At 37.4% G+C, this 144,179-nt stretch overlaps 7 protein-coding genes and 1 pseudogene across 20 annotated transcripts; 3 read left to right on the top strand and 5 right to left on the bottom strand.

Annotated features, from left to right (window-relative positions):
- Window positions 1-10,825: 10,825 nt before the first annotated feature.
- On the bottom strand, window positions 10,826-11,512 carry LOC145952360 (uncharacterized). The gene is made up of 2 exons (XM_083064710.1): window positions 11,198-11,512; window positions 10,826-11,092 (listed from the first exon to the last, which is right to left on the bottom strand). Exons 1-2 carry the CDS (start codon window positions 11,510-11,512, stop codon window positions 10,826-10,828), a joined length of 582 nt encoding a protein of 193 aa, XP_082920836.1.
- Window positions 11,513-31,976: 20,464 nt separating this feature from the next.
- LOC109819300 (protein EARLY RESPONSIVE TO DEHYDRATION 15) lies at window positions 31,977-34,755 on the bottom strand. Of its 2 annotated transcripts, none has more exons than XM_020384986.3 (3): window positions 34,596-34,755; window positions 32,922-33,302; window positions 31,977-32,430 (listed from the first exon to the last, which is right to left on the bottom strand). In XM_020384986.3, the coding sequence occupies exons 2-3, from the start codon at window positions 33,274-33,276 to the stop codon at window positions 32,264-32,266; spliced, it is 522 nt and encodes a 173-aa protein (XP_020240575.1). In that variant the 5' UTR covers window positions 33,277-33,302; window positions 34,596-34,755; the 3' UTR covers window positions 31,977-32,263. The 2 variants fall into 2 exon arrangements, with proteins under 2 accessions (XP_020240575.1, XP_020240574.2); XM_020384985.3 differs by having other exon boundaries at window positions 34,559-34,604.
- A 6,403-nt stretch (window positions 34,756-41,158) lies between these two features.
- LOC109819292 (uncharacterized) lies at window positions 41,159-41,650 on the bottom strand. The gene is made up of 2 exons (XM_020384979.3): window positions 41,332-41,650; window positions 41,159-41,175 (listed from the first exon to the last, which is right to left on the bottom strand). Exons 1-2 carry the CDS (start codon window positions 41,648-41,650, stop codon window positions 41,159-41,161), a joined length of 336 nt encoding a protein of 111 aa, XP_020240568.1.
- Window positions 41,651-54,742: 13,092 nt separating this feature from the next.
- Window positions 54,743-75,933, top strand: MUS81 (Restriction endonuclease, type II-like superfamily protein). 5 transcript variants are annotated; one of them, XR_014429974.1, is made up of 17 exons: window positions 54,746-55,125; window positions 55,694-55,782; window positions 55,893-55,971; window positions 56,125-56,211; window positions 56,311-56,436; window positions 56,920-57,145; window positions 57,453-57,606; window positions 57,692-57,810; window positions 59,417-59,565; window positions 59,961-60,018; window positions 65,059-65,217; window positions 66,587-66,666; window positions 67,361-67,598; window positions 67,998-68,084; window positions 68,682-68,809; window positions 73,184-73,403; window positions 73,482-75,932. XR_014429974.1 is itself a non-coding variant. In XM_083064969.1 (16 exons), the coding sequence occupies exons 1-15, from the start codon at window positions 54,932-54,934 to the stop codon at window positions 68,784-68,786; spliced, it is 1,950 nt and encodes a 649-aa protein (XP_082921095.1). In that variant the 5' UTR covers window positions 54,746-54,931; the 3' UTR covers window positions 68,787-68,809; window positions 73,184-75,933. The 5 variants fall into 5 exon arrangements, 4 of the variants coding, with proteins under 4 accessions (XP_082921097.1, XP_082921095.1, XP_029124879.1 ...); XM_083064969.1 differs by having other exon boundaries at window positions 73,184-75,933; XM_029269046.2 differs by having other exon boundaries at window positions 54,747-55,125; window positions 73,291-75,933.
- Window positions 75,934-91,510: 15,577 nt separating this feature from the next.
- On the top strand, window positions 91,511-93,500 carry LOC109819291 (putative disease resistance RPP13-like protein 1 pseudogene; annotated as a pseudogene).
- A 7-nt stretch (window positions 93,501-93,507) lies between these two features.
- Window positions 93,508-96,619, top strand: LOC109819293 (putative disease resistance RPP13-like protein 1). 2 transcript variants are annotated; one of them, XM_083065736.1, is made up of 2 exons: window positions 93,508-95,869; window positions 96,160-96,619. In XM_083065736.1, the coding sequence occupies exon 1, from the start codon at window positions 93,508-93,510 to the stop codon at window positions 95,854-95,856; it is 2,349 nt and encodes a 782-aa protein (XP_082921862.1). In that variant the 3' UTR covers window positions 95,857-95,869; window positions 96,160-96,619. The 2 variants fall into 2 exon arrangements, with proteins under 2 accessions (XP_082921862.1, XP_082921861.1); XM_083065735.1 differs by having other exon boundaries at window positions 96,155-96,619.
- Window positions 96,620-97,739: 1,120 nt separating this feature from the next.
- LOC145952766 (uncharacterized) lies at window positions 97,740-115,058 on the bottom strand. Of its 8 annotated transcripts, none has more exons than XM_083065738.1 (3): window positions 113,041-115,054; window positions 104,378-104,617; window positions 97,740-104,296 (listed from the first exon to the last, which is right to left on the bottom strand). In XM_083065738.1, exon 3 carries the CDS (start codon window positions 102,804-102,806, stop codon window positions 100,479-100,481), a length of 2,328 nt encoding a protein of 775 aa, XP_082921864.1. In that variant the 5' UTR covers window positions 102,807-104,296; window positions 104,378-104,617; window positions 113,041-115,054; the 3' UTR covers window positions 97,740-100,478. The 8 variants fall into 8 exon arrangements, 4 of the variants coding, with proteins under 4 accessions (XP_082921864.1, XP_082921865.1, XP_082921866.1 ...); XR_014430254.1 differs by lacking the exons at window positions 97,740-104,296; window positions 104,378-104,617 and adding exons at window positions 105,531-106,178; window positions 106,324-111,090 and having other exon boundaries at window positions 113,041-114,969; XR_014430251.1 differs by lacking the exons at window positions 97,740-104,296; window positions 104,378-104,617 and adding exons at window positions 105,531-106,178; window positions 106,324-111,592 and having other exon boundaries at window positions 113,041-114,963.
- Window positions 115,059-116,103: 1,045 nt separating this feature from the next.
- Window positions 116,104-116,866, bottom strand: LOC109819301 (dirigent protein 21). The gene has a single exon (XM_020384987.3). It carries the CDS (start codon window positions 116,830-116,832, stop codon window positions 116,257-116,259), a length of 576 nt encoding a protein of 191 aa, XP_020240576.1. The 5' UTR covers window positions 116,833-116,866; the 3' UTR covers window positions 116,104-116,256.
- Window positions 116,867-144,179: the final 27,313 nt, after the last annotated feature.

The following is a 144,179-nucleotide window of genomic DNA, read 5'->3' as shown; positions in this document are numbered from 1 at the left end:
TCTTAGACTTGTAATATAGGAAACAGTCTATATTATTCTTCTCGAAGACACAAATCAATATGATATGAATTTATCACAAAAATTGTTAGAAAGGAGAATTTTGGACACAGAACAATAATTGCAATTGTATAATGCAAAATAGAAAATGAATCGAAAATCACATCAACTCAAGATTTTAATCCTTGCAGCAAAATTTTTATGGTAATTAAAATGTGGTAATTAAAATGTATATTTGAACCTAAATCTATTGAGTTTTATAAAAAAATAATAAAATAAAATAAAAAGTGAAACGCAATTGTGATATCATATTTTTTGTGAAATTCCAGAATGGTGGAAATTGATTTAGGTGATTTAGATTATTTTAGATCTAAATCTAATCAAAATTTAAATCTAAAATTAATCTTCAAATTTGTTTCAAATCTATTAAAACGTAATTCATAATTGTTCTTACCGGAGATCGGTCGTAGGGACGATCTGCTAGACAAGATTGGTGAGCCTCCTTCACTAGGTATGCTTGCTGTTCCAAGGCGGGGGTGGTACCTGCAAAAGAGACTCCGATGCTAAAGTTAGTGTTTGTGGATATATATGTCTCGTATAAGTAATGCACGTACCTTTGTGTGAATTAGGGTTTCGTTGGGCCTTTGGCCCGAGATTAGTTATGACTTATTTGGATAGCGGGCCTTGTCTTGGCCGACGTCGCCTAGTGCATGTTCGAGGTCGTTCTGCGTTGTGAAGCCGAGCTCGGTACGGATAGTACACTAGCCCCCCGAGCTCCAAAGATCGTGGGTCGAGGAGTTGATGCCGAGCTCGACAGGGGGTCGTGACCTTTCGCGTACGCTTCTCTTGTCATGATGCCATGTGTCATAACCGTCACCTCGTTCCCAAAACGCGTGGGCAGCGTGTTAATGGGAAGTGACGGTTACGCAATGATGGTTGTACCCATCATGATGGGCTTCATTAATGTGTCGTCAGCGTCATTTTTTTCTCTCTCCACGTGTCATTTGTTTTCAAATTTTTGAGACTCCTTTTCTCTCTCTTTCGCGCCCTTCCCCCTTCACTTTACTCTTTTTCCATTGGCTTGTTCTCGACGTCTCTTCACTTTCCTCTGTCCACTCTCCGTCCTTGTTTCTCTTGTCTCCGCTCTTCCCCGTCACCATTTCTGGTAACCGAGTCCCCATCCTTCGTTAGCGTTCTTCCGTTTGTCAAAGGAGTACCAGGTACTTCAACTTCTTTATCTTATTCTCCTTCTTGGATCTTTTCATCTTCTTGATGGCTGGAAGGAGTGGTGTCACGTCTTCTATGCTTGCCAAAGGTAAAGGCAAGGCGCGCGACAAGGTTGTGGCTGTCGAGGCGGCTGCCTCCGAAAAGAAAAAGGGTGGGAACCACCCTAGGGAACCTTTCCCCGTCATCTCTGGCTACGAGTGGGTCAGGGGTGATGTCGGAGAGTTCCAGAGCGTCTTCAAGTCGTTTCTGGAGATCAATGCGATGTGGAGATTGCACCGGATCTGTCAATCGTCCATCTCTAAGCTCATCCGGCTTGAACCTTGTCAGCCCGGTGAGCGTGTATATATAGGGGGCACCTCTAATCCCCCCTTTTTCTATATGAACCAATGTTTGTTTAGGAATTTAGGCGTATGCCTTCCCTTTACCCAATTTGAATGCGATTTTTTGAATTTTTTAAACTCGGCTCCTTGCCAGTTGCACCCCAATAGTTGAGGTTTTTTTAGGGCTTTTCATGTCCTGTGCTCGACACTAGGGATAGGGTTGTCTCTTCCTGTTTTCCTTCACTTCTATCAGCTTAAGCTGGGTGAGCGTCCCTTTGGTTGGGTTTCCCTGAACGGGAGTAAGGCTGGGGGGTTATTTTCTCTTTACTCCCAGTCATACAAAAATTTCAAATAGGAGTTCTTCTGAGTTCTACCCAAGGAGGTCGACCCACTAAAAGATGAGGTGTTCCACTTCGGCGAGTTGCCGAGGTTCCCCCTCTACTGGAAGTAGGATCCGGTCAAATTCAACGGGTCGGCCAACCTTCAATTGACGACCTTAGATACTGCTGCCATAAAAGACCTAGAAGCGCTTCCGCATCCCTTGGATTGCAAGCTCGTCTTGTTGCTTGCTAACTCGGCGTACAAGGAAAGGGGTCTAGAGAGTGAGTACCTCGTCATTCTCAGTTGTCAGGGTTTGTAAAATTTTCTTTTACTGATGTATTTGGTTTTTGCACTTGCAGGCATAATGGGAAGGAGCAAGTGGCGTGAGTTGAAGTCCCGCTACAATGTGGCCGAGATTGAGGTCCCCGAGCCTCAAGAGGAGGAGGTCGCCCCCTTGGAAACTCGTAGGAAAAGGAAGAGGGGGGAGAAGGATGTTGGGGGCACCTTTGCCCAAGGAGATGCTGAAGAAGTGACCTCTAAGGCCGCCGATGCCAACCCCGTTGACTCGACAGGAAGCCCTCCTCTTGAGGGGTCGTCCCGAGCTGCCGTGGAGGAGGTTGCTCGTGAGGCGCAGGTTTGTATATTTTGTTGCTTAGTGTTTCTTTTCCTAGTTGCATAATTTTCTTGTCGCTGAACTTAGGGAAAATTTTGTTTTGTGTTGTGTGCAGGTGGGGCCTAGGCCGACTGCCGCCGCGGTCCGAGTGGAAGAGAGCTCAGAAGTGCCAGGGCTGAATGCCCCCGCTGTTGCGCAGGCGGCGCCTGCTTCATCTCCTGCTGCTAAGGCTCCATCGTCGACTCCTGTAGCTGTTGCGCTGCCTCCTCCTCCTCCAGCAGGGGCTCTTAAGGCGAAGTTCATCGCCCAACGCGTTGACAAGGAGGGCCCTTTGACTAGGTTGGACCACGTGAGCGCCTCATCAGATGTGGACTCGTTGTGGAGCTCGGGGGTGATCGTTGAGACTTTCTACCCAAGGGGTTCGCTTCGCTCGGCTGATCAGGCGATGATCGAGAAGGTCGGGCCAGTCGAGAGCCTTGACTCTGTGGAGGTCTTCAAGCAGAGGTCGCTTGCCATTGTGGACCACTGGAAGCACAAGTGGTCGAAGCTGCAGGGGGACCTCGAGAAAGCGAGAAGTCGGGTCCAGCCTTCAGAGGAGGAGAACAAGGCCTTAGGGGCCGCTCTCGGCGAGGCCAAGAGGCAGAATGAGGCTGAGCTTCAAGCTACAAGGTGAGATCTTGCAAGGGTCCAGAAGTCCTTAGAGATCGCCTTGAGGGCTAACGAAGTCTATGCTGCTCAGGTTGGCGAGCTTCAGGAGCTTTCCTCTTTCTCCCGGGGTAGAGTGTGTTCTCTTGAGGATGAGGTCTCGGCGCTGAAGGTCGAACTGGGGCAAGCTGCTGAGAGGCATCTTTGTGACGAGGTGCTTCTTAGTGGCAAGGAAGAGGAGGTCGCAGCTTTGAAGGCAGACCTTGACAAGATGGTCGATGCTAAGGCGGGGCTGGAGCGGAAGCTTGTTGAGACTGAGCGAGCTGTCCTGCTAGAGCATAAGAAGGGCTTTGTCAAGGCAGCTCGTCAAGCGAGGTTGTTGGCTCCTGGGTCAACCTCTCACCCATGCATGTGCAGAAAGAGGTGTGCTTCAAGCGGCTAGTGAAGGAAGACGACCTCCCGGACAGCTCGAGTGAGAATGCCTCCGCCTAGACTGGTTTTGTAATAACTTAGCTTATTTTGCTCATTTACTTTTTGGATTCATGTTTTGAACCTACAAATTTGTTGTGTATATATTATTTTCCTGAGTTTTCATCTTGCGCTTTTGATGGTTCTATTTTGACCTTTGGTTTTGCGCTCATGTTTTAGGCTTAGTTTTCGCCTATTTTTGTGGTTTGAAAACATGCTCAGAATTTGTTCTAAATTTGCTCTGTATTTTGCGCTTTGGTGCTCAAATTTGGCTTAGCATAAAATGATTTGTACTAGGGTTCGAACTCGACCTTGGCTTAAGATTTTGTACCGAAGTTCGAACTCGACCTCAACTTAAGATAAGATAATTCGCCACAAGGTTCGAACTCGACCTCGGGTTAAGATTTTGTGCCTAAGGTTTGAATTCATCCTTAGCGTAAGATAAAATAATGCGTACCGAGGTTCGAACTCGACCTCGGGTTAAGATTTTGTTCTTAAGGTTCGAATTCGACCTTAGTGTAAAATAAAATAATGTGTATCGGAGTTCAAACTCGACCTCGGGTTAAGATTTTGTTCTTAAGGTTCGAATTCGACCTTAGCGTAAAATAAAATAATTCGTACTAAGGTTCGAACTCGACCTCAAGTTGAGATTTCGTATCAAGGTTCGGACTCGACCTCGGCTTGAGATAAAACTATTCATATCAAGGTTTGAACTTGACCTCGACTTAAGATAATGCATTTTATAATAAAGCAGGGTAAAATTAAGAAGTCGTGAATGGAATGAGTCATTTTATTAATGTCATGGGTGTGCCTCATTAAAAACTCTCTCAGCCAAAACCCATTTTTCTGTTTCTTGGGACAAAAGACTGAGTCAGAAAAAGAGTGCACAACTTGTACAATTTCAACTAAAGTAGAACTTGAGATGCGTGGCATTCCAAGTTCTCGGGATGGCTTTGCATTACTTGTTATCTGCTAGATTAATTACCTTTTGCTTGAGGACAAGCAAGGTTCTAAGTTTGGGGGAGTTGTTAAGTCTCAATTTTACCTCTTTTTGGATGAGACTTATTGAACAAATTCCACTCATCCTTTGAACCATTGCAATATAATTGTTCTCTTTTTGGTTCATTTTGTGTGCAGATATAACTAACCCAAATTCATCTAACAATACCTTAATCCACCTCATTTTTGTGCAGGTATTGAGGAAGAGTGGAAAGTTGAAGACTCTTAGGATTGGAAACCTAAGAAGCTAAGGAGCAGAGGAGAGGTTCTGCGCCGGGCGCAAGGTGATCCGCGCCAGGCGAGCAAAACAGAGTATCTCACCTCTGGGAGCCATTGCGCCGGGCGTAATGTGAATTGCGCCGGGCTTGTCCTAAGGCAGAGAGTATCTGGAAGGCCCCGCGCCGGGCGCGAAGACTTATGCGCCGGGCGCGAAACCCTAATCTGACTCCCCAAGCTCGTATTTGAAGCCATTTTCGGGGGAGAAACCCCCATTCACACATTGGGCGCCTCTAGGAGCTGCGGAAGGGATTCCCAGGGCTTGGGATCGTCCGTGTGCGGATCTTTCCTTCGGTTCTTCACTTCCTCTTCCATCTCTATTTTGTATTTGCCCTCTTTGTTGAGTGGTTTCACCCATTTTTGTGGGGTTAGATGTAACCAACGTACTCTATTGTAATCTTTACGGTTTTAATGATATATATACATGTTGTTTTATTCTTTGTTGTGTTTGTTTCTATTCTTAATGCTTGCTTTGGATTGATCACCCTTTGCATGATTTAAGGTTCCATGGGTATTGGAAAATAACCTTTGAAACTAGTTCTGAAACATATGCCTAGTGGTGATCGTATCTAGGGATAGAGCTTGACCCATTAGTAGTCTTAAACCCTAGCCCGTAATGCAGGTGTAGATATTGGGTACTCAAGGGATTGATATTCAATATCCGCACCTAGGCTCTTTCTCTAAGGGATTAGGTTTGAGTAAACTTATGGGTTGACTAAGCAATGAATTCAACAAGAGATTAAGGATACATTAGTGTTACGTTTGGTGAAATCTGACCCCCACAACCTCACAATACCACAATACCATTCCTTACCTTTTCCACTCACAAAACAATATTTATTTATAGCTTTCATTCCAATAGTCACAACTTTGAATTCACTGCACAAACTATGAAATTGGAATTATTCTTTAGTCACGAATAGTCAATAAATGCTTATATTACCTTCTAATCCCTGTGGATACGATATTTTTACTACTTGAACGGCCGGTATACTTGCCGTGTTTGAGACCGTTGATAGAATTAAACGAATTTACAAATGTTAACAAAAGTGTTTCAACGGAAATCTCAACAAGTTTTTGGCGCCGTTGCCGGGGATTAGAATGGCAATTTAGTATTTATAGCTATTTGTGATTTAATCCTTTACTGTTTTTGTTATTCTTTGTTAGTAATGAATTGTTGGAGCTAACCTGTGTACTCTAGTCTTCAGCTTTCTCTTGTATGCAAGGTACTGCTCAAATTGGATTCACCAATCCTTCTGAGTCATTGTTGAGCAATCATGAGATTGCACACGGGGCAAAAAGGAACAAGAGCAACAAGAGGAGAAGGAGAATCAGAGCACTTCAAGTTGGTCACCGTCAGGCTCGGGACAGTAAACAAGCGCTTCCTGGGAGGCAACCCAGAGATCTGATTTTGTTTATGTGTTTGTCCTTTCATTCTGTTGTAGATTTTAGTGTTAATGTTTGTTATGCATGATTGTTTTGTGTACACGTTGTTTGTGTTATATGTTGGTTTGTGGTATGTATTATTTTGTGTTAGATGTTGATTGTTAGAATCATGCTTGAGTGGGTAAATATAGGGTACATCTTGTTGGGAGTGTGAGGAAGAGGTAACTCTGTATCTAGGTGGAAATCAGGCCTTATCTCAAAGTAAATTTAGGCAAAACTGACCATATCAGGGTTATGCGCCCGGCGCGCTTCACCTCGCGCCCAGCGCAAGACTCGAATTGTGGTCTCTGGAACCCACCACGCCGGGCGCGTTTAACGCACGCCCGGCGCGATATCAAATTTTGAAACCTCGTTGATTTTTACTGATATTAAGCCCGGCGCATCTGTGTTAAGCCCGGCGCACCACATTCCTGACAGCCCATATTTATCTGTTTTCAATCATGTTTCTTTATGTTCTGTTGTATGTTGTATGTTTGTGTGCTTTATGTTGCATTGTTATAGTTCATTTCCGTGTGCATGCATGTTGTGCTTAATTTTGGTCTAAGGATATTCTCCATTTTTGCTATATTTGCTTGGTCATCACTGTGTATAAATTTTGTGCTCACCATGTTCTTTCATGAGTACACTCTGCAATCACTTCTGGTTACCAGGACTTTCAGGCGTATACTGGTTGGCCTGGGGACCAGGCTCCTAAGTTTGGGGGAGTGGAGCTGCTGATGCTGATGGAGTTGATGATGGTAGAGCAGCTCTTGGAGATGATGATGACCAGACCCCATAGATGGAAGCAGATGGAGCCTACCTTAGTTTACCTTTGTCTATTGCAATTTATTCTTCTGTCTTTTATTTTCAGTATTTAACTATTTTTATATATAGTCTTTTTGATGATTACTTTGTTGGTTCTTTTGTGAATAGTCTGCCTTAGCATGGTTTTTAATCTTGTTGATACTTGTTCTGCTTGTGATCGATTCTGGATTATAGTTTGCTTGATGTTTATGGTGTGTGTACCTTAGACATTTTCAAGTCACATTAGATCTTTAGTTCATGACTAGTTGCATACGGGTTTCAATGTTGATCATAGAACTGAGCTGAGTTTGATAATTTGTGGATGCATAGCCGGGTGAGGTTTGAGCCTAAAACACTTATGAGTGAACTACGCTTAAGTTGCATGATAGACTTTGCTTGAGTTTCCCTGGTGGTTTGCTTATGTTGTGCATTTATATGATCAAGGCATTTATATTTCCATATTTTGTTAACCTTCTAAGCCAAAAAGCCATCCCCACTTTTCACTTGACTCATACCTTCATAAGCCTAAACACCACACCTTCCACTTATCCCAAACCATAGAAAAATTAACCATAACCCTTGCTTTGGTTAAGAGAGCAAACTGATGACATCAAATAAGTTTGGGGGAGTTGAAGAATGGGAAATTTTGGGAAGAAGAAAGTATGTGGTCAGCCATTACAAAACAAAATAAATATAAAAAAAAAAAAAAAAGAGAAAAACAAAGCAAAACAAAAACAAAAATATTAAGATGCAAAAATGTAAATATGCATCTCATAAAGGCTAATGGCTTGGATCCGGTTAGGGGCATGTGCTTAATTGTTGTAATGGGGTATGGAGAGGGACATCATTGTAAAATCTTATTTGCTCTCTTAAGCTATAGCACCTTCAATCTTTGAAAAACCATAAAACTGCTACCGCTTGACCCTGCTTGACCCAGATTGCCCTAATAAAGACCTTGTGATAAGTGTCTGCATTTGTTTTACCACTGGTTTCATTTGGAAACGAAGAGCAAAGTTGAATTATGTGGCGTGAGTAGTAGATTAGAGAGAAACACTCACCCTGATACACTAGTGTGCATAGAGAGAAACATTTTCCTAGTGAGGATGCATACACAGATAGTCATTACTCTTCTCAGCTCTTTGATCTCTTTTGAAACCTTTGTTTGCACCTTGTCATGTTTTATTGCAATAATTGTGATTGGAAATTCATCTGAGGTTCATGCTTGCGAAAAAAAGATACAAGTGAACTAGGATGTAGAAATTGACTCACTTGCATTACTTGTTATCTGCTAGATTAATTACCTTTTGCTTGAGGACAAGCAAGGTTCTAAGTTTGGGGGAGTTGTTAAGTCTCAATTTTACCTCTTTTTGGATGAGACTTATTGAACAAATTCCACTCATCCTTTGAACCATTGCAATATAATTGTTCTCTTTTTGGTTCATTTTGTGTGCAGATATAACTAACCCAAATTCATCTAACAATACCTTAATCCACCTCATTTTTGTGCAGGTATTGAGGAAGAGTGGAAAGTTGAAGACTCTTAGGATTGGAAACCTAAGAAGCTAAGGAGCAGAGGAGAGGTTCTGCGCCGGGCGCAAGGTGATCCGCGCCAGGCGAGCAAAACAGAGTATCTCACCTCTGGGAGCCATTGCGTCGGGCGTAATGTGAATTGCGCCGGGCTTGTCCTAAGGTAGAGAGTATCTGGAAGGCCCCGCGCCGGGCGCGAAGACTTATGCGCCGGGCGCGAAACCCTAATCTGACTCCCCAAGCTCGTATTTGAAGCCATTTTCGGGGGAGAAACCCCCATTCACACATTGGGCGCCTCTAGGAGCTGCGGAAGGGATTCCCAGGGCTTGGGATCGTCCGTGTGCGGATCTTTCCTTCGGTTCTTCACTTCCTCTTCCATCTCTATTTTGTATTTGCCCTCTTTGTTGAGTGGTTTCACCCATTTTTGTGGGGTTAGATGTAACCAACGTACTCTATTGTAATCTTTACAGTTTTAATGATATATATACATGTTGTTTTATTCTTTGTTGTGTTTGTTTCTATTCTTAATGCTTGCTTTGGATTGATCACCCTTTGCATGATTTAAGGTTCCATGGGTATTGGAAAATAACCTTTGAAACTAGTTCTGAAACATATGCCTAGTGGTGATCGTATCTAGGGATAGAGCTTGACCCATTAGTAGTCTTAAACCCTAGCCCGTAATGCAGGTGTAGATATTGGGTACTCAAGGGATTGATATTCAATATCCGCACCTAGGCTCTTTCTCTAAGGGATTAGGTTTGAGTAAACTTATGGGTTGACTAAGCAATGAATTCAACAAGAGATTAAGGATACATTAGTGTTACGTTTGGTGAAATCTGACCCCCACAACCTCACAATACCACAATACCATTCCTTACCTTTTCCACTCACAAAACAATATTTATTTATAGCTTTCATTCCAATAGTCACAACTTTGAATTCACTGCACAAACTATGAAATTGGAATTATTCTTTAGTCACGAATAGTCAATAAATGCTTATATTACCTTCTAATCCCTGTGGATACGATATTTTTACTACTTGAACGGCCGGTATACTTGCCGTGTTTGAGACCGTTGATAGAATTAAACGAATTTACAAATGTTAACAAAAGTGTTTCAACGGAAATCTCAACAGGTATGCCCTATTTTCTAAGTTTTCTGTGACTCGAAATAGGCGCGAGCTTCCCTTTTGACGAATCTCTACGGGCGTCTCCTAATAGTCGCCACACCAAGTCGCCAACCCTGAAGGAGCAAGGTCGGACTCGCATGTTGTACCTTCTGGAGGCTCGGAGCTTACAAGCTTCTTCATGGATCCGAGCTTCTTCTTTGAGCTCGTCAATCAGGTCGAGGTTGACCGCTGTCTCTTGAGCGTTTTGTTCACTGTCGAAAACACGACGTCGATGAGACGTCTCACCGACCTCCACTAGGATCATAGCGTCAGCTCCATAGGTTAGCCTGTAAGGCATTTCCTGCGTTGTTGATTGGGGGGTACAATGATATGCCTAGAAGATGTTGGGGAGTTCGTCGACCCAATGTCCTTTGGCGCTTCCTAGCCGCTTGTTGAGCTCTCGGAGTATCACCTTGTTTGCGGCTTCGGCTTGGCCATTGGTCTGTGGGTGTTCCAATGAGGTCGGGAGGTGTTTGACTCTGAGTTCACGGAGGAAGTCTTCGAAACTCTACGCAATGAACTGCTTGTCGTTGTCGGTGACCAGAGAATGTGGAATGCCGAACTTGCATATGATGCTCTTCCAGGTAAATTTTTGTATGTTCTCGGCGGTGATCTTGGCGAGTGGGCATGCCTCGATTCACTTGGTGAAGTAGTTGATTGCCACCAGGAGGAATTTGAGTTGACCTTTCGCGGGGGGGAAAGGCCCGAGGATGTCCATTCCCCACTGGGTAAAAGGCCATGATGACATCATCTGGTGGAGGGCTTCGGGCGGTTGCCGACGTGCATTGCCGAACTGCTCGCATTCCTTGCATTTTTGTACGTAGGCTTGGCAATCCGACTTCAATGTGGGCCAGTAATACCCAACTCAGAGTACTCTAGTCGCCATCAAGCGTGCTCCGGAATGCATGTCGCATATCCCTCGATGGATCTCCTCGACGACATAGGTGGCCTGGGATTCAGCTAGGCATTTCAGAAGGAGAGTGGATATGCCACGTTTGAACAGTTCGTCTCCAATGATGATGAACTTAGCCAATCATATCCTCACCTTTCGAGCTTCCTCTTTATCTTCAGGTAAAGTCCCTGCCTTTAAGTAGTTCCAAATCCCTGCCATCCACCCCCGGTTTGCGCTATCACTGGTGTTGATAACCTTGTCGTCTAGGCTGGGCGAGTTCAACGTTTCCTGTATGATGGTTCGATGTTGCCCGGGGCGCTTCATGTTGGCGAGCTTGGACAGGAGGTCGGCTCTTACGTTTTGCTCGCGGGGCACATGGTGGATTGTGAACTCTTCGAAGGAGGAGATCTATTGGGAGGCTACATGGAAGTACCTCTACAATAGGGTATCCTTAGTCTGGTATGCCCCGCTGAGCTGCTCCACCATGAGTTTTGAGTCGCTGTCGCAACTTACTCTCCGCGCTCCGAGGTCGTGAGCCAGCCTTAGCCCTGCGAGAACCGCTTTGTATTCTGCTTGGTTGTTGGTCACTTTGAAGCCAAACTTGAGAGATTGCTCCAAGGTGACCTTGTTCGACCCTTCCAAGATAATACCTACACCTCCACCCTTAGAATTGGAGGACCCATCAACATGTAAAGTCCATACCTGTTGTTCGTCGGCCGAGGTTGGGGTTAGTTCGGCCACAAAATCTGCCAGGCATTGAGCTTTCAGGGGGCCGCGACTTTCAAATTTGATGCTAAACTCGGACAGCTCTACTGACCATGTTATCATCCGTCTGGTGAGCTCCGGCTTTCTCAAGATTTGCTTGATCAGGTAGTCAGTTTTGACGACCACCTGGTGACTTTGAAAATAAGGTCAGAGGCATCGAGCTGCGGTGACAAGTGCTAGTGCAAGCTTCTCAATCATCTGATACCGTTTTTCGTGTCTTAGAGGACTTGGCTGATGAAGTAGATCGGCGTTTGCACCTTCTAGTGCTCTTTTACTATGACTGCGCTGATTGCGCCTTCTGCCATGGCTAGGTAGAGGAGGAGGTCGGCACGGTGATCTGGCCTCTTGAGGACTGGTGAAGTCGTGAGGAAGACTTTGAAGCTTTTGAAAGCCTCTTCGCACTAGTCCTCCACTCGAAGTTCTTCGGCTTTCGCAGCAGGTGAAGACGAGCCCTGCTTTCTCCGCCAACCTGGGGATAAAACGTGAAAGAGAAACCAACCTTCCTGCCAGGCCCTGGACGTCTTTCATAGTCTGAGGGTTCTGTATCTGGATAATAACTTTGCATTTCTCCGGGTTGGCTTCAATGCCCCTACTGGTGATCATGAAACCAAGGAATTTGCCTCCCTAGACTCTGAAGACACACTTCTCTGGGTTGAGGCGCATGTTGTGTTTTCTGATCTGACTGAACACCTCGGCCAGGTCGGCAGCATGACCTTCGGAGGAAGTGGTTTTGACCACCATGTCGTCAACATAGACCTCCATGTTCCACCCAATCTGTTGGTGGAAAACTTTATCCATCAGTCGTTGGTAAGTGGCTCCTGCGTTTTTGAGACCGAATGGCATCACTCGGTAGCAAAAATTGGCGTGGTCAGTGATGAACGACGTGTGCACCTTGTCCGATGGGTACATCATGATCTGGTTGTACCTGGAGTAAGCATCTAGAAAGCTGAGGAGGGCATGCTCTGATGCTCCATTGACCAGCCTGTCGATGCTCGGTAAGGGGTACGAGTCCTTGGGGCATGCTTTGTTCAGGTCGGTGTAGTCGACGCACATACGCCACTTCCCCGATCTCTTTTTCACCAGTACCACATTTGCCAGCCACGTGGTGTATCTGACTTCGCGGATGAAGCCCGCGTTCAGTAGCTTTTGTGTCTCGGTGATGATGGCTTCTCGTCTCTCACCACCGACCTTCTGCTTTCTCTAGGCCACTAGTTTTGCCTCCTTGTGGATTATCAACCTGTGACAATGAAGTTAGCGTCTATACCTGACATATTGGTGCTTGACAATGCAAAAAGGTCGGCATTCTTGGAGATTTCAGCTTCAAGTTGCTGTCGTAACTCCAGGTTTAGCTGTCTACTTATCTTTATACATTGTCCGGGGAGTTTGCCGACTTGAAGGTCATCAATGGGACTCGGTCATTCGTCATGGGGTTTCGACCTCGGGTCCAGGTCAGTGATGTCAACCTGGGTGATGTGAGCTACTATAGGAGGGTCACTTTTGTGGCGCTCTTCGGATGGTGAGACTTTCAAGCTCTCGGCGTAGTACTGCCGAGCTGTCTTCTGGTTCCCCCTGACAGAGATGATGTTGCCACCACTCCCTGGGAATTTCATCGTGAGGTGCGGGATAGACACCACTGCTCCGAGTTGGTTCAATGTCGGCCTTCCGATGATTATATTATAGGATGTGTTGGCTTCGACGAGGAGATATCGAACCAAGATCCGCCTTGAGTCGAGGGAGGTTCCGAAGGTTGTCAGTAGGTCCACGTACCCTCGAGTGTGAACTCGCTCTCCTGCAAAACCGACTAGGGGTTCTGTGTGAGGTTGGATAAGGGAGTGAGGGATGTCTAACCTGAGGAACGTCGGCCAGTATAGGACGTCAGTCGAGCTTCCTTGGTCGATCAGCTGTCGCCACCGGCCCGAAACGGGCTTTCGGCATTCGCGAAGGATGGTTGGACTCTTTTATTTGTTTAAAATATGGATTGCTAGAATGACTTATTCTCAAACTGAGACCTCGTCAAACGAGCAATTTTATTAAAAGGCTCACCAATCCATGTTAATCCCAAGCGGGACCCTCCATGGATTAGCGGTTTTCATAAAAAGGAAGGGTTCATGGAGTCGCCACCAATGTTTTACTCAAAACATTGGAAAAAGAAGCTTAAGGCAATCGATTCAAAAATCGACTTCGGCCATTACAACCAGAGTCGGGTAAGGGAGTCGGTTACGTGTGGGGAAGGTGTTAGCACCCCACAACGCCCCTTTCGGGTTCCCTATGACAGATTATTTCTAAAAATAATAGTGCAAAATTACTAAATTACCCCTATTTATTCTAAGCAATTATAAATTAGCTATCTACATGATGACAGTTTAATATGCACACAGAAAGCAGTAAAAGAAGGGATTTTTAGAAAAGAAACCTCTTGAAGCGTGCTTTTTATATATCAAGTAAAACTGGGAAGCTTTTTGGCGTTCCCTCGCTCTACAAGCCCGCTCACTCCTTCCTAAAAATAATTTTTGACTATGGAAATCCGGAGGATTTCCCTTCGACTAAGTTCGAATCTCCAAGCTAAATGCTCGGAATTCCAGAACTTCGTCGGATCGACTCCCAGAGAGATTTCTAGGGCAGAACACTGCTCAAAAACCCCAGAATACTCAAGGAGGGAGTCAAAACTGTGTGGAAAAGTGTCAAATGACGTCCCATTGACGTCATATTTATAGGGAAGAGGCTCAATACGGTTTATGAGGGTCAATACGGTCAACATTGAAATTTTGAACTAATACGGCCGTATTGAATTCAATACGGCCGTATTGAAGTTCAAAAAACCTCAATACGGCCGTATTGAAGTTCAGTGCGGCCGTATTGAAGTTCAGTGCAGCCGTATTGAATTCAATGCAGCCGTATTGAAGTCCAGAAACTTCAATACGGCCGTATTGAGTTCAGTGCGGCCGTATTGAAGTTCAAAATGTTCAATACGGCCGTACTGAACCTCTGGGAGGCCGTATTGGGCTTCTTTCCTCCCACTTTTCTTATTTTAGCTATCCTAAGACCTCTAGACCTATAGAGAACCCTCCTTGGGCCTTCTGGAAGTCCTTCTGGCTGATCTTCCTTCAGTCTTCGAGAGTCTTCAAGCTTTATCTCCGACCCGGACAATTTTAGGGGTCTACAGCTGCCCCCCCTTTACTTAGTCAAACGGCCTTTTAGTGTACCGGTTGACAAGTAAAGGAGTTGACCCAATTGTCCGGGGAATAAGGCCATCCTTCCGACTTGTAGTGTCTTCCGGTGGAAAATTGTTGAGTAGCCTCTCCAGGTTGAGTTTGCCCTCTTCAGGGTGAGTATTAGTCGTCGCCTCTCCAGGCTCATTGCATACCTCGGTGCTCTGGACATCTGGGTAGCTGAGTATTGCCTCTCCAGGCTTGTGCATACCTCGGTGCTCTGGACATCTGGGTAGCTGAGTATTGCCTCTCCAGGCTTGTGCATACCTCGGTGCTCTCGACAACTGGGTAGCCGAGTATTGCCTCTCCAGGCTTGTGCATACCTCGGTGCTCTCGACAACTGGGTAGCTGAGTATTGCCTCTCAGGCTTGTGCATACCTCGGTGCTCTCGACAACTGGGTAGCTGAGTACCGCCTCTCCAGGCTTGTGCATACCTCGGTGCTCTCGACAACTGGGTAGCTGAGTATTGCCTCTCCAGGCTTTGCATACCTCGGTGCTCTCGACAACTGGGTAGCTAAGTATTGCCTCTCAGGCTTGTGCATACCTCGGTGCTCTCGACAACTGGGTAGCTGAGTATTGCCTCTCCAGGCTTGTGCATACCTCGGTGCTCTCGACAACTGGGTAGCTGAGTATTGCCTCTCAGGCTTGTGCATACCTCGGTGCTCTCGACAACTAGGTAGCTGAGTACCGCCTCTCCAGGCTTGTGCATACCTCGGTGCTCTCGACAACTGGGTAGCTGAGTATTGCCTCTCCAGGCTTTGCATACCTCGGTGCTCTCGACAACTGGGTAGCTAAGTATTGCCTCTCAGGCTTGTGCATACCTCGGTGCTCTCGACAACTGGGTAGCTAAGTATTGCCTCTCCAGGCTTTGCATACCTCGGTGCTCTCGACAACTGGGTAGCTAAGTATTGCCTCTCAGGCTTGTGCATACCTCGGTGCTCTCGACAACTGGGTAGCTAAGTATTGCCTCTCAGGCTTGTGCATACCTCGGTGCTCTCGACACTGGGTAGCTAAGTATTGCCTCTCAGGCTTGTGCATACCTCGGTGCTCTCGACAACTGGGTAGCTAAGTATTGCCTCTCAGGCTTGTGCATACCTCGGTGCTCTCGACAACTGGGTAGCTAAGTATTGCCTCTTAGGCTTTGAGATGATTTTGTCTCCACAGTCCACGATACTGCTTCGACGGTTTGATTTTGATTTTGGTGCCACTGAGGGCTGGATAACGCAGGGATCTGTCTAGGGGATGTGCAGTCATTCATAGGTTTTTGTGCCCCAACTTGCATTGCTTAGTTGGTACCCATGGGGAATTTCTGTTTCCTTGGGGTGTAGACACAGATGCTCTCCTTGAATTGAGCGATGCCTTATGTTTGGCTGACGTCCTTTGACGTTGGTGGAGTATCCCGGTTATCCTTATTCGGGTATCGCTTTTGGGTTTTCTGATTTTTGTCGCCTCTGTGTAGGCTGTTATCCGCTAGGGGATTTTGTCATTGGTTGTAATTGGCCTCTTCTGTTAGGCGTATCAGCTTGACGTTCAATGATTGGCTGAGAGCCGGATTCCACTTGGGGAATAATTATTGATCTTTTGGATTTTTGATTTTCCTTTTTTGAAGGAGTGCCTCTTGTGTAGGCGACTGGGGATTTGAAGTTCTTATGTATCCCAGAGTATTATTTAGGAAGCCTCTACAGGCTTAGACTCACTCAACGCCTGAGTTGGAGAGCTATCTTCCACTGAGGAAGTTTTAAGTCCTTTGACTAGATATACTGCTTGGGTGATCGTGCTTCCATTGGGAATTTTGTCGATCTTGCTTTGATAGCTCTCGCTGGGGATTTGTTCCGTGAGCTTGAGTTGAGGTTTCTCTGGGGAGTATTATTTCTGCGAGCCTCTCCAGGCTCAATTATTCTGATGAGAGTATTATTTCGGCAAGCCTCTCCAGGCTCAATTATTCTGTATGAGTATTATTTCGGCAAGCCTCTCCAGGCTCAATTATTCTGTACGAGTATTATTTCGGCAAGCCTCTCCAGGCTCAATTATTCTGAAAGAGTATTATTTCGGCAAGCCTCTCCAGGCTCAGTTATTCTGAGAGAGTATTGTTTCGGCAAGCCTCTCCAGGCTCAATTATTCTGAAGGAGTATTATTTCGGCAAGCCTCTCCAGGCTCAATTATTCTGATGAGGGAGTATTATTTCGGCGAGCCTCTCCAGGCTCAATTTATTCTGAGAGAGTATTATTTCAGCAAGCCTCTCCAGGCTCAATTATTCTGTATGATGAATTGTTTTTTTTTGTTCAGCCCGAGAATGCGAGCTGAGACGTCTTTTGGAGAGTATTATTTTGGCAAGCCTCTCCAGGCTCATTTATTCTGTATAATTTGTTGGATTTTTGGTATTTTGCCTTTTTGTTGATTTTGGCTTTTTCTGTGTTTTTGCCTTTTTTGTTGATTTTGGCTTTTTCTGTGTTTTTGCCTTTTTTGTTGATTTCGGCTTTTTCTATACAGAAATGTCTCTGAGGAGTATTATTTTGGCAAGCCTCTTCAGGCTCAGTTATTCTGAGAGAGTATTATTTCGGCGAGCCTCTCCAGGCTCAATTATTTTGTGGGAGTTATTCTGAAGGAGTATTATTTCGGCAAGCCTCTCCAGGCTTAGTTATTCTGAAGGAGTATTATTTCGGCAAGCCTCTCCAGGCTCAATTATTCTGTATGGTGAGAGAGTATTGTTTCTGCAAGCCTCTCCAGGCTTAATTATTCTGAGGAAGTATTTTTTCAGCAAGCCTCTCCAGGCTCAATTATTCTGTACAAACTGAGGAGTATTGTTTGTATCCTTGCCTTTTTTCGTTTTCGGCTTTTGTTGACTGCTGTCATACACAAGCAATTTTCTATTTTTTTCTATTTTTATGCAATTGCCTCATGATAAGGTCTTTGAATGTGTGCGTGATGCACAAAATGCAAGTTTAATTATTTTATTAATTTGTTGTTTTTTAGAAAAAATGAATGGCTCCCCCTATCCTCTTCTTCTTGGAGGAATTTTGTCATCGACGTGAGGGAGGATTTCTGTTATTGCCAATACGGCCGTTATTCATTTCAGTATGCCCGTATTGTATTGAAAATTTGTTCATAACCCTAATTTTGGTACGGGCGTACTGAACATGATACGGGCGTATTGTTTTTCTGAAGTTTATATTTTTTTGTTTTTTTCAATAAACAGAGAATAAGTGATCTTCCATTACACCTATCATCTGTATGCATGTATGCAGTATGATGCACCTAATTCTATTTGATTCACTTTTCAAAAGAATTAACCGATGCGTTTCTGTGTTTGGATTTTTGCCATTCCTCTAGACGGGCTGTGTGCTGCCGATTTCTGTAACCGAGGAATGATGCATGTTATATTGAGATTTGGTGTCATCAACCAAATGATTTTCCTTTCCTTTAGAAGATGTGTCAACCCTCCTATTGACTACTATATCTCCATGTTTCCACTAGATTATTCAAAAATCGTTTGGGACAAGAGAGAAAAGAAGGAAAGGATATATTTTCAAAAGTTTGTGTTTTAGAAGGGATTATTTATTTTTTGAAAAATGGATTTTGTAAGAATGGCTTGGCCAATGGTAGGCTTAAGTGTTTAGGCTTGTTTGATTAAACACTTATGAAGTTAAGCACGTCTTGGTTATTAACATTTGTGATTTGACAACTTGGATAGCTTTTCTTGAGCCCCTTTGTTGAATTCAGTGGGTGGTACCATCATGGATTTATTCTGTTTTTCGATTGCCCTAACTTTTGCCTAAAACACCCATTTGTGGAGTTTTAGCGGGCTTTTGTTTTTGTTCATTATTTTGTAACCCTAATTTTTGCCCAGGTCACCCTTTTGTGGGATTCCTAGCGGGTCTTTTGCTCTTATTTTTGCGCAGTCCCCTTTTTTGGGTTTCCTGCCGAGCTTCTTTTATTTTTAGGATTTTTGTCCTGAATGGATTTCTTTTTATCCATGACGGCACTTATTGAGGCCAAGGAAAGGTGCTCCAAGTTGTCGTGCACACTTCCACACAAAATGATGTGGGTTTATTGATTATTAAGACGATTTTAACCTCACTTATGTTCATTCAAACAGGGTTAAATAATGCGGTCTAGAATTTTATTGCAAGCAAGAAAAGAAGCAATAAAGAATTAATAAAGAATGATTTTATTATAATCATAATGGAAACATGTGCCCTATCGAGGCTCGGGGGTCGGGCTGTCCCCGAGGAGTAATCTCTAATAGTCATCAGGTCTATACATCCCTATCGGAAGGAGAAAAACACTTGACGACGACGACCGGCCTTAACGCTTGTGAACCGGCCTTCCTAAAGATCTGGCTTAAAGAACGTCGAGAAGGATCTTGGTTTCTCTTCGTCCTTTGATCTTTATAAGGGTTGTATCCTAACCCTTGTTTCCCCGGATTATCCTTGATAATGGGTAGCTCCGGGATTCCTTGGGAGTCCTTGCCTAATCCTTGTCCTGGCAAGTATCCGTTCTTGGTGAGCATGGAGGCTACCTTCTTCATTTCTCGGGGAAACGTTTCGACATTGGCGATTTCCAATGCTTGGAAGGCGGTTTCTAAAGCTTCCTCCGCTGCATCCACGTAAGGTATGGTGGATGGTTTGCTGATGAGTATGTCATCTTCAGCTTGTACAGTCACCAGTTTGTCACCCACTATGAACTTGACTTTCTGGTGGAGCGTAGAGGGTACAGCTTTCGCATCATGAATCCAAGGTCGGCCGAGGAGACAGCTGTATGCGGGAGTAATGTCCATCACTTGGAATTCGACATTAAAGATAGTGGGTCCAATTTGGATTGGAAGATTGATCTCTCCCACCACTTCTCTTTTAGAACCATCGAAGGCTCGAACGATCATGTTGCTCGGGCGCATTTGGACTCCCTTGATTGCCAATTGCTTGAGCGTTCTTTTTGGCATCACATTCAAGGAAGATCCATTATCTACCAAGACTTTAGCGATGTGATACTCCTTGCACTTTACAGAGATGTGCAAGGGCTTGTTATGATTCGGTCCCCCAGCGGGGATTTCTTCATCGGTGAAGGTGAGGTGATCACTAGCCGTGATGTGACTAACAATCCCCTCAAACTTGTCTTGGGAGATAGTGTGCGACACATATGCCTCGTTCAAGACTTTCGACAGAGCTTGCCGATGCGGTTCGGAGCTTAGGATCAACGACAACAGCGTAATCTTTGCTGGTGTTTTGTGAAGTTGATCCACAATGGAATACTCGCTCTGTCGGATAAACTTTAACAGCTCATCAGTCTCCTCCTCGGATTCTCTTTCCTCGGTTTTCTTTTCTTCTTTTTCTTTATTCTTGGGGGCTTTATCATGAAGATCTTCGGGAGTGTAGATCCTGCCACTCCTAGTCATGCCCCCAAGTACAGCGATGTTAGAGATATCGCTGTCGGCAGAAAAATGGATGTCGTATATCCACGGCACAGCCTTATTCGATTCGTAGGGAAAAGGCCTTGGAGTAGTGATCCTTAACGGTGTCGGACCTTCCCCTTTATTCGTCTTAATTACCAACAACGGAGTTGACGTGTGTTCGCTTGGCGCGGTTGTTGGCTTACACTTGATAACGAACGGCGTGCGATCCATTCTTTGAACATACGCATCGATTATTTATTTCTTTTTATTAATGTTTATTAATGATTTATTGGGAGGGATGTATGAAATGCAAACCTAGATCCCTCCGTGATCTTTGATAAGAATGCATGATATGAGATGATGGCGATGAATATGCATGCATTGTGTTTATTCAACTAAGCATTATCATGTTTTAGGATGTCCCTAAGATGATGCATGATATTGCTTGGTTTGGATAAACGACCCTTTTTTCTTTTTTGGGTATTTTTTATTTTATATATTTTGTATTTTTTGGGTGAAAAGGGAAACTACCTATATGAATGTGATGAAGGTAGATGTTAACACCATGCAATGGAAGATTCTTATTCCTATTTATTCTTATTTTAAAAAGGAATAGGAATGTTGTATGTTTAAAGAAATGCAATGTATGCTCAAACAATTTCACATAATCAATGCACAAACAATTCACTCATCCACGAACAGTCACGAGCGAATCACGAGGTAGGGGTATCCTGCAGAAAAGTGCATATTCAAGGTGGATCTAACTGTTCTCACCGGTCTGAGGCCCCCAAGGTGCCCCCATTATAGGGACCCAATTCCTCTCGTCGTAAGTCGATGGAAAGCTCCAACGCACTGTCGGACTCGAGTTCATGGTTATCACCTTGAGTGATGCTTTCCGACAACGGTCTACGGGCACCTATAGACCCATTCGACAACCGGCCGTACTAACATCCACTCCCTATGGCTTACCACTCATGCCCCCGGGTATAGAGGGAACTGTTGTGTGCAAAGGTTTGTGTGCAGTTTTTATTTCAAACAATTGCAAAAATTTAAACATACAACAGTTATTTAAAGCCAAATAGGTAAAACATGTTATTATACAAGCAAAGGGGTAATGAAGTAATTTTAACTATTATTTGTTAAAAATAATCTGTCACTAAATGGGACTGACTCTCGAGGCTTCCCCAGTGGAGTCGCCATCTGTCGCCACCGGCCCGAAACGAGCTTTCGGCATTCGCGAAGGATGGGTGGACTCTTTTATTTGTTTAAAAATATGGATTGCTAGAATGACTTATTCTCAAACTGAGACCTCGTCAAACGAGCAATTTTATTAAAAGGCTCACCAATCCATGTTAATCCCAAGCGGGACCCTCCATGGATTAGCGGTTTTCATAAAAAGGAAGGGTTCATGGAGTCGCCACCAATGTTTTACTCAAAACATTGGAAAAAGAAGCTTAAGGCAATCGATTCAAAAATCGACTTCGGCCATTACAACCAGAGTCGGGTAAGGGAGTCGGTTACGTGTGGGGAAGGTGTTAGCACCCCACAACGCCCCTTTCGGGTTCCCTATGACAGATTATTTCTAAAAATAATAGTGCAAAATTACTAAATTACCCCTATTTATTCTAAGCAATTATAAATTAACTATCTACATAATGACAGTTTAATATGCACACAGAAAGCAGTAAAAGAAGGGATTTTTAGAAAAGAAACCTCTTGAAGCGTGCTTTTTATATATCAAGTAAAACTGGGAAGCTTTTTGGCGTTCCCTCGCTCTACAAGCCCGCTCACTCCTTCCTAAAAATAATTTTTGACTATGGAAATCCGGAGGATTTCCCTTCGACTAAGTTCGAATCTCCAAGCTAAATGCTCGGAATTCCAGAACTTCGTCGGATCGACTCCCAGAGAGATTTCTAGGGCAGAACACTGCTCAAAAACCCCAGAATACTCAAGGAGGGAGTCAAAACTGTGTGGAAAAGTGTCAAATGACGTCCCATTGACGTCATATTTATAGGGAAGAGGCTCAATACGGTTTATGAGGGTCAATACGGTCAACATTGAAATTTTGAACTAATACGGCCGTATTGAATTCAATACGGCCGTATTGAAGTTCAAAAAACCTCAATACGGCCGTATTGAAGTTCAGTGCGGCCGTATTGAAGTTCAGTGCAGTCGTATTGAATTCAATGCAGCCGTATTGAAGTCCAGAAACTTCAATACGGCCGTATTGAGTTCAGTGCGGCCGTATTGAAGTTCAAAATGTTCAATACGGCCGTACTGAACCTCTGGGAGGCCGTATTGGGCTTCTTTCCTCCCACTTTTCTTATTTTAGCTATCCTAAGACCTCTAGACCTATAGAGAACCCTCCTTGGGCCTTCTGGAAGTCCTTCTGGCTGATCTTCCTTCAGTCTTCGAGAGTCTTCAAGCTTTATCTCCGACCCGGACAATTTTAGGGGTCTACATCAGCGTCTTGTGGACCTCCCAATTGGCGACCTCCACGGTGATGACCATTGGATCATCCAGGTTTGGACAGACGCCAGTGTAGTCGTCGTCGGTGAAGGTGATCGGTGGTGTGCTGTGGTGTGGGGCCGAGGTAGCGGGGTGCACATTGTTGATGCTGCGCAAGTATCTTTTCCACGCCGAGCTGCTAGAGCCTCCCCTACGAAACCACCTGCAATTGTGTTGATGACTCCCCGTAAAGGAGCTGACCCTGTCTCCTGACTTACCTCAGCCTGTACTGCGCCACCAGCGTTTTGCTGAGAACTAGCGGGTTGGTTCGTGCAAGTTTCCGAACCTCGACCCCTGCCTCGTCCTTGTCCATTGTAGCCTCCTTTGTGACCCTGCTGCTGTTGGACGTATTGTCCGAGGTTTCCTCCCTGGATGAGCTCCTCTATGCAATCTCTGAGTGTGCGACATTCCTCGGTTGTGTGACCATAGTTTCTATGGTACCGGCAGTGCTTGGATTTGTCTGCGTTGTTGGGGCTGTGTCCAGGTGGTGGAAGAGTGAGCAGGTTATTGTTGCTGGCTTCCTCTAGGATGTGGACACGGGGTGCATTCAAGGGGGTGTAGAAGTCGTATCTCCCCCCTTTGCTTGCCCTGCCAGCTTTCTTGAACTAGTTGTCGTTGGTGACCCTAACCTTGTCTTTGTGACCGTGGTCCGACTTTGCCTGTGATTTTCTGCGAACCTGGTCGCGAAAAATAGAGTGCTACTCCATCTGGATGTAGCCTGCAGTTCAGGCACGGAGTTCGTCCATGTCGAGAGGAGGTCGCTGACACAGGCTGTCGACGAATGGTCCCGGCTTGAGTGCCATGAGCATGGCGTGCAAGGCGACCTCAGGATTCAAGTTTCAAATTTTCACCAACATGCTAGCAAAGCCCTCCATAAACATCCTTAGTGGTTCGTCGTCGCCCTGTCTGAGACTGGCCAAGATGGCTGATGTAACGTGGTGAGGTCGACTCGTTGCATACTGTGCCGTAAATCATCTCACCAGAGTGTCGAAGTTGTCAATTGATCCCGCCGGCAATTGGGTATACCAGGTGAGTGCTGCCCCCTTGAGCGAGGTCAGAAAAACCCTACACAGAATAACATCCTCATTAGTGTATAGGTTTACGTGTGTAATGTATAGATCGATGTGCTCGTCTGGGTCAGCAGTGTCGTCATAGCGATCGATGTTGAGAGGCTTCCATCCGAAAGGAAGGGGTGTCTCCATGATGCCGTCAACAAAGAGATGGCGGCGGATGCTTGCCCTATGCCCTGGGGCTTGGGCAGGCGCATTGCTAACTTCATGGTCTGACCTCGCTGTCGGCAAGTGTGACCGATGTGTCGTGAACCTGTGGGTAGCTGCCTTAGGCGCGGTCGGTGGCTGGGAGACCGAGTGCCCCTCCTCCTCGTCCTGATTACTCGGTGGAGGAGGTTGATCAGAAGGGCAGCGAGGAAGCTGGGCGCGAATGCGCTCATTCTCAGCACGTAGTGCTGCTAGGTCGGTTTCGTGCTGGGCACGAATGTTATCCAAGTCGACTACGTGTTGCTGCTATATTTGGTTGACCTGTTCGATCAGTCTTCTCATCGCTGCTTCACTGTCCATTCTAGTTGTGCGATCTAGGTTGTCTGTTGCTCGTCTACTATGGCTTCGGGTGAAAATCATAAACATGGCCGATAAGAGCTGTCTTGATCGGCCCCACGGTGGGTGTCAAATGTTCTTACCGGAGATTGGTCGTAGGGACGATCTGCTAGGCAAGATTGGTGAGCCTCCTTCACTAGGTACGCTTGTTGTTCCAAGGCGGGGGTGGTACCTGCAAAAGAGACTCTGATGCTAAAGTTAGTGTTTGTGGATGTATATGTCTCGTATAAGTAATGCACGTACCTTTATGTGAATTAGGATTTCGTTGGGCCTTGGGCCCGAGATTAGTTATGACTTATTTGGATAGCGGGCCTTGTCTTGGCCAACGTCGCCTAGTGCATGTCCGAGGTCGTTCTGCACTGTGAAGCCGAGCTAGAGCTCGGCTTCTCGGTACGGATAGTACAATAATCATGAAAAAAAAAAGATATAAAATGAAGAAGAAGTCAAAGAGAATCTGTACCGTTAAAATAGATTGAAAACTTGAGTTGTACAACAATTCATAGAATCTTGAATCAATTGAACAAACTAGGCACACATTTCCATTGAGTTGTTGTAGTTCATTTGTTTAGAAAATGTAGGGGGAAAATGAGAGAAAGTGGTACACAACAAGTCTTACAATAGTTATTAATAGAGCAAATTACTTGGCCTAATCATATTAATTGCAAGGCCCGACCCACTAATTACCTAAAAACAAAGCTAAGCTACTTCTATAATAAATTTCTCAAAGAGAACTTAATACAAGGTGCAGGGCCATAATCTTGTGGTGCATTTTTGGACCATGAGATGTCTAAAATAGGTGAAATTCATAATAGATAAGTTTTAGAGGTTTGTTTTAGCTTTTTAAGAACACCAAGAACGTTTAATTTTAAGTTCGATAGCTTAAGATATGGTCTGCACAAGACAACATGTCAAAGTAGACAAAAATTACAAAAATCAACTAGAATTTAGAATTAAAACAAAAATAGCTCACCTAAACAAATCTCAACCAATTCATCAATTTAAGATACTTATAAATGTTAAATAAGTCCAATGTAATGCACTAAAAAATGTATTAATTATGCACTATAAGAAACTTCATAAGTTTTAGATTTCAAAACTCTAGAGAGAAGGTCTTTCGGATTCCAAGTTGTTGTTTGAGCTTCGAATCGTTTATGGGATTGTGGATCTTTCCTAAAGCTTGAGATTTGAGTCTCTTGAAGTCAAAGGAAGATTATGAAGCTGAAATCTTGAGGATCAAGTTGTGGGAGCTTTGGTTGGAAGCTTTAGAGGGAGTTTTTCTTCTACCTCAATTATTCTTGTTACGAAACTCAATTTTGGTAAGGGAGGCTTGATTATGACTTATGCTTATTGTATAAATGTGACAGTAGTGTTTAAAGTTGAATTGATGGTCAAATTATGGTTATCGAGTTGTTTGTATGTTGTATTTTTTTAGGGTTTTGGGAGAAAATCTTGAGATGTTGGCTTTGGCACCCAAACCTGGTGAAATCATGTTTGGGGGCCAAGTCCAAAAGGAGTAAGTTAGACATAAAAAATGAAGGCTTAAAATAATGTTAAGCTTTAAATTTTTAATAATAGTCCATTTCTTCTTAATTGTAACTTTTTATTTTTACCTGGACAATTAGAATAATAATTTATTTTCTTATAATTTTCTTTTAAAGGTGTATGTAATATTTTCAGGGTGCAAGTAATAATTGAAAAATGTACTAAGGGGCTTGTTTGGACCAACAGAGGGGAAAAAACATTTTTTACTAAGTGGGACATCTAATTTGGACTTCACATACCCTCCCCTTGGCTTTACATAACTTCACCTAGTCACATATTTCATACCTAGTCACACCTTCCACATGTTTGCTCCTACATCACCTTTCTTACTTTCATACCCCCATCACACCTTCCACACCATGCCACTTGTAGGCTTATCTCTCTCTTTGAGAGTGGTGCCCAACCATCCCTATTCTTTTCTACTTTTGCATTCTTTTTCAATCTAGCACCTCATAGATGAAGGATTTTGTGAGAGAAAGAAGTTTTGAAGAGAAGATAATCGTTCTTTAAGTTAGTTCCATTATTTTTTGTATCTAGAGCAAGGTCATCTACATGAAGTTTAAAAGTGTTCTTGTCTTTGTTTCATTAATTTTCTTCATGTTCATATCTTTTTTGTATGTCTTGTATGAGTTTTGTCAAAGTAGATAGTAGTTATGGTGATAGTGTGAAACGATTTTTATCCTTCTTAATTTGAGAATTGCTTGTATCGATTTTGTTTTGATGATGCATGCATACAATGACTTTTTTCTTTCTCTTTTTCCATTTAACAAGACTATAAGTTGGTAAGTTTTGAACTTCGATTTTTAGTCTTGATTTTTATTTGTTTTTTCATCTTGATTCACTACTAGGAAATTGGCGTATAGTGACACATATCCTATAGTGACACAATAAGTGTCACTAAAAATTACTTTTACCTACACAATAAATATAATATATGTTGGTATATTGTTAAAAAGTGTGGGTATAAGCTATAGTGACACACAAAATATGTTGTTAAATTTCATTCAAAATCAACACTAAAATTGTGTATAGCTATATGCCAAATAGATATATACCTACATATATTATATTTATAGTGACACTTTTTGTATGTTACTGTATGTAACATTTATTGTAATGATTTCATTTTAATTTTCTCTGTTTCAATTTGAGTTGTTATATGTATCCAGCATTGTATGTGCACACAAATGTGTGTTTTATATCATACTCTTTCTTAGTTTTGTTAATGCTATATTTTAAATTGGTGTCAATTTTACATCATTTTGTTACTTTTGTTATTGTTAAATTTTGTCTATCTTGATTAATTATGTTAGTTCTTTTATGGCTTTAGAGGAAGATAAGTAAACAATTAATTTCATGTTTAATAAGGAGATTAATTTTTTTACTATTTTTGTTGATGTTAAAAGTTGTCTTACATTATTTATTATGTTTATTTAATTAATTTTTACAATTTTTGCGGAAGAGAAAGTAAGGATGATGTGCTGAAGACGGGAACACCTATTTTTTACATTTTTGTCTGCCTAGTCTTTTATGGTTTTGGGGAAAGTTGAGTAAAGGATACCATGTTTAATAAGGGGACTTTGACTTTTTTTTTTTTTTTTACTTTGGTGATGTTAAAATTTTTCTTACATGATTTATTATGTTTAATTTATCATGATTTTGGAGAAGAACAAGTAAAGATGATGTTGAGAAAAGACACACACTAGAATGGAGGTTGAATAGTGTGTATCAAAAACTCACGTTTGTGTAGTAAAAAGAAAATAACTTATGAAACAAAGTGTTGGAGAAGAGTCAGATGAAGCACCAGAGATTTTTATACTGGTTCGTCTCAACCATCAAGATTATGTCTAATTCTTAATTCAACCAAATTGAGTTCTACTAACTTTCACAAAGTTACAAGTATTCTTTTACCAAACCACTTTTGGCTCAATCATAAGTAGTCTTTGACTTGCCTCTTCAAGAAATTACCCAGATATTCTTTGAACAACAAGCCTCTCCAAGCTTAGCACAAAGTTTTCTTTCAACCAAGCCTCTTCAAGCTCAACACTAAGTATTCTTTCATTCTTTCAACCAAGCTTCTCGAGGCTCAACACTAAGTATTCTTTCAACCAAGTCTCTTTAGGCTCAACACCAAGTATTCTTTCACACAAACCTCTTTAGGCTCAGCCCTTACAACAAAGGTAATGGATGATCACATAGTTGTTTTGTCTCTTCTAGACATGATGTAATCAACAATGAAAGCACAAGTAATCTACAAAGAAATATGTACAAGATTTACAATGAAATATTTGTATCTAGTGTTTCTACTCTGTATATTTTTGTATGCTTCTCTATACAAATTTCTCAATGTGTATTACTTTTATATGTCTCTGTATGTGTCGCTCTACTACATTTGTTGTTTGAAGGCTTGATCATTTTATAGTAGCTTCAAAGAAGATGATTGTTACAACAACATTGAGTTGAACTTACAATATGCTTCACGAGTTGCTTCGTCTGTCTTTTTTTGTTGATCATATAAATTATCATTGATGCATTTAATGTGAACATTAAATGTCTTTTAGCAAAGTGTGTATCTCTTATATGATCTAGCAAACTACTTATCATCACTTCCTTCTAAATTGAGCATGACAAAAGCTATGTCAGCGAGAGTAGTTGAAGTTAGCGCAGAGTATTCTTTTGCAAAACCTTTTTCGTGACATCCAAGATTTTGCTTTTTTCTTCTAACGGATATTTTTCTTTTCCTTCTTTAACAAATTTTGAAAGTTCTAAAGCTTCTTTCTTGCTCAATCTGTTAAGGAATAAAATATTTAATGAAACCTAATGTTAGTCTCACTTGGAAATATACGTTTAATACATAGAGACTGACTATATGTTTCGTCTTACAGATGATATATATTTTCCATATTTCATCTGATATAGTATATCTTTGTAGATACTAGACTTTGCTTAAAAAGAAAATCTTTTGTTTGTTATCATTAAAAATTGAGGGATCTAAGATCATCTTTTAACTTAACAGATGACATGGTAGGAGATAGGGACATAGATACCTATTGTTTAGATAAATGTTGACTTATATTTTACTTTTTATTTATGTTAAAAATGTTTCCTCACTTTTCAGTTTCATTTTCTCTTCTCAAATAATAAACACTACGTCTTGTGTATGATTTTTCTATATCTCTTTTGTTCGTTTAAAATTATCAAGCTTAGTTCATGTTAACAAATGTTGTGTAACTTTATTTTCTTTTGATTTTTCATTTTTCATTTTCTTCTTTGGTATTTTTTTCTTATCCTTTCAATTTTGTTATTTTAAAAGTATTTTCATTTTTATTCTTTCAAAACTCAAATTTGAGTGGAATGAGTAAGTTATCTTATTCCTCAATTATATTTGATAAAATTGTCTCCCTTTGTGTTGGGTTATTTGTGTGTTTTATACTATGAACTTTAATTTTATTTTCAATATTATTTTCTTGTTAAGCATTTATATTTTTAAAGTTATTTTTTATATGCTATGTGAAGTTTACTTTTACATATATGTTCTAAGTTTTATTTATTTTAAATATCATTTTAAATTGTTGGTTCCTATGTTGTTTTATGTCTCACTTTTTACCGCTAAATGTTATCTATCTTGATGAATTATGTTTATTCTTTTATGGTTTTGGAGGAAGATGAGGAAACAATGTTATGTTTAATAAGAAGATTATGATTTTTTACTACATTTGTTGATGTTAAAATTTGTCTTACATATTTTTTATGTTTTTTTTTTTTTTTTTTTTACAAAGTTAGGGGAAGAGAAAGTAAGGATGATGTGTTGAGGACAAAGATACTCATTATTTAGATAAATTTTGGTTCATCACAAATTATAAAGTTCAATTCATGTTGATAGGTAATGTGTATAGAAGACATGTTGTAGGATTTTTTATCACTTCAATATTTTTTCATTTTTGACCAATACTTACAATATTTTGGTAAGCATTATACATAAGAAATGTTGTTAAAAATACAAAATAAATTTGATTTCTCATTCCACATTTTAAATTTCATTTTAGTTATTTTTAAAATATGATAAATAAATGTACATTGCATTAAAGTTTAAGCATTTTCTGTCCAGGAAGTTAATGTGATTTAAATTATATAAATCTCACTAATATTTGATATTTCATATTTCATAAAAAAGTTGTAGGTTGGTGCCAAATGAAAATAGTCTTAGTGTTATGTTTTGGTCACAAATTGCCTACATATCAACTATATTCATATATTTTCAATCATGTGATCAACTAACAAATTAATAGGGTGCCTTGATAATCTATCAATGTGCTACCAAATGCATTACCATTTTAACATTAAATATGAAATGTGAGATATACTTTAAACATATTAGGTGGAGCTAAATTCAACTTATGATGAATCTTAATTTTGGTGTCATAAATTTACATGTTTTGATTGTATATGTGTCATTTTAACTATGAATATTATACTAAACAAAATGAGATTAGTTAAGTGCAATATTAGAATACACAAATGTCAACATGTCTTCTTTTTTTTTGTTGGCTTAGTACACTTATATTAGAGTATTAATTTATCATAATAAAAATGTATTTAATTGTGTATGTATCTTTAATGTATATACATTTGACACAAATAAGGATTATTTGTATTGTATATGTGTATCTTATGCATGTTGAACTATATATAGATAACGCATTTTAAATGATCATTAAAAATGCAACTTTTAGTCTCAAATTTTTAACCTTACTTGATGACGAAGTAATTATTATAATAGTTTTCGTAACCAAAAAATGGTTGTTTTAATCTTGGTTGATAAATATTTCAAACCGAATACAATCTTATAGTTAATTAAATTAATGATGAAGACTGGATAAATTAGAATTAATGCAGTTCATAACAACTAATTCAAATTATTAATTCATTATGTTAAGTATTAACTAAATGTAATATGTAACAAATTACCTAAATTGTATATAGCTCATGTTAAGAATCATACTTTTATTTTTTATTTTTTTATTGCGTTAAACATTTTGTTCCGTTGAAATTCAATTGATTTTTTTTTTATCGAATATCTCATGTAACTTTTAATGTGTTGTTACATGGTCCCAATTTACATATCTCTTAGATGTATTTTGTTGTGGTGCTGAAAAACTTTGTCTTTCAAACTCAAATTATCATCCTTCTCAAGTTATTGGAAGTTATGAAAATACCATGATTTTGTTTCAAATCTCATTTTATATTTGATATTCACTGTAACTATTACTAGTGCATTTGAATATATTATCACTTCCAAAATTTCCTTTTACAATTTTACATTTTTTTTACAATTTTACATTTTTTTAATCAATTGATTACATATATAAACAATAATATTAATAAAATATAATTCTATCTTTGTTACCCATACAAGGCACAAATACCGTACTAGTTATATTAAAAATTGAATAAAACATTTGTTAATTTTTTTAATCTCTAAACAAATATTTTTACTAATTTTAATCCTTAAATGTTTATTTTTCTTCACTTTTGATCCTAAGTTTTTTCTTCTATAAGCATTTTGGTTCTTAACATCAAATTCTTTTCTCATAAAAAAGTTTTAAATACTAAAATGAGTTTTTTCTTGTATAAGCATTTTAGTTCTTAACATCAAATTCTTTTCTCATAAAAAAGTTTCAAATACTAAAACCAAATAAAATTTGTTTAATAATTAAAAACAAAAATTCCCAAAAAACATAAATTAAAAACGTATTTAATCCTTATCTTTAACATGCACAAAAAAAACTACCCAACTCTTCATAAATGGAGAACAATGAATTAAAACTACTATTTCCTTCCGATTTGGGTTTTGACAATTGCAAAGACATATAAAGAATGGCATCACTGACAGTCACGTTTCCAACTCAAAACCCAACGGCAACTACATTTGAATGGATAAAGAACATGTTGATATAAACGAAAGGGTAGAATGAGTACCATTAAGCAAAAGGATATTTCAACTTCGAATTCGAAGGCAACAAAATAGTGGGAACCAAATCATGGATGCAATACAAAATCAATCAAAGAATTGGAAGCATATGTTGAATAGGTGTTTCTAAATTTAAATGCATAAACTAAAACACAAAATCCATGTTAGATTAAATTAATAATCTCATTTCTAGTTACATTCTTAATCCTTTTCACATAAAGTCCACTAGGTCCATTGTATACTTAAAGCAGCTAGTATATCATTATCATCTAAATATAATCAATCAAGGCTTGAATTTAAATCCACACATCTCATGCCATCCAACATTTATTAATTTCCAAATTGAGATTAGGTAAAGTTCATCAACCATAGACATATTCCCGGATTTTGGCTGGTCAGAATTAAAGTCTCACCTACCTACAGTTCCGAGGGTTCCATCAAATATACAAGACCATAAACAAGAAAAATACAAAAACACCACACCCTCTATATACAAAACTTATTTCAACACAGATCTCATACTCTAGTCAGCAACTTGCAGCTCTGGCAAGTTATCAATCACTACGAGCTTCAAACTTTTCCTCAACGAGGTTGGTGAATTCGGAGAGACACACTCTTCATGTTCACATGCTGTGCTGGCTTCTCAAGGTGCTTTGCAAGCCCAGAAGGGGACTTGGGACCCCTTTCCCTTGGTGATGCTGATTTTGTTGTCAAGTTACTAAGAAGAGCTTTAACATCCTTGTTGAGACCTGATTAACAAGAAACAAATCAACTGAGATAATGTACTTTTTCTATCTTATGGTACCTATAACGTAGATCATGATATAACTAACTACTATAACATGATCGAGCTCAAAATAAAAACAAACTTTGTCATATCAGCAAGACATGCACTTCAAGGGGTTTGCATACCAAATTGACATCAATAAGCTCTCATTCCTTGAATTGCAGAATGGTAAGCCGGTAACCCCACAACGATGTTATATCATTGAAAAGGAAAGATCCATTCAATTTCAAACTAGATATCTTACTTTTCTCACAAACATCCATTATATCTAAACTAAAACTAGATGAGAAACTAACATTCAGCAGATAAACTAGCTTAATATCTTATGATCTGCTAGCTTAATAATTGAAACAAGCTTAACATCTCAACTAGCATTTGAAACAAAATGAAGTCATATAACTAGACTCACAAATAAGAAAATATCTCAAAAATTTTCATAAACAGTCAGAGTACCTTGAGGAGCCCCTTTTCCGTCATTAGAATCATCCTGAACGGGATAATCTTGAGTTTCAGAGGACATCAACTGCTCAAACTCGTTTTCTAGAACATTGAAATCTTCTTCCATGTCTAGATCAAATGTTTCTGAGAGAATATTCTCCATATCATCATCATTAGTAGAATCATTACCAACTTCTTCAAATTCTTCCTCCTTGTGTTGGCTCAACCAATAATCACGAAACCATGTTGAAGATTTCACAAGATCCCACCATTGAGGTGAAAAATCCTCCACCTGACGAAGAGCAGCAGGTACGAATAGAGGTGCATTTGGGTTCAGAGCAGAACTTCTTCCAGAGACCAATGCCATCATACCTCTTACACTAACTTCAGCTAGGTCTACAACAAAACAAAATATCAATATACACGATGATAGAGTGGTGTATTAAGGATATAAAACATTACTAACATTTCACTCTACCCACATACATCATATCAATGACACGATTTCTTCTAGGAAACAACTAAAAAGTAAGAGCATTGTAACTTTTCTTTTTTTCTTTAAGAAATATTATATTTCATAATTTATCATTTTTAATTTAGTGGAACACCAAAACATCAAGAAATTTCTAAATTTTGGCTTTATATAATTATGACGTATTTTTTAGTTAAAAAAATACTTTTTTCTTGTTTTCAAAAATTATAGACAGAAAAATTGGGACTCCAAGTGGTCCAAGCCATAAGGCCCAATCACCACAACAGTTCACAGAGAAGAGACATATACTATCACTTATCCCTGATTTTGGATCTAGGCCTATCTGATGCTTAATTGTCTGGCATAGATGCTTCTGATCAATACCATAAAAAGAAGATTCACCACAAAAGCAGCAATTCAGATAGCCTTTCATCACAGATCCTCCTCCTCCCCCAAAAACAAAAGGAAAAGAGAAAGAAAAAAAACCTTTTATCTATTGTTAGATTCCAAAAAAAAAAAAAATAGTTTGCAAGTGAGATCTACAGTTTTAGGAATTTATACAAGAAAATAGAATAACAAGCAGATCCGAGAATCAAATCAACCCAGTAAGCATCCACAACAAGAGATTCACTCAATTAAGCTAACAAATGCATGATCGCAAGAATAACAGCAATACGTCACAAGAGAAACAAACCTATTATACCCTATATCCTAATATCCAATCAAACCCAGAAATCAAAAGTGCCAAAAACAACCTAAAAAAATTATCAATAACAAGATCAACCCCTCCCACAAAAAATAAATAAATAAAATTAAAGTAACCAAAAATGTAAAGTGGCTGCACTAACAAAAAATTTAATCTTTTTAGTACTATTCCCACGCACAAGCACAAAATAAAATACTACTGAGAATTGGATCACTGTACTAACATTAAAAAAAATGAAATGGGTCACAGATAAGGTGGGTACATCAGCTAAATCAGAGTCAAACCATGAAGGAGAAGAAGAAAAAAATAAAATCCAGCATACAGTATTCTCCGCCCAAAAACATCAACCAACTATTGAGAATTAGATCAACAAACTACCAATTAAAAATTATATTAAAAAAAAATACTTCATAAAAAATAGGTCACAGGCTCAAAATTGAACAAGAAAATTGCATCCATAAAATGGGCACACACACATATAAAGAAAATGATGACTATGCTCCATAGTCACCTAGTTTCAGAGTAACACTGATGTTTGTGGCTTTGCTAAGATCACAATTGTGGAGTGAGTGAGTGAGTGAGTGAGAAGCCACAAAGGTAAATAAATAGCATCATGAAAAAGTGGATAAAGGGAAAGGGACAGCAGCTTCAGGTTCGGTTCTTCCGAAGCTGAGGTTAGGAACCGGTCTTTTTAATTGAAGTGTGGTCCCAACACGTGGCAAAAAAGTGACGAGAGTGATGAATATTTGAGAGAGAAAGGTTGATCAAACGGTCAGAAAAGGAACGCGTGGAGCAGATATTTATAGATAAAGGTCAACTATCACTAGTAGCCTTCTATGACTAGTAGCAGGATAAGGGTTGCTTTGGAAAAAATTATCTGTGGGCGGTCGCACAGTAATCAATATTTTATGAATAAGTTGCATTGAAATAATACAGAAGATGAGGTCTTGGGACTTGGATTGTGATTTTTGTTTCATTATTTTTTATTGTACTATTATTTAATTTTATTTTGATTAAATATTAATTTTATTTTAAATTATGTTTCGAATTTCTCTTAATCAATCAATTTGATAAGGAAAAGTCTTTGTTTTCTTGACGCCATAATGGAAAGTCTTCAACAACGAGGAATGTGATTTTTTTAAGACATCAAAGAAATTGGACAAAAATCATCATTAATTAATACTATATGGTAAACTCGTGAAAGAAGTTATTCTAAAAAAAATCAAAGCTTGTAAGAGAAATTAAGTTAAAAAGATTATTTTAGTGCATGCAAAATTAATCAGTATTAACTAAATTTTGGTCCTGCAATTTCTTTTCTTTTTTTTCTTTTTAAAATAAAATTATTATTTTTAGTCTCTATTCATTTTTAATTATTTTTTATTTATTAAAATATTAAATTATCATCTTAGATTTTTATTACTCAATTAATATTATATTAGTGTTTGATACTTCTAAATTTTTTTATAAATTTTTTAAATAAATATTATTTATCTATTTTAAAATAATTATTAGAGATTAAAAATAATAATTTGAAGTTTTAGAAAGATAAAAATTAAAGAAAAATATTTTATATTAATCATAATCAAAATTTACCCATTCACAATAATAAAAATTAATATTTTATACTTTTTAAAGATAAAAAAACAAAAATAATTAAAAATTAAAAATCATTTATTTTATAAAAATTAAAAATATATTTAACTCTGTTTCTTATTATTACTTTGATCAATCACATTCCACAATTTATTAGTATATATTGATATAATTGTAATAATAAAAACAGTATAATTCAATTCGTTATAATAAAAAAATCTAATTTTAACAATATTGATTTAATCATCAATCGATTTGTTGACATTTATATAAACAATAATTAACTTTCCATGTTTCGTAAATTATTATTATTTCTTTCCTCCTTCTTATTTTTTATTAATTATTTTATTTCTTTCACATAATGATTTGATAAGTTTCTACAAGTATAAATAATAAAAATATATATAATTTATTTATCTTAATGTTTTCAAAAATAAATATACTTAAATTTGTAAATATTTATATATATAAGGGATCTACTTATTTTAAGACTAAATCTATTTAGATTTATTTTAATTAATAATTCATATTTTATATCAAATTTTAATGATTCAATTGTTGAATTAAAAGTCCTTAATGTATAAATCAAATATATAAATTTTTAAAAAATTTGAAAATTATTTATACTATTTTTCATTAATTTAAATTAACATATAAAATGATTTTATGATTCTCTGTTAATTTGAATTAATGAAATGAAATATTAATTAGTTTTTTTTTTAAATTTTACAGACTTAATCTATATATTAAGAATTTTTAATTTAACAATTAAATAATTAAAATTTAATGTAGAACATGAGTTATTGAGCGAAGTAAATTCAAATAGACTTACTATTTGAATTAATGAAGCAAAGTATCTAATATTTTTCAAATTTTTTAAAAATTTATAAACTTAATTTATGCATTAAAAAAATTTAATTTAACGATTGGATCATTAAAATTAGATGCAGGACTTGAGTTATTAATTTATATTCTACATCAAATTTCAACGATCTAACCGTTGAATTTAAAGTTTTTAATGCACATATTAAGTCTGTAAATTTTTTTAAAAATTAAAAATCATTTGATACTTCATTTCATTAATTTTAATTGATGGATAATCATAAAATTATTTTATATATTGATTTGAATTAATGAAACAAAGTATCAAATCAATGTATAAAATGATTTTATAATTATTCATCAATTTGAATTAATGAAATGAAGTATTAAATAATTTTCAAATTTTTTTAAAAAATTTTAGACTTGATCAATGCATAAGAAGTTTAATTTCAACGGTTGGATTGTTAAAATTTGATGTTGAACATGAGTTATTGAACAAAGTAAGTCTAAGTAGACTTACTACTAGAGTAAAATGATTCCTCCTTTTATATATATATATATATATATATACACACACACATATATAGAACGATTCAAATGAGAACACTTATTAATATAAAAACATAAGAATAATTAATAATAATCATTAGATTAAAATAAAAAAGGTAAAAACACATTTTTCATCCCTTATATTATTTATTAGTGTCAATTTAGTCCCACTTTAATTAGTTAAATCAATTTAGTCCCACATTTTTAAAATGTATCTCAATGTTTGATTTCTCGTCTCTCCTGTTTAAATACTTAACGGATATGACACGTGTCATATTGTCATGTCACATGGTTGGACATCATGACACATGGCATGACAACATGACATGTGACATGACAGCATAACACGTGACATGACAACATGACATATGGCATGACACGTGTCAAATCCGTTAAATATTTAAATGGAGGAAGCAGAAAATCAAACATTGAGATACATTTTAAAAATGTGGGACTAAATTAATTTAATTAATTAAAATGAGAATAAATTGATACTGATAAATAATACAAGGGACGAAAAATGTATTTTTATCAAAATAAAAAACAACTTGAATTAAAAGATGTTACCACGTACCATCGTTATCTTAGTTCTCCCTATCATTGTTGTCTTCATCCATGTTGTTGTAAAAGCCACCACCACCACCATAGCCACAAGGATCGTTGTTGTCACTTCTATCGTCACCTTTGCCGTCATCACCATCATCGTTGTTACAACTTCCATCACCACTATTATTGTTATTGTTGTCATTACTACCGTTGTAGTGGTAACAACGACAATAGTGATAGTGGTAACGACAACGGTAACAACAATGATAATAGTGATAGTGACAATGCTAATGATTGTGACGGCAACAATGGTAGTGGTGATGATGTAGTGAAAGTACAATAGAGGTAGAAGTGATAAGTTAACTACAAAAATATAGAAAAAAAAATTATGATGATGGTGGTACATTATAACTTTATATATAATTTTTTAATATAAGTCTTATTTTAATCTAAGAATTATCATTAATTATTTACATATTCTTATTCTTATATTAATAAGTATTTTCACTTGAATCATTCAATAAATAAATATAAATATATATATATATATATATATTATTTATTTATTTATTAAAAATGCCTATTAGTATTTGACGTCTTTTTTTAGGGTTAAGATTTCTTTTTCCTAATTTTTTTTGGTGAAATGGGAGGCGTTAAAGTCTAGATATATTATTTAAAACCACGAGGGAAAAGTACAGTAGGCTTGTCCGCAAACAAAAGAAAATGAGCCCAAATAGGGGGCGTGAAAGATTTTAATTTCAGAGGGAATACAAGACCCTTCCTTAGCAAACCTATCTGCTACTTGGTTTGCCTCTCGAAGAACATGGTTGCACTCTAGCTTATGAAAGTCATTTGTTGTCCTTACTATTAGGTTCACTAGGGAGTAACATGGATGATTACGAGAACATCCTTCATTCAAGAATTTCATAGCTTCTGCTGAATCTGATTCTATAAAAATATAGGCCTGTAGAAAACGTTCTTTAATAATGTGGAGGCCATGATATATCGCCCATAATTCAGCTTGTACTACTGAGTAAGATCCAACCATTCCAGTAAACCCCATAATAAAGTATCCATTTCTTTTTCCTAAATATACTCACGAGTTATATTTTGTGATTTTAATTTTTAAAATTAGTCGTGTAAGTGCGAGGTATATAACTATCCATTAATAATAATAAATTTATCTAAAATAAAAAATATTAAATTAATATGATATAAATTATAAAAATACAAATACTAAAAAATTACCATTTAATATCAATAATTAAGTTATATTTACAAAATAATATTAAAATAAGTTATTATAATTTATAATTTCTTATTAAATATGTATTTTTATAAAAGCATTTTAAACTAAAATTTGAAAATTAAAAATTATTTTTTTAATTCGACCGGTTTAAACCAATTTGACAAATTTTTTTTACTGGTTTGGGAAGACTTTACCAATTTTTCACCAACTCATTACGAAATAATTTTCTAAACCAACTACATCAGGTAAAGATTGATTTCTGATTAAATTGATCCGACTAATCGATTTAATTCAATTTTCAACACCATGCTAATTACTTTTATTTTGTCAGTTATATTTAATTATTATTATTTTTTATAAAATGGGATAAAATAAATGTTTTTTTATTTGTACTAGTAGAATAAAAAAAGCACTCCGCCACTATAAAAAAAATAAATTAATTAATATATTAGTGCTTCTAAAAAATGGATATTTATTATTTTTAAAGAGGATAGATATTTTTTTATATATTATTCCTATTTTATTCTTAAATATAATTTAGAAAAATATAATATAATATAAAAATATAATTATCTTTGAAAAAATGTGACCTTTTATATATATTGTTATAGATGATTAATTTAGATAATATTTTCAGATGAATTTATTGGGAGTGTAGTAAAGTTTGATCTCTTCTCTTCTCATAGAATCATTTCCTGAACCTTGATTAAAAATATTATTTTGATTTTTTAATTTATTTTATTTCAAATTTAACTAAACTGTGGACACAAGATTCATTTTCATAGTGCTAACAATACATATTCTACCGATTATAGACAGGACTAGGATATTCTACTCAAATGTTTAAAAATTGTACAAAATATACAAGTTCACTTTTAAATCTTTTTTATACATATAATTTACAAACTAAGTAAAAATTGTATTTTTCTAGAATAATGATTTCTGTACACGTATCTTAACACTTTCACATTAGCTAATGATTTACAAATTTTCAATTACTAATATATAATATTTGATTAGAGAAGTACACTATCACATAAGCCAATGAATTTATTAACTAATCAATATATGATATTAGATAAGTTAGTTGAAAAACTATTTGTTAGAGTGTTTATTTATTTTTATTTTTTTTCGTTCTTGGAGTATCAGGATTTGAACTCCTGACCCTCAAGATTTAACGCGGCTGCATACACAAGGTAGGATTCGAACTCGTGGATCAACCCATACCGCTGAATCACACGCTTGGAGTTTGTTAGAATGTTTGTTAAAAGAATAAAAAATATATTTATAAATTTTTTTTTCAGGAAAACTATTTTTAGGTAATTATTATTTTAACTTTTTTCCTCAAATATTCCATTATGATCTTAACAGTTTTTTTAAAGCTAAAATATTTTATTAAACTTAAGAATACAATAAATTAATAAATAGTATAATAATAAATAAATAATTTAAAATAAAGAGGCATTTTTTAAGTAAAGAGGTGAAAATAATTTAACTTTATTTCAAAAACAAAGACAAACCTAAAATCACAATAAATTATTAAAGATATATATCATAAAGTAAGATAAAAGATAATATGCTAACGAGTTTGATAAAGAAGCTAATTTATAACTTTAAACTTTTATATATATATATATAGTTGATAATTTATTAGCTCGTGACTTTTAAATTATAAACTAGTAAATTAATTTATTAAATACCAATAAGATATAACATGGTGGATAAATAATCCTTAAAACATAATATATAAAAAAATATTTGTTGAAAGATGTTATATCTTAAAATGAATTTTAATAGTTAAAAAGATTAGTCCTTAATCAGCTAGCTCTAAACTTTCCATTAAGGAATACTTTACTGTACCAAAAATAAAACTAAACTAATTTCCAAATGCTTTAACTTAATCAAATAAGTTATAGCTTTTTTTTTAACAAGAAATAAATTATAACTTAATGTTAAGCGTTTAGTAAATAAGTCTTTTGGTTATGACTAGTTTTCCAAAAGCTTTTAACTTAATCAAATAACTCATAACCAAGGCATTGCTGCAGTTTATCAATACTAATTTTTCTTTTTCTTTTTTCTTAGCACTTACCTGATAGATATTGACTATGTTAGAAGAACAATTTTCTTAAGTAAAAGAGACAATAATATCACTTTAAAAAAATTAATAATATTCTAATAATCAATGACAACCATATTTCTATTGCTCATAAGATCAAATAAATACACCAAAGTTATCCTCTATTTATTCTGTACCTAAACCATGAGGTTATTATAAGAACCAACATTATAAAGTAAAGGTAATTTCCTCCATTTGATCATGGCACGGTAATACCTTCAAAACAAACAACAAGAAGAAATTAAATAGTCAATTATCAATGTTAATGAGTCATGTTTTGGTCAAGACATAATCAAACACTTAAATGGTTCGTTTATTGAAAGTTGAGATTGAGATTGAGACACAAATTTGTTGGATTAAATATTTTTATACCTCCACAATTGGTTCCAGAGGGTATTGGGGTTCCACATGACTGAGTAACATAAATCACCTTTTGCAAATCAATAAATTGTAGCACTGCGTTGGTTATGTGCTGACATAGACATGAATCATCTGCATTCTTGATTTGGTAGCAACACTCTGGTGATGGATTCATCATAGGGCCAAACTTTTCAACATACATAGCACATTGGGTTATGAGGCCCTGCATTCCTAGGCACTGGCCAGCAACAACATTCTTGTTGGCACCAAAAAACACTAGAATTCCAATCATGGCCAAAATCACAATGTTGGTATCCATCATCCTTGCCATTTTTGTCTATGATATAATTATTTTCTTGTGGATTGGGTTTTGGGGTGGTGGGGTGAGATACGTGTGGAGGGTTTTTTATATGTATAAACAAAAATGATATGCCATGCCATGGTTACATAAATTTGGGTCATGAATGGTGCATGTTGTCTTCTGTACGCATTGTATTTTGCTGCTTTGGACAAAAAATGAAAAGAGTGTGTTGCTGGTTTTTGTTACATGCGAGAAATGAAACTTAGGTACACACTAGTTTGGTTTCCCCATGTGAGTTAAGCGTGCACTTTGTGAGGGCGTGGATCACTATATAAAATTGCATCTTGTGATTGTTGCAATTCACGCTAGAGAACTCATGGAGGTAAACACGTGATTATTCAATGCTTTATTTCATTATGCATAATTTATATAAAGTACATACATAAATTGATGACTAAGTTAATTTGATTATTGTACCTGTCTGAAGGGTACACCAGTAATCTTCTCGTATTCTGAGGGCTAAACGAGAGCTCCGATCGAATATTCCGGGGTGAGGGAGGATACATGCAAAAGGCACTCCAACGCTCAAGTCAGGACAAACACAAATATCGATAGCAATTAATAAACAGTGACGTTACCTCGTGACATGAGCTTATTTATACTGACATTAATGAGCCCGGATTTCCATGGACCCTGCAACAGGATTACCGTATTAGGTAATACGTCCCTAATTAGCTTATTAATGTGATTAACCCTTAATTCTTGATTAGGGGTAATCCTTGACCACATGGTGTATTTGGTGGCCGATCGAGTGTCGACTACCAGGTTCAGCCATTCGGTGGCCGATGGCGTGTCGGCTATATGGTGGCCGAATGTTCTTATCTGTACACTTGCCCCCCAGCCTTGGAGAAGGGCCAACTCTCTTCAAGGGTTTAGTGTTGGAGTTGATTTCCCTGGGTAAGTCAAAAGGTTTGTACAATCTGAGTCGTTGGATCTTGAAGATCGGACGGTTACACTTTTCAAAATTTTGAATTTTCCCGCCTCTTTTCCTGGCTATATATGGCCATGAGTGGTAGGGCCTCCCACGCGTATCGCTCTCAGCCGAGGTATATTGTCCGAACGATCGTGAGACCGAATCGAGTGTGCCGAGTGATTACATTTGTTCTTCAAAAACCTTGGTAAGTGTTTATTATCATGGCTGACACTTCTGAAAGCTCTTCGACCAGTAGTTCTTGGCCATTATCGTCCGGGGAGTCGTTGTCCAGTGATTGATGGAGCTACTTGGAGAAGATTGATGAATCTTCAAGTTCTCCATGCAAAGGACCGAAGAACTCTTGAGGAAACCTTAGAATGAGATCTGAAACTCCTTGAAGCAATCTCCAATGGAGTAGAAGTCATGGAAGTGATTCGGTTACTCCTAGCTTGTTGTAGAAGCTTGAGGAACCAATGCAAAGTTTGAAGAAACTTTGGTGAGAAACCTTGAGAGAGAATTCTCTTCGGTTTTGGTAAGGGACTCTTGAGAGAGAAATCAGAATTTTATTTCTCAAATGTTCAAAAGTGATGACAAGAGTATAGAAAACAAATATATAGGATAAGGTAGCTTGTAGGAGAAGCTAACCTTAACCATGGTTCACTAGGAACCATGGTAAGGTGAACTTAACTCCCACGGTTTTAGCTAGCTTCTAGGAGAAGCTAACCTTGACCATGGTTCACTTAAGAACCATGGTAAGGTTGGCTTAACCTCCCTTAGTTTAGTAGCTTGCAAGGCAAGCTTCAAAACCAAGAGGAGAAGTCTTAGAAATTTTGGCCAAGAGGAAGTCATTTGGGCTAGGCGGCCTTGGTCTCAAAATGGCTCCAAGATTAATTTGAAAATCTTCAATTTGGTTTAGTTAGGTTCATCATATGATGATGAAACCTAGCTAAATCAAATATATGAAAAATTAGGAGCAAAATGAGTCCAATATGCAAAATTTAGCCTAGGCCCAACTCAGACCCAATTTCTAAGCACACTCCCTAGCTTTGCTAAATGCACCCCCTTTTCCCTACTGAAAAAATACAAAATGAAAGTATGAACTAGGGAGGTTAAATGGAGTTAAACTCTCCAAGTAACCTACCTCAAAATCAATATACAAACACTAGGAAAAAGCAAATAAAGTGCCTCACAAATACAAAGGCAAAAATAACCTATACAAGAGACTATTTGAAACTATACAATATATACAAGTAGAACTAGGCTTCTCTTCATGATAGAGCATTCCAAGTGAAGACTACCTTGGGCTTGGCAAGTCCACTAGTCTTTACAAGGTCCAACTCTTCTTGTATTCTTCTAGCCATAGCTCTGGTAACTGGGTCCTTGGCCCATGGTCTATCAGTGATTCTAGTCGTTTAAGCGTGGAAGTTCTATCCCCAGTCCACACTGAAAGACCTGATGGTAGTGCAACTTCTTCAGGGGAAACCTCCACTAGTGGAAGTCCCGAGGATCAGCCTAAATCAAGGCGTGTCTCGAATCGACAATGATATGGGCCGTCTGAGGTACCTGACTTTGAATGGGTTAATGGGGAGGTGACGTCGTATTACTCTCGCTACCGAGACACAACAATGATTACCAACCTTCTGGAGTATACCAACTGCCTAACATTCGACGCTAAGGAGGAGCCTTATCCTATCGGCGTTCGGTCTTGCCGAAACAATGCCTTTTCCAACCCCAACATGGTTTGCCTAGGTCAACATTCCCCTAAATTGGATTCGTTCTACATATACAATTGTCTTCTTCGAGATTTCAAGGTAAAGTTGCCGTTTGACGAGTTTACAATGGGTGTGTTGAGAGTTTTGAACGTTGCTCCGACGCAACTACATCCGAACAGCTGGGCTCAAATACAAGGTTTCAAGCATTTATGACGATGCCTTTGCATTAGGCCTTCGCCACTCCTTTTTCTCTATTTCTACTCGTCCAGGCCGTCCACGTTGGCAAAGTGGTTGTCTTTAAGCCGAGTGGGGGATCGGCAATTACTGGATAGCTTTACCTCCTCCTACAAGAATTTTAAAGCTGGATTTTTCCGAGTGACCATTCGCTCTAACGGACGACGCTTCTTCTTTAGCGAGGACGATAGGAGCTTATTTCCGTTGTATTGGACACGTGCCCCTCGACCATACGATACTGTGTCAAAAGAACTGCTTTCAGCCGAAGAGCGAAAGGATTTAAAACTGTTGCTTCGCCTCCCTCGGCGTTTGCCGACCAGATCCCTAATCAATTTGATAGAATCTCCTCAATGGGAGAACGATCTGATAGGTGTGTTATCTCTCCTATTTCGGCCGTGTTCTAAATTCATATTGATGTTCACTTGCTCGTTTTTTGCAGGAATCATGGTGTCGAGTGGTGCCGATGAGTTCAATATCTGGAACATGTTGGCCGACCGGGTACAAAAGGCCCAACAATTCGGAATGGTGGGCAGTTCAGCCATTGCCCGCACTCCCCGACCAGTCCAAGACGACCGAAATCCCCCCTCTCCTGAACGCAAGCATCGAAGGGGGAAGAAGGGAAAGGGGGCCGATCAAGAGGGTCAAAAAAGAAAAGGCAACGAAGCACGCCCGGAAAAGGCAAAAAAATTGAAGCAACCTGCCGAGCCATCGCCGACACGGATCGTCATCGTGGTGCCCCCCACTCTGATGTCTCACGCATTTCTGAGTGATGATGTGTCCGCTGATACCTTGATTCAGCCGGATGCGGTGTCGGACCATGGGCTGGAATTCTTGGACCGGTTGGATACCGTGTCCAAATGGAAATATTTTTGCGAGGTGCAAGCACGCTCGTTGGCACTTGCTCATCATCTCGCCATGGAGCCGGTCAGCGAGTTAATGCGTTTAAAGCAAAGGGTTGAAGAGGCCGACAAGGCGTCCGCTGAAGCCCTGTCAACTGCACAGGACGTAACGGCCAAGAATCAAGAGCTTGTTGCCGAACTGGATAGGCTAAGGCGCGAGAATGATACCCTTCGACTGGATCTTCAGAAAGCGTCCAATGAGGAGCGCCGGCGGGTGGAAGAGGCGAGGGCCGAGCTGGATCGGTTGAAAGAACAAGCCAAAGAGCATATTGTCGCTCAACATGAAGCTGGGTTCCGACATGTCGTTCGGCAGGCCAAGTACTTCGACCGATTCCGGGAGGATTTTGAATTTGACATGGGCCAAGATTTTTACAAGGGGTCCTTCATGTCATTCAGGGATATGCCCGAGGGGCAAACCCCGACAACGATGTGCCGAACGCTGCTCCTGTGTTGGAGGAAGATACTCAGGTTGCTTCTGATGGCGAGCCTGAGGACGAGCAGGAGGGACAAACTCCCGACCAGGAGGTCGATGCCGATGCCGACACCCGCGAGGACCCCGTTGATAACCCTCAGGATTAGGTTGCCATATGAAGGCGTTTAGGGTAGCCTAAGTTTTTTGCTTTTAGTTTGTTTTGATTAATGTAAAAGGGGCCGATAGAGCCTTGGATTTTGCAATGAAATGACTTTTACTTTCTTTAACAATGTTGTTTCTTTTCGTAAATAAATTTTGTTTCTACGGTTAAAGTATGAAATTTCTTTCATGGCTGAGTAGTTAAGACGAATGTATCCCCAAGATGTTACCCTTGCCGAGTTGAGTTCGGCGAAGAAGCCTTGTATGGAAACCTCGAGTTAGGTCATTCGGCAAGGGGATCCTCGTGAGTGAAAACCAAATGTGGCCGTTCAACAAGACGACCGTTGTGAGTTGAGTGAACCGAATTTAGCGATTTTCGTTGAGATGGCCGAGTTAGGTCCTTCGGCAAGGTGACCTTTGCGAGTAAAAACCGAAAGCAAAGGTATTCGGTGAAGGAGCATTTTGTGAAACTTCCGAAGGTATGAACATTCCGGACGGTAGCCCTTTTTGTCTGAAGTCCAAAGGCGCATCCTTGGCCGAGTGGGGTCACTCGGAAGGGAAACCCTTTTTTGCATGAAGTCCAAAGGCACATCCTTGGCCGAGTGTGGTCACTCGGGAGGAAGCCTTTTTTGTACGGAGTCCTAAGGCACATCCTTGGTCGAGTGAGGTCACTCGGGAGGAAGCCTTTTTTGTACGAAATCCGAAGGCACGTCCTTGGCCAAGTGAGGTCACTCGGGAGGAAGCCTTTTTTGTACGAAATCCGAAGGCACGTCCTTGGCTGAGTGGACTCACTCGTGGGGAAGCCTTTTTGCGAAAAATCCAAAGACACGTCCTTGGCCGAGTGGGCTCACTCGGGAGGGAAGCTTTTTTGCGAAAAAGCCAAAGGCACGTCCTTGGCCGAGTGGACTCACTCGGGAGGGAAGCCTTTTTGCAAAAAATCTGAAGGCACGTCCTTGACCGAGTGGACTCACTTGGGAGGGAAGCCTTTTTGCAAAAAATCCGAAAGCACGTCCTTGGCCGAGTGGACTCACTCGGGAGGGAACCCTTTTTGCGAAAAATCCGAAGACACGTCCTTGGCCGAGTGGACTCACTTGGGAGGGAAGGATTTTTGCGAAAAAACCAAAGGCACGTCCTTGACCGAGTGGACTCACTTAGGAGGGAAGCCTTTTTGGCAAAAAAGCCGAAGGCACGTCCTTGGCCAAGTGGACTCACTCGGGAGGGAAGCCTTTTTTGCAAAAAAGCCGAAGGCACGTCCTTGGCCGAGTGGACTCACTCGGGAGGGAAGCCTTTTTGCGAAAAAACTGAAGGCACGTCCTTGGCCGAGTGGACTCACTCGAGAGGGAAGCCCTTTTTGTGAAAAAGCCGAAGGCACGTCCTTGGCCAAGTGGACTCACTCGGGAGGGAAGCCTTTTTGCAAAAAATCCGAAGGCACGTCCTTGGCCGAGTGGACTCATTCGGGAGGGAAGCCTTTTTTGCAAAAAAGCCGAAGGCACGTCCTTGGCCGAGTGGACTCACTTGGGAGGGAAGCCTTTTTGTGAAAAATTCGAAGGCACGTCCTTGGCCGAGTGGACTCACTCGGGAGGGAAGCCTTTTTTGCAAAAAAAACCGAAGGCACGTCCTTGGCCGAGTGGACTCACTCGGGAGGGAAGCCTTTTTGCGAAAAAGCCGAAGGCACGTCCTTGGCCGAGTGGACTCACTCGGGAGGGAAGCCTTTTGAGTTATGAGTACAAACAAGAGCAAGAATATCAGGAAATTGAGTTGAATTTCATTAATGGGTGCCTCATTAAAAACCTTGTCAGCCAAAACCCCTTTTCACTTTTTTATAAGGGGAGAAAAAACCGATCAAGGAAAAGAGTGCACCATGTGTATACATCGATTACTTTGATATTACAAAAATTTCTAACTGTAGTAAATCTTTAAGTGAGTCGAATTCCACGTTCTTGGGATGACTTTGCCCGAGAGCTCTTCGAGCTTGTATGCTCCGTTGTGGAGGTTGTGCCGAATTCGGAACGGGCATCCCAGTTGGCTGCTAGCTTGCCTTCTCGCGGGTTGCGCCTTGCCGATCCTTGCGCTTTCCATACTAAATCTCCCTCTTTGAATTTTCTTTTGGTGATGTTGGAGTTAAACCTCTGGGTCATTCTCTGTTTGCATGCTTCGGCAACAATCTGAGCCCGATCGCGTACTTCGTCAATCAAATCGACCTCAACCCGAAGGGACACATCGTTGGAGGCCTCATCAAAATATGCTCGGCAAAATGAAGGCTCTCCGACTTCAACTAGGATCATTGCATCGGTGTCGTACGTTAACCGAAAGGGAGTCTCTTGGGTTGTGAATGTGATGGTAGGCAACCGCCAGGCTGATCGCGTTTCAACAGCATTAACCGATCTAACCACCCGCAGATGTCGCTTTTGAGCCGACAAAGTGGGTGATGGAACTAGGTGAGGAGATTGATGATTCCTTCACTTGCTCCATGCTTAGGACCGTGAATGCTATTGAGGTTAAGACTCCAATGACTCTTTGAAGCTCCTTGAAGTGTTCTTCAATGGAGAAGAAGCCTTGAAGTGGCTCGGTTACTCCTTAGCTTGAGGTAGAAGCTTAAGGAACCAAGGTAAGGTTGAAGCACCTTTGGAGAGAACTTAGGAGAGAAAGTTCTCTTCGGTTTTTGTGACTCTTGATTTAGAGAGAAAATTCAGATTTCATTTCTCAAATTGGTCAAAAGTGTTTTACAATCAAAGAATTACAAGTTTATAGGAGTAGGAAACTTAGAGAGCAAGCTAGTCTTGACCATGGTTCACTAGGAACCATGGTTGAGTCTAGATAAACCGTCCAAGGTCAAGAGGCTTGGAGAGCAAGCTTCTCACTTGGCTTGCTTGGTAAGCTAGCCAAGGAGAAGCTTGTGCTTCAAGCTTCCAAGCTTAAGAAACTCCATGAATTTCGTCCAAGTGTGAACACAAGTGTTCACACAAGTGTGAACACAAGTGTGAACACACTTCTAAGGTGGGTGGCTTCTTGGAATTAATTTACTCCTTTTGATTTGAAAATGGTTAATTTGGTTTAGTTAGGTTCATTCAATGGGAATGGAACCTAGCTAAATCAAATCTATGAAAAATTAGGAGTAAAATGAGTCCAATATGAAAAATTTAGCCTAGGACCACCTTTGGCTAAATTGCTAGGAGCACTCTCTAGCTTACTAAGGACACTCTCTAATTTGCTAATGCCACTCCTACTAGAAAACTAAGAAAAGAATGTATTTCTAGGTTAGGTTAAATGGAATCAAAGTGTCCAAGTAACCTACCCTAGAATCAATATACAATAGCTACTAAAAAGGGAAATACAGTGCCTTACAAATACAAAGGCAAAAATAACCTATACAAAAGAAACTATGTACAAAACATATGAAAAGGTCTTGAAGATCATCCCATTCCTCTTGGTTCTTTTATGATATCACCTCTTGGATTCCTTGGCCTTGGCCATAGTCTATCAGTGGGTCCTGCTCCTGCGAAGCCTCCAACAATTGTGTTAATAATACGTCTATGTGATGTTTGGGGTTCTTCCCTTCTATCTCTTGATCGGTTGCGCTCACGTCGATGTCTTTCTGGGTGCTCTTGTTTATCACAGTGTTGAGATTGGTATGCAGACCGATGTCGAGATGAGTTTGGCCGATTGACAAAATTCTAGAGTTGGCCTTGCTTAATCAAATCTTCAATCTTATCTTTTAGGGTCGCGCACTCTTCGGTGGAATGTCCACGATTGCGGTAATACCTGCAAGATTTGTTCGTACCAGCACGTGGGGGAGTCGACGCTCTTTTGGGGATTGCCAATACTTCCAAAGCCAAAGCCTGTTCAAGCACTGCGGCTCAACTTGCGTTGAGGGGAGTGTAATGGGAGTACTTCGGACCACGTGTGGGTCGTTCCTGAAGTGTTAACTCCTTGTTCCGCCCTCTAAATGGTTGGTCTGTCATCTTTTCTACTTTGCCCACTAATTCGGCTCGGGCTTGATTGCGAAAATTGCCCAGTTCTTCCATCTGCATATATTTATCCGCCCTCCTCCGTAAATCATCCATGTCGATGGGGTTTTTTTTACAAATGCTGTTAACAAAAGGCCCTGGTTTCAAGGCCGTGGTAAGGTGGTGAAGTGCTACAGTTGGATTGAGGTTCCTTATTTCAAGGGCTGCCTTGTTGAACAGATCCATGAAGGCTCGAAGTGACTCTTTCTTATCTTGCCGAATGCTGACCAATGACAGGGAGGTTAATTGGTGTGGCCGACTGGTAGCAAACTGGATGGTAAATAGTGAAGATAAAGTACTAAAGGAGTCGATAGAGTTGGGTGAAAGCCGAGTGAACTAGCTTAAAGCTCGTCCTTTCAGGGATGTCGAAAAAATCTGACATAAGGCAGCATCATCCATGGTATTCAACGTCACTTGAGTGAGGAAGACGTTGATATGTTCATCAGGATCTGTAGTACCATCATACTTATCTATTGGAAGAGCTTTCCAATGGTCTAACAGAGGTGACTGCATGATAGATGAGGTAAAGGGATGTCGATGAACGCTAACCGGTTGGACGCTTGTCGATCGTCCAATAGTCGGGACTTTTCTGGGGCGACGGCTGAAACACGAGGTGTCAAATTATGGATTTCCAAGGATTGGGACGATGCTTGTGTTTGTTCATGGGTCGACTGAGTGGGTTTCCAAGATGGGTCTTGACTTTTCAGGGCGGCGTTCTCAGCTTTTAATGCCGAAAGTTCTCTGACATCTTTCTCTCTTTGGTGCCTCATGGCGGCCATCTCCTCTTTCAGCTGACGAATAGTTTTTGAAAGGTCGGTTTCATCCACTACTTCCACACGTTCCTCTTCTCCTTCGAACCTGTGGTCTTCTGTGTTTGCCTTCCTTATCTTAGCCATTGCTTTGATTTTGTCGACTTGCTCTCCCAAAACTCTTAATTCGGCCCCACGGTGGGCGCCAAAATGTACCTGTCTGAAGGGTACACCAGTAATCTTCTCGTATTCTGAGGGCCGAACGAGAGCTCCGATCGAATATTCCGGGGTGAGGGAGGATACCTGCAAAAGGCACTCCAACGCTCAAGTCAAGACAAGCACAAATATCGATAGCAATTAATGAACAGTGACGTTACCTCGTGACATGAGCTTATTTATACTGACATTAATGAGCCCAGATTTCCATGGGCCCTGCAACAGGATTACCGTATTAGGTAATACGTCCCTAATCGGCTTATTAGTGTGATTAACCCTTAATTCTTTATTAGGGGTAATCCTTGACCACATGGTGTATTTGGTGGCCGATCGAGTGTCGGCTACCAGGTTTGGCCATTCGGTGGCCGATGGCGTGTCGGCTATATGGTGGCCGATTGCTCTTATCCGTACAATTATAATTTGAAATATCATCAGTTATTTTAATATGATAGATTTCTTCATATTTGATGGCTAATACAACTTAATTGCAAAATTAAACAAATTTTATTTACAACATTACTGAATTTTATATTTGACTTAAATTATTTATTGTATTACCCTCCTCAATCAAGTCGAGTCGATCTCTCCAACTCCCCCACAAGCCAAGCTGACCTCCCCCAACTCATCCACACTAGGCTCCTAATTTATCATCATGCACTAAAATCCTAAATGGTCAAAACCCTAAAGGCTAGCAATGTAAATATCTTTGATAAATGTCATATCTTAGCACATTATGATCACCAAACAAAATATTTTTGCTAATCCAAAACAATTTCTTCATTAATCAATGAGAATATCCTTACGCAACCAGAGGGAGATATCCCTAAGATATCATGCAACATTATCAAACATATATACGAGGCATTGGGTATCATACTACCCTAACCTAATTTTTTACCTAAACTCCCTTTTAACTTGAGCGTCAGAGTATCTTTGCAGGTACTCCCAATTGCAAACATTAGAGCAGCTGGACGACATCTTTGTCGTGGGAGCGCTTGCAAAAGTTTGGTACAAACATTTGACACCCATTATAGGTCAAAGTGAAACTATCCTTCGGCTACAAATGATTTCTACCCAAGAATGAGTAGCAAACAATATCATGGCCTCCATGCATACCATCATTGGTGGGTTCACCGATGGTGGTCCCTCAAACCCTTCATGCAAGAAACACCTCAGAATCCTTAGCAATGTAGCCATGGCATGCGGTAAAAAATTATGATCACTACCCTTCATTACTTTTATTAACAATGATTTTGTAGGGATAGACCTGAGCCATGATGATCTTATGGTCATCTCAATCCAAATTGCCAACTAGGAAGTGTAAACAACACTCATAGACCAAGGAAACTTGTCCGATGTCCTATATTGAAAAACCTTCCTCCAGATGCAGCTACCCCATGACATCATCAATCCATATTATAAAACTTTGCTAGGATTCACCGGCCATGCGAGTACGTGGAACTCTTAACCAAATTCAAAGAAAATAAACATTCCAAGTTAGTAAACATTAAATATTTACTAATAAATGCAACCGCCCCATACAACATTATTATTGAGCAACCCACACTCAGTGCCCTGGGCATCGTGATATCACACTTCACCACACCATGAAATTGCCAACTAATAATGACACTATAACTACACTCCAAGCTAACCAACATACAACAAAGTAATGCTCCATCGAAAGTCTCAAAAACACATATGTAAAGGAGATCGCTTCCACAAGTGCTAAGCAAACTACAAGATCAAACATCTTATCACCTATTATAGGCTCCAACCTTGATCCCCAATCTAAATATGAAGGCAATCACCTAACACTAATCAAAGAGTTGGAAGACCCACAAGTCGGCCCTAAGCCTAACCAATTAGCTAAGATTGGCAAACAATTGACCCCCGACATATGCTTGAACATCATCCAAAAGCTACTTAAGAACACTGACCCCTTTGCTTAGAGCAATGCAGATATGTTAGGAATCAACCTTGACTTTATATGCCATAGACTTTCTATCTATAGGCAGGCAAAGCTCATTGCCTAATGAAGATGGAAGCTTGGTAAAAAGCAAACGACAAATGATGCATGTGTGTTGACTACACAGACCTAAACAAAGTTTGTCCAAAGGACGCCTATCCATTCGTTCTACATTATGTTCCAACCAAATTACAAGAAGCAGACCTATTAACAAAGGCTGTTGAAGTCAGATTTTGAGTCTAATATTAGCAAGTTGGGAATGACTAACATCTATTCACCAGCTTGAGGGGGAGTGTTGGATGAGAATCACAAAATTTATAGGATATTATTATGTTGCAGAATTTTAGGGATTAGTGTCTACAATGTATTCTTTATTTTTGTTACTGATTTATAGGGATTCCTATTTAATTATAAGAATTGCCTATTATTTGTTTCCTTTTTTACCTATTTATGTACTAGACCAATCATTTGAATAAAATAAGAAGAATGATTTTTTCTACTTCTGATAATAGTTTAAGATATAAACCCTAAATTATTGAATTTGAGATTGAGTAAAATAAGTAATCGTTATGAAATATCGTAAGTAAGGATGTGCCAATTGAATATGAATGTTGCAACTATGTTTAATGAATCGCAAAACTCCTTGGATAAAAATGGGGTAAAGCTTAGTGGCAATAGTCCTATCTATTACTATGAAACAAGGCTCTGTGTAACTATTGCATGCTAATTAAGAGGTGCTAACATGATAATTAACTATTGATTAATAATGAATAAAATAACTAACTTGTACAACATAGTTAAAATTTAAGGATTTAAAAATCACAAAAAATGTGTTAAAAAAATATTAATCATCCCTACCATTTTTCATAGACTAAATCGGATGCTCAGTCATTTTTTTATTTTTAATTTTTTTTATCATTCTAAAAGAAGTTAATTGTTAATTTCGAACTTGTTGTAATTTAAACTTTTAACCAGAAAACAAGGTTAATGATATATACACTTCCTTTTTTTTACAAGTACACCTCTTTAATTTATTTATTTTTAAAAATTCTTAAAATATTTATAATTTGTTATTTTTAAATTTTTAATTTTACATCTCTAATTTTTAATTTACTATTTTTTCTTTTCACACACCTCCTTTTCCAGTTTTCACATGCACTATTTGTCTTCCTCTAATTTTTCACCTATTTCGGTGGGTAATTTTAGTTCTCTCGATTTTTATATTACTCTCTTATTTTCTCACCTCTTTCACTTTTTCACATGCACCCAAATCAAAGAACCGGTAAGCGACAACATTGTAGATACGTGTAACTTCCTTGATAGTTTCTATCAAATTAGACATACATTTTTTCTTTCACCCTTCCAAAAACCTTAACATTAAGTTTAGTGTTATGAAGAAGACATTTTCACTATTCTAGAGTATTGTGCCGATAGTAAAATCAGCAAGAAAACTGAAAGAGAAAGGAAAAAAGAATAATGTAAAATTAATTAAAATTACCTACAAAAATAAGTAGGGGTGAAAAAATTAAGGGGGTACATGTGAAAATAAAAAAAAGAGGTATATAAAAAAAGTGTTAAATTAAATATTAAAGTGTAAAATTAGGAAAAATAAAAAAAAATAAAAAATAAAAATATTTTAAGAATTTAATTATTTTTTAAAAAGGGGGTGTACTTATAAAAGAAAAGGAGGTGTATATATCATATCCAGAAAACCATTGTTTTAAACCAACATGCGATGGATTTAGGCCCATGATTCCGGCCCAAGCCCATCCTAAGACGGCATAGACACAGGAAGCACACACAGCGAATCACCTTTCCCGGTGAGAAAGTTTTGATTTGAAAAGTGAAATCCCAGAGAAACCTGGCGCGTCATGCTTCTGCAACTGCAACCGTAACAAACTAACCCGATCATCACCGTTCCCATTCAAACCCTAACTAACAAACCGTGCGAACCCACCGCCACAAACAAAACCCTAACCCGATGGAGAACCGAACCCAGGTTCGGTGCCCGGAGAACCAAGAGCTGGCCAACTACGTGTGGAACAAGTGGAAGGAAATGGCGCAGCAACCCAAAGGAATTTCGGACAACATGGAAATGACCCTTTCCAAGGCACACTTCAATGTCTCTACCTCCAAAACTCCGATTCGAACCATCAAAGATTTTTCTCAAGTCAAGTACGTGTTTATTTCTCCCACACTGTGTTACTGTAGAATTGCCTCGTGGTTAAAAATTATGATCATATACTACATTTTGAATACCAGTTTATGAAGGGTTGTCATGTTAGTAGTTTTTAATTTGTGCATTTTTGTCTCTGTTGTTATTTTTACATCTCTGAAGATTTGGTCTTTAATTGAGCCAAATGGTGTTGTGTGATCCGTGTAATTGATCTCGTCTGGTGAGGTAACATTTTTGTTGTGGCTGTGGTGTTTTGTTTAACCTCGTGCATGTAGAAATATGTGGTAGACTATATTAATAATTATTAGTGTGAATAGTGTATTACGGAACTCAATCTTTTTTTTTAGTTCGAAAATTATCCAAAATTTGATATATTGGTTCTGGGCCTCGGAGGTTTGAACTTTGAACTTTAGTGTAAAAGGTGTTGTTGGGTGTTTAGTGAGTGGTTCTATGTGTGTCTGTTATTGGTGTGCTTGTGAAGTGCGGAGGGTAGAAGGATGAACTGAGGATGCTTAAATTGAGTTTTGTAGGCTGCTAATCTGACAGTGCTCTTGTGTTTTCTGGAAGGGGTGTGGGGAAAATGATATTGAGGCTCATGCAGGGATTTTTTGGGACCGGTTCTGGTGGTTCTGAACCAGAAGACTTGACTAAAAAGGGTATGTCTGGTGCTATTTACTTTTTTCTCCCTGTTATTTCAATTGGCTTTACCTTTTTATTTTTTTTATAAGCATAATTCTGTCTAATTCTTTCTTCTCCAAACTTACAGGAAAGAAAACTAAAGGAACCAAAAGGTATATGCCTCAGAGGAACTCAGTGGCATATGCATTGTTGATAACCCTATACAGGTATATATAACAATAAAGTCATATGCACTACTGATGTGTGTATGTATATATATTTCTTTTGGGGTGGGGGGGGGGGGGAGCTTTGTAATTATGTTTCGGAAGTTATCATGGTAAAATTTGTTAGATTATGAGATTTGACTCATTTTTTAATAGGGGAACTTCAAATGGGAGTGAATTTATGCGTAAACAGGAACTTATTGATGCTGCTGAAGCTAGTGGGCTATCTCGAGTGCCAATTGCGTATGTTTAATTATTTACTGTTTCTGTTCTGTGTTTAAGTAGACAAGTGTCTATGAAAATGTATACAACTTTTGACCAATTGCATTTTTGCGTATTCAGGCCAGAAAAAGGGAAAGGAAAACCCGGACATTTTGGAAGTTCTCCACAGGATTGGTATAGTGGATGGAATTGCATGAAGACCTTAATTGCTAAAGGATTGGTTGTAAAATCAAGTTGCCCTGCTAAGTATGATTTTCATTGTGTGCATGAATTTTTTCACAATGTACTGCTAGTTTTTGTATATCAACCTTTCTTTTAATCTTTTATATAATCTTTCACATATTAAAATCCACAAGTAGGGAAACCTTCTTATTGTGAATCCATAACTAATATCTTGAATTGTTTATTTAGAGTTAGGCTTATAATGTGCTTCAACAATCAAGCCATGTATATAGTAACATGAAATCCTTTAGGTATTATTTTTGTGATTCATTACCAGTGAACATTGTGGTTGTGATTTGTTTAAGTGTGCCTTCTATAGATGAATCTAGCAATGTTAATGTTCATCTAAAATTTAATTTACTAGACTTGTAAAACAGCAATTGTTAGGGTGGTTCTTGTTAAACACCTTTAAATACTGATATATGGTTTTTAAATGAAACATGGAATTTGTTATGTTCAAATGAAAATTCTCCATATTTGTATATATTAGTTATATTTTGTGTTCAGGTACATGCTAACTCAAGAAGGTAAGGAAGCTGCATGTGACTGTCTTGCAAGATCTGGAATGGCAGAATCTCTAGAGAAGTTGGCTTCTGTTGAAATTCCTTCTTATACGGATAACCAAAACTCATTGGATGTGGAACTCAATGGTCATGACTTGGAAGCAGAGATGTTGTCACCATTGACCGAGCAAAAGAAGCCGATGGATGTTCCTCTTGATTGCCTTGAGAGGGTATTTTTCCTCTTATTTAAAGTCCTTCTTACTTTTTGTTTTTGTATATTCATATTCTCAAAATTATGTGCTCTATTTGTTCATAAAATCTAAAACACTAACCCTTATTTATACTAATCTTAATACTAACTAACTAGCGAAAAAGAGGCACTTTGTGCCTCTGTGTATTTTGTTTAAAAATAAAAAAAATTAGAGATACTATATCTCAACTTCTTTAGAGGTGACAAGGTGGTTACGAAAAGTGAGATTAAACTGAATTACATTTTGTGCCCACTTTTCATGTCTATTACAAATTCTTATTTTGCAGTTTACTCGAATGGGTTACTCCAAGGAACACATTATTAATGCCTTCACTGAAGTTTCCAGAAGTCATCCAAATAAAGATGTTTCATCTTTGTGGCCGGCTGTTTTATGTCATCTTCGAGAGGAACAAGTCTATGGTTCACGGCCAGAATCTCAAAGTATTTTAAATAATTGTTGACTAGTGCAAATACTGCCACAAACAGTATTTCTTTGATCTCTATTAATCATTTCATAAATGACCAGGGTCTACAGACCTCATTGGAAAAGAGACCAGAACTTTGACCTCATCTTGCGGTGGGCATGTGCCAAACTTTTGCTCTAGTGATATTCCTTCATTTCCCTTGAGAGCTTGCTCAACAGCTGTATGGTTTGATCCATTTGCTTAAATTTTGTGCACTCTTTCTAATGTAGTAATAGATTCTTAATATGATAGTGGAAATATAATGAGTACTACTTCCTCAGTATGATTAGAATTTTTTTGCAATTACAAATTTTGTTGGTTTTCAACACTTATTTTGAATTTTCAAAAGGGTTAACCACTAATGAGTACCATTCTTGTTCATATTTAATTTTTATGTTATGAAATACTATAGTCTATACAAGTTACATGTTGCATACTTGTATTAACATCGATTGCATTATTTTTTGTATGTTTTGTTGAGTTTTGCAATTACATGTGCATGTCATAAGAGTAAGATGATAATGCTTATTGCCCTAATTTATACTGACCACCCTGATTTATCAAATTAAGTGCTTTAGATTAGACCCTAGTTGAACACAAGTGCACAACTCAGTTCAATTTTCTTGATTGCTCTGTTACATCCAATTTAGATGTTGAAATTGATAGAATAAAATGCAGATTCAATTTTGATATTATAAGACAATTGTCCTCTTATTCATATCTTTTTGTCATCCAATTTTGTCTATTTATTTCTCAAAAAAATTTTCAGGGACATCATGATCTACAACTGCACATGCTGGCTGTTACCAACACGAATTGTACCACATTCCTGTACTAGCCTTGGACTCGTGTTCAAATCTCTTCAATTGCAAAGCTTTTACCCCTTGCTCACAGTTCAAAACCTGTGCTTTTCTCGTGCTTCCATGTTCTAGTTTTAAACTTCTGTAGCAATCTTCATAAATCTCCCTCTAACAAAAAATCCCCGGTCAACTGAGAATTTTCTAGTCAATCCCCCCATCCACCCCTATACATATTTTCTCTTAGGTCAAAAACTTTCTTTGTTGTCTTCACAGCCATTCTCCTTGTACTCTCCTAAAATCTTCCCTCTCCAAAACAAAAAAGAAACAAATTGTTTTCACCTCCAAAATTTCCCAACATAGCCAGGTTGAAATATATAGGGAAGTTCTCATGTTTTCTGTTGAACCAGATAAATCATTTGTGCTTCTGCATCTCTTCCTTCTTTGGCTGAGCTTGACACTCTCCTGGCCATTAAAGACTGATACCTAGATAGTTTTGTGTCAACCTTGTGGATTTCCTTCTCAGACCCATGTAATGGCACTTTTGAATCCATTATAAGGTTGTGTTATATTCAATATTGCATGACCATGAGCATTCTAAGCCTCTAAATTTTACATTTTGAGCCATAAATAAAAAATGAAATGTAAATCTTAATGAAAATAAGGTATGCATAAGAGGATGATTTTGTCTTTAAGTACCATATGCTCATGCCCACAGCATGTGCATTTTATTATGTCAGTGTAAACAGTTAAATTAGATGGAACAGAGATGGGAGTTGTATTAAAATTAGGGTGTAATGTGCTTAATTTGCTAATTAGGGTGAAAAGTGCAAATTAAATAATAAATACATGGGTAAAATGCATTTTACTGTAACTTTGTTTTCTATATTTCATTGTATTTATCTAAATTTTGGCTTATGCATTGCTGCGAAGTTTATAATTTTTGAAATGAATTTTGATATTCGTACTTGTACTTGATGAACTTCTTAGGACCAACCCATGCAAAATCCTAACAAGGATGAACTTCTATCAAAGATGAATATTTTAAATGTGCCACCATTGAGCTTGGGTGAGAGATTTGAGGATGCTTATGACATAATTTTAATATTGGATGATCGAGAGCAATTTGCCACACAAGGGTTAGTAGTGAATTCAACATCACTATTTTCACTCAGGATATGAGGTCTGTTTAAAATAAAATAAAAGAAGTGATTTTTTTTAAGGAGACAGAGGTTACTTATTAAAAAAAAAAACACAGAAAACTTCTCTCAAAAAAAGAAACAGAAATCTGTTTTTTCCCTTAAAAGGCAGTTTAGAGTTAGACAAACAGATAAGAAAAGTAGAGAACTTCAAAATAAAAGTTTTTTTAAGCTTAAACAAACAGGCCCATTGTATGATTTGTATCATAGGCTACTATTTTTATCAATAATTAATTATTTGTCTTAATTTATAGTTTATTTGTATTTACAACACTCTAGTGTATTGTCTGGCTTCTTGCTAATAATTCCAATTGATTTTATATTCATTGTTTCAGATCAAGATCCAGGAAAATTATTGAGAATATCCGCAGCCAATTCAAAATCCAAATAGAGGTGAGTTTGATATTTCTTAATTATCTTGAGGTAGTTCCAAACTTCCCATTGCTTCCCAAAACTTGTGCACGTATTGTTTACTGTATGCTGATGCTAATGTTTATCATGGAAATTGACATTGACCTTTGTGATAAGTTGGGGAGATACCAATATCATGCATAGGTCTTGCATACATAAGTATATTTATTATTTTTTTAAGATGGACATTAACTCAACTTTGGAGTCAAAGATGCTCATATAGTTAGTGGGGACTGGGGACCTCTTGGTATGGTGATATGGGACAGAACTGTTGTTGTTTTGTGCTGGCCTTTCCAAGTGATATGTCTCTTTATATTATCCACTACTAGGTTTTCAGTTTATGTGGGAATAGAATAATAGGAAACAAAACTAAAGATAGATAAAGAAATGAGAAAAGGAAAGGTTTCCTATTCAGATGAAAAGGAAGGGAACACGAGTAAGAGTCCTCATTAGAAAGGGTAAGTACCCTGATAGTGATAGGTTTTATTCATGTATTGAGTATTTTATTTTTTTATTTTTTATTTTTATTTTTATTTTTGAGCACTTATACGAATAAAGTATTAATTACTTAATTACACTAATAGGTTTCATGAAATTCCACATAAACCCCATATTTTTTTAATGGTTACAGCAATCTCCCTTATAAGGGTACACAGTAGAATGTTTTTCAAACAATTAAAGTTGGTAATGTTTTTTAAACAATTAAGGAGTTAACATAATATCTAAAGGGTATCAATGTAACATTTTTCAAACCATTAAAGGAGTTAGTGTAGCATGATTGATAACTAAACCCAATCTCATTGCTGAATATTGGTGTAGAAATATTTGTTTCTTTATTTTATTCTAATAATAACAGCTGAGTAATACAACTTAAATAGGGAAAACAAAGGGAGACAAATCCCTTAAACAAAGGGAATTAGAATCCCATAAAACATTCAAAATAATAAAAAAAAGGTGAATCCATAATTTAGGATTTTATATGCCTGATTTATTTAGAGTAATAAAATCCAAATATTCCTAATTTATTTCCCTAAATTATTCAGAATAATAAAATCTGAACATTCGTAATTTATCCACACCCCCCCTCAAGTTGGTGCAAAGATATTATCATTCTCAACATGGTAACTTGATGTTCAAGAAATGGAATGCATATTACTCCTTCTTCAAGCTTCTCCTTGATAAAATGTTTGTCAATCTCAACATGTTTTGTTCGCTCATGTAAGACTGGATTATGAGCTATGTTTATTGTAGCCTTGTTATCACAAGACAATTGAATAGGAAAAAGTTAGTGATTTTCCAAGGTCTTCTACTACCTTTTTCAGCCAAAGAACCTCACATATCCCTTGAGCCATTGATCTGAACTCAGGTTCAACACTGCTCCTAGCAACAACGTTTTGTTTTTTACTCCTCCAGGTGACAAGATTACCCCATAGGAAGGTGCAATATCTTGATGTTGACCTTCTATCTGTAACAAATCCAACCCAGTTAGCACTAGTATATACCTCAATTCCTCTTCTTTCATATTTTTGGAAGAACAGGCCTTTTCCCGGGGTGCCCTTTAATTATTGAAGAATTCTATAAATAGCCTCAAGATGTTCTTCATATGGAGAATGCATAAATTAGCTCACCATGCTTACAACAAAAGCAATGTCAGGACGAGTATGTGACAGATAAATAAGTTTCCCCACTAACCTTTGGTACCTGCCCGAGTCTACTGGAACACCATCTTGGACATCTCCAAGCTCGGCTTTGACTTCTATTGGTGGGTCTGAGGGTTTGCAACCACTCATTCCTGTTTCTTTCAAGAGATCTAAGATGTACTTTCGTTGTGAGACTACAATTCCCTTTTTTGACCTTGCTACCTCCATTCCGAGAAAATATCGAAGTTGACCAAGATCTTTAACTTCAAATTCCTTGGCTAAACTTTGCTTCAATATGCTCATTTCTATTGCATCGTCACCTGTCAATATTATGTCATCTACATAGACAATTAATATTGAGACTTTGCCTTCAGTGGACCTTTTGGTAAACAACATATGATATGATTGGCCTTGACTATATCCCAGATCCTTTACAAACCTTGTGAAACTTTCAAACCAGGCTCTAGGGGAATGTTTTAGACCATATGATGATTTCTTCAACCTGCATACCTGTTCCCCAAATGTCTTAGCAAACCCAAGTGGAGGTTCCATGTAGACTTCTTCCTCCAAGTCTCCATTCAAGAATGCATTTTTTACATCTAGTTGAGTTAATGGCCAGTCAAGGTTGGTTGCTCCTGGAAGGAGAACTTGAACTGTGTTTAGCTTCGCCTTTGGTGAAAAAGTTTCAGAGTAATCCACTCCATATGTTTGTGTGAAGCCTTTAGCTACAAGGCGAGCTTTGTATCTTTCCAAGGAACCATTCGAGTTATATTTCAAATTGAACACCCACTTACAACCAACTATTATTTTCCCATTTGGTAGATCCACTTTCTCCCAAGTAGCATCCTTCTCAAGGGCTCTCATCTCCTCAAAAACAGCTTCCATCCATTGAGGAACATTTAGAGCCTCTTGAACACTGTTAGGAATTGTGACACTAGATATTTGTGAGATAAAAGCACAATGAGGGTGAAATATTTTTGTAAGACACATAATTTGACAAGGGGTGTTTTGTGCATGATCTAACACCTTTCCTAAGAGCAATTGGAAGATCATCATGAATAAGAGTATTTGTTTGAGAATTACCTGAGGAATCATTGTTAGGTTCTTTCGGAGAATTATCATGAATTTCATGATTCATCCTTTGATTAGATTCTTGGAGGTTCTGTTGGACGATGTCTCTCTTCCTTTTTTCTGCCTAGTGTTCTTTTGTATACACTAGACCTTTGTGCCATTTCACACACTTCTCTGTTGGGTCAATAGGATCATTTTGAGATGGCATTACCATGGTTTGCATATTGGCAGAATCAATAGGATTATTTAATTCATTTGTTTTTGCAAAGTTTTCATTTTTTGCCTCATCATTTTGCAAAGAAATGTCAGGAAATTCAAAGCATAAATCAGATGTGTCTAAAAAACCATCTTCATTGTTGTGCTCCCCCTGAAGATGAGACCCATTATAATATGAAGTTCCTTTAAAAAATGACATCCATAGACACAATATTTTTTTAAAACTGGATCAAAACATTTATATCCTTTTTGGTTAGAGGGATAACCAGCAAAAATGCACTATGTGCTTTGGGGTCAAGTTTTGAATGCTTGGGATCATGATTATGAACAAAAGCTACACTTCCAAAATTTTTTAAGGATATGTCTGTTTAAGACATGAATTTGGAAAACAATTAGTGAAAATTTGCAAGGGAGTTTTAAAATTCAAAATTTTGCTAGGCAATCGATTTATCAAATAGGTAGCAGTTAAAATAGCATCTCTCCAAAGGTACTTGGGGAAATTTGTTTGAAAACTTAGAGCCCGAGCAACTTCTAGGAGATGTTTGTTTTTCCTTTCAGCAATCTCATTTTGTTGAGGAGTGTTTGTGTAAGAACTTTGGTGCACAATGCCCTTTGCAGTGAAAAAATTGCCCAAAATTTTGTTAAAAAATTCCTTGCCATTATCACTATGAAATTTTTTTGAGTTTGAAATTGTGTTAGGATCATATGATAAATTTTTTTAAACACAAGTGTAACATCAGATTTTTCTTGTAAAAGAAATACCCAAGTGACCCTAGTGTGGTCATCAATAAAAGTAATGAACCAGCATTTTCCAGACATAGTTGTTATCCTAGAGGGACCCCAAATGTCACTATGAATCATTGTAAAAGGTTCGGAAGTTTTGTATGGTTGGGGAGGAAAAATAGCACGATGATGTTTTGCCAATTCACATGATTCACATTTGAAGGACAATTGATTTTTATTCATGAATAACATCGGAAACAAATATCTTAAATATTGGACATTAGGATGTCCTAACCGATAATGCCATAACAAAATATCTTTATCAAAAACAGTGATAGAATTGAAACAGGTTTGTTGTTCTGGCCTTCCAGAAAAAAGGCAATTATTGAGGAGATAGAGACCATTGACTTGCCTAGCACCCCTAATTATCTTCCCCGAGGATAAATCCTGAAATTCACAATGAGAAGACCAAATATTAATTCGACAATTGTGATCAAGGGTTAATTTACTAGCAAACACAAGATTATATGACAAATTATGAACATGTAGGACATTTTTTAGGGTCAATGAGGGAGAAAAGGTTACACTTCCTTTACTAGCTACGGTAGCTAAGGAACTATCTGCAAGTTTAATCTTTTGATTCCCTGCACAGGGTGTATAAGAGGAGAAATATAGGGACATGCAAGTCATATGATCAGTGGCACTCGAATCTAGTATCCAAGGGCCATTAGAACCTGTATTGTATTAACAGGGCTGCATAATTTGCTGCACTATGAAAATGGCTATTATATCAATATTCATCCGAGTGTAGAAAGCTCAACCCAGGCCTATGTTAGTTTCTGTACTGTATTGTTTTTCAAATATTCAGTATTTTAATTTTATTACCGTATCATTTGGTGTTCTTTCATTAAGTCAAAATAAACCAATTGTAACTGATGTATTAAACTCCTAATAAAAACCCTTCTAAGTTCTAACTTATAACATATGAACCACCTATGATTACCGTTTATTCGTCCTTGAATAAACTCTCCAAACCTAAATTCTCATTAATTATTGGGAAGGGGTCATGCTTAACATTGCCAGCCAGTATTTCTTTTCATTATGTATTTCTTTATCTATGGTATATTATTACATGCTTCAAAAAAGAAACAGCCAGGAAGTTGTAACAAAACTATTCTTCAATTTGAGCACATTATCTCTGTTTTTATTTTCAGTTAAAGTTTTTTTGGATAACATAAATTATTGTGAAACATATTAGATGTGATATTATCTTACTGGGGCAGGTTTAGATGAAACATGCATTTAAAAATTTTATCTGTGCTCCTGTATTTAGAAGATGGTAAAAATCCTCTAGAAATTGGTTCATATATAGGTTCGACGATTGCCAGTTGGAGATGGGATTTGGATAGCGCGCCATAAAGCTTTTGACAGTGAATATGTATTGGATTTTATTGTTGAGAGGAAAAAAATTGATGATCTGCGCAGTTCAATCCGGGATAACCGCTATAAGGATCAAAAATTAAGACTTCAGGTAATTATTCCTCCTTAAATATTTAGAATTGTTTCTTGACACTCCAAAATTTTGAACATGTGATGGCAAGCATATGCATATATGGTCACAGATTAATGGTTCTATTGCTTTATTTTCCTATTTTAAAGAAAATAACAAAAATCGAGTCAGTTACCATGTATTTGTAGATGAGTTTCATGAGCGAGTAAGAGTGCTCCAACTATGGTTAACAATAAACTCATAATCACAAGGTAAACCTTGGAGAAGAACATCGAGATGTTCGTGTGACAAAACCAGATCTCCAATAGAGGAAAGCGACATGACTAAGGCTTTTGCGCGAGCAAGAAAGTTAACCATAGTTTTTCCTTCTAGTGTGGTGTTACATAACTTAGTTCGCAATTGGTTAACACGAGCCTGCATGTGAGAGTTGAAATGCTCATGGAGTTTGTTTCATAGTCCCCATGCATGAACACAACCAATGATCTGTGTGAAAATACTGCATGTCAAGATCGCTTGGAGCCATGAGAGGAGTAGCTAATCTTGCTGCTCCCAAGATTGATAAGCCGGATTGACAGATCCAGTGGATTGATGCTCTTCGGAGAGAAATCTTAGTAAAATTGTAGGATTAACAAGAAAAGAATGTAGTTTGTGACCTTTGATTACAGGTTCAATTTGTTGACACCAAAGAAGAAAGTTATCCTCCATAAGTTTTTCTGTGATGGAGTGCGAGAATGTGAGTGGAGCAGACGGTGGAACAACCATGGAGTGAGGCGGGGATGGTGGTGGCATAGAAGAATTAGTCATTGTGAAGAGAAAGAAAAAGAGATAGAGGCTTAGGATTCTTTTGCTCTTGATACCATATTGACAGACAAGAGTTAAGAGAATGTATTTTTTGATATTATTGATTTTCTATGAATCTGTCAACATAATTGATTGAGAAATATTAGAGTCCTATTTATATTTATAGGATGAGTGTTGAGGAAGCTACCTCAAGAGTTCTTGGTTGTAACTGACCACTAGTCAGTTACAACAAAGTAAGAATTACAAATGAAATGGAAATACAATTGAAATGAAAAGCAAATGAAATAACATACGAAAATATGTAAAAACTAATAACAGAGAAATGATATTCTCTTACAAAATCTCATCACTGTTACTGAAACATTACAGCAGTAACAAATTCAGTTGAGTCGTATCATTTTCTTTTATAATTTTGTCATTTGATTTCAATGGCAAAAAATGTGACACATTATTGCTGTAAAGAAATTATAGTTTGATCTATGCTGCTTGAAATGTGTTAATACTATATCATTCAGCTATATAATTTAAAAGCATGCCATACTGACATAGCCTCCTCAATCCCCGCTTCTGAATCCAATTACACATTTAGAGGTGTGGGCTGAAGAAGCTGATATATCTTGTTGAAGGTGACCCAAATTCTTCTGAAGCTGCTGAAAGCATAAAAACTGCGTAAGTACTTTTTAAAAAAAAAATAAATAAATTCATTGTGCTTTTTTTACTTTTGAGGGGCAAGGGGAGATAGAGAAAAAAACAGTCTCAGGCATATTTGCATCATTATAACTTCACTGTTATTACATTCATACCAAATGCCAAGGTTTAGTCTTTGATGATATTTTCTTTTCAGTTTTCATCATTTCGCATACTAATCTTCGAACTGGGAAACAAAGTGAAAACAGAATAACATTCTATTTCTAATTCTTCAAAAATAGAAAGTGGAACCAAATAGTTTTCCCAAACCGAATGCACCCAAGTACTGCTATATCTGGGTTGAAGGGGTTTCATTCACTGAAACTTTGTCGCTTTTTATCTTAAATAATCATAGTAGTAGTTGACTAGTTGTATACTGTTCTGAAAGCAAAATTTCTGACTTTTGGTTGGTGCATGTTAGTGAGCAACCATTTATTAATTTATCATTAACAACTTTGTTTATTTGGTGATGTGGTGGATAGAGTTATTATGTTTTGTTATGGTGCCATTTTCCATAAGGTTTCTGCAGATGTGAGATAAGGGTTACTGGCTTTGCTTGAATGAAGCTTACTCAAATTGTTTGCCTGTCTTTAAAAAGCTCAAAACATTCACAATTTCTGTTCTCGTCAAAATTAACCCCATTTTCAGACTTTCTTTCTAATCCCACCTTGTACAGTTGTTTTACAACAGAGATTCTGGAGGGATTTGATGTACAAAGAACAAGTGGCTTAGGTGATACCCTAAGGAAGTATGGTTATCTTACCCAAGCAATTTCTCAATATTACAAGTCAGAAATTTTTGAAGAGAGTGTAAAATGCTCTGGGATATGTCCTCCTTTTGATGAATTTATTAAAAGGTGTCAAGACCTTGAGAAAACGACAGTTAGTGATGTATTTGCCATCCAGCTTATGCAGGTACTAACAATTTAAAAATTAAATTTGAACTGTTTTTCTATTGATTGGTTTTCTGACTAATTTGAATCCATTGACCTTGACTTGCCTTTTTATTTACAGCTTAACTTTTTTAGTTACTTTTGGATTCATTAGTACTTGGATGAATTCTCATTCCTTTTTTGCTGGATCCTTAAATTTACTTCATCGCTTTGGTGAAATATGATTGGAACTGGCTGGATGACAGCGTTGTTTTGGTTTTGTGCAATTTCATTGAACATCACGTTTTTGTTCTTGAGCCTGTCTCGTGTAATGAACTGCAACATTTTGTAAAATTGGATGAGTAATTCTAATAGCCAACTTTTTCATCTGATAAATTATTGAATGTTTTTTATTTAATAATTTTGGAACATGCAAATGCAGGTCCCACAGGTTACGGAGGAGGTTGCCATGGCTGTGTTGGACATGTTCCCCACACTTTTCTCTCTTGCCCGTGCTTACTCACTACTCGTGAGTCCTCATTACTTTCACCTAGTATGAAGTCAATCGTTTAGGCATGACAATTGGATTAAGAATGGGTGGGTTGCTGTAAAATATTGTATGAGGGTTTGGATACACAATGGTCTATTCCCACATCATATGTTATGTTTTATAACTAGGATTTGAAAGATCTTTGGGTAGCTTTTGAATTGAACCAAAAATAGAATTTTTAATTGATTCTCTTTGTTTTGCTGATTTTTTTTATAGTTAATTTTTGTATATGAATAACATTCCTGTTTTACTGGTTTGTAAAGAATGGCACAAGGGGAGGGAATATTCCATTTAACTAAAAAGCAGGTAATGAATTTGATTCCAAGTATATAATATACCCATTCTCTACTGGATGAGAATTAAAGCTGCAATTTCCATAATTATGGATCTGGATTCGGGTATATTTCTTAAACGATGATATGAGTGATTGGAATATTGCTTTTGAAAATCTTGGGTATTTGAGAGCCAGTCTATTTCACGGGGCTTGTTCAGTTTTATTTTTTGGATGCTTGGTCACTAAGTTATGCTTTCTCCTTTTAACTTTACCCACACTAACTGTTTAATTGATTTGATTAGGATGGCGATACTTGTGCCCGGGAGGATATGCTTCAAAAGCAGAGTAACAATGTGATCAATGCAGTTGCCAGTAGGAACATTTTTCAGTTCGTTTGGGGCGGCTGACTTGCATTTTCACTAAAGCAATGGTGAATACCGTATTCTTTTTGTACATTTGTAACTTCTCATTATTGAATGTGATTGTAAAATTAATTACATTATAAATGAGGCTTAGTTTGGCAGTCTCAAATTTAGAAGAAATAATATTCTCTCTTATTGATTTATGAGGTTATTAAACCTCTATATATATACATGAATTTGCAGCCTATTTTAGGAAATATGGACAGTTAATTCTAAGGAGACAAATCCCTATGATTACGGGATTAATCTTGCATAAATAAATCTAATAATGGCAGCATAAGATTGTTACAGAAATACAGCATAGCAAATATAAAACTTCCTAAAACACACAACGCCAATCACGGTTTTGACACTCCCCTCAAGCTGGTGAATAGGTGTTTTCCATTCCCAGCTTGGATATAATTCTTTCAAAGTGAGTGCAGTTCAGCCCCTTGGTGAGTATGTCTGCAAGTTGATTCTGAGTGGATACATATGGTGTGCAAATCATGCCACTGTCAAGTTTTTCCTTGATAAAGTGTCTGTCAACCTCGATATGTTTAGTTCTATCATGCTGCACCGGGTTGTGGGCTATGCTAATTGCAGATTTATTGTCACAATATAACCTCATAGGTTCATCCCACTTTATCTTCAAATCTTCCAATATAATCTTCAGCCATAGAAATCATAGAAGTTCACATATTCCGTGGGCCATTGCTCGAAATTCTGCTTCAGCACTTGATCTAGCCACTACACTCTGTTTTTTACTCTTCCAAGTCACTAAGTTTCCACCAAGGAAGGTGCAGTATCCAGTAGTTGATCTCCTATCTACCACTGACCCTGCATAGTCCGCATCCGTATATGCTTCAAGACTTACACTCTTATTTCGTTTGAACAAAATCCCTCTTCCGGGGGTCCCTTTCAAGTACTGGACAATTCTAAGAGCAGCTTGTAAATGTGCTTCCTTTGGTTGATGCATAAACTGGCTGACTAGACTCACAGCAAAAGCAATGTCTGGTCTAGTATGAGATAAGTAAATAAGCTTGCCCACAAGTCTTTGATACATTTCCTTGTCCACGGCAATATCCTCCTCCATACTTCCCAACTTTATATTTGGGTCAACTGGAGTACTTGCTGGTCTGCAGCCTGTCTTCCCTGTTTCTTTAAGCAAGTTAGTAATATACTTTTGTTGAGATATGAAGATTCCTTTCTTGGAGTGAGCCACTTCAATTCCTAAAAAATTTTTAAGCCTCCCTAGTGTCTTGATCTCAAATTCCGTGGCAAGGCATTCACTTAACAATTGTTGTTCCCTTTTGTCATCCCCACTTACTATAATATCATCTACATACACTAATAGAATTGTTACTCCCCCTGAAACTGAATGTTTGATAAATAATGTGTGATCCCCTTGGCTCTGTTTGTAGCCCAGACTCGTCATAACTTTGGTGAATCTTCCAAATCATGCTCTTGGGGATTGTTTCAGCCCATATAGAGCCTTTCTTAATTTGCAAACAGTTCCAGCAGCAACCTGTCCATTGTATCCAGGGGGCAACTCCATGTATATTTCTTCTTCAAGGTCTCCATGCAAAAATGCATTCTTCACATCAAACTGCTGCAGATCCCAATCATAACTTGCTGCTAATGACAATATTACTCTGACCGTGTTCATCTTAGCAACCGGGGCAAATGTCTCTAAGTAATCAACTCCATAGGTTTGAGTGAAGCCTTTGGCCACTAACCTTGCCTTGTAACGTTCGATGGTCCCATTAGCCCTGTACTTTATTGCATATACCCACTTACATCCTACTGGTTTTTTTTCAAGAGGTAGAGTGACAAGTTCCCAGGTCCTATTTTTGTTTAACGCCTCCATTTCCACATCCATGGCATGTTTCCATTTGCTGTCAGATAATGCTTCAGATACAGAGGAAGGTGTTTGTGTGGAGTTGAGATTAGTGAGAAAAGTTTTATGGGTAGGTGAGAATTTTTCAAAGGATAAGAAATTTGATAGTGGGTAAAGTGGTTGTTGGGTACATGTTCTAGTTCCCTTTCTAAGGGCAATGGGTAGATCAAGAGTTTGGTCCACCTGTGCTTCTAGATTTTCAGAAACAAACTCATTAGAATCATTGGAGTTTATAGGGTTCGAAGGTGTTACCTCATGCAATGATGGTGGGTTGGATTCTTGGACATTGCCAGATTCTAGAATGGCCTTCTCTCCTTGAATATACCAGATTTTTTCCAAATTTTCCTCCATTAGGTGCTGGAGGCGCTGGTTCAGGTGCAGGTTCTGTTCTTCCCTCAATTTCAGGGACAACAATGCCATTAGTCCCAATTTCAGGTCCAAATGTCATATTTGGAAACATGAGAGTCTCATCTTCCTCTCTTACATTCTCCCCCTGAAGATGAGGCTGTTTGAAGTAGCTCTCTTGTTCGTTGAAGGTGACATCTCTTGACACAGAATCTTTTTGAAATGGGGTGAAAACATTTGTATCCCTTTTGTGTGGTAGAGTACCCTAAGAAAACACATTTGACAGCCCTAGGGTCCAATTTTCCCCTTTCATTACTATGAACATGCACAAAGGATACACACCCAAATATTCTAGGTTGGAGTTTAGTTGTAGGATGTAAGTGTGGGTAGAATGAGGATAGAACTTCCATGGGGCTTTTTAAGTTTAAGATTTTAGTGGGTAACCTATTGATTAGGTAGGTGGCAGTAAGGAGGGCTTCTCCCCAAAATCTCTTAGGAACATGGTTTTGAAAAAGTAGAGCTCTAGTTTGATTTAATAGGTGCCCATTCTTCCTTTCTGCAATCCCATTCTGTTGGGGTGTGTTCACACATGAGGACTCATGGATTATCCCTTCTTTTTGGCAAAAAGAGTTTAGTACAAGATTAAAGTAGTCCTTGGCATTGTCAGACCTAATTCTTTTAATACCGACCCCAAATTGATTTTTAATCATTGAGATAAACTGAACAAACACGGAGCTAACTTCAGATTTTTGTTTCAATAAAAAAACCCAAGTCACCCGGGTACAATATCATCAATGAAGGTTAAAAACCATTTAGCACCTGAGATATTAGGAACATGAGCAGGACCCCATACATCAGTGTGAACAAGAAAAAAAGGGAAAGAACTCATCTTATTGCTAATGGGAAAAGGTACACGCTTGTGTTTTGCAAACTCACACACCTCACAATGGAGACTCTCCACATTTAAATTTTTAAACAAAGAAGGGAAAAGCACTTTTATAACTCGAAATGAAGGATGTCGTAGCCGACAATGGTACAGTTGAGCTTTCTCATTGTTGGTCATGGTGGATAGAGAGATGAGACTCTTGGTAGGCAGATTAGGGTCCTCCATGTAGTATAGGCCATTCCATTCTCTAGCATGTCCAATCGTCCTCCCCGAGTTCTTGTCCTGCAATATACAAGAGTTGCTATAAAAAACAACATTACATGAAAGATCTTTTGTGAGTTTTTGTATAGAAATCAGGTTGGTGGAGAGTTTAGGGACATGAAGGACATTTTTTAATGTCATGGATGGGCTTATTTGGACCTCTCCTTGTCCAGCTGCAGTTATAAGAGTTCCATCTGCTGTGGAAATTTTCTTGTTGCTAGGACATGGGGAATATGTGGAGAAGTATTTGGGTAGAGGGGTCATATGGTCGGTGGCTCCAGAGTCTAATATCCAGTAATGTGTAAATGGTGTATCTGAAACATTAAGCCCAAAAGAAAGTGGAAACTTACCAGAATATGTTAAGGAGCATGTACCTGTGGGCTTCTCCAATTTACTGAGGATGGATCTTACCCGTTCTATCTCTTCATGGTTCAGCTGGACAGATTCTTCACCTTGTCCATTAGCAATGTATGCTTGCCCTTGCCCTCCTTTTTTGGGAGGACCTCCTTTCGGCCCCCATTCTCGGCTTGAGGTTTTTCCATCTTTCAGCCCCCATTCTCGGCTTGGGGGCTTTCCATGTAATTTCCAGCACTTTTCCCTTGTGTGGCGCGGCTTGTTACAGTGGGTACACCAAACCTCCTCATGTTTTTTCTCCATACTGGGAACCCAGTTTTTCCTCTGGTTAGCAACCATGATTGTTCCTCCTTCAGCTATCATTGCCGAGCTTTCAGTGGTTGAGGTTACCAGCATCAGCCCTCTCCTGCTTTCTTCACTTCGGATAATGGCTACCACTTCATTAAGCCCTGGGACTTTCTCTTTTCCCAGGATTTGGATTCGGACCTGGTCATATTCAGGATTTAGGCCTACCAAAAAATCATAGACCCTATCTTGTTCAATATATTCTTTTAGAATTGCTGAACTTTGCTTTTATAACTCGATAGTGATCCAATTCCATCCATAGAGACTTGAGTTGATTGGCATATTCTGTAACTGATCTATTTCCTTGTTTGGCAGCCACGGTTTTCACTTTTACATCATAAATTTGAGCAGCATCCTTGGCCTTAGAGTAAGTTTGTTCGACTGCCTCCCAGATTTCTTTTGCTGATTTAAGGAACATGCAGGTATCACTGATTTCTGGGACCATCGAATTCCACAGCCACGCCATGATCATGGAGTCTTCTTCATCCCATGATTTGAATTTGGGATCTGTTTCATCAGGTGCATTACCAGTCAGGTGACTGATCTTTCCTTTTCCTTTCAAGATGGTCCTAATGAGTTGAGACCATTTGAGGTAATTCTCCCCAGTTTCCAGATTCACGACCTCAGCCATAACCAGGTATAATCAAGGTAGAGAGGGTTGCGCTGCAATGAAGGCTGCAACAAGGCTTAAAGGTAGCGCAACAATGAAGACTGCAACTTAGGTTAAAGATAGCGCAACAATGAAGGCTGCGACTTAGGTTTAAAGGCACGGTCAGAGACTCCCAAGGATCGGGAGCTCTGATACCATCTCAAATTTAGAAGAAATAATATTCTCTCTTATTGATTTATGAGGTTATTAAACCTCTATATATATACATGAATTTGCAGCCTATTTTAGGAAATATGGACAGTTAATTCTAAGGAGACAAATCCCTATGATTACGGGATTAATCTTGCATAAATAAATCTAATAATGGCAGCATAAGATTGTTACAGAAATACAGCATAGCAAATATAAAACTTCCTAAAACACACAACGCCAATCACGGTTTTGACAGGCAGAATGTTGTATATTTTGTAAAGGAAAATTCTACATACACATACATAGGCCATAGTAGTTGATTTTTTTTTATTTTTATCATAGAACCATACGTCAATGGTAATATTATTTTAATTAAATGAGTAAGATTTACTCTAACACTCTTCTCATTTGCTACACATTCTTGTGATTTCATTTACCAACTGATCTGGGAAGCAAGGTTTAAATCTAAACTTCTCGAGATTAATATAACTGGTGCATTGCGAGTACATATCATTAAACATTTCTATAGACATGAGACTTGTCAGCCCAATAACAATCCTTATTGACAGTACATGATACTTGTCAGTTAGATAACTGAGTAATAAACTTTAACAAGTAACTAACCAACTATCTACAACATTAGCAACAATCATATATACAATAGAAAAGTGTAGAAAATAATAGAGTAAAATTCTATACTCTAATACTCCCAGCAAGCTCAGCAGGAGTAAGATGCTTGAGCAGCTATCACTATGAGCTTGACCTTAAATGTTGAAATCGATTGGGTGGGAGGGCCTTAGTTAGGATATCTGCATATGGATCAAATGCTGGAACACGAAGAATTTGAAGCTATTTATTCATTATCTTTTCTCTGACAAAAAATAGATCAAGCTCCATGTGTTTAGTGCGAGCATGGAGAGTAGGATTATGAGTGAGAGGGATCATGCTCAAGTTATCACATAGAACTTGAGGAATAGAATGAGAGTCACATAACTCTTGAAGAAGAGTTTGAATGTAGATAGCTTCAAAAGTGGTGAGAGCTAAGCTTTTGTATGCAGCTTCAGTTCTTGACCTGGTAATGACATTTTGCTTCTTTGACCACCAAGACACAAGGTTAGGCTCGAGAAATAGAGCTACACCTAAAGTGCACCTCCTATTATTTGGGTCAGGAGTCCAATCAACATCACATTCTTGAAGAATCAAAGGAGAGTTGTGCTTGAAGAAGCAAAGGAGAGTTGATAGGAGCAGGGTTGATATAGAGATCCTAGGAAATAGTCCCTTTTAGGTATTGTAGAATACGATTTACTACAAGCCAAGGTTGTTCGTGAGGCCGAGCCATAAACTAACAAACCTTGTTCACTGAATAACCTATTTCAGGTCTTGCAATTGAGGCATATTGCAAAGCACCAACAACTGATTTGTAATATGAGGAGTCATTAAAATAATTTGAACCAGTTTTTTGTACGTTTGTAGCCATAAACCATTGGAAAAGAAATAGGATTTGCTTTATTCATCTTGGTTCTATTACGAAGATCTCAAATGTATATGCTTTGAGGGAGAGTTAAAGAACTGTTTGAGTTATGTTTGACCTCAATTCCAAGGAAATTGTCCAAATTTCCAAGATCCTTAAGAGAAAGCATAATTGAGTTTACTAATAAGATTTTCATTAAAGCTTTAATTGTTGCTAGTAATAATTATGTCATGCACATAAACAATGAGGGATCACACTTGCTGCCTTTAAACCCAAATTGTAAAAAAGTGTGCTTCAGTCTATCAAACCAAGCCCGTGGTGCCCGTTTTAAACCATAGATGGATTTGTTGAGTTTGCAAACCAGCTTCTTAACATTGGATTCAAATCCTGCGGGTGGAGCCATATAAACATGTTCTTCAAGTAGCCCATTAAGAAAAGTGTTATTGATATCAAGCTGGTTAATCAACCAATTATTTGACACAACTAAGGTCAAGATAATGCGAGTAGTTATAGGTTTAATAACAAGAGAAAATGTTTCATTATAGTAAAAGCTAGGAGTTTGTTGAAATCCTTTAGCAACCAATCTAGCTTTATATTTATTAATAGATCCATTAGAGTTTTCTTTAACCTTGAAAACCCATTTGCATCCTATTAGATGGTGGTGGAACCAAGGGCCATGTGTTGTTCTTTAACAAAGCTTATTCGACTTTCATAGCATCAAACCATACAGGACTAGTTAAAGCTTGTTTAGTGGATGTTGGTTCAATGTGGGTCAAGAGAAGTGTGGGTTGAAGTTTGGAATAGGATATTCCAAACTTGGATCTGACTTGCATAGGGTGAGTATTTGGGGGGGGGGGGGGGGTGGGGGGAGGAATTCTGGTATTGTAGTTAGGTGAGGAGATGTGGTCAGTAATGGTATTTTGATGTGTTACATGGGATGTTTGTTTTAGTCGTAATAGATGGAATGGCTGGTAGTGGTGAAGAGAGAAGATTAATAGGTTGAGCTTGAGTAAGCATAAGAGGTATAGAAACAAATTTTTTTTGTGGTGAGATGTAGATGTGATCAGATTTTTATAATGAAATTTCTTCTCATTAAACATATCTTTAGATATATAGATGTTTCCATCATTTGACAGACATTTATAGCCTATGAGAGTTGTAGAATAGCCTAGGAAGACACATTCTTGAGATCTATATTGAAGTTTGTTCCTATTATATGGTCTGAGGAAGGGAAAGCAAGCACAACCAAAAAATTCAAGTTGTTTATAATTAGGGAGCTGACCAAAAAGTTTGTGATAAGGTATATCAAACTGTAAAGTGGATGTGGGAAGTTTGTTGATAAGATAGACACTATTAGCAAAGGCATGGTCCCAAAACTTGAGAGGAAGGGATGCTTGAGCAAGGAGAGTAAGGCCAAGTTCAACAACATGCCTATGTTTTCTCTCAACAACATCATTTTGGTGATTTGTGTGAAGACACATAATCGTATGCTGAATTACATGTGCAACTAGGTAATTGGAAAAAGGTCCATCCTCTCCACCCCAATCAGTTTGAACATCTTTAATATTAGTTTGAAATTGTTTTTCATCAAGAAGTTGTAACTGTTTAAAGACATGCATTGTTTCAGATTTTTGTTCTAGAAAATAAAGCCATGTAAATCTGGTATATGCATCAACAAAGGCAACATATTAAGTGTATTCTCCTATGGAAGTAAAAGGAGCAGGGCCCCAAGGATCAAAATATATAAATTCTAATAGTTGAATATAATATAGATGGAAGTCTATGTGCTTTCCCAAGACAACAAGAAGAACATAATTCAATAGTATTTTTTATTTATTTGAGAAGATTCCAATGTTTGTATACAATATTTTGAACATGAAAGCTAGGATGACTAAGCCTAGAGTGCCGAATGGCTAAAATGAAGTAGGTAAAACTGTTGTTTTATGGAAGGATCAAGTATCATATGACCTGAAAAGGCAACAATGTTTGGAATAACTTTCGACAGAGATGGAAACTAATATAAGCCACCTAGACCAACGACTCCTCCGAGTAACACTTAATTGGTGGCCTGTAATTTCACCGAACTAAAGGTTGGGTGAAATTCAAAATAAATATGATTATTCTTACAAAACTGACTTACACTCAAAAGATTTTTAGTAGTTTGAGGCATAAATAGTAAATTCTTTAGGATAAGAGGAAATTAAAAGTTAACAAGTATAAAATTCTGTTTTTCATAAAATTAATTAATAAAAACAATAGAGTATTTTATTTTAGTTTGCTTAAATTGATTTATTAGATTAAGTTTGTTAAAATAAATCAAGAATGTATTTTATAATAATAAAAAATAGATAGGCTGGTTGGGTTTGAAGATTAAGTGATGGGTTTTGGATATGAGGAGCTCAACTCAAACACTTAACCTACCAGAGTTTAGGGAGTGAAGTTTGAATACACTTCAAAGAGAGTTTTCATATTATTTGACTTTTGAGAGAACATTATAGTGTGTTTGGATGGAGAATTTAAATGGAGTAATTTATTTATTTGAAGAATTTTAAATTCTTTAAGATAAAATATCTTGTTTGGATGAAGAATTTATAAGGAATTTGAAATTCAAGTAGTTGTGAAATTTCTTGAAATAGTAGAATTTCAAATTCTCTCAAAAAAGTAAAAATTTGAAATTTCTCATATTTTTCTTCTTCTTATTTCACTTATATATTTTATCTTATCTCTTATCTCTTCATGTTTTTAATTATTGAATATTCAAAAATATTTTTAAAATTATTAAATATTATCTAATATTAATTTTTAAAATTATTAAATATTTAAAAATTAACTAGTATTTATTTTTATAAAATTTAATTTAAAAATTCTCAACATATAAATATATTTTTAAAATCAATTTTATCATGATGGAATTAAACTATCATATCCAACCTAATAATTTAAAATTTGATAAATTTGAATTGACCTATCCAAATAAATTATTTTAAAAATGATAGAAATTAAAATCAAAATAATTTAAATATCAATAATTTAAAATTTTTTGAATTTGTAAAATTCCTCATTCAGGGATTCTTAACATATCGAATGAGTGCTGGATAATAATACGCTTTTGATGCATTATGTATATCAAGTGAATTGCTATGATGAATTGTCTGAACTAGAGTTTCTGTCTAGTAGTGTATTTTTCAGCTTCTAAATAAAAGAATGAGATATATAAATAATCTTGAGGAATTTCATTATATATATATATAAATTTAAAAACTTTGTTACACGCATGACCAATTCATTTAGTGTCTTAAATAATAATAATGATTCTTGTTGTTATTATTTTATGCGTATATATGTATTGTAAGTTGTTCCGGTATTAATTCAGGTTTATGATGTAATGTTGTAATGTTTTGATTTGATGAACGTGTGTATATTGTGCTTTGTGAATATTGCTAAGTCTATGTTTTAAAACTTTGCCATTTGTTAAAAATAAAAGGGTGTATTGGATTAAGATTTTAATAAATTTTAAAAGATTTTTATTATAAAAACTTGGTGGTATTCGATCAAAGTATTTTAAATATAAAAAAATTATGTAATATTTAATTGAGATAATTAAGATTTTAAGAGTCTATCAAAATTTGATAGTATTCAATAAAGATAATCAGAATTTTTTTTTGAGTCTGACAAAATTTAATGATATTCAATTAAGACTTTTTTACTTAAAAAAATTTGTTAATATTAAAAAAATACAGAGATTTCAATGAATTAATTTGAATAATAAATTTTGTGAGACTTTTTAATATAGTTTACATGTAATTTACTCATTAAACAATTTCATCAAAATCTTTGAGATTTCGCATGACTTTTTTCCTTTCTATTTCTACTTTTTTTTCTCTCAAATCTTTTCTCTCGCCTTTCTTGCTTTTGTCTCACATTCTTTTTTCTTTATCATTCTCTCGTCATTCTTGTTTCTCTCTCTTCTTTTTCTTCTCTATCTTATTTTCTCCTTTTCTTTTTATTCATCTCTTTTATTTATCTCTTCTTCTTCTTCTTTTAATATTCTTTTTTCTCCATCCTTCTCTTGCTTTTTTTTTTCTCTCTTTCTCTTTTGCTCTCTCGCTTACGCCATGCATCCTTAAAAAATATAATTGAATGAATATTTATTATTTTTAAATTATGTTTCAAAGGTTTTAAGTTAGGAATCTCTATTTCTATTTAAGATAGAAGTTGAATTTGTATTAGCATGTACTACTACTTAACTTTCTTTGCAAAAAGTGTCATTCTAATGAATTTTCAATTGAATTAATGGATAAATTTTTATCTTCAATGCTACCAGTTAATGAAGACCATAATTTTGAACATATTGTTCAGACTCAAGTGCATGAAAGAGAATATGTCAATATATGGAGGGCTAGTATAACTTTAGACACGTGAAAAAATGTTAGTTTGGAGAAAATTAAAATCAATTATTTGTCAAAAGATAGAGACAATTATTTGTCTAAAGATAGAAAAATTGTGTTGTTTTTACTTTTCTTTATTATTTGTTATATTTTTGGCTAAAACCCTAATTTGGTCCCTTATAATATTTTAAAGTTTCAATTTAGTCGCACTTTAATTTTTGGGTTCAATTTAGTCCCACCTGTCAAAAATACTAGCAATGTTTGCCTTTCCTACAGTGTGAATCACATAAAAAAATCTACTAAGTAAGAGTCGTGAGAATCACGTCTGTGATTTTCAATCACATGACACTCCTAAACGGCGTTTGAAAAATTTAGACGAAAGGCAAACATTGCTAGCATTTTTAATAGGTGGGACTAAATTGAACCCAAAAATTAAAGTGAGACTAAATTGAAACTTTAAAATAGTATAAGGGATCAAATTAGGATTTTAGCCTATATTTTTTTTATTTGATCAAATCTTGAAGTATTACAAATTCATGTTTTTTTGTGAAATCTATAAAATCCTTTAAATTTTTATAATACAAATCCACCAAAATCCATTAAAATTTGAATTACAAAGTCTCGATAAAATCTAAGTTTTAAAAGTATCTTAAAAAAATCCTAAAAGTCATGACATTCTTACAAAGTCTTTTAAAATATATTAAAATCCACAAGACTTTTTCATGCTAAAATTGTCTTTCAAAATCCCAATCCATTACACCCCCTAAGCCTAAAGTTTAACCATTTGTTATGTCTTAGAGAGATACCTAACCATTTGTTAAGTCTAAGTTGTGGACTTAGCCCATAACCATTTGTGTTTTATGAGTCATGAGTTGTTAAAGTCCATTCATAGCATACATAGTTTGTTTGGAGGTATGGTGGAGAATTCGATTTGGAAGGTTCTCCATGATCTTTTATCTTAGACCTTAGAGTTTTCGTAGTTTGGATCTTCTTGTCAACAAGTTGATAAAAGAGTGCCATACGTAACTAGGGAACCCCAACTAGCTTCTTTTAAATCTTAGTGAGAGAGTGAACTTATTGACTACCCATTTTATGTTAATCCTTTGATTTTCATGTACTAGTAGGATACCTACTATGTGCATTTTGAGCAACGAACTAATGGTACCACATGCATATAAAATTAAGAACATAAGAGTTATCCTTTATGAGCATTTCAGTCCTGATATTGTAAGTGTATATGCATTGTTTTATGCTTGTAATTTTAGTTTTCAACTAGTCTTTCTATATGTAGTTTAAGCACACTTGAGACATTTTCTTGCTCTCTTGTTGTTTTTGTGTTATTTGTTTTGATTAGGCTGAATGCCAATTTTAGGTAAGGCAAAAGTTAATTATGATGAGCTTGTGGATAATGAAGCTTAAGTTTCTTAGATTTTAGTATTTTATATGGATTTTTCTCTTGATAATGTAACATTCGGGATTAAAAAATAAATTTAATTCTTATTTAAATAATTGTTAGTTTTATTAATGTTGTTGTTATTTATTTTATTCTTAGTTATTATGTCTTTTCATTTTAAAATTTTTTCTAAAAATAATTAATATTGTGAACCTTTTATGTTTTTAAAAAATTGATATTATTATATTTATTCATAAGTTAGTTAATTTAATAATAAAGCATTGTGGGATAGAAAGATATCACATTTAGTGATATTAGAGCTTGTTGGTTCATTCAATTAGTGTGTTATGAGTCTTTTATGTTTCCTATGTGTACTTTATGAAAGTTTGGGTGTAATTTGAAGAACTTTTGATTGTTTATCATGTCGAAGATTCTAGTCGTTTTGCTATAATTTATTAAGACTAGGTGAATCAAAACCGTGATCAAGGATAATTGCTCGTAAACCCTTTTCTTTTAACTCACCAAGTAAGTCTAGTGATGTATGTGTTTCTTAACCCATAACTCATTTGTTGTTTAGCTGACCTATGATTAGCTTGATTATTTTCTTATTGTGTTTAGAATGGAGATGCTCCCAAACCTCTTATCTTGTTGATTGCTTGTTATGATAAATTGATAAGTGCATGTTTTTTTTAGATTTAATATTTTATTATTTGACGCCATCTATCCACTTGTAGATTTTGCACATCAGGACTCTCAACAATAAAAGTTTTTGGGATATCATCCACCTTTGCATATACTTCCTTATTTTGTTCTTTGTTACTAGTGTTTGTTTTTCCCTATCCTTATACACCACTCTTTCTTTGAATATCACATCTTTACCACAAATCATCTTTTTTGTTTTCATCATCCCAAAGGTGATAGTTGTTGAACTAAAAACGATCATGATGACAACCCTCCTTGCATGGATTGAGTTAGGAGCATCAAAGAGGCAAGATCAGACTCCTTGGATCATGGAACTCAAAGTTTCTAGCCTTGGTGATGGAGATGGGCGAATGGTGTTTATGGAGGCTAGGTGTTTGATAAAATGGTACTCTAGGGTTTTTGGCTCACTTCATTGATGGATGAAGGCCACTCCTAAAGGTGAGAACACTCATGGTGAAGATGAGGAAGATAGGTGGCTGAATTGACCAAGGTGACTAAGGAAGGATATTAAGGCTCAAAGGCACTCTCAATATCATAAATTCCAAAGTGATTACAAGTTGTATAGCCTAGGGTATTTATAGAAGCGAGGAAGCATTTAGGGTTGCATTTGGGAGTGCTTGGCCGAAAAATGCAAGCCAAATGCACTTCAAATGAAATTTAAATTAACCCTAGATGCTACTTGGTGCCCAGGATGGAATCTTTGGGTTTGGTTAAGCTACATCTAGGTGTATGATAAGACCATGCAACCTAGGTGCCCTCCACTTGGACCTAAGCCTTGCCAAGTCCAAAAACAAATCCAATGCCACCGAAAAACACTTCTAGGTCTATTTTCTCACCTTAATAAAATACCCTAGTCCAAAAAATAAAATCCTATAATCTAAGGCACCGCATAATACAAGGGTAAAATGGAAAATATAAGTAAAAATAAATCCTATGACTAAGATACCCAAAATACAAGGGTAAAAATGGAAAATTAAAGACAAGGGTAAAATAGGAATAAAAGTAAATTCCATGCTAACAAGGTTTAGGAGAATGATTAGTATTCTTTAGCCATGAGAAACATGTCTCTAGGGGTGTTAGCTCCCCTATCTTCTTCCAATCTCCTAGCCATGGACCTAGTGATGGGTCCCACATGAAGCTCCAAGGATGGTTCTCCGTCAGATAATATTCGTCTAATGATCTAGTTTTGATGATAACAAAATAATGACATTGAAGAGACTAATATTTGTCTAAGTCATTACAAGATGCATGCATCCATGGATATAAAAGGAATGAAGGCAAAAGATGTTTTTATAACGAACATCTTCTACAATCACATAAAAAGGAACAAATATAAGGCTTAGTAACCTAGGATAGTCATTGTTAGCGTCTAGTGTTCAACAGATTGTGATGAGTGTTTGCATATTTTAAGTGTTGATAAGTCTAATGCTTGTTGAATGTCTATGCGCCTTATATTAAAAATATCCAATTGGGAAGAAGCATGCCCTGAGAATTAGAGAGAAATACTTGAGGCTCATACACTTCAAGAAGTGAGGCAACGTTAACTACCTATGTAGGCACAAAGTCTTCCTTTGTCTTTGTCTCTCTTGTGCTTTGAGGCGAGTTTTGAACCCAAGGAGAAATTGTGGGAGAGAAAATGCTCTGCTTTTGATTTTCCACTACTACTGCCTCTATTTCTTTCACCAACACACTTATATATATATATATATATATATATATATATATATATATTTTAACTTTTCAGAAGTAATATACAACAAAACTTTTTTCTTTTTTTGGAAAAAGTGCTATTTATTTAGGTTTCAAAAATTAGCTTCTTGTTTATTATTAGAAGTGCTATTAAAAATCTAAATTACGACAACATTTTTAACTTAGAAGTGTTAATGTACCTTGCAAACTTTTAACAATATTTTAACTTGGAAGTGCTATCAAATTCATTTCGTTAAATATCTTTTTTGTAGTATTAAAACATGCTTTCAAATGTTAAAAACATGTGATAAATACTATGATATTCTCTACGTGTTATAAATGTCATTATGCTTTATATTCTTATTTATGTATGTGTGCATAATGGCACAATGAGCCACATTAGCATAGCTTTCAAAAAAGAATAGTCAAGCTACAAAGAGAATTATCAACATTGAAAGCAACACATTGACCTTGTCTTCTATGCTTTATTCCATTATCATGCCTACACATTTATGAAGCTTGAAGCTCTGAACAAGTGTGAAGAACGACCATATTGTGAAGATTGAAGATCACAACTTCAAATGACTAAGTAATCAAGGCTCTCACTAATAGATATATCTTGAAGACTATAAATACAAAAAGACTAAAACAGAAAAAGCTAATGAAGGAATAATAATCTAGTTGTGAATAATAAAAGCTTACCATTAGTTGTTCCTTAACTCTAATTCTTTCTCCTAAGTATTTTATTTATCGTTTAGTGAATGATCATTTGAGAAAAGATTATGTTATACACATGAGTGGTATAAAAAATACTTGTTTTAAGAGTTCCCAAGTTAGTGATATATGTGTTTAACTCATATATGTGTTTTCTTTTAAACCCTTTCCTTTTAACTCACCTAATAAGTCTAGTGATATATCTGTTTCTTAACCCATAAACTCATTTGTTGTTTACATGACCTACGATTAGCTTGATTCTTTTCTTATTGTGTTAAGAATGGAAATGCTCCCAAATGGAAATGCTCCCAAGTGAACAAATATAAAAATATAAAGTATCTTTTACTCTATCCCTTATCCCTCATGTTTACCAGATGAATTTTTTTTTAATAACTTATAATTGTTGAATTGCGAAAATCTTTAAAATCTTACACATGCACACATTCAATCCCTTTTATGTATGTTTATTTCAACCTCAGTAGTAAAGCTTATCCTCACCATATCTATTAAAAGTGCATTTCTTTGATTTAAGGTCATGATAGTTCCAAAATTGATCACTAATATGCACATATGATACACAATTGAAACTTTTAAAATGTGTAAGTGTTTCAACTTTTTGGTAGAGAAGACAAAAGTATCATTGCTTATACTTCATCAAGTTTAATTTCAATTAAACTCAATTAGGTTGTCACTAAATTGAGTTTATTGAGATGTTGCCTTATTACCTACTGATGTACATTCTATCATTTGTAAATTAATAATTATCTCATCAAATGAACTTTGTTTGAGACCAAAAAACTTTTAAACATGTTGGAAAAATCCTCCATAAGACCCACTATGGTCTTTTCTTTCCTTATTTTTTATTATTATTATTTTTAACTTTGCACTAGTGTCCTAAGGCTTTCCTTTAGACTAATCTGCTTAGCTGGGAGATAAGTAAAGCTTGGTCAAGGATTATTTTCACCAAGAATTAAACTCAGACACTATCTGAATGATTTTATGGTCTTTTCTTTTGCAATATTGAAAGCAGCATCACATGATAACAACAATCAGATAACTCAAAAGGCTTGTTTATCAAGAAGAGTCCAATCTTCATCCTTCACCTTTCAAAATTTTCCCTATGGTTTATTTCCCAAGAGATATTGATACAACATTTTCTGATATATAGATAATCTTTTTATCTATATTTTTTGAAACCTAAAGTCTATGCCGACGAACTTCACAATTTCACCCTTCCTTTATCTCTATCCATAATTCCCACTCAAAACGCTAAATTGTTTATGATAATTCTAAGAATTGACTATAATAACTACCAAAGTTATTGATACCATTTGTTTAGAAATTATGCAAATGTCCTTATAATCAAACTTGTGAGAAATAAAAGAAAATTGAAATAATAACACACAAAATTGATAATGGAGTTATACTAATTATACCAACATTTAGGCTAATCTACATTTTTTTACAAGAAAAGAAAATATAAGAAAGGTGTTTACAAAACATTCAACCCATAACCTAGTTATACCATGGGAGCATTTGATATACAAGAAGTTTTTTTTTTCTTCTAGGAGTTTGAAGTTGGGAATATTAATTTTTGATGTTTGGTTTATTATTTTATAAATAACATTTACAACAAACATTGTTTATTTGGAATAATTTTTACATAGGTTTCCCACAAAATCATTTCTTGAGAGGAGGTTAGAAAGTTAGAAGAAAAGTTTTACTACGATAAAAATGTCATATCTTTATCCTCTAATTTAATGTGTTAATTGTTTTTTGATTCCCACGTAATGTGACACCCTCTATCTCGCATACCATAACACACAAATCATTAAAATTGAATAGAAAAGTCTTTGATAAATAAAATCCAATGTGTTCAACATAGAAGGTATCACATTTTCAACAAAACAAAACCAACTGAAATCCTAATGAAATCTATTAAAAGAAAACTAATAATTATCTCAAAACATGGCAAAAGAAGATAATCCCTAACTAAGTCCTGATGTCACATCCTATTAGAACATAAACCCAACTGCAAGGATTCGGCCTCACTGATAACATCCTCAACCTCATGATGTAAATCACCTACAAGAACATACAATAGAGACAAACACAAAATAAGGGGAGTGAGAAATATCTCACTCTAGCTCACAGTGTAAGATGTAGCTATGCAACCAAACACAAACAAGACATATACATATATACAAAGCATAGACAGATTGATAACAATAACTCATTTAACCCTTTCATGAAATAATAGTTAAATACCACATAATGTTAAAATGCATTATGAAATGGACATAGACTACATGTTATCATGTATGTGCACTAGTAAAAACATCATATATCACACTTGTGCATTGTCGTTAGCAATATATGTAGAGTATCCTAGGAGTACATGTTGGGTCACACCCTTTGCACACTCTCACTAGGAGGACATACTACTAGGGTCTAGTTAGGATAACTGAGCCGTGCAAGATACATCCCATCCACACAAAGGGCAAGACTGGGATTTCCAAACCAAGCTATCCTCAAGGATTGATCCCCATGCTTGTACACAAGGGGGCCTTCCCTGGCGATATAATACTCATAAAAATACTTTTATGCATATGATGCATGTCAAACAGACTCTATGCATAATATTTAAGAAGATCTTATACCATAACACATCACACATCTTATCATATCATATCATGGCTAAGCCTCGCTTAAACTTCTCATCATGTGACCCTCAGTGGACCCATACATATCAAAATGTATCAATGTTAAAACACATCATTCAATTCATACATAGCTCATAATATATCATATCAATGGCATACTCACACACTACATCCATAGTCATTGAGATCAATGTCATAAAGAATTTAAATCAATAGCTTAACTAGTCTAGCAACTTTATCACTATCACACATTAAGTCTTTAGACATTGCTATCATTAAAAGACCTTAAGTCATTAACAATCAACTTATATCATAACTTATTAGTTTTCTATCATAATAAGTCATTTCTAAACATTGATATAAGTACCTCAAACCATTTATAAAGTCAAACACTTAAAGGGTAAAGCTATTCATCATCCTCATTCACAAACTACATTTTCATAACTTAACCTTCTAAGACATTGTATGATCCAAACGTTCTATCTATCTATTTATCTATATATATACATGATATCAAGTTGTTATGAATTTTATTAGAAAGATAGGACAATTATCTCCAATTTCTATGTTAACCTCAAGAGCTAATTATGTCATCTACTATTTTTAAAAAATACAAAATCCCAATGTTTTAGCCTAAATCTCACAACTTGACTTTCGCTCACTAATTTGATCATAACTTGAGTTATGCATATCCTTTTTAGGTGATTCAAACAAAATTGGAAAGCTAACATCCAGGGATAAAATTTTTAGAGGATTATAAAACCTAATTCTACCATTTTAGTCAACTCGAAAGGCTTACAACGTACGCATGTTATATTTTGCACATAAAATATATAGGGTTCACCTTTTAACTCACATAACTCAGTTATTTCTTGACATTTTTATGTGATTATTGGCTGAAAAATGTAGCCCCAAAATGTCTATTTTCTAACCCAACAATCAAAACTCAATTTCATTAATCACACGTAGAGAAATCAGATAAATACCAAGATATATTCATATTAGAGATTTCAGAACAAGGCACAACTCTCACCTAAATTCTCTTCTCCCAATCTAATAGGTAAAAACATATATTAAAGCCTAATACTACTCTATTATACCCTCAATTACTCAAATCCAACCTCAATTTCATATATTCATATAATTAACATCAATCTTCACTTTGCTCTATAAACAAGGGTTTCCTATGGTAACTACATGGACTTATAGATTCTTAAACAATTCAAATTACATGAAATTAATTATATATATAATTTAAACATCACATATAATGCACATAATTATATACTCATTTAATTTCTCATACAATCACCAAAAATACATTCCCTTAAGATTCCTATAGAAACTCATGGGCAATCCAAGATACACAAGGTTAGTTTAATACACAGAATTAAACATAAATATAATCAATTAGAGCAATGAAGAATCATATAGAAGCCAAAATTTAAGGAATAGATACAAATTGGGTTTTCCTCTCATACAACAGAAAAGAGATTGGAGGCCAATCTCACTATCCAACAATTATCTCACGCCTAGAGCGAGATTACTTACTCCCTCTATATCTCAATGAACACTTGATGAAGAATGTGGATCTCCAGGTATTCTCCTGCGAGTTCTAGTTCCCCTTCCCATTTTTTAGAGCAATGGAAAATAAAAAATGTAAAAATAAAAGAATTATTGTAACCTTTTTTCATAAAACTTAACTCACACTTAACCCTTCACTAAAATACTTTAGCCATAATTATCCTTTCCTTTCCTAAATATATTAAAACATGAATAAATAAATAATATATCAAATAAACATATTTCTCCCAACCCAAATAATTATAACAAAATACAATAATTAATAATTAACAAGTATATAATATATAAACTAAGTATATTTCTCCCAACACAATTATTGTGATACCTTCTACCCTGCTTGTATAATATAATAACTATAAAAAAGAAAATATGATACTTCAATGATTTCAAACAAATGTAAAGAGTGTCACATTCGAAACTCCAATAAAACTAAACCAATGCCTAACTATTATAACTTTAAGGAAAATATGTTGTAAGAAGTAAACTAAAACTCCTAAAACAAAAAGCATGAAACGTAATTTAATATCACCGATATCACAGGTATTAGAGCTCCCCCTTCAACCAACTAGACTCCTTCCAAAAAGGAAGCCTCTTGCAACCACATATAAAATAACCCCAGGGAAAATAGGAGATTAAGAACATATCTCACTCTAGCTACTAGTGTAGAATAAGGTCGGGTAACCACACATAATATATATAAAAACTCATGATGAAATTCAGTCTACATCTCATTCCATCACGATATCAATCATAATACAATTCAAACACAAGCAAGATGTCATGATCGTACATAGACTAGACTCTTCTAATCTATATGCTGTGGTGCTATTAAAAACAATTTTCCCTGCCCGAAGGCTAAGTAATGTAGGAGTACATGTCGGGTCAAGTCATCACAACACTCACTAGAAGGATATACTACTAGGGTCTCGTCGGGATAACTAAGTCACATAGGCTACGCCCCATGCACACAATGAGTGAGACTGGGGCTTTCCAAGCCAAACTATCCCCAAGAACTAATCCCCAAGCTTTTACACAAGGGGGTCTTCCTTAACAATGTATTTCGTATCATACCCATCACAAAACACAAATGCACATAATGCATGACATTCAAAACTCAATGCATTACCACACAAATTCAATTATCACAATACACATTCTAGACACTTGATTTCGTCCGGGACACACAAACAAAGAAGTGGAGTTTTAGCATGAAGAAAATGAGTTCTTGAAAGCCCAAAAATGACATCATAGCAGTCAAGCATGACATCAGAAGGCCCAAAGCCCAAAACTGGTGAATTAGGAGCTCGGAATGGGCCGTTCCATACTGCTAAAAAGGCCTAGAAACCCTACGTCGAAACAAGCCATTCCTAGACCAGAATGAACCGTTTTGACACAAGTTGTTATGAGTAATTTGGTGTGAATTCTGAAAATCTAAGTTGGGGAAAAGGAATTTGAAGTTATTTGCATGTGAAAGCTGAAACCTTGTTGTTCTTGATGATCTCTTTGAAATCTTGATGCATGCATGTGGTATTTCTTGGGCTTTCTGAGCTGTATGGACAAATTGAATAGAGATTTTAGGTGTAGATCATGTTTAGAGGGAAAATGGGTGAAGTGTAGGTGAAAAATGAAGGTGTAGATCATGTTTATAGCATGATGACTAACTTTGAATTTGAGGAGAGAAAATTATTTTGAAAACTGAAAATCCCACATAAGGAATTTTGCTACTAGTAATAGTGATTCCACATAGTGTGACGACTATGATGGGCCGTTACAAAAACATTGGGATGTTACAATTATCTTAAAACAAAATATATAAATAATTATAATAAAAAGAACAAATTTTCTTAAAATATTTATTGTAACAAAATATCATAAATATACATATTCACTAATAAATATTATACAAAACAATTTTCATAAATATTTATTATTTATTTTAAAAACACTCATAATTATTAAAAGTCTCTAAAATATTTTATAAAGCCCTTTTAATTAATTAAAATAATTATAATAAAATAACCCCATTAAATATAAAAATAAATAATAATTAAAAAATTATATTAGTAGAAAATTTGAAGTGTTACAAGTAACATATATCAATATTTCCTAGAACATGTTTAACTGATCATATACATTTTAGTCATTCTTAAGATTCATGATTTTTAGTATTCATGATTTTGAGAATCATAATTCTTGAATGTGAAAAAATTTCTCATATAACAAATGCTCTCTAAAATATAAAATATTTTTTTTCATTAAAGTTGTCTCTCTTTATTTTATTTTATTGTTTTATTTTATTTTATTATTAGAGTTAATTATAAAAATGTTGTGAGACTCTTTAACACGTGTGCAGGAATGGACTTAGAGGGAGGCAAGCGGGTCTTGTCCCCACCCTCCCATTTATCTCCACTAATTTTTTTTAGTAAATGTATAATATATTTGAATATAAAACTGTTAGAAAAATAAATTTAATTAAAAAGATTATGAAAAACTTTCATTAGACACATGATAAACAATATTATAAAATTTTAATAAACTTTTATCACTTATAAACTTTGACTAGTGTACGGCATTATTTGAAGTTAAATATTTAATTATAAAAGTGGGAAAAAAAAATTGGGTCCCCTTTCTTAATTCTCTAGATCCATCGTGCATGTATGTAACGTAGTTCTCTCTTGCACATTTTTCTTCTTATTTTATGGTAACCATCTATTGATTTTTTCTTTTTTCTCTTAAAAATATAACAAGACAAATAACTTTAGTATTGGATTCTGTACAACCTCACTTTGACTAACACAAGTATGCTCAGGATTGTAAGGGGTCAAGGTATGACACAGACCTCCACAAAATATGGCTGAGCAACTAAGAAAACAAGACTAAGTTCCTTTAGACTTTTTCTAGACGAGGTGATTTAAGCATTGTTTTGAAATCTCACTAATATACCACACTACTCTAATATAGATTAACATTATGAAATCACGTATTTACACGAGGTTGGACTAAAGATTTAATGTTATTAAATTAGATTCAAACAATTACAAAAGAACGATTTCGAAATTTGTCTACAAAAAACTTGAGCGTGGGCATACGTAAGTACCGGAAAATTTAAATATTTCAGCTTAATCTCTAATCAGCACAAATGTCACCCATATTAACCCTCTTCAAGGAAGGATTAATGTGTCATGTACCATGATTAATATGATCGATGTTTATAATTTTTAAGGATTAACATAAGATTAATAAAATGTTATTAAGTTTTGATATTATCAAGGATTAATGCTTTCTGCAAGGATGAATTTGCTGTTTCTCTTTTTAAAACTATTGAAACTTTTACATTTTTTCATCTCATGACATTTAATTTTATGTGTTCCCACGCAGGAAGAGAAATTTAAGTGGTTGATTCTATCTGCTAAACACACGGTTTTTGTTGACTTTGTGCCATTCTCTTTATTGACTTTTGATCATCTCCCACGGTATCTAGAAAGCTGGAAACTTCTCTGCAAATTCTAATTTAGTTGGGACTGCATATATTATTCAATTATAATAAAATGGTGGGTTAGTGTACATTTAATGCTATCACATTATGTGAGGTTCTATTTGCACTCTTAATTTCAAAAGCCAAGTATTTTCATTGACTTTTGATCAGGTCTCACTATCAGTAAGTGGTGCTATTGTAATTTCTTTGACAGCATAAAAGCTACTCTCTTTATTTTTCTTTACTAACTTTGTCTGTTTCTTGAAACGAAGAAAGATTCACATGATTTATATTGACTAACTTCCACAATGCTTTTATTGTTAAGTTTTTCTGCATTGTAGAATCATATTGAATTGAAGGAACATATGGCTGTGGCTTTTGTTGGAGAAGCATTCCTCTCAGCTGCTGTGGAGGTTCTGTTGGACAGGATCATTTCTCATGAGTTTCTAGACTTTTTTTGTCGCAAAAAGCTTGACATTTCGCTCCTGAAAAATCTTAGAATAAAACTGCTGAGTCTTCAAGCTGTACTAAATGATGCTGAAGAGAAACAAATCACCAATCCTGCAGTCAAAGAGTGGCTGGATGAGCTCACACATGCTGTTTTTGATGCTGATGATTTGTTAGATGAAATCAACACTGAGGCTTTGCGATGCAAATTGGAAGCCAAGTCTATGAGTCAATCCACTAGTGATCAGGTGCTGAACTTCCTTTCGTATCCTTTCAACCAGTTTCAGAAAGTTATCCATTTGAAAATACAAGCATTGTTTCAAAGATTAGAACATTTTGCACTGCAAAAGGACATTCTTCAACTGAAAGAAGGTGTTTCTGGCAGTGTTTGGCATGGAACTCCTACAAGTTCTGTGGTAGATGAATCTACTATTTATGGCAGAGATGGTGACAGAAAGAAACTTAAAAATTATTTGATGTCAGAAGATGCTAGTGGCAGTGGTTGTAAAATAGGAGTGATTTCAATTGTGGGCATGGGAGGGCTTGGGAAAACAACACTTGCTAAACTCCTTTACAATGATAGAGATGTTCAAGAGAAATTTGATCTGAAAGCATGGGCATATATTTCAAATGATTTTGATGTTTGCAAGGTTACCAGAACCATTCTTGAATCTGTCACTTTCAAACCATTTGACACAAACAACCTGAATATTCTACAAGTAGAATTGCAACAAAGCTTGATCCAGAAAAGATTTTTGCTTGTATTGGATGACATATGGAATGGAAGCTATGTTGATTGGAACAATTTAATGGACATTTTTAGCACAGGGAAAATGGGGAGTAGAATCATCATCACAACTCGAGATGAGAGTGTTGCAAGAGCCATGCAAACCTTTTTACCAATTTACCATTTGACATGTCTAGCTAGTGAAGATTGCTGGTATCTACTCGCTAAACATGCATTTGGAGCAAATAATTGTAGTGAACAATCCAACCTAGAACTAATAGGTAAAGAAATTGCCAAAAAATGTGATGGCTTACCATTAGCTGCAGTAGCACTTGGGGGTCTACTTCGCACCAAATTATCAGAAAATTATTGGAACAAAGTATTAGAAAGCAACATTTGGGATTTGCCAAATGTTAAGGTGCTACCAGCTTTGTTATTGAGCTATCATTTTCTTCCTGCTCCTTTAAAACGGTGCTTTGCTTACATGTCAATATTTCCGAAGAACTCCAAGTTGGAAAAACATATGGTAGTTCGGCTATGGATTGCAGAAGGCCTAGTATGTGAGTCAAAAAAGTAGCAAAACTATGGAAGAAGTTGGAGATGAATACTTTGATGAACTAGTATCAAGATCACTAATACATCAAGGATCACTCAGTGGGCAAGCAAACTTTAAATTGCATGATCTCATCAATGATTTAGCAACAATGATTTCATCTTCATATTGTATCAGGTATGACTATAAGGATCCAATGTCACATGCTAGAGTTGAAAGAATTCGGCATTTTTCATACAACAAAGGGAAGTACGACTCTTTCAATAAATTTGATAGCCTTTATGGATCAAAAGGTCTTCGTACATTCATAGCCTTGCCATTAAGACTATGGTGGTTAAGAAGTAATTGTTTTGCCCACCATTACATATCAAACAAGGTTGTACATGACTTGTTACCAACAATGAGACAACTAAGGGTTTTGTCTTTGTCACACTATATTAATGTCACTGAAGTGCCTGATTATATTGGAAGTTTAATTTACCTACGGTACTTAGATCTTTCTAACTCTAAAATTCAAAGGTTGCCAGATGTAATTTGCAAGCTTTACAATATGCAGACCTTGCTGTTGTTCAATTGTAGTTTACTTACTCAATTGCCTGAGGACATTGGAAATTTGGTTAATCTACGACACCTAGACATTAGTGGGACTAAATTGAACAAAATGCCTGCACAAATAGCCTCACTACACAATCTTCAAACCTTGTCCACCTTTGTCATCAGCGAACTGCAAGATGGATTGAAGGTTGGAGAGTTGAAAAATTTTCCTCATCTAAAGGGGAAGCTTTCCATTTTAAAGCTACAAAATGTTGTTGAACCCTCTGAAGTTTTCCAAGCCAATTTGAAGAATAATAAACAAATAGAAGAGTTAGCACTAGAATGGGATTGTGGCACCACTGAAGACACACAAACTGTAAGGCTTGTACTTGAACAGCTGCAGCCACCAAAAAATTTGAAGAAACTGACCATCAAATTCTATGGTGGAACCAGCTTTCCAACTTGGTTGGGTGATTCTTCATTTGGAAACATGGTGTACTTATTCATGAGTGGTTGTGATCATTGTTGGTCACTACCTCCCCTTGGAAGATTAGTTAGTCTCCAAGAACTCTATATTTCTGGGATGAAATCAGTGAGGACTATTGGTACTGAATTCTATGGAAGTGATTCACCTTCATTTCAACCATTTCCCTCCTTGGAGATTCTAAGTTTTGATGAGATGCCAGAGTGGGAGGAATGGAACTTGTTTGGAGGAACAATTATTGAGTTTCCTAGCCTATTATATCTATCTATCAAGGATTGTCCCAAACTCAAAGGAACCTTACCCAACAATCTCCCTTCCTCAATTGATTTTGAGTTATGTAACTGTCCTCTATTGTTTCCATTGGTTTGTCCTGAACTCAGAGAAAACTTATCAACCGATCTCATTTCTTCAATTGTGCTCAAGTCCACCGATTTCATCCTAGACTTAACTATCTCAGGCATTACCTCCCCAGCATCCTTAAGAAGTCTCCCCACAGCATTGAGATCTATTACTTTACGCAATTGCGAGAAACTAGAATTCCTACCTCATGAATCCTTGCAAAGTTACACATCACTTAAGGATTTGAAAATATTTGATAGTTGCTGTTCACTGACTTCCTTTACCTTAGGCTGTCTCTCTGTGCTAGAAAATCTTTACATTTCTAGTTCCAAGAATTTGAAATCCATTGGTATTGCAGAAAATGCTTCTCATAGTCTCTCACTTCTCCAACGTTTGAGCATATCTGATTGTCCTGAACTTGACTCATTTCCTATGGGTGGATTGCTCACTCCTAACCTCATTCATCTGCAGTTGTTGAACTGTGACAAGCTCAATTCGCTTCCGGTACCAATCAACAATCTTGTTTCCCTTCAATTATTGAACATTAGTGGTCTTCCAAATCTTGAGTCTTTTGCAAATGAGGGTTTGCCTATAAGGCTACGTTGTATATATGTCTATAATATGGGGAGTTTTTGGACAAAATCTATGAGTCAGTGGGGTTTGCAAAGGCTCACATGTCTTTCAACATTGTACATTGGAGGTGATGACATTTTGAATGTGCTAATGAAAATGAATGTGCCATTGTTGCCTACTTCTCTTGTGTCCTTATGCATATATAATCTTTGTGATGTAAAATGCTTGGATGGAAAGTGGCTTCAGCATCTCACATCTCTTGAAAACCTTGAAATTTCGAATGCTTACCAGCTTGAATCATTACCTGAAGAGGGATTGCCTTCCTCTCTTTCAGTATTCACCATCATGAGATGTCCATTGTTAGAAGCAAGTTGTGGTGAAGGAGGGAAAGAGTGGCCAAAGATTTCTTGCATTCAATGCATAATTATCAACAAGAAAGTGATCATATAAGTGTATTGTTCAGGTGTGTAACTAATAGCTTTTCGCTTGCCTTTTGCCATCATATATTGGAGTTTTCTGTTGGACAAAACAAAGATGCACTTACTTATGTGCTCTTGGTATTATTATGTAATAGAATTTCATCTTGTGACCTGTGTTAATCTTTAATGCAAACATTTATCATGCTTTTTATCAAAGTGAAACTTCTTTGTTAATTGAAAAACAATACCAAAAGCAGTTAAAAAACTGTATATAAGTTTTTCCATTTGCAATATCTTTACAAGGATTGCTTTATTATGGATTTATGTAGGAAAGCCATTGTTATTTCTTGGCATCATTGGGAAGTAGTCTACAATACTGATACAGACTCGGAAGTAGCAGACTATTGAAGCTTAATAAATGTAGGAACTGCATGACTACAAGTTGAATCTGAAGATCCTTGATGCTGAGTATTAGATTTTGAGAGATTTCTGACTTGAGAAAATTGCATTATTCAACCCACTGTTGTATTAGATTCTTCCATCATCAATCAGTACTTTTATGGGAGAATCTTGGCTAGTCATTGTTCAAAGGTGATAAATGTTGTCACTACTTTCCTTTCTTCTGTAAACATCAGTTGCAGCTTCCATTTGCATGTAGCAGTTATACCAAACCCCCTGTTCCATTGTCTTGTTAATTATTTATGAAACCTTATATTCTGTGTATTTTGTACTTCTCAAAACTGAAAACTTTTCATCATTGCCTTCACTCAATATTTCACTGATCCTCTTTAGTCTATGCATCCAACTTGAGTACTTTAAGTCGGTGCTTTTATGGTTTTTGCTATCCTGGGTTTCACTTTTTTCAATCTGCCTCAGTAGTGAGGATTTGCTTTTGCCTCTTAAATCTTGTACTAAAACGACTTGGCAGTTCTTAAAAGTAGGATGGCTTGTGTAGGAAGAATCTGTTACCAACATAGATGCAAGATCATAGAAGAAAAAATGCAAGTTCTAGTATACTAGATTGCACCAGTGGATTGGCATCACGTCATCAAGATTAAAAAATATTTTTTCTTAAATTATTTTTCAACTTTATCAATATAACATTAGTAATTTTTCTAAATACTAAATAATTATCTACTAATAAAAAAAAATATATGCATAATATAATATGTAACTGGTGGAATTAAATTATTTTAGACTATTACATCTTTAATTAAACAAAAAAGTTTAAATGAGTAATTGAAGAGTAGAACTCAAATAATTTATTGATAATTTGATTTATTTACGCTCCTAGTCACAGTAGTCTTATCTCATGATCTCAAAAAAAAAATCATATTCTAAACACCACTAAGCCAAATTCATTTATACTATAAAATTCTATGTTAAAAAACTAATTTTCTCTGTTTTTGTTTATACTTTTTAATATTTCCTATTATTATCGCTTCTTTTCTCAAATTAAGATGCTAGATCCACAGTACGTGGGTCTGTGTAATTATCATAATGTACAATCCTGCTAAAAATTATCGTTACTGCTAAATGCTGATATAGCATATTCAATCATGAGTGATGAAAATAGATATTGTTTAACATTTGTCTCTTCGATTCAAATTATGTTTTTTCTTGTCAACACCATTAGTGGAAGATCTAGATTAGATTTACTCCTTTTGTTGGATATAATAAATAAATTTAAATATGTTTTTAGTTATTAAATTTACGATAATATTATTTTTTATCCCTTAAATTTAAAATTGGTTATAATTTCAAAATATCTAGTTTTAGTCTTTATATTCTAATTTTATTAGAAATATTGTTGCATAAAATCTACTTATTAGTATTAGTGTTCCTGATAGTAAAAACATCACATTAAATCTAGATAATTAATAGAGGATTGCTAGAGAACAATTCTACACTAGGTTAATGCTAAGAAGATACTCATTCCTCGCCTCAAAATAGTCCTTACAATCAAATAAAAAGGAATTTTAAAGACTCTGGTTCCTACACGTGTAGGACCTTGATTCTAGGTTAAGAAAACATAAATAATAATTGGAACAAATTGTTGGACTCTAATTTAAACTATTGGCCTTTTAAGGCCCAATTCCTTAAAACGTGTAATCTTTAAATTTGAAAGGTCTTGTGGTTATTCTTTTGGGCCTTCCACCTGTATCAATACCAGCCCGATCACCTTTGACATTGTCCTCAATGTCATTGGGCATGGAGATGAAGTCACGGATCGAGGCTGAGGTGGACACATGTGATGCGTTTGTGTTTTGTGTGGACGGCTGGGATGAAGCGGTGGAAAGTGGAACGTTGGCATTAATTGACTTCTTAATGACATGGGCACGTGTTGGGGCAAACGAAGCGGTGCCCACTTCATCAAAACACGCAACAGCATTGCTATGTGTAAGATGTGGGGCTTCTTCCGAGTTGGTGCGAAAGGATGAGAGCGTCAAGGGTGTAGCTGGACGGAGCTGATCCGGAGTTGGTGGAAGTGGACGAAAATGATGAATGGGATCAGCACCTTTGTATGGGCGGAGTAGGGAGACATGAAACACCGGGTGAATTCGAGCAGTTTCGGGCAACAACAATTCATAAGCTACCAAGCCGATGCGATGGTGAACGCGGAAGGGCCCATAGTATCGCTTGGCTAGTTTCTGCGACGTTCGGCGCGACAACGACCTTTGACGGTATGGTTGAAGCTTGAGCAAGACCCAATCCCCCGGTTGAAAGGTAATATCACGACGGTGTTGATCTGTGAAAAGTTTCATTCGCTGCCGTGCTCGAGAGAGGTGTAGTTTGACCTCTTGTAAAATTTCTCTATGTTCTTGTAGGAGGAGCTGAACAGTTGTGGAAGATGGGCCTCGTAGAACATCCACCGGGGTAGGCGGGGAGCGGCCATACAAGGCGTGAAAAGGGGTGGTGCCGATGCTGGTGTGGAACGATGTGTTGTGCCAGTATTCGGCGAGATGAAGGTACTGATACCAAGCACGGGGGTGATCACTCACAAAACAACGGAGATAAGCCTCCAAAAAGCGATTCAAGACCTCTGATTGACCATCCGATTGGGGGTGATACGAGCTAAAGGCCAGCGTGGTGCCTTGAGCCCGAAAGAGTTCGCGCCAAAAAGAACTGACAAATAGGGGGTCCCGATCCGAGACAATGGATTTCGGGCAGCCATGAATTTTGAAAATTTCCACCATAAACCGGCGAGCTAGTTGAGGAGCGGTGAACTTGGCCGGAAGTGCAAGAAAATGAGCGAACTTTGTTAAGCGGTCACAGATAACCCAGATGGTAGAATGCCCAAAAGATTGAGGTAAGTGAGTGATAAAGTCCATTGAAATGTCTTCCCATACTCTGTTGGCTTGCTTGAGGGGTTGTAATAAACCAAATTTTTTTGTGGGTAGGTACTTATTTGTGTTGACATTCCGGGCACGCACGGATGAACTTGCGAGCATCAGAGTAAAGGCTAGGCTAATAAAAAGCGGCAGCAAGACGACAGACCGTGGGTTTCAATCCAGAATGACCGGCAACCGGGTGCAATGGAATTCCTTGAGTAACTGGAGGCGAAAGTCTTGAATGTCAGGAACAAAGAGGCGTGATTTAAAATATAATAGCCCATTATGAAAGGTAAACACTTCTTGTTCCGGATTTTGGTGAAGCAAATTCGTAACTAACGTCTGACCATCCGACTTGAAATATTCTTGCCAAGGTTGAATAAATGTTGGAACGGGTGAGGAAATGTGAAATAAGATGGGCGGGGCTGGTTCCGATCGTGACAACGAATCAGCCACAATATTCTGTTTGCCTGGCCTGTATAGGATATCAAAATGGTAGCCCAAGAACTTAATGGCCCATTTCTGTTGCTCTGGTGTGTGCACTGCTTGGGTAAGTAGATTCTTCAAACTCTTTTGATCTGTAATGATTTGGAAATAGTGACCAATTAGATATTGACGCCATTTCTTTATCGCTTCTGTGATAGCAAACATTTCGCGCACATAGACAGATGCAGCTTGGAGTTTTGGGCAAAGGCGCTTGCTGAAGAATGCTATGGGATGACCATGCTGAGATAAAACGGCCCCAATTGCATTGCCCGAAGCATCGGTGTCAATAACGAATGGAACGGTGAAGTCAGGAAGAGCCAAAACAGGGACTGTTGTAATCTTATGTTTTAATTCTGTGAATGCTTGTTGTGCCTGAGGATTCCATTGAAATGAAGGAGAACGTAACAAATTGGTGAGGGGAGTGGCAAGAGACGCGTAATTACGCACGAATTTGCGGTAAAACCCCGTTAAGCCTAAGAACCCGCGTAGAGCCGTGAATGATCGCGGAGGGGGCCAGGCCACAATAGCCTGAATCTTCTCTGGGTCAGGTAGAACGCCCTTGCCTGAAATGATGTGGCCCAAATAGGCCATTGATTGCATTGCAAATACACACTTGGAGAATTTGGCATAAAACTGGTTAGACAATAGGAGCTGTAGAACAGAAGTCAAGTGGGACAAGTGATCTTGAAATGAATTACTATAGACCAGTATATCATCAAAAAACACAAGCACACATTTTCGTAAAAATGGTCTTAGTAATTCATTCATGGTCGCTTGAAACGTAGAAGGAGCATTAGATAAACCGAATGGCATCACTAAAAATTCATAATGACCATCAAATGTGCGAAAAAGCAGTTTTATAAGTATCGGAAGAATTTACTCTAATTTGATGATAACCGGAACGTAGATCAATCTTAGAAAAAACCTGAGCAGAACCGAGTTCGTCTAGCAATTCCTCAATTGTTGGCATAGGGAAACAATCACGAATGGTTATGGCATTAAGGGCCCGGTAATCCACACAAAAACGCCAAGTACCATCTTTCTTTTTAACTAGTAAAACTGGTGACGAAAATGGACTAGTACTAGGCTTAATAATTCCATCAGTTAACATTTCTGTAATGAGGGTGGTCATAAGAGTCTTTTGGGAATGAGGGTAACGATAGGACTTAATATTAACAGGGGTGGAATTTGGCATGAGGGGGATATGGTGATCTTGGGGACGATGTGGAGGAAGACCTTTAGGTTTTTGAAAAACTTGTTGGAATGTGGTTAAGAGGTTGCGAATCTCAGTGGGGTATGAAACAAGTATGGAATCAGAAAAGGGTAAATGTGAGGGAGGTTCAGGATGTGAGACTTGGAGTAGGTGAAGGGAAGCCACGGAATCTTGGTGAACATAGTGGCACAGTTGGTGAAAAGAGGAAAAGGTAGGGGAGGCCGAGTCACCTGTAAGAGTGACCGAAGTATCGTGATGTTGAAAAGTAAGTGTAGGCACCGAAAAGTCTGCTTGAATTGGACCTAATGTGCGAAGCCAGGCAACCCCTAGAACAACATCAGCACCTTCAATAGGAATGACATAAAGTGGAACACATAAGGTAGCCTTTGGAAGAGTAATAGGCACATTAGAGCACACTTGATCACAAGTAATAGAGTCACCATTGCCCACCATAACTTTGAACGGGGAAGTGGGTGTCGTAACCAACTGTAAATGACGAGCTAAACGGGGTTGGATGATATTGTAAGTGCTACCCGAATCAATGAGGATCATTATCGAACACCCATTAATATAGCCTTTAAATTGCAGGGTTTGGGGTGAAGGAATACCAGTGAGTGCTTGAGCTGAGAGTTGAAAGTGAACAGCTGGGTTGGGCTCGTAATCTGCCAAATTATGTTCTTCCAATACCGCATCTGTGGCTGGGAACTCCAACTCAGAATCATCATGAGAAAGTAACAACAAGAATTTGGGGGTGGCACACTTATGGCCTGGGTGGAACTTTTCATCACAATTATAACAGAGGCCCGCGGCCCGACGTTCTTGTAACTGTTGGGATGTCATCCTTTTAACGGGTAATGATTGGGGTTCCTTTGTAGTGGTGGGTTTAGGGACAGGGTTGGCGGATTTAGTGGGTGTGGATGTGTGGAACTGAAAGGAGGAAGAGGCACGATTGAATTTAGGTTTGGCATCCTTTAGTTTGGCCTCAATTAGTTTAGCAAGCCCAATGGCCTGAGATATGGTTTGGGGTTGAAATAAGGCAATTTCATTTTGAATTTCTGGAAGTAACCCCGAAATAAAACAGTTCTTAAGAACTTTAGGTGGTATACCAAAAACTTGATTGCTCAATTTCTCAAAATTAACCTGAAAATCAGTAACTGAACCTGTTTGACGTAACTTCAGTAATTCCCCCTGATGATTCTCATATGATGAAGGGCCAAAACGAATTTCTAATGCACGAGCAAATGAAGTCCAATCCCCTAATTGGTTGTTGTGAAACATCCATTTAAACCAGCTCAAGGCATCACCCTGCATATAAAAAGCCACAATAGGAACCCGTTGATCCCATGGTACCTGATAAAACATAAAGTATTGGTCAGCCTGAAAAAGCCAATCTAAAGGGGCCGATCCATCAAAAGGTAGCAGATTTAGTTTAGGGGGTCTGATTTGGGAGTGAGGGATGGCATTCAAAGGTGGGGTTGGTGGGGCCATGGTTGAAGAAACGGGGGGTATGACGGAAGAAGACAAAAAAGGTAATGACGGGGGCACTGTGGTAGAAATGGGAAAACTGGAGGGACCATAACCAAAGGAGTGTGGGCCCGCGATGAATATTGGGGGTGGTCGAGGGAAGGAAGGTTCACCAGGCGAAAAAAGTGGGAGGGGCATATTGGGAAAAGGAGGGGGAAAATTGTGTGACCCAAAAGTGGTGCCGTTAGTGGGTAAAGAAGAAACAGTAAAGGGAGGACCGGATGACGAGCTGGGGTTATTAAAATGGGTTCGTAGGGTATCCATGATAGTGGACAAGGATTCTTGGTTTTGGGCAATGACAGCCTGCATGGTAGAGTATTGAGACTCAAACGAAGCCACCTGAGAGTCAAATTGGGATTGGAGGTCTTGGAATTTTGTGGAGAGATGGGTAATGGGGTCATCTTCTTTCGAAGAACGAGGAGGCATGAGGGAAATGAAAGCACCAAATAATAGAGGATTGCTAGAGAACAATTCTATACTAGGTTAATGCTAAGAAGATACTCATTCCTCGCCTCAAAATAGTCCTTACAATCAAATAAAAAGGAATTTTAAAGACTCTGGTTCCTACATGTGTAGGACCTTGATTCTAGGTTAAGAAAACAGAAACAATAACTGGAACAAATTGTTGGACTCTAATTTAAACTATTGGCCTTTTAAGGCCCAATTCCTTAAAACGTGTAATCTTTAAATTTGAAAGGTCTTGTGGTTATTCTTTTGGGCCTTCCACCTGTGTCAATAATACTGCATAATTGTCTCAATCTGTCACTCTCAAATATGTTATTGGTGACTTAAGAGATTAAAATAAGATTTTTGAAAATTACATGAATAAAAAAAAATAATTTTAAATTTGAGAAATTAAAAATAAACTTATTCTATATTTAAAGAACTAAAAATATATTTAATTCTAATAAATATTTCATTCAGAAGTAGTAAAATTGTTTTAGTATTTGTTCCCTTCCTGTACCTCCCGCATCGCTATTGGATAATTAATTTAGACCAGTCGGATCATATTCTTATATATATTATTTTTGTTTCCATCTAAATTGTGCTTGTATGTTCTGGCAAAAACTGGTGGAATAATCGGCTAACAAAATCCTAATAATAAAGAAATGATGAATCAATTTTACTTTACAAATGTTATCTATATAAGACACCGATCCAAAATGCCCATACCAATGAGCTTCGATTATGCGCCTTGAATGAGGCTTATTCAAGGCCAACTTGATATTTATATATATCAACCCGAAGTTTCTAACAATTCAATAGTTTAAGTGAAATTGAATTTGTTTTTTAAGTAAGATTTTATGTTCAAAGTTTGTGAATGAAGAAAAGTGATTAGAAGAGGAGAGACTCCATTATAGTTAGTCAACTAAATTTTCCAACTAATATTAGTCATCTACAAAATTGATGAAAACTTGCCACCAATAACATGGTTAAAAAAAATAGGAAGTTTATGAAGTGGTTAAAAGAACCACTTTCTATGTGAGAATATGCATATAAAACAACACAGCCACATTTTTCTCTCAATCTCAGGCATTGACTTGTTTGTTTGTTGCATAGAAAGCACAAGATATTATAACCACTTTCTATGTGAAAATATGCATATAAAACAACACAGCTACATTAATTTTTCTCTCAATCTCAGGCATTTACTTGTTTGTTTTCTCCTGTGTCCAAGGATAAGTCCCTAAGTGGAGGGTCTAGCCTTCAACATGAATCCAATATACTTTTGGAGGATCTTCCTAAGATTTTTCTTGCTTTCCTCATCATCAACCACCAAGAAACAAGCACATTCCGTTTGGACATGCTTGTATTTGACAATGATACCCATTCTGGCCTGCGCTAAAATCTTTCTACTCTACAAAGAGACAATTCTGAGTAGAGAGTTCCGAAATTGCACATATTCTTTGCTGCACCTGAAGGATGACAAATTAGAGGTGACATTCTCAACCCTTTCTTGGGAAACTCTTCAAGACATGACCTTCAGTTCCACTAACCTATCTATAAAACCCCACATAACAAACACTGTAGAGCTTTGCATAGGGTCCATTTTTTGGTCTTTCGGTTTGGTTGCTCTTGAAGGCCTTTTAGGCCTAACAAAAACCACTAGCTGCTATTAATTTGAAGTTTGGTGGTGTGATTGATAAGTTGTCCAAGTTGCACCTTATGGACTCAGGTAATATAGTTTCTTATTTTTATTTTTTTTGCCTTTGTGAAATTCATATGTAAAGAAAATGCTGCATTAAAAACAGAAAGGATATGAAAATTTTGTTAGTATAAATGGTAAAGAGAAATGTTTGGGAGACTCACTCTAATACTCTCTTTTTAATACTCTTCCTAGTATTGGTTGAAATACAAATTATCACTAAATAAAGAGAGACACTCAATAAATAAAATGTGAGATCCATAAAATTTATAATTTTTAATAAATTTTAACAAATAAATAATTGTGTTAGTGAGTGTCAAAGAAAGTGTCACTAACATTTCTTGAATAGTAAACTAAAGTCACCAAATAAAGATAAAAAAAAAACTATGCTTGGTCATAGGATTTTACGGCTTGATTTGCATAACTTTAGAGATAGTATTTTACATTATAGTAATTAGCTAAAAATTCCGTTTGGAAAAGGCAGCAGAGTTGCTACCGAAACAAACATCACATATTGTATCTGAACTTCTGATCATATCTGAAGTAACCAGGCTGTGAATTTAGGTACATGATAATCCAATCAATTACTCGCGATGAGATATTATTATTATTATTGATTAGCGTATAAAAGACATTTCGTACCTTTACAAATTATTTTAAAAAATAAAAAATAATAAAAATTATATAACAAAAAATAGTTATGAAAAATATAGACTACTATAGAGTGAAATTAACAAAATAAAAAAAAAGAATAAAAAATTTATAATTTATATAAGGTAAACACTAAATAGGACAATCCCCATTATTAACGGTATAGATTACCTTTCTATATGAAAACTTATTCCTGTTCTTCAATTAACTTGTCTTTTACACAGTAATTTGAGTTTGATGAAAGAACAGAATAACTACCCCTTAAATAAGAACTTGGCCTGTTCGTTTGCGCTTTGAAGTAGTACCACAGAATCATAGAGAACAAGAGTAAAATATATTTTACTGCTTTGAAGTAGTACCATAGAATCACTTTTCTTAAGTTTTAAAAAAATAGAGAACAAGAGTCATTGTCTAGTTAACAAATTGTATATATATTTCACATTTACATGGAATGGAATGAACATCTTTTACTTTCACTTTTCGCCCCTATGAGTCTTAGTCACGCTAATTCAGCTATTATGGATTGATTAGGGTCGCCAAACCAGTGGATGAGAGAGCTGAGATGGGACTCCCAGGGCTTAAATCCAATAAGCCTTCTTATTGACTGTGCTAAATGTGTTGCATCTGGAAGCATCAAGAATGCAGATATTGGCCTTGAGTACATATCTCATATTTCATCTCCTGAAGGTAATGCAGTGCAAAGGATGGTCACTTATTTCAGTGAAGCACTTGGTTACAGAATAATCAAACATTTGCCAGGTGTATATAAGTCTATCCATCCCTCAAGAACATCACTGTCTTCAGAGGATATCCTTGTTCAGAAATACTTCTACGAATTGTGTCCCTTTTTGAAGTTCTCGTACCTGATCACGAACCAAGCCATTATTGAGGCCATGGAAGGAGAACAGGTGGTTCATATTATTGATCTCCATTGTTGTGAGCCAGCTCAATGGATAGATCTCCTACTAACTTTTAAAAACCGTCAGGGTGGTCCACCCCATCTGAAAATTACAGGCATTCATGAAAAGAAAGAAGTTTTAGACCAAATGAACTTTCATTTGATAACCGAAGCTGGGAATTTGGATTTTCCTTTTCAGTTTTATCCAGTTGTTAGCAAACTGGAAGATGTTGACTTTGAGAAGTTACCTGTGAAGACAGGAGATGCTATTGCAATAACTTCTGTTCTTCAGCTGCATTCTCTTCTTGCCACTGAAGAAGACATGGCTGGGAAGTTCTCACCAGCTGCGGCAGCATCGAGGAATCTGCAGAGAGCAGTGCATATGGGGCAAAGGACTTTTGCAGAGTGGCTTGAGAGAGATATGATCAATGCATACATCTTGAGTCCTGATTCTGCATTGTCACCTCTTTCCTTAGGTGCCTCACCTAAGATGGGGATCTTTCTCAACGATATGCGAAAACTCAAACCGAAACTGGTTGTGATTACTGAACAAGAATCAAACCTGAATGGATCAAGTTTGTTGGAGAGAGTTGATAGAGCATTGTACTTTTACAGTGCATTGTTTGACTGCCTGGACTCTACCGTTATGAGAACATCAGTAGAGAGGCAAAAACTTGAGAGCATGCTTTTTGGAGAGCAGATAAAGAACATCATTGCTTGTGAGGGAGTTGATAGAAAGGAGAGGCACGAGAAGCTCGAGAAATGGATTCAAAGGCTTGAGATGGCTGGTTTTGTTAAGGTACCCTTGAGCTACAATGGGAGGATAGAAGCAAAGAATCTTTTGCAGAGATATAGTAATAAATACAAATTTAGAGAAGAGAATGATTGTTTGTTTGTCTGCTGGAGTGATAGACCATTGTTTTCTGTATCAGCTTGGAGTTTTAGGAGATGAATGTTCATATATGTGCTGGAATATGAAGGATTAGTTGCATTTCCGAGGATTTCAAGAGGTTTAAAATGAAATAATCAACAAGACAAGAAGATGGATGGGTTTTTATTTTCATCTTTCTTTTCTAAGTTTTAATTGTTTCTATGTATAAAGGATTTTGTGTTTTTGTTCTCTAGATATGCTGGGTGTTTTAAAGAAGCCAAACAACAAATCCATCTTGTATTGTTGTTGATGTTAATATCAATTCATTTCAGTAAAACTTATAATTACCACTCTGGTTGAATATGCAAATAAGCCATTTACATATCACTGAACTTGGTTTGTATCTCTTAGGGAGTTATGGTGGTTATTGGTTTTAGCAAATGAACCTCCAAATTTTTCTTCCTCAAGCTTTCCATTTTCTGACTTTCATTTACAAAATCTAAAAATGGGGACAAATCAACAAAAATGGTAAAATGTTTAATCTTAAGAAGTTAGGACATAGTTATGCCCACGTCATGTTTGAGTATGTCACTGTGGTTGTCTCATGAAATATTGGATTTGGGATGAAAATTTTGTAAGAACTCTTCTACCTTAGTTGAAATGTATGTATATTTCCATTTTCATTCATTTCAGAAAAGTCTATTTTTTTATACTACTTCCCACGATGTTCTAGTGCCGGGGAGATGACATGGGTTGCAAATGGTGTTGTCAAAATAAAATGCAACGGTAAAATTCTGGTCCAGTGTTAACATTTTTCCAATATTCAAAATTCTAAATATACATAAATCTGTTAAACAACAAAAGCCCAGATGCTTCTCTTTAGAGCTATGAAAATTTTCTGTTGAATGGTTTTGAATCTTACCTACTATAAGTTTTGATAAAAAGGATGTGTCTATAATGCATTTCTATATGTTTATTTTTTTTATTGTGAAACCTCGAATGTTCGACTAACCACATGTCTTTGATCTTACAATCTCGCCAGCAACACTATCTTTCAACCAACTCCTAAGTTGTTAAATACAATCGCATAATGATATTATATACTTGTTCGCATTTAAGAGATCAAATTAGAAGTTTTACATGGCATAACATCTTATCTATCATCATCTCATGACTGTTATAGTGTTTCAAAAATATCAATATTATATTGCAACAGTGTAAAATGATCATTATTGTAGTTACCATCTACAACCTTATTTTTTGTTTCCATTCCCAGTTTTGACCCTACTTTGTTTCGTAGAATATCCAATTCACATATCCACAATCTCTTGTGAAAAACTCATCTTGTTCAACGTTGCTTTCAAAAGGAACTCTAGCTTGAATGTGGTTACGTTGCATATATTTTAGTAGATTTTATTGTCCAAATAGAAAAGCTACTAAATATTAACCCTTGCTTTCTCCTTCATTATAGCATTGTTAGAGCTCTTGTGATGACTTTAATTTTAGATAAGAAGGCTCTGTGCGTCAAAGAACAAGGTGACTTTGTCTGAATCCAGTTTGTGGTATATGAAACCTATGTTTGTTTATAAATAATAAAGATATAAATTAACTTTATTGACATATGGCGCTAAATCTCATTTTCAGTACTTTATATAATAAAAACCATCATATTATGTTTACGTATGGTTTTCTTAAGGAGTTATTGTCTCATTCTCGCCCAATAAACTAGTAAGGAGTAATAAGGACACCATATTTATCTCCTTTGCAAACAAATTTCTTGTACCAATCTCCTTTATCGTTGGTTTTCTTAGGAGTTATTGTCTCATTCTCGCTCCATAAACTAAGGAGTAATAAGGACACCATATTTGTCTCCTTCTTTGCGAAACAAATTTCTTAAACCAATTTCTTTTATCTGTGACTAGATAACTATTAGGAGGATTTAATGACTAACGTGGCAATGTCCACTTTCTTTCACACACCAAGACACTAAGATGAAACAAACCGCTTGGACATTGCTGGATTGTAGTTGTTGAATTAGACTTAGATACTAGATTTAGCCAACAAAAATGTTATCTAATCGGGTGAAGAAACCAATTATGGTCAAATGTCTATAAATCAATGGTGAAAAAATCTACTCTTCTGTTTGTCGCTAACTTAATGATTCTAGTTGTTCACGAAAAGAATTTTAACTTCTACTGATTCACTTCGCCCATGAAATCCTAGGTCACAGTCCCTATGGAGCTTTGCATTCTCTTATAGATACATTGGATGCTCTAGGAAATGTTTATCTGCATTTTTCAGTACGATTGGGAATGTAGTAAAGAACTTGAGAGGCTGCTTGTGTGCACGGTCATTTAGGTGTCCAAGGAACAAATTATGGACACAGGTAATACTCTCTCTACATAGTAGAACATTAGCCTAAAAAGAAATTCAAGAACAAAGAAAATATACCATCCAAGAAGGGAAGAAAATGCTAGAACCAGGTAGTTTATTAGAGAATACAGGGAAGAGCTCCCCAAATTATAGAACCGAACACCTACACAACCAATCCTTTCCAATCACATGATAAATCTCTATCTCAACCTTTCCTCTCCCTTAAGCAACCTATGCCCAACTAACCTAACTAACTAACTTTTTATGTACCACCAAAAGTCTCACCATGAATAGTAATTGAGGCCATTGGTAGTTTATTGATGGGGTTATTTTATGGTATTTGTCTAAGGGAGTATTTTATGAAGGTTATTTTTATAAAGTTATTACACAAGCATACTCCACAATGATGATATATTGTCCGCTTTGGACCTTAGCCCTCACGGTTTTGCTTTTGGTTATCACCCAAAAGGCCTCTCAATCATTGAAGTATGTTTATGCTATATAAGTTATTATTTTTTATCATATTTTATCGATGTGGGACTTGTTTGTATCCCAACAATCCTCCCCTCAAACAAGGGACCTTAACCTTTCATGCAGCGGAATCTGTCTTTATATATCACATTGTCATTATCATTTTTTATTGGTTGTCACCGAATCTAACCTGTGGCTCTGAGGCTCTGATACCAGTGATGAAGTTATTTTATAGTATTTGTCTGAGGGAATATTTTATGAAAATTATTTTTATAAGGTAATTACACAAACATACTCCACAATGATGAGATATTGTTTGCTTTGGCCCTTAGCCCTCACAATTTTGCTTTTAGTTATCATCCAAAAGGTCTCTCAATCATTGAAGTATGTTTATGCTATATAAATTGTTATTTTTTTATCATATTTTATCGATGTAAGACTTGTTTGTATCCCAATATTTATAAACATCACCATTCCTTACCCCACCAAAATGCCTTTTAAAGTACAAAACTTAGAAGACCCACAAGAGCTAAAGCAGAAAATAATTTGGTTGCGGCAAGCCTAATAAAACCGTAGACTTAAGTGGAATAGTAACAAACACATAATATTATGCTGCTAAAAACATACAATTATTTTCTCCTTGCATTGGACCAATCTCAGTCTCAGGTACATATAGTGTTTTATCCCCTCATGTACAGTTTGTTTTTCCCAAGAAATTACGCTATTTTATATACTAATTATGTGGTATTCTAGAAAAAATGCTAGAACTATTTGTCCGTTGGCCATGTATCTTGTTCTTGGCATCAACTCCTCATGAAAGCTTAAGCTACCCTGAAGCTGAAGCTCTAAGATGTCAAGGATCAGCAATCTAAAAAATTTAAGCTCTTAGGTGAAGGCTTGTGAGTGATTTTTATGTCTAACAATTCTGAATACTTGTTGTCAAGATCAAATTCTGAATCCAAACATAGCTTTATTATTTCTCATGTGACAGTATTTCTGCATGAATAAAATTTGACCTTGCAGCAACCTTAATGCCTTTATAGTGTTCTTCACCAATTTTTCTGATAAAGCTGACTCTTATATATTAGATTCACCGTACCCGTGGCTCAAAGATATGAATGGGGAGGATAGGGGTAAATACCTTGCCCGTATTCTTAACGCTTGTGCCAAGTTTATTGAATCAGGCAGCATCATGAATGCAGATACTGGACTGGACTATATTGCTCACATCGCCTCCCCTTATGGTGATGCAATGCAGAGAGTAGCCACCTATATTAGTGAAGGTCTAGCTTGCCAAGTCCTGAAAAATTTGCATGGAGTACCTAAAGCTATCAATTTGTCGAAAACAATGTCAACTTCAGAAGAACAATTTGTTAAAAGGTCATTCTTTAATCTGTATCCATTTTTAAAGGTTTCATATGAGATCACAAGTCATGCCATTGCTGAAGCTATGGAAGGGGAAAAACTGATCCATATCATTGATCTCAGTGCATCTGATGGTCATCAGTGGACTTACCTTATGCAGAGATTAAAAGAAAGCCAAAAAAAAACCCCGTCTCTGAAAATCACAGGCATACATGAGAAGAAGGAAATCTTAGACCAAGTGGACACTCAGTTGCGAGTAGAAGCTGAAAACTTGAAATTCCATATCCAATTCAATGCTATTGTAAGCACTTTGGAAAATCTTGACCTTCGAGAATTGCCTATAATGAAAGGAGAGCCTCTTGCAATCAGTTCAGTGCTTCAGCTGCACACTCTTCTTGCTGCTGATGTTACAACGGTTGGCAGCACCAGCTCGCCAGCTGAATCAATGCATCAAAGGACATTTGCTGAGATTCTTGGGAAACAAAAGACCAACCCCAGTTCTAATTCATCATTGTTACAACTTCCTCTATATGCTTCTTCAACCAAGATATTGCACTTTCTAAATGACCTGTGGAAACTCCAACCTAGAGTGATGGTGATTACTGAACAAGAATCTAATGTTAATGGTTCTTCTCTAACAGAAAGGGTAGACAAAGCATTGGATTTTTATGGTGCATTGTTCAATTGCTTGGAATCAACTGTTTCAACAACACCGATAGAGAGAATCATAATGGAGAGGACTCTATTAGGGGAAGAAATAAAGAACATCGTTGCATGTGATGGAGATGAGAGAAAGGAGAGGCATGAAAAACTTGAGACTTGGATCCCAAGGATAGAATTGGCTGGGTTTTGCAAGGGACATATCAGTCATCATGGGAAGATGCAAGCAACAAAACAGTTGCATGGTTATGGAAAGGGATATAAGGTTTTCCAGGAGAATAATTGTTTGTTTGTCTGCTGGAATGATAAACCACTCTTTTCTGTTTCTACCTGGACGGTTTAGATGATGGATAACATGCAAGATTATGTCAAAGTGTACTGCCAATGGCATGCACACATTTGATAAGCTACATCGGGGTTCAATTATTTGCTAAAGTGTGTGAATGTTCAAAACGCATTTTATTATCAAATGTCTGTTTATGATTTTATATATCGAAAATAAGAAGTAAAATTCTTGTCAAAAAAGAAAGAAATAAAATTGGCTTTTTCCTTATATTTAGATTTTCTGTAAAGGGTTTCATGTTTTCCTAATTTCTTTTCAAGTGTTTTGTCCTATAGAAAAAACAAAACAACTCCTACGTCTGACTGGAAATCTTCTTCTAATATCAATTGTTATTCGATTTTAGTAACAAACTTGTTTTACAATAAGGCCTATATATGTTAATAGAAATTTGCAAGATGTTAATACTCTGCTCTGACTCTCCTAGTATATGTATATATGTGTGAGCGTGTTTGTGTGCACAAACATAAACTGGACCAATAAATCACAAACATACCCACCAACAATGAGAGTCTGATAATGCCTAAACAAAATGTAAGAAAAGGTAAGATTCATGAATGAGAATGAAGGGTGTGAAGATATGATGAGGTCAAAATAATAGTGAAAACCCTGAATTTTAGAAATACAAAATAGAATGCAGCAAGAGAGTTCCTTTTCTAAAATAATCACAAAGAAGTATTAAAACACTTTTTATCAGTAAAGATTAAAATAATCGACGTATAACAATTCTATCAATTATAATTGAAAAACAATATTTATATTTAAAAATTCAACACCAAAATCCAGTTTTACCCTAAGATAGATTCGCGCTCTCTGTTTCCTTCCTAAAACATGATACTGCATCGGCCAATTAACTAATCAGTTAGTAATTATAATAAAACTGACCGGTAATCAATCAATTGAGGTACATGTTGATTTGTTGCAGACTTCTCTTTAAGGAGTTGTGTGAGAGTGATCAACAACTTTGAATGGTTTACCTAAACCGTTAGATATCTATGTTTCTTGGATTGTTGTGAACAACCACTTCTCTCATTCCCTTTGGATTGGGAAGAGAAATGATTATAACCCACCACTAGAAAACCCAATTTATAAAGTGAGAATTCTGAGAGCCGTCCAATATATTATTATGATCAAAACAAATATATTAAAGGAAAATTAATAATAGTATGTTTGAAAAAATAAATAATTAAAAAAATAATTTTAACAAAAATAATTATATTTACATATCTTTTAAATATGAAATCTTTAAGAATTCAAAATGTAAATTTTGAATAATTAAATTTAAAAAAAATATGTAAATATTAATAGAGTCAAGATATTTTATGTCTCTACATATTATTTTTTATTTAATAAAAATGTTTTAAAATTATTAATCTTTGTTAAATCAATAGATATTGTATTTGCTTCACAAACCTTAAAGATTTTAGATTCGAATTGTGTTTTTAAAGATTGTTAATTTTTAATATTATTTTTTTTATTATTTAAAGATTTAAGAATAAAATTACTTAAAAATATATACACCAAATTAAATTATCATTTTTATATATGTTATAAATTATAGATTAATACAAAATAATATCTTTTAAAATAGTCCAAAGTAAGGGTCTTATAAATTTGATGCTTAGGTTGATTCTGAGAAATTTTATTTATTGTACATTTAAATAGTATGATTAAAATATAATATATAAGTGAAAATAATCCTTACTTCATGTATAATCTTGTAAGGTTGAATCAAATTACTTTTTAAATATATATATATATATATGTATATATATATATATATATAATATCATAATCTATTTTAAACACGGTTATTAATTTATCAAGTTGTTTATTATTGTACTATTAAACCATCTAAAGATACTTGATTTTATGAACTTTAAACACATGTACATCTCTGACAGATGTCTACAAAAATTCCACATTAACTAATTAATAAGAGATATAAATGAGTAACAATTCACATTTTATAAGTTAATTAAGATAGACCTAACTCCACTCACCATAATATTATAACTTTTTCCAATATTGTTGTGTGACGGTGGGGCTTCCACACAAGCTCATTTTTAAAATGAGGAGTTCTTTATCCTCAGAAAAGGATCCGAAACAAAATATTAATACTTTAAAATAATTTTATTATTAAATAATTATTTAATTTAATATTTTATAATTTAAATTAATTTTTTAAAGATTCGGAACGTATTTCAAATACATTTTTGGGGCTGATTGATCAACTTGGGGTAGTTTTTAAAACTAATTATGTAAATGGAGCTGTTTTGAAATTATTTACACCTTTGAGACATTTTACTATGGTGTTGCTATGGGCCATAACGACACCCGTGCCACGTGTAATTTTTATAATTTTAAGAAGCCATAAACGTCATATTATAAAAGTCGCTACAGCCGATAGCGCCTCATACACAGTCGCTACAGCCCCTAATGGTCCTAAATGAATTTAATGAAGTCGCTATAGCCTACAGCGCTACCCATTAATTATTTTTTTATAAAATAATTTACTTAAAATTTGAGTATATAATATTTTTTAACAAATATAATTTATTTAAAAATTTTGTATAGTGTATAATAATAAATTTAAAAAAAAAAAAAATTTTAGTGATACAATTTATTGATATAAATAGAAATAGCATAAAAAAAGGAGGTTGCTATGGCCTATAACGACACAATGTCGCTATGAGGCATAACGCCTCCAAAAGAATATATTATAAATATATAAAATAAAAATCAATAAATTAATTGAAGCAATAAAATAAAAAAAATAGAAGAAAAAAAGAAGTATAAAATTAAAATATTTTTAAAATTTTATAAATTAAATGTGTAAAAAGTTAAAAAAAAAAAAAAAAAAAAGGAGGTCGCTATGGCACATAGCGACATTGTGTCGCTTTGGACCATAACGCCTCCTGTGATAGTCCATAAAAAATATATTAAAAATATATAAAATATAAATGATAAAATAAACCGAAGGAAAAAATGTTAAAAAAACGCAGAAGAAAAAATAACAAATTGTAAAATTAATTTATCCAAGAAAAAATTGTAAAGAAAAAAAATTAAAAAAAAGGAGATCTAGGCCATAACCACATTGCCTGGGATATTTTTGGCTATGTTTGTCTTTTAGCCCCGGTTCACAATGTTTAATTTGAATTGTGCTTTTCAAAATCGAAAGTAGCTATCTAGCATTGGAAAACATTAAAATGGAACCAAGACAAAGTTTTTTGTAGGAAAAGGTAACATCTAATTCCAAATGTATAATAAGGTTTCATGTATGAAATTTTCACTAACTGACTTCTAGTCACAAAAACAAAAGGCAGAAAAAAAAGTTGGGTCTTTCAAAGATAAAACATATACTCGTTTCTTTTTTCTACATTTTTTTAGATTTTTTTCCTTCACTATTTTTTTCCTTTTAATATTTATCTTTTTTTTTAATATTTTCTAGATTTATTTTTAATATTTATCCTTCACTAGAGTTGCTATGGGTCATAGCGACCTTATTTTTTTTAATTTTTTTCTCTCCATATATATATATATATATTTTACCCATTATTTCTTACAAAAATTTATTTTTTAATTCTTCTACGTTTTTTTAACATTTTTAAAATACATTTTTTTAATAACAAAATTTATATTATATAAAAGAAAATTATATTTTTAAAATATGGAAGAAGCCTATAACGACATTAGTAAAATCGTTGCAGCCTGTAGCGACTTCTACTAACTAAATTTAAGTTGTTTGTAGTTACAAAAAAAATTACACGTGACATTAGTGTCGCTATGGGTCATAGTGACACTGTAGTAAACTATCCCAGAAGTGTAAATAGTTTCAAAACAATCCCATTTACGTAATTAGTTTTAAAAACTACCCCAAATTGCTCAACCAGTCCATTTTCGGAGTTGGTAGAAATTTTCTTTTTAAAATACATAGACTAGCACCAATTTTAACCCAAAATTTGAGAGTATATAGTAAGTACTTGTTCCGAAAACAATGCAAAAGTAAAATTGCATGGCACAATCTAACTAGGTGAAGTGGTTAACACATTAGTTGAAAGGTGAAAACAATAGTGTACTAAAGGTGGCAAATACAATGAGTTAATGATCCCATGAGGAATGACGCACCGTAATATTGTACTCCACCACAAAATGGTCAGGGGTAGAAATGGAATGAAGGCTATTCGCAATGGCATAGCCAGTGGCAAATCTAAACGCGCCGGTGCCACCAACAATGGGCATTTCCCTATTTTGGTCGGTAATGGGGTTCCTCCCGAGCATGCTCAAGGTGCTTCCGGCGTAGTGACCATGGGTGAAAGCGAAGTTGGTGAGCATGAACATCCCAAGGTCCTCAAGAGAGGCCAAGCCAAACAGCCCCTGGGCCCTTCCAACGCGCTTCGACCCCAGCTCCGGCCCTTCCGTCATCACATCGTCCATCACGAAAGTGGAACCGAACCCGTTCGGAACGTTCTTCGGAGTCTCCACGATTTGCACGATGGAGGGGCTGTTGTCGTTTCTTATGTCGTGGTAGAAGAAGTGGATGTGGGTGAGCTTCCCTGCGCAGTGCTGCTTGTGTGAGGGTAGCTCGATGTGGGACTGGTGGGAGAATGATGCATGAGTGGAGATGAGACTGAGAGTGAGAGAGAAGAGAAGGAAGAGTGCATGAGGAAGACCCATTGTTAGACGCTGCGTTTTGCTATACAAAACAAGCCTTCATTTATAGCGGATTTTCGCTTTTAATTATTTTTTTATTACCCACGTGTGTCGCGAGGGAACGTAAACGAAGGACTCTAGGTTTTGTTTTGTGCCGGAGATTTCACGTGGCAAACAACAACTAAAATGAAGCATTGTATCGAACTAGTGGGTAGGCCCGTGTAACAGACAATAAATGTATTAATATTTGATTTTATTTAAAAATATATATTTACATAAATATTAAATAAATTATTTAAATATCTATTTATACATCCAATATACTGTAATAATTATGTTATATATATATATATGTAAATTAAGATATTATATATTTGCTATACTTTAATATTGACACTTTTATTTTATTTTATTTTAAACATAAGATATATGAATTGCAAAAAGATATTTCAAATTCACCAGAAATAACTACATATTGACTCTTTTATTAAAATTTTAAAATATTTGCTAAATAGGTTGAAAATAATAATATAATTGTAAATATCCTTTCAATCATTGTAATTTTTTTTTGTTACTATCCCTTTTAAAATTTTGTAATTGTTCTTACCGGAGATCGTTCGTAGGGGACGATCTGCTAGGCAAAATTGGTGTGCCTCCTTTACTGGATACGCTTGTTGTTCCAAGGCAGGGGTGATACCTGCAAAAGAGACTCCGATGCTAAAGTTAGTGTTTGTGGGTGTATGAGTCTCGTATAAGTAATGCACGTACCTGATGGAACTACTTGGAGAAGATTGTTGTTCTTCCAAGTTCTCCATGCAAGGACCGAAGAAACTCTTGAGGTTGAACTCCTTGAGGTGGAGGAATCACCTTGGAGGATTCTCCAATGGTGGAGAAACAATGGAGTAGGTTCGGTTACTTCCTAGCTTGTGAAGGAAGCTTGAGGAACCAAGGCAAAGTTTGAAGAAACTTTGATAGAAACCTTAGAGAGAGAGTTCTCTACGGTTTATAAGACTCTTGAATGAGAAAGAAATCTGATTTCTATTTCTCAAAATGTTCAAAAGTGATTACATGAGAAGGATTTACAAATTTATAGGGAGAGGTAGCTTCTAGGAGAAGCTAACCTTAACCATGGTTCACTAGGAACCATGGTATGGTGGAGCTAACCATCCATGGTTTCTAAAACTTGTAGGAGAAGCTAACCTTGACCATAGTTCACTTAAGAACCATGGTAAGGTCAGCCTAACATACCAAGGTTTAGAAACTTGGAGGAGAAGCTTCAAAAACCAAGAAGAGTAGCATAGAAATTTCGGCCAAAGAGAAACAAGTGAGCTAGGCGGCCAAGGCTCCATTTCCTCCTTTGAATTATTTCAAAAATTGTTGATTTGGTTTAGTTAGGTTCATCAAATGATGATGAGACCTAGCTAAATCAAATCTATGAAAAATTCGGAGTAAAATGAGTCTAATATGCAAAATTTTGCCTAGGCCCAACTCAGGCCCAATTTCTAAACACACTCCCTAGCTTTGCTAAATGTCACCCCCTTTCCCTACTGAAAAAATAGAAAATGAATGTATCAACAAAGGAGGTTAAATGGAGTTAAACTCTCCAAGTAACCCACCCTAAAATCAATATACAATCACTAATTAAAAGTAAGTAAAGTGCCTCACAAATACAAAGGCAAAATTAGACCTATACAAAGGAACTATGTACAAAATATATGAAAAAGGTCTTTAAGATCATCCCATTCCTCTTGGTTCTTTTAAGATATCACCTCTTGGATTCCTTGGCCTTGGCCATAGTCTATCAGTACCTTTGTGTGTGAATTAGGGTTTCATTGGGCCTTGGGCTTGAGATTAGTTATGACCTATTTAGATAGTGGGCCTTGTCTTGGCCGATGTCGCCTAGCACGTGTCCGATGTCAATCTGCGCTGTGATGCCGAGCTCGAGCTCGGCTTCGCGGTACGGATAGTACACTAGCCCCTCAAGCTTCAAAGGCCGTGGGTCGAGGAGTTAATGCCGAGTTCGACAAGGGGTCATGACTCTTCGTGTACGCTTCCTCGACGTGACGCCATGTGTCATAAGTGTCACCTCGTTCTTCGAAAAGTGCAGGCGGCGTGTTAATGGGCACTAACGGTTTTGTAATGATGGTTGTACCCATCATAATGGGCTTCATTTGATGCTCATTATTTTTGTCGTTTCTCTGCCCGTGCCACATCCGTCCACGTTCCCGTTTTGAAAGCACTTTCCCTCTCCTTTATGCACACATTTCATTTTCATTTCTTTGGCTTTCCTCATACACTCTTCTTCTTCATTGCCTACCTTCGTCTCTGTTTGACTCTGTCGTCACCGTTTCCGACAACCCATTCGCCGTTAAGGTTGTAACACCATGGAAAATACTAAGTTATTTAGTATATATGTATGTATGTATATGTTATTTATGTGGATTTGGAATGTACTTACTTCTATGCATGTTGTATGTTAATGTGATTTTGATTAGTTATTTAAGCATGATAGTGATTTTATAGTATGAGATGAGAGGTTGATGTTTTGATAGTTTGTATAGGCATGTGTGTGCATGAATTTGGTGAATGATGCATTGTACACCATTATACTGAACCAGTATTAAGAGGGAAGAAGACTGATCACCTTCCTCCTCATCTTGGTTAAGTGAAGTATTATGGCATGCAACTCATTATTCCAAGCATCTATATCTGAAAGTGATATTTGTTTGTGTGTTGACACATGTTGCATTTCATATGGTGGTGAGTTGTGAGTATTGCATGGAAAGGAATAAGATGGGTAGGAGATCGAAGGATAGGAACATAAGATAAATCTGGTCTTTCTGAGTGAATTTGAGGTTGTTTCAGAGCTTAGGGAGTTGAAATACTTCAAGGAATAGGATATTTGAGGTGAATAGGTGCTAAGGGTGAAATTTGGAAATTTTGAAAAATGGCTATATATAGGGACTTAGGACCGGAGGATTTCATTTGTCAGACAGAGACAGTTTTTAGAGAGAGAAAGTAGAGAGAGAAAGGCTCTGGTCTGGAGGGAAGCTGAGGACATATTTGGGAAGCTTATCAAGCCAGGATCAATCTTCACAACTGGAGTTTCAGGAGATTTGGCCTCTAAAGCCTTGAAAATTGAGATTGAAGTTTGAATTGGGAATTTGGGGGTTTGTCCAAATCTTGCATTTCTGAAGTTTCTGAGGTAAGGGTAGTACTTATAAGACTTAATCTAGTATGTATGGGTTTGAAATATCATATTAATTTTATGATTTAAGCTTGATTAAGGATGAATTGAGGAAAAAGGGGTTTGATAGGGTTTTCATGATTTCTTCATGATTTGCATGAATTAATGGTTAAAACTTGATTTTATTGCTTAAAATGTTGTTTCTGGATATTGTTTATGCTTTATAATGGTTCAATTTCGTGTAATTTGGATTGGATTCATGAATTGGAAGGAATTTTCATGGTTTTCAAGTTTTCTGTCGTGAAAGTTACTATTCACATGAATTTCTGTCTGATTTCACAATTTACTATTCATCCAATTTACTATTCATTCGATTTACTATTCATTCAATTTGAATTTACTATTCATTCAATTTGAGTTTACTATTCAGTCACGAATTGATTTCAGAAATTACTGTTCATGTGCATAGTACTATTACTATTCACATGAATAGTACTTTTCATGAGTATTTTGATTTTTTCATGAAAGTTGTAGCCTTAGATGTTAGCTTTCTAATGGCATTGGAATCACCCAAAAAGGAGGTCTAGAACTCTAGATATGATTGTTCTAGTGAATGATTTGGCATGGTTATGGAAAAGTTGTATGTAATTATGAAATATGCTATGTGCATGTGGTTTGGAAAAGCTAATAGAACTCAGAGGAGTAAGGTTATGGTATGGAAGATCTCTTGGTGAGATCAGGATATAATCTTTGGAAAACTATAAAATTTGTGAATCCCATGGTGAGGATTCCAATAAGGAACTTTTCCAAGGATTATATAATAAACCACTTCAGATGTTTGGTGGATTCTGAAGTACTCCTCTAAGTATTCTATTTGCTACCGGTATGGGTCTGGGCCGAGTCATACCGATGGATGAGGTGGCTCCACCAGGGTTACGTGACGACGTAAATCCAACTGTATATTTTCCATGAGAGGTTAGGCGTGGGACATGGGTTGCTGACATGTTTCACCGTATCAACACTTGGTTTGGATGGTGTTGAGGCCAACATTTGGTTTGGATGTGTTGGTTACATCATGGATTATACAGTGGTGTGACTTTGTTTTTGGATGTGGAATATGTATACATATGGTATGGATTGTATACATTGGTTATGGATTTCTTTATTAAATATGTATACATTGGTATGGATGTGTATACCTTAGATTCTGGATTGGTTTATATTTGGCATGGAAATAACTATTTTAATGTTCATTTCCTTGGTATGGATATGTATTGTTGATGAATATCTAGTTTAATGATATTTCATTTTATTGTACTATGGTTGGTTTTTATACGTGCTAACCCTTATGTTTCCATGTGGTTTGGACTGTGATGATCTCACTTTGTGGGGGAGCAGATCAGGTGTGAGGCTTTGGGATAGCAAGAAGTCTTTGGTAGCTGCTTTGAGAAGTAGCTAGGTTTAGAGCTTGACCAGCACCTAGGGTGTCTTATATGATGTTATTATGGGATTACTGTATAATTTTACTAAGACTGACTCTGATATAATTATGTTTGATATTATGAAGACAAATTTTTACACTCTAGCATAGCTGGCTTTTGCTCTATTTTCTATATTATATATCATTTTATTTTAGTTGGTTTTGAAGTGACGGCCTAGGGTGGGTTGTTACAATTTTGGTATCAGAGCTGGTCGAGTCTCTTTAGGATTTGTGGGAAATGGTCTTGTTATGTTTCTGTTGTGAGGAAATGGATTTTGAAAGGAATTTCTTATGTGTTTTGGTATAAACTCATGGGTTCCTTGATCTTTCATCTTGATTAGGATGGTTGGTAGGGGAAACAATTCTAATCCTTCTTCAGGCGTGGATGCGCAACAGATTGCTCAAGCTATGGAGCAAATTGCTGCTGCTATTGGACAACAGAATACTTTGTTGGCTCAGATGGAGACCAACCAAGCTGCAGCTGAAGCAGCTAGGGCTGAGGTACCTAATGAGTATAGGGGCTTGTCAGAGTTCAGAAAAGGGAATCCTCCTCAATTTACAGGTGTTGATGGACCTGAAGTTGCTGACCAGTGGATTGAGGAGATGGAGAAAATTTTCATGGTGATGCAATGCCCCGAGGAGAGGAAGCTAGTTTATGCTGTTTATATGTTGGTGGGTGAGGCTAGTTTCTGGTGGAAAGGTGCTCAAGCTATGATGGAAGCTAGAGGGGAGGTGATAAATTGGGAAAATTTCAAAAAGGTATTCCTAGAGAAATATTTTCCAGATAGCGCCAGATATGCTAAGGAAGCTGAATTTTTGAGACTGCAGCAAGGAAATATGTCAGTACAAGAGTATGTGGTCAAGTTTGAACACTTGGCTAGATATTATTCTCAAGCTATCACTGAAGCCTGGAGGTGTAGGAAGTTTAGTGAGGGTCTAAGATTTGAGCTGAGAAAGACTATTGTTCCTATGGGAATTATGGAGTTTCCAGTTTTAGTTGAAAAGACAAAAACAGTGGAAAGATTTGAAGGAGGAAATAAAATGGCAAAGGGTCCAGAGGGATCATCTGGATTTGGTAGGGGGAAACATCCTCAAAAGAGACCATCTCAGTTTCAAATTGGAAATGCTAATAAGAAACCGATGGGGACTACTACTACAAGAGATGTTCAGAGTATTAGATGTTATGTCTGTGGAGGCCCACATATGATGAAAGACTGTCCTACAAAGAACTATACGTGTTTTAAATGTGGCAAGGTGGGTCACATGGCTAAAGATTGCAATGTCAAAAATATTCCAGCTAGAGAGAACCAGAAAGTGGATCGGCCTACTGTAGCAGGTCGTGTCTTTGCTTTAACAGGTGCTGAAGCTGAAACGTCATCTGAACTGGTAAAAGGAAAGGGCAAAGCTAATGGTAATGATATTTTTATTCTATTTGATTCTGGTGCTTCACATTCTTTTATTTCTTATGAATGTGTGAGAAGGTTAAATTTGGTTGTGAGTTCCTTGTGTGTGGATCTAGTTGTTTCTACCCCAGCTTCAGGGTCTGTTTTGACTTCTGAGGTTTGTTTGAGATGTCCAGTGGAGGTAGAAGGGCGTAATTATAAAGTGAATTTGTTTTGTTTACCTCTATCTGATTTGGATGTGATTTTAGGGATGGATTGGCTTTCTACCAATAAGATTTTGATAGATTGTTCAGAAAAGAGATTAATCTTTCCTACTGTTGAACAGGAGAGGTTTATTTCTAGTGGACAGGTGGATGGGTTGTTGAAGGATGGAGCTCTTGGGTTTATGATCCTCTCTTTTATCAGTATAGAGAATGAGAAATTATTGAATAGTATTGATGTTGTTAGGGATTTTCCAGAGGTTTTTCCGGATGATATTCCAGGATTACCACCAAAGCGAGAGTTAGAGTTTAGTATTGATCTTATACCAGGGGCGGGACCAGTGTCCATTTCTCCTTATAGAATGGCACCAGCGGAGTTGTTTGAATTGAAAAAGCAGGTTGAGGAGCTTTTGGAGAAGCAGATGATCAGACCTAGTGTATCTCCGTGGGGAGCACCAGTGTTATTGGTAAAGAAGAAGGATGGTGGTGTGAGATTATGTGTGGATTACAGACAGTTAAATAAATTGACAATTAAGAATAAGTATCCATTGCCAAGGATAAATGATTTGATGGATCAGTTGAGGGGAGCTTCTGTTTTCTCCAAGATTGATTTGAGGTCGGGGTATCACCAGATTCGAGTAAAGGAGGAAGACATACCAAAGACTGCTTTCAGGACTCGGTATGGTCATTATGAGTATGTTGTTATGCCTTTTGGAGTAACGAATGCTCCAGCTATTTTCATGGATTATATGAACAGGATTTTCAGACCCTTTCTGGATAAATTTGTTGTGGTGTTCATTGATGACATTTTGGTTTATTCTAGATCTATGGAGGAACATAGAGAACATTTAAGGACAGTTTTGCAGGTATTGAAGGAGAAACAGTTATTTGCAAAGTTGTCAAAATGTGAGTTTTGGCTATCTGAAGTGAAATTCTTGGGTCATGTGATTTCTGCACAAGGAATTGCAGTTGATCCTACTAAGGTGGAAGCGGTTTTGAGGTGGGAACGTCCGAAATCAGTTACTGAAGTTAGAGGTTTTGTGGGATTAGCTGGCTATTATAGAAGATTCATAGAAGGATTTTCTAAAATAGTTATGCCTTTGACACAGCTGACTAGGAAAGATCATCCTTTTGTATGGACGGAGGAGTGTGAGAAAAGTTTTCAAGAGTTAAAGGAGAAACTGACGTCGTCTCCTGTATTAATTCTACCAGATCCTAATAAATCTTTTGAAGTTTATTGTGATGCATCTCATCAAGGTTTAGGATGTGTTCTTATGCAAGATAGACAGGTTGTGGCCTATGCATCTAGGCAGTTAAAGACTCATGAACGAAATTATCCTACGCATGATCTAGAGTTGGCTGCGGTGGTTTTTGCTTTGAAGATTTGGAGACATTATCTCTATGGAGCAAAGTTTGATGTGTTCAGTGATCACAAGAGTCTGAAATATTTGTTTGATCAGAAAGAGTTAAATATGAGGCAGAGGAGGTGGATTGAATTTTTGAAAGATTATGATTTTCAGTTAATGTATCATCCAGGTAAAGCGAATGTGGTGGCAGATGCTTTGAGCAGAAAATCCCTTCATATGTCTTACATGATGGTTAAAGAGATGGAGTTGGTAGAGAAATTTAGGGATATGAATCTTAACGTTGTTGTTGCCACAAATTTTATTAGTTGTGGTATGACTACCATTACTAGTGATTTCTTGGAGATGGTGAAACAAAAACAAGTTCAGGATACGGGATTGAACAAGGTTAGAGAATTGTTGGGTTCTGAGAAAGCTGAAGGATTTGAACAAGATATGGATGGAGTTTTGAGATACAAGGGCAGAATTTGTATTCCACAAGATGAGGAGTTGAAGAAATTAATACTTGAGGAAGGTCATAAAAGTAAGTTGAGTGTACATCCAGGTATGACAAAAATGTATCAAGATTTGAAGAAAATGTTTTGGTGGAATGGTATGAAGAGGGAGGTTACCGAGTATGTCGCATCTTGCATTGTATGTCAGAAAGCTAAGGTAGAACATCAAAAACCAGGAGGTTTGTTACAGATGATGGAAGTGCCAGAATGGAAATGGGATAGTATAACCATGGATTTTGTTGTTAGATTATCAAGGTCTGCTAAGAATTGTGATTCTATTTGGGTGATCGTGGATAGATTAACTAAGTGTGCTCATTTTCTTCCAGTGAATATAAAGTGGTCCTTGGAAAAATTAACTCAATTGTATATTAAGGAGATTGTTAGATTACATGGTGTGCCCTCCAGTATCATCTCTGATAGGGATCCTCGTTTTACATCCCGATTTTGGCAAAGTTTGCATCAAGCATTAGGGACTAAGTTGAAACTCAGTTCTGCTTATCACCCACAGACTGATGGGCAGTCTGAGAGGACTATCCAATCTTTGGAGGACTTGTTGAGGGCTTGTATTTTAGATCATCTAGGGAATTGGGAAGAAATGTTACCTTTGGTCGAGTTCACTTATAATAACAGTTTTCATGCAAGTATAGGAATGGCACCATTTGAGGCTCTGTATGGGAGGAAGTGTCGAACACCTTTATGTTGGTTCAAAGAGGGAGAATCAATGATGGTAGGGCCAGAGATCATCTTACAGACTACTGAAAAGGTGAAGCAAATTCAGGAAAGAATGAGAGCTACTCAGAGTAGGCAAAAGTCTTATGCAGACAAAAGGAGGAAACCTTTGGAGTTTTCAGAAGGAGAACATGTGTTTTTGAAAGTAACTCCTACCACAGGTGTGGGAAGAGCTATCAAAGCTAAGAAGTTGAATCCTAAGTTTATTGGGCCGTATCAAATTCTCAAGAGGATTGGACCAGTGGCATATCAGATTGCATTACCTCCATTTCTGTCTAATCTGCATGATGTGTTCCATGTTTCACAGTTGAGAAAGTATATTCACGATCCGAGTCATGTCTTGGAATCAGAGGCAGTGCAAGTTAAGGAGAATTTAACTTTTGAGAAACAGCCAGTTTCAGTGGCAGATAGGAAAGTTAAGCAATTGCGGGGTAAATCTATCAATTTGGTAAAGGTTATTTGGGATGAGGTTACTAATGAAGCCACTTGGGAGTTGGAAGATAGAATGAAGGATCAATACCCATATCTCTTTATGAGTAAGTGAATTTTCGGGGACGAAAATTTTTGTTGTTGGGGAGAGTTGTAACACCATGGAAAATACTAAGTTATTTAGTATATATGTATGTATGCATATGTTATTTATGTGGATTTGGAATGTACTTACTTCTATGCATGTTGTATGTTAATGTGATTTTGATTAGTTATTTAAGCATGATAGTGATTTTATAGTATGAGATGAGAGGTTGATGTTTTGATAGTTTGTATAGGCATGTGTGTGCATGAATTTGGTGAATGATGCATTGTACACCATTATACTGAACCAGTATTAAGAGGGAAGAAGACTGATCACCTTCCTCCTCATCTTGGTTAAGTGAAGTATTATGGCATGTGTCGCCACCGGCCCGAAACGGGCTTTCGGCACTCGCGAAGGATGGTTGGACTCTTTTATTTGTTTAAAAATATGGATTGCTAGAATGACTTATTCTCAAACTGAGACCTCGTCAAACGAGCAATTTTATTAAAAGGTTCACCAATCCATGTTAATCCCAAGCGGGACCCTCCATGGATTAGCGGTTTTCATAAAAAGGAAGGGTTCATGGAGTCGCCACCAATATTTTACTCAAAACATTGGAAAAAGAGATTTAAGGCAATCGATTCAAAAATCGACTTCGGCCATTACAACCAGAGTCGGGTAAGGGAGTCGGTTACGCGTGGGGAAGGTGTTAGCACCCCACAGCGCCCCTTTCGGGTTCCCTATGACAGATTATTTAAAAATAATAGTGCGAAATTACTAAATTACCCCTATTTATTCTAAGCAATTATAAATTAACTATCTACATGATGACAGTTTAAATATGTACACACAGAAAGCGGTAAAAGAAGGGACTTTAAAGAGATAAACCTTTGAAGCGTGCTTTCTTATATATCTTGACAGAAATTGGGAAGCGTTTTGGCGTTCCCTCCCTCTACAAGACCGCTCGCTCCCTCCTATAAAATTTTAACTATGGAAATCCGGAGGATTTCCCTTCGACTAAGTTCGAATCTCCAAGCTAAATGCTCGAAATTCCAGAACTTCGTCGGATCGACTCCCAGAGAGATTTCTAGGGCAAAACACTGCTCAAAAACCCCAGAATACTCAAGGAGGGAGTCAAAACTGTGTGGAAAAGTGTGAAATGACGTCCCATTGACGTCATATTTATAGGGAAGAGGCTCAATACGGTTTATGAGGGTCAATACGGTCCGTATTGAAGTTTTGAACTACAATACGGCCGTATTGAATTCAATACGGCCGTATTGAAATTCAAAAACCTCAATACGGCCGTATTGAAGTTCAGTGCATCCGTATTGAGTTCAAAAACCTCAATACGGCCGTATTGAAGTTCAGTGCAGCCGTATTGAATTCAATGCAGCCGTATTGAAGTTCAGAAACTTCAATACGGCCGTATTGAGTTCAGTGCGGCCGTATTGAAGTTCAAAATGTTCAATACGGCCGTACTGAACCTCTGGGAGGCCGTATTGGGCTTCATTCCTCCCACTTTTCTTATTTTAGCTATCCTAAGACCTCTAGACCTATAGAGAACCCTCCTTGGGCCTTCTGGAAGTCCTTCTGGCTGACCTTCCTTCAGTCTTCGAGAGTCTTCAAGCTTTATTTCCGACCCGGACAATTTTAGGGGTCTACAGCTGCCCCCCCTTTACTTAGTCGGACGGCCTTTTGGTGTACCGGCTGACAAGTAAAGGAGTTGACCCAATTGTCCGGGTGATGTGCCAACCTTCTGACTTGTAGCATCTTCCGGTGGAAAATTGTTGAGTAGCCTCTCCAGGTTGTTGCATACCTCGGCGCTTCTGACAACCTCGGTAGCTAAGTTTACCCTCTCCAGGGTCAACTTCACTCGACACCCGAGCAGGAAGTTGAACACCAACGTGCCTCTGACGACGCTGATGGTTGAGTACTGTCTCTCCAGACCTTGAGTACCGTCTCTCCAAACTTTGAGTACTGTCTCTCCAGACCTTGAGTACTGTCTCTCCAGACCTTCTTTGAGTACCGTCTCTCCAGACCTTGTTTGAGTACCGTCTCTCCAGACTTTGTTTGAGTACCGTCTCTCCAGACTTTGTTTGAGTACCGTCTCTCCAGACCTTGTTTGAGTACCGTCTCTCCAGACCTTGTTTGAGTACCGTCTCTCCATACTTTCTTTGAGTACCGTCTCTCCAGACTTTGCTTTGTCTCTGACGACCTAGGCAACTGAGTTTGCCCTCTCCAAGGTCTGCGTCCGTGTCTTCTGATCACTTCGGCAATGCGAGTTTACCCTCTCCAGGGATCTGAGATGATTTTTTGGTCTCCACAGTCCACAATGCTGCTTCGACGTTTTTATGATTTTGTGCCACTGAGGGCTGGATAACGCAGGGATCCATCTAGGGGATGTGCAGTCATTCATAGGTTCTTGTGCCCCAACTTGCATTTGCATAGTTGGTACCCATGGGGAATTTCTGACTCCTTGGGGTGTAGACACAGATGCTCTTCTTGAATTGAGCGATGCCTTATGTTTGGCTGACGTCCTTTTGACGTAAGTGGAGTATCCCGGTTATCCTTATTCGGGTGTCTCTCTTTGATTTTCTGATTTTGTAGCCTCTGTGTAGGCTATTATCCACTGGGGGTTCTGGATGTTGATTTTGATTTTGTCTCCACAGTCCACGATGCTGCTTTGACGATTGTTTTTGATTTTTGTGCCACTGAGGGCTGGATAACGCAGGGATCCGTCTAGGGGATGTGCAGTTACTCATAGGTTCTTGTGTCCCAACTTTCCTTTGCATAGTTGGTGCCCATTGAGGAATTTCTGTTTCCCTGGGGTGTAGACACAAAGATGCTCTTTCTGAGATGAGCGGTGCTTTATGATTGGCTGACGTCCTTTCGACGATGGTGGAGTATCCCGGTTATCCTTATTCGGGTGACTCTTTTTGTTTTTCTGGTTTTGTCGCCTCTGTGTAGGCTGTTATCCGCTGGGGGATTTTGTCATTGATTGTGATTAGCCTCTTCTGTTAGGCAGATCATCTTGACGCTTGATGTTTGGCCAAGAGCCGGATTCCATTTGGGGAATGATTATTGATCTTTTGATGATTTTTTTTTTTTTTTTCCTTTTTGTAGGAATGCCTCTTGAGTAGGCGACTGGGGATTTTGGGGATCTTATGTATCCCAGAGTATTATTTAGGAAGCCTCTACAGGCTTAGACTCACTCAACGCCTGAGTTGGAGAGCTATCTTCCACTGAGGAAGTTTTAAGTCCTTTGACTAGATATACTGCTTGGGTGATCGTGCTTCCATTGGGAATTTTGTCGATCTTGCTTTGATAGCTCTCGCTGGGGATTTGTTCCGTGAGCTTGAGTTGGGTTTTCTCTGGGGAGTATTATTTCTGCGAGCCTCTCCAGGCTCAATTATTCTGATGAGAGTATTATTTCGGCAAGCCTCTCCAGGCTCAGTTATTCTGCGAGAGTATTATTTCGGCAAGCCTCTCCAGGCTCAATTATTCTGAGAGAGTATTATTTCGGCGAGCCTCTCCAGGCTCAATTATTCTGAGAGAGTATTATTTCAGCAAGCCTCTCCAGGCTCAGTTATTCTGTGGGAGTATTATTTCGGCAAGCCTCTCCAGGCTCAGTTATTCTGAGAGAGTATTGTTTCGGCAAGCCTCTCCAGGCTCAATTATTCTGTATGATGAATTGGTTTTTTGTTCAGCCCAAGAATGCAAGCTGAGATGTCTTTTGGAGAGTATTATTTTGGCAAGCCTCTCCAGACTCAGTTATTCTGTATAATTTGTTGGATTTTCTGTATTTTGCCTTTTTGTTGATTTTGGCTTTTTCTGTGTTTTTGCCTTTTTTGTTGATTTTGGCTTTTTCTGTGTTTTTTTTGCCTTTTTTTGTTGATTTCGGCTTTTTCTGTATTTTTTGTTGATTTTGGCTTTTTCTGTATTTTTGCCTTTTTTGTTGGTTTTGGCTTTTTCTGTACAGAAATGTCTCTGAGGAGTATTATTTTGGCAAGCCTCTTCAGGCTCAGTTATTCTGAGAGAGTATTATTTCGGCGAGCCTCTCCAGGCTCAATTATTCTGTATGAGTATTATTTCGGCAAGCCTCTCCAGGCTCAGTTATTCTGAGAGAGTATTATTTCGGCAAGCCTCTCCAGGCTTAATTATTCTGAGGAAGTATTTTTTCAGCAAGCCTCTCCAGGCTCAATTATTCTGTACAAACTGAGGAGTATTGTTTGTATCCTTGCCTTTTTTCGTTTTCGGCTTTTGTTGACTGCTGTCATACACAAGCAATTTTCTATTTTTTCTATTTTATGCAATTGCCTCGTGGTAAGGTCTTTGAATGTGCAATTAATGCAAGTTTAATTATTTAATGTTTTTAGAAAAAATGAATGGCTCCCCCTATCCTCTTCTTCTTGGAGGAATTTTGTCATCGACGTGAGGGAGGATTTCTGTTATTGCCAATACGGCCGTTATTCATTTCAGTATGCCCGTATTGAATTGAAAATTTGTTCATAACCCTAATTTTGGTACGGGCGTACTGAACATGTTACGGGCGTATTGTTTTTCTGAAGTTTATATTTTTTGTTTTTGTTTTTGTTTTTGTTTTTTTTTTTTTCAATAAACAGAGAATAAGTGATCTTCCATTACACCTATCATCTGTATGCATGTATGCAGTATGATGCACCTAATTCTATTTGATTCACTTTTCAAAAGAATTAACCAATGCGTTTCTCTGTTTGGATTTTTGCCATTCCTCTAGACGGACTGTGCGCTGCCGATTTCTGTAACCGAGGAATGATGCGTGTTATATTGAGATTTGGTGTCATCAACCAAATGATCCTTCCCTTCCTTTAAAAGATATGTCAACCCTCCTATTGACCACTATATCTCCATGTTTCCACTAGATTATCCTAAAATCGTTTGGGACAAGAGAGAAAAGAAAGGAAAGGTATATTCTTTTTTTGAAAGTTTGTGTTTTAGAGGGGATTATTTATTTTTTGAAAAATGGATTTTGTAAGAATGGCTTGGCCAATGGTAGGCTTAAGTGTTTAGGCTTGTTTGATTAAACACTTATGAAGTTAAGCACGTCTTGGTTATTAACATTTGTGATTTGACAACTTGGATAGCTTTTCTTGAGCCCCTTTGTTGAATTCAGTTGGTGGTACCATCATGGATTTATTCTGTTTTTCGATTGCCCTAACTTTTGCCTAAAACACCCATTTGTGGAGTTTTAGCGGGCTTTTGTTTTTGTTCATTATTTTGTAACCCTAATTTTTGCCTAGGTCACCCTTTTGTGGGATTCCTAGGTCTTTTGCTCTTATTTTTGTGCAGTCCCATTTTTGGGTTTCCTGCCGAGCTTTTTGTTTTTTAGGATTTTTGTCCTGAATGGATTTCTTTTTATCCATGACGGCACTTATTGAGGCCAAGGAAAGGTGCTCCAAGTTGTCACACACACTTCCACATAAAAATGATGCGGGTTTATTGATTATTAAGACGATTTTAACCACACTTATGTTCATTCAAACAGGGTTAAATAATGTGGTTTAGAATTTTATTGCAAGCAAGAAAAGAAGCAATAAGAAAGAATGATTTTATTATAATCATAGTGGAAAACATGTGCCCTATCGAGGCTCGGGGGTCGGGCTGTCCCCGAGGAGTGATCTCTAATAGTCACTGAATTTACACATCCCTATTAGAAGGAAAAGGACACTTGATGACGACAGCTGGCCTTGACGTTTGTGAACCAACCTTCCTGAAGATCTGGCTTAAAGAACGTCGAGAAGGATCTTGATTCCTCTTCGTTCTTTGATCATTAACAAGGTTGTATCCTAGCCCTTGTTTCCCCGGATTATCCTTGATGATGGGTAGCTCCGGAATTCCTTGGGAGTCCTTGCCAAGTCCTTGTCTAGGCAAGTATCCGTGCTTCGTGAGCATGTAGGCTACCTTCTTCATTTCTCGGGGAAACGTTTCGACATTGGCGATTTCCAATGCTTGGAAGGCGGTTTCCAAAGCTTCCTCTGCTGCATCCACATAAGGTATGTTGGATGGCTTGCTGATGAGTATGTCATCTTCAGCTTGAACAGTCACCAGTTTGTCACCCACTATGAACTTGACTTTCTGGTGGAGCGTAGAGGGAACAGCTTTCGCATCATGAATCCAAGGTCGGCCGAGGAGACAGCTGTATGCGGGAGTAATGTCCATCACTTGAAATTCGACGTTGAAGATGGTGGGCCCAATTTGGATTGGGAGATTGATCTCTCCCACCACTTCTCTTTTAGAACCATCGAAGGCTCGAACGATCATGTTGCTCGGGCGCATTTGGACTCCCTTGATTGCCACTTGATCAAGAGTTCTTTTTGGCATCACGTTCAAGGAAGATCCATTGTCTACCAAGACTTTTGCGATGTGATACTCCTTGCACTTTACGGAGATGTGCAAGGGCTTGTTGTGATTAGGTCCCTCGGCGGGGATCTCTTCATCGGTGAAAGTGAGGTGATCATTAGCCGTGATGTGACTAACAATCCCCTCAAACTTGTCTTGGGAGATACTGTGCGACACGTATGCCTCGTTCAAGACTTTCAACAGAGCTTGCCGATGCGGTTCGGAGCATAGGATCAACGACAACAGAGTAATCTTTGCTGGCGTCTTATGAAGTTGATCCATGATGGAGTACTCGCTCTGTCGGATAAACTTTAACAGCTCGTCTGTCTCCTCCTCGGATTCTTTTTCCTCGGTTTTCTCCTTTTCTTTTCCTTTATTCTTGGGAGCTTTATCGTGAAGATCTTCGGGAGTGTAGATCCTGCCACTCCTAGTCATGCCCCCAAGTCCAGCGATGTTAGAGATATCGCTGTCGGCAGAAGAATGGATGTCGTATATCCACGGCACAGCCTTATTTGATTCGTAGGGAAAAGGCCTTGGAGTAGTGATCCTTAATGGTGTTGGACCTTCCCCCTTGTTTGTCTTGATTACCAACAACGGAGTTGACGTGTGTTCGCTTGGCGCGGTTGTTGGCTTACACTTGATAACGAATGGCGTGCGATCCATCTTGAACATACGCATCGATTTAATCCTTTCTTTTTATTTATGTTTATTAATGAATTACTAGGAGGGATGTATGAAATGAATGACTCCTAGATCCCTCCATGATCTATATGCATGATATGAGATGATGATGTTGAATATGCATGCATTGTGTTTATTGAACTAAGCATTATCATGTTTTCGGGATGTCCCTAAGATGATGCATGATATTGCTTGGTTTTGGGTAAATATCATTTTTCTTTGTTTTTTGAATATATATTTTTTTGTATTTTTAGGGTGAAAAGGGAAACTACCTATATGAATGTGATGAAGGTAGATGTTAACACCATGTACTAGAAGATCTTTATTTCTATTTATTCTTATTTTAAAAGAATAGGAATGTTGTATGTTTAAAGAAATGCAATGTATGCTCATACAATGTCACATAATCAATGCACAAACAATTCACTCATCCACGAACAGTCACGAGCGAATCACGAGGTAGGGGTATCCTGCAGAAAAGTGCATATTCAAGGTGGTTCTAACTGTTCTCACCGGTCTGAGGCCCCCAAGGTGCCCCCATTATAGGGACCCAATTCCTCTCGTCGTAAGTCGATGGAAAGCTCCAACGCACTGTCGGACTTGAGTTCATGGTTATCACCTTGAGTGATGTTTTCCGACAACGGTCTACGGGCACCTATAGACCCATTCGACAACCGGCCGTACTAACATCCACTCCCTATGGCTTACCACTCATGCCCCCGGGTATAGAGGGAACTGTTGTGTGCAAAGGTTTGTGTGCAGTTTTTATTTCAAACAATTGCGTAAATTTAAAAATACAACAGTTATTAAAGCCAAATAGATAAACATGTTATCATACAAGCAAGGGGTAATGAAGTAATTTTAACTATTATTTGTTAAAAATAATCTGTCACTAAATGGGACTGACTCTCGAGGCTTCCCCAGTGGAGTCGCCATCTGTCGCCACCGGCCCGAAACGGGCTTTCGGCACTCGCGAAGGATGGTTGGACTCTTTTATTTGTTTAAAAATATGGATTGCTAGAATGACTTATTCTCAAACTGAGACCTCGTCAAACGAGCAATTTTATTAAAAGGTTCACCAATCCATGTTAATCCCAAGCGGGACCCTCCATGGATTAGCGGTTTTTATAAAAAGGAAGGGTTCATGGAGTCGCCACCAATATTTTACTCAAAACATTGGAAAAAGAGATTTAAGGCAATCGATTGAAAAATCGACTTTGGCCATTACAACCAGAGTCGGGTAAGGGAGTCGGTTACGCGTGGGGAAGGTGTTAGCACCCCACAGCGCCCCTTTCGGGTTCCCTATGACAGATTATTTAAAAATAATAGTGTGAAATTACTAAATTACCCCTATTTATTCTAAGCAATTATAAATTAACTATCTACATGATGACAGTTTAAATATGTACACACAGAAAGCGGTAAAAGAAGGGACTTTAAAGAGATAAACCTTTGAAGCGTGCTTTCTTATATATCTTGACAGAAATAGGGAAGCGTTTTGGCGTTCCCTCCCTCTACAAGACCGCTCGCTCCCTCCTATAAAATTTTAACTATGGAAATCCGGAGGATTTCCCTTCGACTAAGTTCGAATCTCCAAGCTAAATGCTCGGAATTCCAGAACTTCGTCGGATCGACTCCCAAAGAGATTTCTAGGGCAGAACACTGCTCAAAAACCCCAGAATACTCAAGGAGGGAGTCAAAACTGTGTGGAAAAGTGTGAAATGACGTCCCATTAACGTCATATTTATAGGGAAGAGGCTCAATACGGTTTATGAGGGTCAATACGGTCCGTATTGAAGTTTTGAACTACAATACGGCCGTATTGAATTCAATACGGCCGTATTGAAATTCAAAAACCTCAATACGGCCGTATTGAAGTTCAGTGCAGCCGTATTGAGTTCAAAAACCTCAATACGGCCGTATTGAAGTTCAGTGCAGCCATATTGAATTCAATGCAGCCGTATTGAAGTTCAGAAACTTCAATACGGCCGTATTGAAGTTCAGAAACTTCAATACGGCCGTATTGAGTTCAGTGCGGCCGTATTGAAGTTCAAAATGTTCAATACGGCCGTACTGAACCTCTGGGAGGCCGTATTGGGCTTCATTCCTCCCACTTTTCTTATTTTAGCTATCCTAAGACCTCTAGACCTATAGAGAACCCTCCTTGGGCCTTCTGGAAGTCCTTCTGGCTGACCTTCCTTCAGTCTTCGAGAGTCTTCAAGCTTTATTTCCGACCCGGACAATTTTAGGGGTCTACAGCATGCAACTCATTATTCCAAGCATCTATATCTGAAAGTGATATTTGTTTGTGTGTTGACACATGTTGCATTTCATATGGTGGTGAGTTGTGAGTATTGCCTGGAAAGGAATAAGATGGGTAGGAGATCGAAGGATAGGAACATAAGATAAATCTGGTCTTTCTGAGTGAATTTGAGGTTGTTTCAGAGCTTAGGGAGTTGAAATACTTCAAGGAATAGGATATTTGAGGTGAATAGGTGCTAAGGGTGAAATTTGGAAATTTTGAAAAATGGCTATATATAGGGACTTAGGACCGGAGGATTTCATTTGTCAGACAGAGACAGTTTTTAGAGAGAGAAAGTAGAGAGAGAAAGGCTCTGGTCCGGAGGGAAGCTGAGGACATATTTGGGAAGCTTATCAAGCCAGGATCAATCTTCACAACTGGAGTTTCAGGAGATTTGGCCTCTAAAGCCTTGAAAATTGAGATTGAAGTTTGAATTGGGAATTTGGGGGTTTGTCCAAATCTTGCATTTCTGAAGTTTCTAAGGTAAGGGTAGTACTTATAAGACTTAATCTAGTATGTATGGGTTTGAAATATCATATTAATTTCATGATTTAAGCTTGATTAAGGATGGATTGAGGAAAAAGGGGTTTGATAGGGTTTTCATGATTTCTTCATGATTTGCATGAATTAATGGTTAAAACTTGATTTTATTGCTTAAAATGTTGTTTCTGGATATTGTTTATGCTTTATAATGGTTCAATTTCGTGTAATTTGGATTGGATTCATGAATTGGAAGGAATTTTCATGGTTTTCAAGTTTTCTGTCGTGAAAGTTACTATTCACATGAATTTCTGTCTGATTTCACAATTTACTATTCATCCAATTTACTATTCATTCGATTTACTATTCATTCAATTTGAATTTACTATTCATTCAATTTGAGTTTACTATTCAGTCACGAATTGATTTCAGAAATTACTGTTCATGTGCATAGTACTATTACTATTCACATGAATAGTACTTTTCATGAGTATTTTGATTTTTTCATGAAAGTTGTAGCCTTAGATGTTAGCTTTCTAATGGCATTGGAATCACCCAAAAAGGAGGTCTAGAACTCTAGATATGATTGTTCTAGTGAATGATTTGGCATGGTTATGGAAAAGTTGTATGTAATTATGAAATATGCTATGTGCATGTGGTTTGGAAAAGCTAATAGAACTCAGAGGAGTAAGGTTATGGTATGGAAGATCTCTTGGTGAGATCAGGATATAATCTTTGGAAAACTATAAAATTTGTGAATCCCATGGTGAGGATTCCAATAAGGAACTTTTCCAAGGATTATATAATAAACCACTTCAGATGTTTGGTGGATTCTGAAGTACTCCTCTAAGTATTCTATTTGCTACCGGTATGGGTCTGGGCCGAGTCATACCGATGGATGAGGTGGCTCCACCAGGGTTACGTGACGACGTAAATCCAACTGTATATTTTCCATGAGAGGTTAGGCGTGGGACATGGGTTGCTGACATGTTTCACCGTATCAACACTTGGTTTGGATGGTGTTGAGGCCAACATTTGGTTTGGATGTGTTGGTTACATCATGGATTATACAGTGGTGTGACTTTGTTTTTGGATGTGGAATATGTATACATATGGTATGGATTGTATACATTGGTTATGGATTTCTTTATTAAATATGTATACATTGGTATGGATGTGTATACCTTAGATTCTGGATTGGTTTATATTTGGCATGGAAATAACTATTTTAATGTTCATTTCCTTGGTATGGATATGTATTGTTGATGAATATCTAGTTTAATGATATTTCATTTTATTGTACTATGGTTGGTTTTTATACGTGCTAACCCTTATGTTTCCATGTGGTTTGGACTGTGATGATCTCACTTTGTGGGGGAGCAGATCAGGTGTGAGGCTTTGGGATAGCAAGAAGTCTTTGGTAGCTGCTTTGAGAAGTAGCTAGGTTTAGAGCTTGACCAGCACCTAGGGTGTCTTATATGATGTTATTATGGGATTACTGTATAATTTTACTAAGACTGACTCTGATATAATTATGTTTGATATTATGAAGACAAATTTTTACACTCTAGCGTAGCTGGCTTTTGCTCTATTTTCTATATTATATATCATTTTATTTTAGTTGGTTTTGAAGTGATGGCCTAGGGTGGGTTGTTACAAAGGTCACTTTCTGAGGAGGAGTACCAGGTACTTCCATTCTGTTATCTTCTTTCCCGTTCTTCCTCTCTACCGGTCTCCCTCTTCTTTCTTCTTCATCTTTCCCCTTCTCGAGTCTTTTCTATTTTCGATGGCTGGTGATAGTGGTGCCGCACCTTCTGCACCGGCCAAGGGCAAGGGAAAGGCGCGTGGCAAAGCGGTGGCCGTCGAGGCGGACGTTTCTAAAAAGAAGAGGGGTGGGAATAACCCTAGGGATTCCCACCTCGTCATTACTGGCTATGAATGGGTCAGAGGGGACATCGGAGAGTTCCAGAGCGTCCTCAAATCATTTCTTGAGATCAATGCGATGTGGTAATCGCTCAGGATCTGCCAATGATCCATTTCCAAGCTCATCCGGCTCGAGCCTTGTCAGCCCGGCGAGCGTGTGTATATGGGGGGTACCCCTAATACCCCCTTTTTCTATATGTACCAATGTTTTTTAAGGGATTTGGGTGTATGCCTACCCTTCACTCAATTCGAGTGTGATTTTCTAAATTTTATCAACGCGGCTCCTTGCTAGCTGCACCCCAATAGTTGGGGTTTTTTGAGGGCTTTCCAAGTCCTGTGCTTGGCATTGGGGATGAATGCCTCTTTACCTGTCTTCCTTCATTTCTACTAGCTTAAGTTGGGTGAGCCTCCTCTAGGTTGGGTGTCTCTGAATGGGAGTAAGGCTGGAGGGTTATTCTCGCTTTACTCCCAATCGTACAAGAGCTTCAAAAAGGAGTTCTTCCGGGTTTTGCCTAAGGAGACCAACCCTTTAGTCGATGAGGTCTTTCATTTCGGCGGGTTGCCGAGGTTCCTTTTCTTCTGGCAATAGAACCCGATCAAGTTCAATGGGTCAAGTGGTCTTCAGTTGTTGGCTTCGGATATTGCTGCCATTGTCGACCTAACTGCGCTCCCCCGTCCCTTGGATTGCAAGCTTGTCTTTTCGCTTGCTAACTTGGCGGACAAGGAGAGGGGCTTAGAGAGTGAGTATGTCGTCCTCTTAGTCGTTTGGTTCTTTTTTTTTTCTTCTGCTTATGTGTTTGCATGTATAATGGGGAGGAGCAAGTGGCGTGAGATGAAAGCCCGCTACAATGTGGTCGAGATCGAGGTTCCCGATCTCGGCGAGGAGGAGGTTGCTCCCCTTGAGACCCGCAGGAAAAGAAAGAGGGAAGAGGAGAAGGCTGGGGAGACCTTGGCCCCTCATGATGCTAAGGAGGTGACCTCGAAGGCCGCCGACGCCGACCCGGTCGACCTAACAGGGAGTCCTCCGCCTGGGGGATCGTCCATAGCCTTCGTGGAGGAGGTTGCTCGTGAGGCACAGGTTGGTATCTTTCTTATTTCTTATTTCTCTTCCGCGTTGCACGCTTTTCTTGTCTTGTAACTTAGGAAATTTGTTGTGTTTTATGTAGGTGGAGCCAGCTCCAACCTCTGCTAAGGTTCGAGTGGAGCCGAGCTCAGAGGTGCTCGGGCCAAATGCCTCAGCTGTTGCACAGGCGACGCCTGCTTCAACTCTCGCGGAGAGGGGCCAAACTCTAGGGCACCGACGTCGACCCCTGCAGCCGCTGTACCGCCTCCACCTCTGCCAGGGTCTCTGAAGGGGAAGTGTATCATACAACGCTTCGATGTCACTCGCCCCCTGGCGAGGTTGGACCATGTGAGCATGTCATCAGACGTGGACTCGATGTGGAGTTCGGGGGTGACTGCCTAGGCCTTCTACCCGCGAGGTTCACTCGCTCGGCTGACAAGGCGATTATCGAGAAGGTCTGGCCAGTGGAGGGCCTAGACTCTGCGGAGGTCTTCATGCAGAGATTGATCACCATCATGGACCATTGGAAGCCCAAGTGGTCGAAGCTGCAAGGGGAGCTCGAGGTGCTAGAAGCCGAGTTCAGCCGCTGGAGGAGGAGAACCGGGCTTTGGGGACCGCTCTAAGCAGGCAGTAAATAAGAACGAGGCCGAGCTGCAAGCCACGATGAGGGATCTCGCAAGGACTCAGAAGTCTTTGGAGATTGCTTTGAGGGCTAACGAGGTCTACGCTGCCCAGGTTGGCGAGCTTCAGGAACTCTCCAATTCCTCTCGGGGTCGAGTGCGCTCCCTTGAAGATGAGGTCTCGGCATTGAAGGCCGAACTGGCGTAAGTAGCCGAGAGGTGTCTCTTTGACGAGGTGCTTCGTGGTGGCAAGGAAGAGGAGGTCGTAGCTCTGAGGGCGGACCTTGATAAGATGGTCGCGACTAAGGCGGGACTAGAGAGGAAGCTTGTCGAGACTGAGCGAGCTGTTTTGGTGGAGCACAAGAAGGGCTTTGTCAAGGCAGCTCGTCAGGCGAGGTTGCTTGCACCCGGGGTCGACCTTTTTGCTATGCATATAGAGAAAGAGGTGCGAGCTGGGCGGCTGGTGAAGGAAGACGACCTCCCTGACAGCTCGAGCGAGAATACCACTGCCTAGGCCGCTATTTTTTGTAATAACTTAGTTCATTTAGTTCAATTTTCTTGCTTTCTGAACTCATGCTTTGTATTTGATGAACTTTATTGTGTATATAATTTTTTTTGCACCGCTGTTGGGTTCTTTGAATTTTTTCTATATTACTTGCTTGATTTGTATTCGTTCTGCGGTTCAGTCTTGACCTCGGCTAATTATAGTACAACTCGTATCAAGGTTTGAACTCGACCTTGGCTTTACATGGTGTAATTCGTACTTAAGGTTCGAAATCGACCCTGGCTTAAGATAAAACACTTCGCACCAAGGTTCGAATTCGACCTTGGCTTAGATAAAATACTGCGCACCAAGGTTCGAATTCGACCTTGGCTTAGATAAAACATTTCGCACCAAGGTTCGAATTCGACCTTGGCTTAGGTAAACCATTTCGCACCAAGGTTCGAATTCGACCTTGGCTTAGATAGAACTTTTCTCACCAAGGTTCGAATTCGACCTTGCACCAAGGTCAATTTTGACCTTGGCTTAGATAAAATACTGCGCACCAAGGTTCAAATTCAACCTTGGCTTAGATAAAACATTTCGCACCAAGGTTCGAATTTGACCATGGCTTAGGTAAAACATTTCACACCAAGGTTCGAATTCGACCTTGGCTTAGATAGAAATTTTCGCACCAAGGTTTGAATTTGACCTTGGTTTAGATAAAACATTTCGCACCAAGGTTCGAATTCGACCTTGGTTTAGATAAAACATTTCGCACCAAGGTTCGAATTCGACCTTGGCTTAGATAGAACTTTTCGCACCAAGGTTCGAATTCGACCTTGGCTTAGATAAAACATTTCGCCCCAAGGTTCAAATTCGACCTTGGCTTGTCATGGTATGATTATTGCCAATACAATGTAAAATTAAGAGGATATGAGTGGAATCAGTCATTTTTATTGATTTTGTGGGTATGCCTCGTTAAAAACCCTCTCAGCCAAAACCCATTTTTCTGTTTTTTGGGACAAAAGACTGAGTCAGGAAAAGAGTGCATACCCCATTTGTACATTTCAAATGAAATAAAACTTGAGATGCGTGGCATTCCAAGTTCGCGGGATGGTTTTTCCATTGAGCTTTTCTAGTCGGTATGCCTCGTTTTCGAGGTCTTCTGTAACTCGAAATGGGCCATCCCAGTTAGGCACGAGTTTCCCTTCTGACGGGTCTCTTCGTGTTTCACCTTGTAGTCGCCACACCAAGTCGCCTATCTGGAAGGAGCGAGGTTAGATCCGTGTGTTGTACCTCTTGGAGGCTCAAAGTTTGCAAGCTTCCTCGTGAATCTGAGCCTCCTCTCTGAGCTCGTCAATCAGGTCGAGGTTGACTGCTGTCTCTTGAGTATTTTGCTCACTGTTGAAGACATGACGTCGATGAGACATCTCGCCGACCTCCACCGGGATTATGGCATCAGCTCCATAGGTCAACCTGTAAGGGATTTCCTGCATTGTCGATTAGGGAGTGCAGTGATACACCCATAGAATGCTGGGGAGCTCGTTTACCCATTATCCTTTGGCGCTTCCTAGCCGCTTCTTGAGCTCTCAGAGTATTACTTTGTTTACAGCTTCAGCTTGGCTATTGGTTTAGGGATGCTCCACCGAGGTCAGGAGGTGCTTGATTCCGAGTTCTCAGAGGAAGTCTTCAAAGTTTCGTGCGATGAACTGCCTGCCATTATCGGTAACGAGGGAATGTGGGATGCCAAACCTGCAAATGATGCTTTTCCAAGTGAATTTCTGCACATTCTCAACGGTGATCTTCGCAAGTGGGCATGCCTCGATCCACTTGGTGAAGTAGTCGATCGCCACTAGGAGGAATTTGAGTTGACCTTTCGCAAGGGGAAATGGTCCGAGGATCTCCATTCCTCACTAGGCAAACAGCCACGATGACATCATATGGTGGAGGACTTCGAGCGGTTACCGATGTGTGTTGCCAAACTACTGACATTCCTTGCACCTTTGTACATAGGCTTGGAAATCTGACTTTAATGTGGGCCAGTAGTACCCAGCTCGGAGTACCTTGGGCGTCATCGATCGTGCCCCGGAATGCAAACCACATATCCCTCGGTGGATCTCCACGATGACATAGGTGGCTTGGGACCTTGCTAAGCATTTTAACAGAGGAGTGGAGATGCCGCGTTTGAACAGTTCGTCTCCAATGATGATGAATTTGGCTGACCTTACCCTCATTTTGCGAGCTTTATCCTTATCTTCGGGTAGAGTTCCCTCCTTTAAGTAGTTCCAAATGCCCGTCATCCATCCTTGGTCTCCACCATCACTAGTGTTGACGACTTTCTCGTTTAGACTGGGTGAATTCAGGGTCTCCTGGATGATGGTCCGATGTTGTCTAGGGCGCTTCGTACTGGCAAGCTTGGATAGGAGGTCAGCCCTGGCGTTCTGCTCTCAGGGCACATGGTGTATGGTGAATTCATCGAAAGAGGAGATTTGTTAGGATGCTACATGAAAGTACCTCTGTAGTAGGGTATCCATGGTCTGGTATGCCCCACTGAGCTGCTCTACCATGAGTTTTGAGTCGCTGTTGCAACTCACCCACTGTGCTCCGAGGTCGCGTGCCAACCTCAATCCTGCTAGTAACGCTTCGTACTTTGCTTGGTTGTTGGTCACTTTGAAGCCAAATTTGAGAGATTGCTCTACGGTGATTTTATTTGGTCCCTCCAAAATGATACCTGCACCACCACCTTTAGAATTGGAGGATCCATCGACGTGTAAAGTCCATACCTGTTGTTCTACAGCCGAGGTTGGGGTGAGTTCAGCCACAAAATTTGCTAGGCACTGAGCTTTCAAGGGGCCTCGACTTTCATATTGGATGCCGAACTCAGATAACTCCACTAACCATGCTATCATACGCCCGGCGAGCTCCAGCTTTCTCAAGATCTGCTTAATTGGGTAGTCAGTTTTGACGACCACCTGGTGAATTTGAAATAAGGTCGGAGGCATCGAGCTGCAGTGATGAGTGCTAGTGCCAGCTTCTCGATCATCTGATATCGTTTTTACGTGTCTTGAAGGACTCAGCTGATGAAGTACAAGGGCGTTTGTACCTTTTGGTGTTCTTGCACTATGATCACACTGATTGCACCCTCTGCCACGACCAAGTAAAGAAGTTGGTCGGCGTGATGATTTGGCCTCTGAAGGATTGGTGGAGTTGTGAGGAAAACTTTGAAGCTTTTGAAAGCTTCTTCGCACGGCTCGGTCCACTCAAAGTTCTTGGGTTTCTGCAGCAAGGTGAAGATGGACCTTGCTCTCTCTGCCAACCTGGGGATGAAACGGGAGAGAGAGACTAACCGTCCTGCCAAGCGTTGGATGTCCTTGACAGTCTGGGGACTCTGTAGTAGGATAATAGCTTTGCACTTCTCTGGGTTGGCTTCAATGCCCCTGCTGGTGATCATAAAACCCAGAAATCGACCTCCCTGAACACTGAAAACACACTTCTCTGGGTTGAGGCGCATGTTGTGCTTTCTGATCTGGCTGAACACCTCGGCCAAGTCGGCGACATGATCCTCGGCTGAGGTGGTCTTGACAACCATGTCATCGACGTAGACTTCCATGTTTCGACCAATCTGTTGGTAAAAAACTTTGTCCATCAGCCTTTGATAAGTAGCTCTCGCGTTGTTGAGGCTGAAAGACATCACGCGATAGTAGAAATTTACGTGGTCGGTGATGAAGGCTGTGTGCTCCTCGTCTGGTGGGTACATTATGATCTGATTATACCCTGAGTATGCATCGAGGAAGCTGAGGAGAGCATGGTCGGAGGCACCATCAACCAACCTTTCGATGCTCGGCTGGGGATTTGAGTCTTTGGGACACGCCTTGTTGAGGCCGGTGTAGTCGACACACATGCACCACTTTCCCGAGCTCTTCTTGACCAATACCACGTTTTCCAGCCACGTGGTGTATCTGACTTTGCGGATGAAGACCACGTTCATCAACTTCCGTGTCTCGGTGACGATGGCATCGCGTCATTCTCCTCTGACCTTCTTTTTTCTTTGAGCGATCGACTTAGC

This window comes from Cajanus cajan, chromosome 10 (assembly GCF_000230855.2).
Source record: "Cajanus cajan strain Asha chromosome 10, NIPB_CcT2T_4, whole genome shotgun sequence".
Lineage (NCBI taxonomy): Eukaryota > Viridiplantae > Streptophyta > Magnoliopsida > Fabales > Fabaceae > Cajanus > Cajanus cajan.
This window is presented reverse-complemented; position numbering and strand designations above follow the sequence as displayed.

Bases quoted from the DNA above. Each gene is read 5' to 3' on its own strand.
- MUS81 (XM_083064969.1), top strand. From the start codon at position 54,932: ATGGAGAACCGAACCCAGGTTCGGTGCCCGGAGAACCAAGAGCTGGCC. The intron at 55,783-55,892 runs GTATGTCTGGTG...CCAAACTTACAG, and splicing joins AGAAGACTTGACTAAAAAGG to GAAAGAAAACTAAAGGAACC. The intron at 57,811-59,416 runs GTATGGTTTGAT...TGAACTTCTTAG, and splicing joins TGAGAGCTTGCTCAACAGCT to GACCAACCCATGCAAAATCC.
- LOC145952766 (XM_083065739.1), bottom strand. From the start codon at position 102,806: ATGCCTCCTCGTTCTTCGAAAGAAGATGACCCCATTACCCATCTCTCC.
- LOC109819293 (XM_083065736.1), top strand. From the start codon at position 93,508: ATGGAAGAAGTTGGAGATGAATACTTTGATGAACTAGTATCAAGATCA.
- LOC109819300 (XM_020384985.3), bottom strand. From the start codon at position 34,589: ATGGAGCATAGTCATCATTTTCTTTATATGT. The intron at 33,303-34,558 runs GTGTGTGCCCAT...GTTTTGTTGTAG, and splicing joins TCATCATTTTCTTTATATGT to ACCTAGCTGAAGTTAGTGTA. The intron at 32,431-32,921 runs GTACTCTGACTG...CTTGTTAATCAG, and splicing joins CGGAAAAGGGGCTCCTCAAG to GTCTCAACAAGGATGTTAAA.
- LOC109819301 (XM_020384987.3), bottom strand. From the start codon at position 116,832: ATGGGTCTTCCTCATGCACTCTTCCTTCTCTTCTCTCTCACTCTCAGT.
- LOC109819292 (XM_020384979.3), bottom strand. From the start codon at position 41,650: ATGGCAAGGATGATGGATACCAACATTGTGATTTTGGCCATGATTGGA.
- LOC145952360 (XM_083064710.1), bottom strand. From the start codon at position 11,512: ATGATAACATGGTCAGTAGAGCTGTCCGAGTTTAGCATCAAATTTGAA. The intron at 11,093-11,197 runs GTAAGTTGCGAC...GCCTCCCAATAG, and splicing joins ACGACCTCGGAGCGCGGAGA to ATCTCCTCCTTCGAAGAGTT.